The sequence below is a fragment of the Dromiciops gliroides genome, chromosome 4 (assembly GCF_019393635.1).
Source record: "Dromiciops gliroides isolate mDroGli1 chromosome 4, mDroGli1.pri, whole genome shotgun sequence".
Classification (NCBI taxonomy): domain Eukaryota; kingdom Metazoa; phylum Chordata; class Mammalia; order Microbiotheria; family Microbiotheriidae; genus Dromiciops; species Dromiciops gliroides.
Genome location: NC_057864.1, coordinates 124,913,568 through 125,045,996, shown reverse-complemented (window position 1 = coordinate 125,045,996; position 132,429 = coordinate 124,913,568). Strand labels below are relative to the sequence as shown.

The 132,429-nt window shown below is 40.3% G+C and overlaps 2 protein-coding genes, 1 non-coding gene and 1 pseudogene across 5 annotated transcripts; 2 read left to right on the top strand and 2 right to left on the bottom strand.

Moving 5' to 3' along the window:
- Nucleotides 1–15,250: 15,250 nt before the first annotated feature.
- TAF1A (TATA-box binding protein associated factor, RNA polymerase I subunit A) lies at nucleotides 15,251–52,045 on the top strand. Of its 2 annotated transcripts, none has more exons than XM_044004181.1 (11): nucleotides 15,251–15,384; nucleotides 18,830–18,952; nucleotides 26,610–26,779; nucleotides 28,993–29,106; nucleotides 31,013–31,211; nucleotides 35,300–35,430; nucleotides 37,804–37,962; nucleotides 42,015–42,081; nucleotides 42,861–42,984; nucleotides 45,039–45,193; nucleotides 51,583–52,045. In XM_044004181.1, exons 2-11 carry the CDS (start codon nucleotides 18,832–18,834, stop codon nucleotides 51,696–51,698), a joined length of 1,356 nt encoding a protein of 451 aa, XP_043860116.1. In that variant the 5' UTR covers nucleotides 15,251–15,384; nucleotides 18,830–18,831; the 3' UTR covers nucleotides 51,699–52,045. The 2 variants fall into 2 exon arrangements, with proteins under 2 accessions (XP_043860116.1, XP_043860115.1); XM_044004180.1 differs by having other exon boundaries at nucleotides 15,315–15,467.
- On the bottom strand, nucleotides 20,133–21,974 carry LOC122753402 (annotated as a pseudogene).
- Nucleotides 52,046–56,969: 4,924 nt separating the features above from the next.
- HHIPL2 (HHIP like 2) lies at nucleotides 56,970–93,688 on the top strand. Of its 2 annotated transcripts, XM_044005268.1 has the most exons (9): nucleotides 56,970–57,307; nucleotides 70,422–71,074; nucleotides 72,660–72,803; nucleotides 76,053–76,384; nucleotides 77,146–77,272; nucleotides 81,849–81,994; nucleotides 85,417–85,498; nucleotides 90,828–90,910; nucleotides 92,742–93,688. In XM_044005268.1, exons 1-9 carry the CDS (start codon nucleotides 56,975–56,977, stop codon nucleotides 93,053–93,055), a joined length of 2,214 nt encoding a protein of 737 aa, XP_043861203.1. In that variant the 5' UTR covers nucleotides 56,970–56,974; the 3' UTR covers nucleotides 93,056–93,688. The 2 variants fall into 2 exon arrangements, with proteins under 2 accessions (XP_043861203.1, XP_043861205.1); XM_044005270.1 differs by lacking the exon at nucleotides 90,828–90,910 and having other exon boundaries at nucleotides 92,742–92,934.
- Nucleotides 93,689–97,232: 3,544 nt separating this feature from the next.
- TRNAT-UGU lies at nucleotides 97,233–97,305 on the bottom strand. The gene has a single exon. It is a non-coding gene; the product is annotated as a tRNA-Thr (tRNA).
- Between the last annotated feature and the right edge of the window lie 35,124 nt (nucleotides 97,306–132,429).

Genomic DNA, 132,429 nt, shown 5'->3' with positions numbered 1-132,429 from the left:
CTGGGGGGTAGGGCACAAGGGAGTGCCCTGGTAGAGGGGGTGTTGTTCCATGGAGTTAAAAGTCAAGAAGCTTGCAGGGCAGCTAGGTGGCACAGTGGATAAAGCACCGGCCCTGGATTCAGGAGGACCGGAGTTCAAATCCACCCTCAGGCACTTGACACTTACTAGCTGTGTGACCCTGGGCAAGTTACTTAACCCCAATTGCCTCACCAAAAAAAAAAAAAAGGTCAAGCAGCCAATGGGAAAACATGGAGGTTGTGAGTCCTTTATAAAAGAACGTTTTGAGAGGAGGTTAATGCTCTGCCCTTTACCCTTCCAATCAGGAGGTAGAGACAACTAAGGGTAAGTTGAGAAAGTATAAAATATCAAAACCTGAGTCTTTCTTTGTGGTGGTGAGATTTCAGATGATCAGTTTATCCTGGGGTGGAGTAGGGGAGAGGGTATGGTATTCCTTGGAAGAAAGCCAAGCTGAGCAACAGATGGAAGATGGAGTTAGCCCTCTAAAAAACTCCTCCTACCCCTGGGGAGAAGTTTAATGCTCCATCATCCAGACCTTCAGTCTCTTATTTGCATCATCCATTTCTCTCAACCTTAGAAGTCTCTTCATAGTCTCAGTATCCTAGCCCAGAGCTCGGTCTGCCAGCTAGGAGTCATGCCTTCCTCTGTTCACAGGTTGTCCTTCAGGAAACTACCCCAGGCTTGGTATGATAGGATTACAAATCAAATGAAGAGAACAAAAAGGGGAGAGGGGTTTTTGTTTGTTTTTTGGAAGTAACTGGGCAATAATTAGAATTAAAGAGAGGAAGAAAGCAAGATGTTAAAAAAGGATGTATGTATATAGAAAAAAGAGGGAATAGTGGATTAAAAAATGCAGCATAAAAATGCACAATCCCCTCTAAGGAAAGATATTACATTAGATAGTTCTCTGCCCTAGTCACGAGAAGAAACTACTGGCCTTGACTAATTGAATGCTCTTCTTATTATCTCCAGTATAACGGGAAAAAGGAAGGTGGTGTGCAACCAGCTGTTAGTTCATATGGAATATATGCAAAATATAATTCCAAAGATTGTCATTTTTAAGGATCCTAAAGCAATTTCTTTTTCAGAGATGGAAATCTTTTATGTATTCCCTGGTGTCTGTCTGTGTTCCTTAGTGACTGCTAAAATTTAGAAGGATATCAACTATATAGCCTTGTTACATTTAGTATTACCTTTCTTCTTCTCAAATATGTTTAAGAATAGTAAACAGTTAAAGATGAATACTATTATTTTCCTGATTTTCATTTGAAGAAAGATTACAAGAATCATTTAGTCCATATGAGTGATATGCTCTGGCTCTCCTCCCACTTCATCCTTTTCTCTATGTTGCCTTCCTTCCTTCACCATTCTACCCACTATTCCCATGCCATCTGCCTCTGTATCCCTTTTGTCACTTTTCTCTGTACCCCTCTGCCTAATTAAAGTTGAATTACTGCCACCATTTCCTGCTGCCAGTCATAGTCTTTCCTAGTGACTATCCAAAGGACTGAGTGCCTGCCCCCATTTCATTAATTTCATAATTATCATTTCACAGGGCCAACCCCTCAACAGGTCTCCCCTCCATCTTTCAAACAAATTCCTTGAAAAAGCTGTCTAGACTCATTGTGTCCACTTCTCTTATTCTTTGATCCTTTGCAATCTGCTTCCAAACCTCATTATTCCAGAGGAAACTGCTCTCTTTGGAGTTATCAGTAACCTGACTGGTATCTTCATTGCCAAATCTCATGTTTTTTTTTTTTTTCAATCATAATCCTTAATTACCTCTCTACTGCACTTGACACTGTTGTCCCCTTTCTTCACTGGATTTTATGACCCTCTACCCTCTCTTAATTGTATTACCTCTCCTTTAGTCTTCTTTGTTGGCTTATCATTCATATCACATCTTCTACCTATGAGTATTTCTCAAGGTTCTGTCCAAGTACTTTTTTCTCTCTATAATTACCTGTTTTAGTGACTTCCTCAGCTCCCTTGGGCTTAATACTTTCTATGCAGATGACTCACAGATCTATATATCATCTCTAGTTTCTCCCCAGAGCTTCAGTTCTTTGCCTCACCAACTGCCTATTGGACCTTTCAACTGGAAGTCCTGGATATCCTTCAGACTGCCCAATTCCAAAACTGAACTCATTTCTGTCCTCTGAACTCCATACTTCCTAACTTCCCTTTTCCTATCAAAGACAACCCTATTATTTCACTCTCCCACATTCAAACTTAACTGCTAAAGATATTAGATATCTGGGAAGGAAAGGTATTTCCTAAAATGTAGAACTGCTAAGGTATATTTGCCACCTTTTCCCCCCTCACTTAGTTATGGGGTCATTTTAAATTAAAATTAGTAGCATGTATGTGTTTCAGTGGGAGCTTGACTCACAGAATCCAGCTCATTAAAAAAAATTTTAAACATTCATAAGTGGTTAGAAAGGACCTTGGAATACTATATGTTTTTTAAAAATCAAGTACCTGCCCCAGCCCTGTACTTACTAGACGTTCATTGGACTTTGCTTTCTTGCTTGGAAATGAAAATCAGACCCCACAAGGCTCCATTCAATGTTCTGCTTAATAGAGTTATTCAGAATATACGTGTTGGTCTTGGAGGCAAGAGACACCAGGCTTTAAATCCTATCTCTAACATTTACAACCTGTATAACTACAGGCGATCGAGTGATCAAAAATCAACAAATATTTATTTATTAAATACCTACAACATGCCAGTCACTGTGCTAGCCATTGGAGATACAAAGACAAAGACAAAACAGTCTCTGTTCTCAAGGAGCTAATATTGTTATTGAGGGAAATTAGATATTTCATACATGTACATATACAAGTATATGCAAGATAAATACAAAGTAGTTTAGGGAGCCCTTGTAATTGGGAGAAATTAGAAAAGGCTTCATGTGGAAGTGAGACAAGACAATTCTTTTTTTTTTTTTTTGAGGGGGTAAGGCAGTTGGGGTTACGTGACTTACCCCAGGTTACAAGCTAGTAAGTGTCAAGTGTCTGAGGCCGGATTTGAACTCAGGTACTGCCTGAATCCAGGGCTTGTGCTTATCCACTGCACCCCCACCTAGCTGCCCCTACAATGAGATGATTCTTTAAAGGAAAGTAAGGATTCTATGAGGCCAGAGTTATGGAGGAAGTACATGTCTAGAAGTAGAGATGGCCAAAGCAAAGGCAATGGAAATGGGAAATGGAGTGTCATGGTATGAAGAATAGCAGAAGGCCAGTTTGGTTAGATGAGCATAGAGTGAGGGAAGCTGGAGTAATGAGTCTGGAAAAGTAATTTGGGGCCAGGCTGTGAAGGGCTTTAAAAAGCCAAACAGAGGAATTTATATTTTATCCTAGAAATAGTAGGAAGACACTAGGGTTTATTGGCTACAGTAATTTGGTTAGACCTGCACTTAAAGAAATCACTTTGGTAGATGTGTGGTGGATGGACTGGAAAATGGAGAGATGAGTCAGGATGCCTTTTGCTATAATCAGTGTGAGAAAATAAATTATTAATGATTTCTTGGGGGGCCCCAGAGATTAGCTTCTTGGTCTTTTCTCCCCCCATTCCAGAAAGTTCCGATCTTGTCTGGGACAAACTCAAGGGAACAAAAGAAATGGACATTGATTCTTTTGTCAGCTCAGTGAAGAACTGATCAGACCACACCTAGATAATGGACTTTGCCTTGAGAACCTTCAGTGAGGGTCTTTTATATTTCTTCTCCGGATGTTATCTGTTTTTGTTTGTTTGTTTTGTTTTGGTGAGACAATTGGGGTTAAGTGACTTGCCCAGGGTCACACAGCTAGTAAGTGTTAAGTGTCTGAGGTCGGATTTGAACTCAGGTCCTCCTGATTCCAGGGCCAGTGCTCTATCCCACTGTGCCACCCTAGCTGCCCCAGATGTTGTCTGTAGAGTTCATTTTAATCTAGATCAAGTCATGTCAACCAATGGAATTGAATGATGCTAACCAATTAGCTTTGATCCTCTCTATCAAAAGAGGATAAAAACTCTTGGAAAAGGCCAGGAGCTCTCTCTTGGCTCCTGCTCTTGGCTCTGGACTCTCCCGCTTAGGACAGTGTAGATCTGACGGCTTGAGACCATGAGACATTAGGGAGACACTCAGTTAATCCTTTACTTATATATAATGTTAAATAAATTAATAATATACTCACCACCAAAACTGATATCTATAGTAATAGTAGCTTATTTTAGAAAAAAACATGAGCAAAAGGTGATGACAACTTGAACTAATGTGGTGGTTGTATGAATTGGGATTGGATACAACAGATATTATAGAGTAGAAATGGTAAGATTTGGCAATTTCATATGTAAGGTGAGGACAAGGGAGGAGTTTAGAATAACATTGGGGGGGGCAGCTAGGTGGCACAGTGGATAAAGTGCCGGCCCTGGATTCAGGAGGACCTGAGTTCAAATCCAGCCTCAGACACTTGACACTTACTAGCTGTGTGACCCTGGGCAAGTCACTTAACCCTCATTGCCCCGCCAAAAAAAAAGAATAACATTGGGTTTGTAAACTGGGATGACAAGAAGGGTGGTACTGCCCTTGACAGAAATAGGTAGTGCAGAAGTTAAGTATGAGGGAGCTTGGGGGAACTCAATTTCTAAATCTCATTGTCTTCATCTTCAAAATGATGGAGATGTGGGCCAGCTAGGTGGCGAAGTGGATAAAGCACCGACCCTGGATTCAGGAGGACCTGAGTTCAAAACTAGCCTCAGACACTTGACACTTGCTAGCTGTGTGACCCTGGGCAAGTCATTTAACCCTCATTGCCTTGCCCCCCCCCCCAAAATGATGGAGATACAAAATGGGGAAAATAATGCTTCTAATACCAATATCAGAAGTTTGTAAGTTTCTATAGACCGGAGTCCTTCTTAAACACTTGAGTTATTTATGTTGTATGTATGTGTATGTATTTTAAATTGAATCCCCTAGTATTCCTCTGCTAAAATGTTTCCTAATAATGATGTGGAGGTGATTCTGGATTATCAAAGACCATACCATGTAGTGAAAGCTCTGGTCTATCTCATTAGGTTGCCAAGGCTTCAAGTATGGTCTCACTGACAGATACAGTCTCCCATCCAAGACCCTATTTAGCTAAACTCAGGGAGACCCATAAATAGAAGCTTAGCCACCAAGTGATGATTTTGGTGTTTTGGACAAATCCTAAAAATGATATACTAATTTATAAAGGAGGTGTTATTCGTGTTGGTGTTAGAAGGGCTGGCATTGATTACATCACTCATCTTTTAAATCCTAATACCTGGCAGGAAGAAAGCCCTTCAAAAGATTGAAAGACAGCAAGTATTAAGTAATGGTACTTTTTCCCTACCAACTCCATGGTAAATAAAATAAAATCCTCCTTATCTAAGGGACCAGAAAGTATTTATGGAACATTAAATGCCTTTGTGAGTTAAGGAAGAGGTAAATATTTAGCACAGGCTTTCATGGGATCATAAAACAATAATTTAATGCTGTAAGGGACTTTAGAAGCCATCTAGTCCCACTCCTTCAGTTTATATCTGAGAAAACCAAGACCCAAAGAGGTGAAATAACTTAGCCAAGTTCATATAGCACATACTTAACAAATACTTGATTGAGTTATCGGACTGTACTATTGCCAGGATAGAGCAAAATGTTATTTATTATAGCCTATGGCTCAGAGCCTCAGCTCCAGGCTAGCGCAAGCCAAATTCCATCATGGGGGGCTCTGAAAACCTCTGGTCTTATGGCATTCCCTTGGGTAGGACTACCACAAGAAGAATGAACTCAGGGGACCTAAAGAATGAAGCATCCCGCCTCTATGGTAGATTTCACTTCCCTTGGGACGTACATTTTCAGTAAGTCTGCTGTTAAAAAGACTACAAGTACCAGCAAATGGATGAGTCTGGGTTGCTTTCCCACACTGTGACTTGCTACAGTGCTGATCTTTCTTTCCTTCTGCATCTCAGTCTGACAATGGCTCTTCTCCTTCAGTATTTTTCTCTAGAACTGGCCGCTTCCTTCTTCCCATGTTTCTAACAACAGTTTATGTCCCTAGAGGAACATATGATTTCCTACATAGGCTATGTGGATATGCACACCTTTACTGGTAATAATGTGGATCAAGGAACTGTCATCAGATGGGATTTGGAAGAGAAGTTATTGCCAAATAGAAATGTAAAGGGGAAGAAGTATCTGCATAACTGAAACTCCTACACAGAGGTAGCTAGGTGGCACAGTAGATAGAGTTCAAATCCAGCCTTGGCATGAACTGTGTGATCCTGGGCAAGTCACTCAGCATTTGTCAGCATCCATTTCCTCAACTGTAAATTAAGGAAAATAATAGCACCTGAAAAAAGAATGGCTGGCTCAGTCTCACCAGTTTTAAAGATGCAGGCAGCCAATTTAAAGAGGCTTCTCCACTTAACATTGTAGAAGATGCAGCCTGGTCAATACTATACAAATTGGGCCTGCCTAAACTAGTCCAGGGTTACACATTTATTTCCCAGGATTGTTGGGAGAATCAATTGATATAATATTTGACTTAGCACAGTGCCTGGCATGTAGTAATACATGCCTATTTCCTTCCTTCCACCACAACTGGTATTATAAGTCATATGGACTGTGACAATCATCAGAAGGGAAGCATTGCTTGACTCCTTAACAATTCTAAGTTCTTCTACTGTGGGGATGTAGGGAATTACCCAGAATAATGCTTTATAGGTCCTTGGAGAAGGTGGAGAGAAAAGAAGATGTTTTGACTATATATGGACTTCTGGTGCAAGTCCCTCGAATTAGATATTAGTGGTTTTTTTTTTTTTAAGTGAGGCAATTGGGCTTAAGTGACTTGCCCCAGGGTCACACAGCTAGTAAGTGTTAAGTGTCTGAGGCCGGATTTGAACTCAGGTACTCCTGACTCCAGGGCCAGTGCTCTATCCACTGCGACACCTAGCTGCCCCTAGATATTAGTTTAAATAAAACCTGTTCTATTGTTCTTATTTTATTAGCCTAAGTGTTCACAAGGAGTTGATGGACTTTTAGAAATGTGGCAAATCCTGATGCAAAAGGAATTTTCATATCAGCCATGTTCCCCAAAAAAGCAAAAGAAAGAGGGAAAAACATGCTTCACTCTGTATTCTGAATCTACCAGCTTGCCATCTGGAGGTGAATAATGTTTCCTCTCAAGTGGTGGGTCATTGTGTTGATCAGTTACTAATCTTTTACAGCATATTATCTTTACAATATTGTTTTAACCGTGTAATTGTTCTCCTGGTATGGGTGATCACTATAATATCATAGATCTTATAGCTTTCAAAGAGTATGCTTTTCAGTGTTACTGTTATTGTATAAATTGTTTTCTTGATTTTTGCTCAATTGATTCTTGATCAGTGTATATAGAAGTATTCAAAATTGGTCATTTAAATAGTTTTGATGTTATAGTATAAAATGTTCTGTATCTATTTGTTTCACTCTGTATCAGTTCATAGTTTTCCCATGTCTCTTTGAAATAATCTATTTCTTCATGTCTTACAACACAGTGGTATTTCATTATATTCATATGCAGCAATTTACTCAGCTATTCCCCAAATGATATGCATCTTCTTGATTTCCAGTTGATATATTTTTGTATGTATGGGTCCTTTTCCTCCTTTTAAAATCTCTTTTGGGTATAGGACTAGCAGTGTTATATCTGGGTCAAAGGGCATGTACTGCTTAATAACTTTTTGTAGATAATTCTAAATTGCTTCCAGAATGGTTGGTTGTATCCATCCACAGGTTTACCAACAATGTATCGATGTACCTGTTTTCACACAGCCCCTTCAACATTTATATTTATCATCTTTGCCAATCTGATGGGTGTGAGATCAAACCTGAATTATTTTTATTTGGATTCCTCAAGTGATTTGGATCATTTTTTTTCATATGGCTATAGATAGCTTGAAGTTTTTTTTTAATCTTGAGAATTTTCTGCTCCTATCATATTCCTCTTTTCCTCTTCTTGTTCTTATCTGCATTCCTGTTCAGCTGAATGCATTTACACACCATACTCTTTGTGTGTGTATTTGTATGTATTATACCCTATTTTGAACAATTTAGATGGAAATGAGTTCAAGTGATGCTCACTCTGTCAATTCTTTCCATGTTTATATAAACTTGTTTTTTTTTTTTTTTTAGTGAGGCAATTGGGGTTAAGTGACTTGCCCAGGGTCACACAGCTAGTATTTGTTAAGTGTCTGAGGCCGGATTTGAACTCAGGTACTTCTAACTCCAGGGCCAGTGCTCTATCCACTGTGCCACCTAGCTGTCCCTTACTCTGACACTTTGGAACAGCTAAACGCAGACCTTTTTGAATACTTCAAAGGCAATTAGAGTCTCCACTTAACCACATGGTTAGTTCACATTAACCTGCAACAGTGTCTGTGAATGTTTCCCAGTTCCTCCACACACTTCCCTTACACATCAATACCACTGTCCCAGGCCACGTCTTCAGGACCCTCCATGTGGAGAGACTTCATCCGAGCAAGTTGATGGGCATCTGCACATGGACCAGATCCCCATTGCAATGTAAACAAGGATAAACGCAAACAGAATGAAAAGGGCTGGATTGATTATATTAAGGGAGCAGCCACAGAGATCAAATCACAGAACCATCCTAGGATCAAAATGGAGGATGTTCCTCAAGACTGCATGTACAATGTCACCTTCAGTTTCGGACTAAAAAAGGTACTAGACTTCCCATCCCTCACTTTGGCTATATTCAGGTGCTGCGATACCAGAAAGGGAAGGGAAAAAAGCCAATTCTGGCTAACACGATTAACATGTCAAGAACAGGCTTATATCTTTGTGTGTCCTGTCATCAAGGAGTTTACATAACTAAGAGTTCCCCGTAGTAGAATAGAAATTCCTCGATATTAGGGAATGATTTTGTCTTTGTATCTCCCTCACCTTGCCCAGTACCTGGCAGGGAGTAGGCCCTTAAGAAATGCTCAACCAATGAATGAATAACATTGTATAAAACTTAGAATTCTAACAGTAACTGGAAACCAGAAATCTGAAGACTCGAGTTTAACTTCCATCTTTAACCTCTACTCATCTGTTGTTTCTCTTTGGGAGAATCATCTTTCTTTGTGTCTTTGATGTTATCCATCAACAAAATAGAAATAAATTCTATTTACTGCCTATTCAAAGGTGTAGTGATGCTCTATTAAAGCTTTTATTAAAATCTTTTGTTTTATTTTTTATTAAAGCCCAATTAAAGGATTGTAAGAGTAATGCAACAATGTTGGGGTTTTTTTGTTTGTTTGTTTTGTGGGGCAATGAAGGTTAAGTGACTTGGCCAGGGTCACATAGCCAGTAAGTGTCAAGTGTCTGAGGCTGGATTTGAACTCAGGTCCTCCTGAATTCAGGGTCGGTGCTTTATCCACTGTGCTACCTACCTGCCCTCACAACTCTGGGACATAGAAATCCGTTTCCTCATTTTTTTTTTTTTAATGTATGAGGTATTTTATTTTTTCCGTTACATGTAAAGATAGTTCTCAACTTTTGTTTATACATGCTTTGCAATTTCAGATTTTTCTCCCTCTCTCCCCTCCCTCCCCCCTCCCCTAGACAGCAGGTAATCTGATATAGGTTATATCTATATATCTCTATACATATACATATAGATATATATATATATATATACACACACATATATATATACACATAATAACATTAATCCTATTTCTGCATTAATCCTGTTACAAGAGAAAGAATCAGAGCAGTGATGCAAAACCTCAAAATAGAAAAAAACAACAACAGCACCCAAAACAAAAGAAATAATATGGTTCAATCAGCATCTATACTCCACAGTTCGTTCTTTCTTTTTTTTTTCTTGGATTTGGAGATCCTCTTCTATCATGAGTTCCCTGGAACTCTTCTGTACCATTGCATTGGTGAGAAGAATATAGTCCATCACAGTAGGTCAACACTCAATGTTGATGATACTGTGTACAATGTTCTTCTGGTTCTGCTCATCTCACTCATCATCAGCTCACGTAAGACCCTCCAGGTTTCTCTGAACTCTTCCTGCCCATCATTTCTTACAGCACAATAGTATTCCATTGTATTCATATACCACAACTTGTCCAGCCATTCCCCAATTGATGGGCACCCCCTCAACTTCCAATTCCTTGCTACCACGTAAAGAGCAGCTATAAATATTTTTGTACATGTGGGTCCCTTTCCCCCTTCCATGATTTCTTTGGGCAAAAGACCTAAAAGTGGGATTGCTGGGTCAAAGGGTATGCACAGCTTTATCGCCCTTTGGGCATAATTCCAAATTGCTCTCCAGAATGGTTGGATCAGCTCACAGCTCCACCAACAATGCATTAGTGTTCCAATTTTCCCACAGCCTCTCCAACATTTATTATCTTCCTTTTTTGTCATTTTAGCCAATCTGATAGGTGTCAGGTGGTACCTCAGAGTTGTTTTAATTTGCATCTCTCTAATCATTAGAGATTTAGAGCATTTTTTCATATGGGAATAGATAGTTTTGGTTTCTTCATCAGAAAACTGCCTGTTCATATCCTTTGACCATTTCTCAATTGGGGAATGACTTGGATTCTTATAAATTTGATTTAATTCCCTATATCCGTTTCCTCATTTGTAAAATGAAGGTACTGACCTAGAAAATTTTCTAAGGATCCTCCCAATGCTAAAATCCCATGTTCTTTGATCTCATGTCCTCTTCCTTGGAGGTAGCAGGGGCAATCGTTCATTGCTCCACCTCCAACCTGTTCTACAAGTCTCAACAAGCAATCATGTGCCTACTACATATAATACACTGAACTGAGTAGACACAGAATACAAATATGAAAAGCATCACAGGCCCAAGAAGTTTGCCATTCAATAAGGAGGATACCTCATGTAGGCAGATACAAGGTAGAATGTGAAAGGGGCAAAGGAAGAGATCAAGACAAATTCAGAAAATCTGTGGGGAGGGGAGTAATCTTATCACTAGGCAGCATAAGGGAAATTTTCATCATGAAGTAGGTAGTACCTAATCTTGGCCTTGAAGGAAAAGAAAAAGAAAATATGGTGACTCAATAGAAAAATTGCTGTATTTGAAGTCAGAAAAGACCTAGGAAGGGTGGATCTGATATTTATCAAATAATACTTATATAGCAACACATTATTACATTTGATACTCATAATGATGATCATTAAATCATTATGCAGATTATTATCTTCATTTTATGGATCTGGAAATTGAGATAAAGGTGAGTGAAATGTTTTTTTCTAAGATTACAAAGGTAGTTATGGCAAAGTTAGGATTTGAAGCTTTATTCTAACCAAAAATATGATGCTCTGTCTTGACTCAGTTGTATTTAAATCCAATTCTCTACTGATTTATCTAACTTACTCTTAGATAAAAAGAAAATATTTTAATTTTGAACTTAATAATCAAAACATTTTAATGTACCACAAGAATAAAAGTGATTGTATATGAAACAGTATTATATGATTGTATATGAAACTCTCTGGCCTGCTCCACTACCATATACATGTACACAACCTCCAAACTGGCTACCCCTCCCTAGGGACTGGAAGTCTAATACAAGGTGGATCATTGCACTTTGCCTGGAACTGTCATATGAGGGTCAGGCACATTGTTCACTCTACAGCTACTCGGTGAGGTGGATTAAGAGCTATCAATCAATCAATAAACATTTATTAAGTGCCTGCTAAGTACCAGGCATTGTGCTAAGTACTGAGGATACAAAAAGAGGCAAAGGACAGTCTTTGTCCTCAAGGGGCTCACAATCTCATGGGGAATAATCTGTTGGGTTTGGAATCTGGAAGACCAGAGTTCAAATCCAGTCTGACATTTATTTACTAGCTGTGTGACACTGGGGCAAGTTCCTTAACCTCTGGTAGGCTCTTTATAAATGCTTATTTCCTTCTTGCTCACTCTCTGGTCTGTTCCACTTCCATACTGGCTGCTTTATATTTTGTTTTCCCATAACAGAATATGAGTTCCTTGAGAGTAAGCACTGTCTTATTTTTGTGTTGAAAGCTTGACAAGTAGTAAGCATTTACTAAATGCTCTATCCATGTATGTAAATTTGATAAAGTTTTTTTAAAAATGCATATCAAATTTAACATGATAGTAACAAAATTGACATTTGTATTCTCTTCTGAACTGTTTTTGTGTATCTCTCTACCTGCTAGTACCTCCTCTGCTCCCAATATTACCTTGTATTTACTTTGTATATATTTCTATGTGTTTTCATATACCAGCACTTAACACAGTGCCTGACTCATAGTGGGTACTCAAATAGGTTTATTGATGAACTTTTCCCCATACTAATTCACAATAGTTTCTGTTGACCATTGTTGTGGCCAAAGGAGACCATTAAGAATTAGATAAGGGGGGGCAGCTAGGTGGTGAAGTGGATAGAGCACCCGACCTGGAGTCAGGAGGACCTGAGTTCAAATCCCACCTCAGACACTTAACACTTACTAGCTGTGTGACCCTGGGCAAGTCACTTAACCCCAATTGCCTCACTAAAAAAAAAATAGATAAGTAGGGAAACCAGGAGAGAGCTGTTACAGAGGTCAAGGGAGAAGGCAGGGGTTATCACTGATAGAGATGGAAACTTGACTGCAGGGGTCTGATGTGAATGATGATAAAACAGAAGCAGTAAGTTTAGGCTTTCTAGAAGTTGAATACTGAAGGGGGAGATATGAGATAATTTGAAGGGATAACAGAATCAATGACAAAAAATTTTTTTAGTAGAAGGGAGACTTAAGCATGTTTACAGATAGATTATAACTAAAGATGAGTGAATGATCCATAATGGATCAAATTCTCAGATATGGGAAAGATGGAATGAAAAACTTAAGTCTAGGGGTTATCCATAGTCTGGAGGTAGCTCACCTCATTTTCCAAGACTGGACTCTAAGTTGGAAGTTAAGGGTAGACTTTCCTACTTATTACCAATGTTGACTTTGGATAAATTATTCAACCTTTCTGGGCCCCTCCATAAAGTTATTTCAAAGATTCATTGTACCTCTAAATTACATAATAGTCACTTTAAGCGTCACTTTACACGTCACTTTACTTTTAAGCCCTCAGTTTCTTATGTGTAAAATTGTATGGTTAGACCAGATGAGTTCTAGAAGCCCTTTTCAGTCAAAATTCTATGATCATATGAATGTACTTTGTTTTTAGTGAAGCAATTGAGGTTAAATGACTTGCCCAGGGTCACACAGCTAGTAAGTGTTAAGTGTCTGAGGCTGGATTTGAACTCAGGTCCTCCTGGATCCAGGGCTGGTGTTCTATCCACTTCGCCACCTAGCTGCTCCATGTACTTTGTTTTTATATTTTTGTGGCTTAGAAAAGTACTTTGTACATAGCAGCCATCAATGTGTTGAATTAAATTCTTTTATAAACGAATTATTTCATCCCAAGGTTTTATCAGCCAAATCCTCAGGTGATGCCTGCAGCTTTAAAAAAATTTAGTATTTTCCCCCAATACATGTGTATGTATATACATATACTTGTGTGTATATGTATATGTGTATATATATATATATATATGTATTTAAACATTAAAATTTTTTTTGAGTTCCAGATTCTCTTTCTCCCTCTCCTCCCCTCCTCATGAGAAGGCAAGCAATTTGATGTTATACATGTGATGCCTGCAGTTCTGTAAAGTTTCCTTACCAAGCTCAGGCACTTTTCTACCTCTACTTTTTCCATACCCGCATTAATGTAATGGGGTGATGAATCCCTGGATCCATTCTCCCAGTATGGCCTGAAGGGGGTTGGTTTTCCCAAGTAGGTTGCCTTCAGAAACTCTCAAGTCAGCCTCAGAGTTGGAAGGGACCTCAGAGATCATATAGTCCAACCAACACATGAACAAGAGTCCCTTAGGATCTTACATTTAAAGCTGTTAAGAACTTGAGAGGTCATCTACACAAATTTCTACTTTAGAGATGAGGCCCTGAGATTAAAGGACCTGCTCCAGGTCACACAGGGAGTATGTAGCAGATCCAGGATTCAAACCCAGGTCCTAAGCTACCAAATTCAGGGCATTTTCCATACACTATACTTTCTAAAACATCCCTTATAAATAAGTGGCATCTTGTTGAAGACCTCCGATGAGGTACACTCTCTATCTTCTGAGATGTCTGTCTCATCTACTTCAAAAGCCCTCTAGATTCTGTTTTGGGGTTTTTTTTGTTTTTGTTTTTTTTTGCAGGGCAATGGCGGTTAAGTGACCTGCCCAGGGTCACACAGCTAGTAAGTGTCAAGTGTCTGAGGCCGGATTTGAACCCAGGTACGCCTGAATCCAAGGCCAGTGCTTTATCCACTGTGCCACCTAGCTGCCCCTTGCCCTCTAGATTCTGAATGTTTCCTCACATCGAAGTGGTCTGCCCTTCTCGGACAGCTGTTGAGCCTCATTCTGCTTCGTGAGTCGAAGCAGAATAGTCTTCATTTCTCCTCCATTTGAAAAACCACTAAATCTTCCTTGGGCTGTACCCTATTTCAGATCAGGCATGTCTCTGGACGCAGGAGGCTTGAAACCTAAGACAGGGGACAAGTGCTTTCCCTCTGCTTGGCTCCTTCCCAGGTGTGCTTGCTGCTCAAGGTCACGTCTTTGTAACCAGGGGACGGCCCGTTTCCAGCCAACACTCAAAGTGAGAATCCCCTTTTAAAGTTAAAGACAAAGGAGAAGCATGCATTACGAATAGATTTACACGGGCATGTTCGTAACTAGATACACTTAGACCCCTTAATAATGATTTTCGCCTCTCGGTTTATTCTTTTTCGGGCCAAAATAAGTGGGCCGTTTGGACCGACGTAGATTGGCGTGAGCTTTTCTGGCACCACTGCTCTTAACAGTTGGTCCTCATGCTTCTTCTTGGCATCAATAACGGCTGCGCGCAAAGCCGCAGCCAAGGGTTCCCCAAGAGCCAGAGGCCAGGGGTTATTCGGCTGCCAAGAACTCGTGTTTCACTCTCCTTGTTTGACGGAGAAAACCCCCTCATCCTCCGGATCCGAAAGCATGAGGAGGGGAAAGCCCGTTCCGGAATGCGGGATCCTAGTGTCAGCAGCACCGATAAAAGTAAACGGCCGTAACAGAATGCGAAGGCCCCAGAGACCGGAAGCAGGGTGGCCAGAAGCGACGAAAAGGCGGGGTCAAAGGAAGTGACGTAAGCTCTCTAAGGCGACACACGGGTAGTGCTCACGCGCTGTAGAATCGTGCGCCGCGTGGGTCTCACTCCTTGCTACCGGGCTGGTTGAACTTCCGCAGGGATTCCGCTGGGTCCTAAGAAGAGGTGGTGCTAACTCAGACCGGAGCGCCGGGTAAGTGTCGGGAGTGAGAATTCACAAATTCAAGAGGTGCAAACCGTCACTGAGCCTCATCTCGGATGACCTCTTCCGTCTGGGTGTGTTTATTTATTTATTTTTTGTTAATGGCTTGTCACTATGGCCCTCCTTCCTTTCTTCTTTTCTTCCCCTTCCTTACGTCCAGTGAGGCGAGGTTTAGTTGCCATGGCTACCGCGTAACTGGGAAGGGAAGGTAGGGAGGATAGAGAGGAAGGTGGTGACCTAGGACCCTCAGCCTCGTGAGTTTAAGCTGAGGAGGGGGCGGTGGTCGGTGGGTCGCTGCCCTCATCAATTACCGACTCATCCCAGTTAACAAAACCTTTCTGTAATTGTGGTTTTAAACTTTGTCAAGCTCGTTATGAAAACCGTGCCATACATTTATATAGCCCTGAAGTGATGATTGTTTGATTGATATCTACAGCAGGCTTATAAAATGCCTTCCCCATGACAACCCTTTGAGAGGTTGGTTGTACAACTATCATCATTCCCATTAAGTACTTACTACAGTATGTGCCAAGCATTGTACTAAGCGCTGGTCAAAAACAGGCAAAAAGCAGTTCCAGCCTTCAAGGAAGCCTGCAATCCAACGGAGGAGACAATATACAAACAGATATATACAAAGCAGACTATATACAGGGTAAATAGGAAATAACGAACCGAGGGAAAGCACCGGAATTAAGAGGGGTTGGGGAAGGCTTCTTGTAGAAGGCGGCATTTTAATTGGCTATTAAAGGAAGCCAGGGAAGTTAGTAGTGAGAAAGAGGAGGGATAGATTAGGCAGAGAAAATGCCAGAACCCGAGAGAAGTTGAGGCGCTGAGTGTTTTTAAGTGACTTGCTCTAAATGACACAGCTATCTGGGTAAGTTTTAAAGTAGGGATTTAAAAGCTAGTATATAAAGATCCATTTAGGGCTTTGCAAAAGGCTTTACATAGTCTATGTCATGAGATACTCCAATCAACCCTGGAAGTAGGTGCTGCATTAAGATTCTAACTCATGTTTACCTGACTTCCAAGTCCAGTACTCTAAGTATTGTATCTTTTAGCTTCACACAGATATCCAAGTCCAGCACTTGTTCTATGCTTTCTAAGGGTCAGTTGTGATGTAGTGAGAGCTATCCTTGGGCCAAGACCCGGTTCAAGTTTCTGATACTTACTGGCTATGTGACCCTGGTCAAGTCACTTAACCACTTGGTGCTTTAGAGTTACAGAAGATGTAACAACATTGGTAGGGGGAGTTTTCTCATTTAGGAGTTCCCATATCAGTGAAATGACAGATCCAGTCCCTGTTGCTCTTAGTGTATTATCTTATTTTGACAGAATATGACTTACCACTTTTTAATAAAGAAACTAAAGTGCCTAGAGATTAAGCCTTTGAAAATGAGGAAGTTGAATTGATTTTGAAAACCTCATCAAGCTCTAACATTCCATGAACCTATATTATGTCATATTATATAATATGAGGCACACAGGGTTGAGTGACTTGCCCAGGGTCACACAGCTAGCAAGTGTCTGAGGCCATATTTGAACTCAGGAAGATAGCCCAACACTTTATCTGTTGTACCACCTAGCTGCTTGCATAGTGTAGGTGCTTAATAAATGTTTTTTGAATTGATTTATATGGAAGTTACCTTCTGGTTCATTTCAACTACTGTTGACAACTCAATTTAGTTTTTTGGGGTTTTTTGGGAAGATTCTACAATCAAACTTTAATATTAAGAAACATTTCTATGACCTCTCATGACATGCACTTAGAATTAAAAAAAAATTCTCTTTTATAGACAACTTAGAAGACTGTTGAGAAGAGGCTATTAACAAATAGTCATTAAGCTGCTCATTTTATGAGAGAAAATCAGAATGAGACTGCATGCCAGAAAGTTTTATCAGGCATTTTTTTTTTTGGCTCTTGCTGAATTTGATATTTGATGTAAATGTTAAAGGCATATGCATTGCTTTCTAAGGCTCCCTAGGGAAAGTGGTTTCACTCTTAAAGTATAATGGTAGTGAGGTATGATCACAGTTTTCCTCTTTGCCCTTACCTCTGCCTTCATACTTATTTCATACTTGGAGATGTCAATATACATGTTAATACCCACTGATATATGCCCCCTGATATCTTGCTATCTTTTCAGTTTATCAATTTTTGCAATTTCCATGACATTCATCTTTACTTCATTTCAGTCATATATTGACTATCACCACCAATTGATATTCAAACAAAATTTGCCAAACATTTTACACACATTCATTATATCCTCACAACAACCCTATGAAATGCTAGTTATCCTTCTTTTGGGGATGAGTTTTTACAGATGTGACTTACCCCAACAATTTGGCTAGAAGATATAGGTGCTAATAGGGAGAGTATATGGGTCAAAGAATCAAGGGAACTTATTAACTATGGTGTAAAAAAAAAAAAGGCCTGTAGCAGTATTTTTGTGTGTGTGGTAGCAATGAACTGGAAGCAAAGCAACTGTCCATCATCAATTTTGTTTTAGCACACTTTTTTTTTTGTTTTTTTCAGGGCAGTGGGGGTTAAGTGACTTGCCCAGGGTCACACAGCTAGTAAATGTCAAGTGTCTGAGGCCAGATTTGAACTCAGGTACTCCTGAATCCAGGGCCAGTGCTCTATCCATTGCACCACCTAGCTGCCCCCCATCAATTTTGTTTTAAACTAAAGGATATTCCAGGCACATTGAAGTGTATGCTATGTTAATTTGGGGGGCGGGGTTGGTGAGGCAATTGGGGTTAAGTGACTTGCCCAAGGTCACACAGCTAGTAAATGTTAAATGTCTGGGGTCAAATTTGAACTCAGGTCCTCCTGACTCCAGTGCCTGTGCTTTATCCACTGTGCCACCTAGCTGCCCCATGTTATGCTAATTTTTTTTTTTCCCCAAACAAGAAAGTTGTGAGGATTTATTGTACAGGTGTGCTACACTAAGCCACAACGAACAATCAGTCCGGAATGATAAGAGTCCCATGGCATAAAATCAAGAAGTAGGTAGGTGGAATCTACATTAAGAGGTGGCATATTCTTTTGTCAGGGAAGTGTCAAATGGTGGTGAGAGTCCTTTGTCAGATGGTAGAGCTAGCAGCATAGTGCTTCATAGGGAGATGAAGTTTCCAGATGATTTCTGCCTTCCCGAGAATGTCACCAAGGGTCATTCCATTTCTGCTCCTGTGCTCTCAGTGTTCAGCATGGTCTGATTACTTGGACCTCTGCCTCATCTTTCTTCTTTTGTGTTTCAGCCTATGCATTTGCTTCTTCCTCCACTTGGCTCTTATGGAGCAGTGGAAATCAACAAGATGGTGCTAAGAAGAAGTGTGCTATGTTAATTTTTTAAAAATGCTTTTCTTAATTTGATATAGAAGAGCTATAAATTTATTTGCAGAGATTGTAAATATTCTTCTTCATTTGGAGTAGATATGGATTCTTTCAGTGAAGAATGGATGACATCTGTGGAAGAAGATGATAGAGTAGAAGCATCAATAGGCTCTGGTCCAGATATTCATTTACCTTGGCTCTCACAGCACATCCAGAGTACAGGTAAGTGGAGCTAACCTGTGGGTATAATATACAGAATGTAAAAAACAAATATAGTAATTTGAGCTTCTTGATTGTTTGGGGTTCTAGATAAATAAGAGTTTACCATATGACGATTTCCTTATAAATCTTGTTCTTTCACTTGAGGTGGGCCTAATGTCCTTTTAGGGCTCTAGGGAAGTATGCTTGCCTAGTGTAAGGGCCTAAAATTCTAGCTATGATGTCTAAAATCTAATGAGTGTTCGCCTTAAATTAGAAGCTTTAGCAAGAGTTTAGACTTTTAAGTATTTATTAAAGTGCATCAGAAGTTAGTTAATATATATAGAGAGAGGTCAAAATCAAACTTCATCTAGCCAGCTCTAAGAGAGCCCAGCATCAGACCCGCCAAGCCGAGGTCAGGAACCCAAAGACCTTGCTCCCTTCTCAGCTTCTCCCTGAAGCCTCCTGTCAAACTGGAAACAGGGCCATCCACACACACACACAGCTCCAAGCTAATTGGCTGGTAGCTCTGATTGACAAGATCCACGAGCAAACATCACTTCCTGATGCCGAACTGACCTTCAAAACCCCAGAAAAGGTCACTTCCGGATGCTAAAGTCACATGGTTTCTTTTCAGGCCAGAGCTCACTATATCCCTCCCAGCAGGGGAGTGTATATATATATATATATATATATATATATATATATATATATATATATATATATATATATATATACACACACACATATATATATATACATATATATACACATACATACACACACATATATGATATATATTATACATACATATATATACAAACACATATAAACATGACACACATATACACACATATATATTCTATATAGCATATATGCTTAACTCTGGCTTATATATTTTGGAATGGGAGTCAAGTAAAAGACTTAGACTCTAGACTTTACTCTGCCAAATACTGTCAGTGTGAACTTGGGTAGATACGTTTATCTCTTTGTTCCTTCATCTGTAAAATGAGGGGGGTTTGTAGTTGTTTTTATTTCATAATCATAAACTTAACTCTGTTGTCTAGCCAGACTTGTGGAAGGAGTCCAAAGACAACTGTAGCATGGTGAGAATGGTTAGGGTTTGAAGGTACTCTTCCCAGATACAGAGGAATGGTTTGGTGGTTAAGACAAAAGCAAAAAAAAAAATCCCAAACCTCATAACTTATGAGAGTTGTCCACAGTCAGCAACGGTGATCTTGCAGGTCTTGCCATCCTAGGAACTGATGCACTCCATGGCTTCCACAATGTTCATACATTCTTTCACTTAGCCACATGCTTCCCATCCAACCAATCAGTGTTTTCATCTGTACTGACCGATGAAAAACTGGGAGCCATTTGTGTTTGGGGTCATTTATATTGGGCCCACCATTTGTCATGGACAAGATGCCAGGACCAGTGTGTTTCAGGACGAAGTTCTTATAAAAGAGGGACTTGCCCCAAGCACCATTAGTGTGTGTGAAGTCACCAGCCTAGCACATGAACCTAGGAATAATTCTTTGAAAGCAAAATCTCTTATAACCAAATCCCTTCTTTCTGTGCCCAGAGCATAGAAATTTTCTGTTGCCTTTGGAATCTTGTCTGTCTAGTGTTCAAAAGTAACTTTGCCCAGGGGTTTGGTATCAGTGGTAATGCCAAAGAACACAATGAGATTGGCTGTGGCCCTAGATATCTGGGCTGGGGGTGACAGTGGAACAAAGGTGATGAGGTTTGGTGTCTGGTAGATGGAACAAAGCCAAGGACTCCTGATGTCAGCTTCTGCAGAGCAATCAACCAGATGACTTTTAAAGGTCTCTTCCCCATTAAGATCCAATGGTTCTTTGAGATCTTAAAAATCATGTCCACCTTTGCCACTAGATTTTAACTTATTTTGTTTATATAGCATACTAGATTTTAGTATATAACTTAGTGGTGTGTAATTTAAGATTCTAAATGTGGATTCTAATCTGTTCCCCCAGTTTTGCGGGAAACTGACTAAAATCATTGATAAAACGAGTTTAGGTTTTTAAGGGTTTATTGAAAAATAGAAAGAGAAAGATTGAGAACAGAATTCCAACAGCCTGGCATTCCTATCTTTCCTCAAATTTCTTGTGAAGTCCTCAGCCGCCACCACCACCATCAAGTCAGGAACCCAAAAGAGACAGAGCTCTCCGCGCAGGCCCTCTTTCCTCCTTCCTGTCTCCTCCCAGAAAATAGGAGGCTCCTCATGTTGATTGGCTGGTAGCCTTGATAGACAGCACCCATGAGCAAACGTCACTTCCTGATGCCAAGGAAAAGCCACATGGCCTTGCCCTCTGAGGCATTCTCCTCATGGTAGAGCTTTCCTATAGTAAGTCTCCAGTAGGTGGCATCATTCCAATCATTACAGTGGTATCCATTTAGAGATGATTTTTTTTTTTTGGGTGAGGCAGTTGGGGTTAAGTGACTTGCCCAGAGTCACACAGCTAGTAAGTGTTAAGTGTCTGAGGCCGGATTTGAACTCAGGTACTCCTGACTCCAGGGCCGGTGCTCTATCCACTGCGCCACCTAGCTGCCCCGAGATGATTTTTTAAAAAGGAAATGATGCCTATTAGGAACAAGGGATAAAAAAAAAATGTTATAGTATAAGCCATTCTGTCATTCTAGAGCAGGGCTTGCTTTTTTTTTTTTTTTTTTTGCAGGGCAGTGAGCATTAAGTGACTTGCCCGGGGTCACACAGCAATTAAGTAGAGCAGGGCTTCTTAAACTTTTTCTACTAGAGACCCGTTTTCACCCTAGAAATTTTTACATGACCCCAAGTATATAGGTATATAAAATAGGTATACATAACCCTTTGCTGTTGCCAAATTTTTTGTGACGCCCATATTCAGTTATTCAACCCACAGTTTAAGAAACTAAGTTCTAGAGCATGACTATGTGTGTTATGGCTTATTTACATGTAAGCTAGACAAACTGGAATTACTATTCTCAAGACAATTGAAATGGAATTGTTGTGTTATATGCTAAATATACCTGTTGAGTTATGCATACTCACAAAAATCCTAGGAAGATAAATTAAAAAAAAAATTTCATTCTTTGGTTTTGCATCCATAATTACAAATCGAAAATGCTCTTAACTCTGGCTTTTAGTTTATTAAAGTAATTGCATTTGTGCCTTTTCCACAAAGTAGAGTAGTAGTCCACAATAAAAGCTAAATTTGTCACGTTTTTCTATGTTAATTTCCAAAAGAATTAGTCTTGTGAATGGTATCCAAGTCAATCCACCCAATTATACACAGACTCACATGACTTCATTTTGTTTATAAATTCAAAGTTCTCTTGAGAAATATTGTCAGGACATCCATTTGGCCAACTCTGTTAAGAGTAGATAGCAAAGGATAAATTATTAAATGTCTGAAATGCCTATGGGTAACTACTCAAACTTGGAGTTATTCTTTATGTCCTACACAGTAGATTCTCAGCCTATTGGAAATAATAAGAGTGGAAAAAGTTGGCAACATTTCATGAGAGGCTTTAAAAACCAAACAAAGGATTTTACATTTTTTCCTAGAGCAAAAGTGCTTAATATGGGGTCTGTGAATTTGGTTTTTTATTTTTTAATATTTTGATAGCTGTATTTCAGCATAATTGGTTTCTTTTGTAAACCTATATATTTTATTTTATGCATTTAAAAACATTCTGAGAAGGAATTCTTAAATTTCACCAGGTTGCCAGAGGGTTCCAACACACAAAACAAAAAGCTTCTATACTAGAGGCAATAGGGAGCCATTGGCATTTAGGAGAGAGATCTGTGTTTAAGGACAAATCATTTAAGCTGCTGTGTGCAGGTGGGATTGACGAAGTAGAGACTTGATGTGGGAAACCAAGTATAAAGCTCTTATAGTGGTGCAGGAGGGAGGTGAAAAGTTCTTGAACCAAGGTCGGGGCTACTGAGAATGAGTCAGATATGATAGGTGTTATGGACATAGTCTGGCTACTGATTGACTATGTGAGGTGAGAGTGAGAACAAGAAATAACACTAAGGACACACTGTGAGAGGTATGATTTGTCCAAAGAACTGACTGGTAGGAGAAGCAGTAAAGTAGCACAGGTGATGTCATTATAGCCTTATACATCACCTGGCCAGGTGGAGACTATAGATGACACTTTCCTGATATAGATCATGAAAGCTACAAAGAATAAAAGTATAGCAGTGGTGGGAGACTTCACTTCTCTAGAAAAATCACTAAAAGCAATCTATTAAATTGCTCATTCTCTTACAAAAATAGGGGAAATAACAAAGGGAATAGATACTTTGGACCTAATTCTGACCAACTAGGAAGAATTGGTTGCAGATATGGAAGTGACATGGGAAGAAAGTGATGCATTTCAGGGTTCATGATAGATAAAGAAGGGAATGGTGGACCTCGTTAGAAATATGCTCTAAGCTTTAGGAAAGCAGATTTCAAAAATCTAGAGAATCATGATTCTAAAAATAAAAATGGCTTAAGGGAAGTGGGAAGCACTGAAAGATAGATGATGACTTTTCAGATAGGTCTTAGTAGTGTTTTTGGGATGGGAGGTTAGAATAGATGACTATGCAAGTCCCCTGTAGCTCTCAAGTTATGTGATATTATTACCTCAGCATTAAATTCTGACAATAAAACCTCCAGAATCTTCAGAAATTCTGATGTGGAAGAAAAGGAAGACACATCTAAAAAGATGTATTTAAATGTATAGTGCTCTGAACTCAGAATTTAAGAGGACATCTCTGAAAAATTCAAGGAAGGAGGTTGACATAGATTTCTAAAAGAATGATGTCAGAAATGCCAGAGTTCAGACAAAGCTGACGCTCCCAAAATGTATCAAGGGCAATAATGAAGACTTTTCAAGGTTATGTGTTGGGCAAGCTGAACAAGGCAGGTATATAGGCCTATTGCTTGGGACAGATGGTGTGAATATTAAAAAATGACAGACAGCAGAAGGACTCAACTATTTTGCTTCTATCTTTTCCTTCAAGGATAATGATCTTCAGACTGGAAGGGGAGGTAGGTTAATAGTTGAGATTGTAAGAGAATGCCTGGCTGCAGTAACTAAGCTTGTCACCTGTTCCAGGCAAATAACATTCTGTGTTACTGAAAGAAGATGCCAATGAGATTAACAACATTTTGTCAGTAATCTCTGTGGATTCATAGAGGATGAAAGAGTTGCTTGAAGACTGGAAATCTGCAAATGTCCCAGTTTTCAAAAAGGAGAAAAAGATGGCTTCTATGAACAGCAGGCTGATGGATATATTTGATATGCATCCACATTGACCTAGAGGCATTTTAGAGAGTTACCATAAATTTATGATTTGTGAATACTTAGAAAGGAAATAAGTGATCATTATTAGCATATAGTATGGGTTCACTTAGAACAGGTCATGCCAGTGTAATCTTATTTTCTTGATAGAATTGGTAGGTAATTCTGTAGGCACAGTATAGAGTCTCTCCTATAGAAATTCAGTCACTAAAGTAGTAAAACAGGGTGGTTACCCCAGTAGTCTTTGGTTTTTGTTGTTGTTGTTTTAACAGGGCAATGTGGGTTAAGTGACTTGCCCAGGGTCACACAGCTAGTAAGTGTCAAGTGTCTGAGGTCAGATTTGAACTCAGGTCCTCCTGAATCCAGGGGCGGTGCTCTATCCACTGCGCCACCTAGCTGCCCCTAGTAGTCTTTGTCTTTAACATTTTTCTGGATACTTCTTATTTTACATCCCAGTCATTTTCTGATATTCAGTCTTTTACTTTTGAACCCTCCCTTATAATGAAAAAAAACCAGGCAAGTAAAACAGAGCAGACAAACAGCAAATGCTCCTAAGAACAGGGAAATACGTTTCATTGTCTGTTCTCTATGGTCAAGATTAGTTATTACAAGTAATCGTAATTCAAATACTTTTTAGTGTTTTTATTTATGTTATTGTAGTCATTGTTTATATTGTTCTGCTAGTTCTAATTTTAAAAATCTGCATCAATTCATGTAAGTCTTTCTATGTTTCTCTGAATTCCTCACCTTTGTCATTTGTGGTATAGTGATAATCTTTCTATTACATTCATTTATCACAATTTGTTCAGTGATTTCCCCAGTTAGTAGGAACCTATTTTGTTTCTAGTTTTTTTCTCAACCATAAAAAGCACAATCTGTAATATGTTTGTAAAATATATTGATATATATGGGAACTTTGTTCATATCTCTGACTTCCTTGGGGCACATGTGCAGTAAAAGGATTGTAGGGTCAAAGGATATAAACAATTTAGTTTCAGAATCACAGAATTTTTGAATTGGAAGGGACTTCGGCATTCTCCTAGTTCAACTGGTACCTAAAAAAGAATCCCCAGAGTAGAACATCCTTTAGAAAGGGACTTCTAGCCTAACACATCTAAGGAGGTGAAAGCCCCTCCCTTCCAAAGCAGCACATTCCACAATTGGTAGGAGGCTTCTTTTGACCACAGCCCTAGATTAGGGACCTGTTCTCTGGTGACCAGCCGAACAAGCCGGACCCTTCTTCCACCTCAGAGTCCTTCAAATACTTGGAAACAGCCTGCCTGTTCCCCCAGGCTTCTCTTCTCCATTTTAAACACCTCCAGTATCAATAATTTTTTATAGGGTATGGATCTTGTTCATCCTCTTTTGGATTGCCCTCCAGCTTTCCAGTATCTTTTTTAGACCATGGTAACCAAAATTAAGCATAATATTCCTGATGTCATCTGGCCAGGGCGCAGTGCAGAAGAACGATTAATTTTTCCAATTAAAATTTCTAACTATTTTATTAATAGTTCTAAAAATTAAACTTCTGGCTGCCGTATCATACTGCTAATTCATTTCGAACTTAGAGTCCATTAAGATCCCCAGATGTTTTTAGGACAAATTGCTAACCAGTTCTGCCTTCCCATCCTGGACTTGTGAAACAGATTTTTTAAAATCCAGATGTAAGACTACATTTCTGCCTATTCGATTTCATACTTTTGGGTTCTGTCCAGCGTGCTGCAGTGCCTCAGGCTCAGTAGAGTGCTTCTCTCTGGAGGGTTTCAGGCAGAGAGCTGCGTAACCAGTTGTTGAGGATGTTTTTCAGGATTGGGTTGAACAATCCCTGAGGTTCCTTTCCATTCTGAGATTTTGTGACTGTAAAACGGCCTCAGTCTCCAACTTTGGCAAGAACTTGAGGTAACTGACATAGTGTGCAGGCACATAACCCTCCCTAGTGACATTAACTGAAGCATTTGAAGCAAGTAGATTATTGTCGGCCAAAGCACAGTGTAATGACCAGGCACTTACTGGAGGCCAGGATAGCCAGTTCTAGTCCTAGCCTTGGGAATTATCTATGTCATTTTTGTACAAGTCACTTCATTCCTGTGAAGCTCAATTTCCTCATCTGTACAATGGGATGGGAGATAGGACAAGATCATTCCAGGTCTAACTCTTTGATTCTCTGGTTGTGCCCCCAGACCACAATATTATAAATGGGTCACTAGCTGAATTATGTCACATCAGTGTTTCCAGACCTGAGAGGGGTGTTCTTAAAGTATTAATGATGTTATTATGACATAATCTTGGTTAAGGCAGTCGTAGGCAGGGAGTAGCTGTACTGACTAGCAAAATTACTTATTCCTTGTGCTCTGTGGTGACTGCTTAACTTTATTTTTTAAAGTGAACTGTGGCGATAAGGGGACAAATTTTGCTCAGACGACAAGTATTTGTTTCAATTTCATACAAGAAGCCCTGCTGAAGCACCAATGGCAGCGAGCCTCCGAGTTCCTGAAGTGTTATCTCCAGACCCTGGAGGACATCAACAGCCAGAGACGGCAGGTGGCCCTGGAGGCAAGTGAGCTAATGATGGGAATGAGAGGGATCCTGAGGAGTTCCTTCATCCTCACCTTCACTGAGGAGTAATTTTCTCAGGACTCAAGATTTTTAGTCAAGATGTCTTTGTTATATTTTAAAGAGTATTTTAAATAGAAGCAGCTTCAGTTGAAGGTTATGTGCATGAATGAGGGGAGGCTTCTTCTCTATAGTTTCTGTGTTTTTGATGAAGTGGAATTTAAAAAGTAAAAGGGTGGTTTGAATGTACGGTTTTACAATTTGTGATCATCACGATTACCCTTCATTTGACTTTTCATAGGTTTCTGTTTCCTTTGGCAATTGTTAATAAAATAGATAATCAGTTATTTGTTTATTTGCAAAACGAATCCGTGTCACTTTGAGCAAATTACCTCATTGGGTTGCCATTTCCCTATCTCTCCAAAAGAACATTTGGGCTGGGAAACCTCTAAGGCCTAGCTCTAAAATTCTTTGATTTTATGGTTCTGCCTTCTACAATTGAAGCAAACATTAGCTTCAGAATTATGAAAAATGAGCATTTAGGCTATGCCAAACAAAAGGACACATCTGGCAAATGTGGTGGGATCCTTCTTGACTCTTTCCTCTCCCCCACCTTCATCGAGTCAGTTGTCACATCTTAGCCATTTTACCTCCACAGCATCTCTCAAATCTTGTTCTCCACCCATGTAGCCCCCACCCTGGTTCAGCCCCTCAGACCTTCTTACTTGGCCCATTGCACCAGTCTCCTAATTGGCTTCCAGCCTCTTTTTTTTTTCTCCAGTCCATTCTCGACATAACTGCCAAAAATACAAATCTGGCTATGTCACTCCCCTTCTCTGGAAACTTAATTGACTCCCTATCTCATCTAGAACAAAGACCCCAAACTCTTAAGTATGGCAAAGAAAGCCCCTATATTTTGGCTGCAGCTTACCTTCCTAGGCTTATTATTGCATATCGTTCCCCTCATGCTCTCTCTGTTTCATCCAGAGAGGTGTCCCCTGGGTGAGACATTCCATTTCCTGTCTGTGTGCCAAGCTGTCATCTCTGGCTGGGAGGCTCTTCCTCCTCATGTCTGCCTCTACCCTCCTTTAAGGTTCAGCTAATGTGCCATCTCTGGGGAAGCCTTTCCGGATCCCAGTGATCACTCTTTCCTCATACTTCCTATCCCTAATGCATACTCTTATCTATTTACATCTTCTATTCCTGCACTAGAGTGTAAGCTCTTTGAGGAGAGGGACTGTTTTTGTCTTTGCATCCCCAGCACCAGGATAGTTCCTTGTAGACAGCAGGTGTTTATAAATGCTTTCGGATTCGATTGGATTTTTTTTTTTTTGAGAGAAAGAAAAGAAAAGAACATTGATTAAGCGCTTACTGTGATAAGTGCTGGGGATACAAATAGGAAATGAGGAGAGTCCTGGTCTTACAGAGCTAACATTCTAATGGGGAGAAAACAGCACATAAAGAAGGTTTCTCCTGTGAGTGGGAGGGAAAGGTCCATGATCCTTAGGGTGCAAAGGCAGGACAGAAGGTAATGAATTTAAATATACAAGATTTATTTAAATTTAAGCAAGTTTTAGCTTAATATAAGGGAAAAAAATCTTCCTAATTATAACTTTCAGAAAGTAAAATGGACTGCCATAATGCGCTGAGTTCCCAGTGAGCACAGAGGGGCTGGATGACCTTGTCACCAATGTTATAGGGAGGATTCATGCCCTGGGAAGGAGCTCAGAGTAGGTCAAGTCTATGTTTTTTCCTGATTAGTGATTTAAATCAAAATTTCAATTAAATCTTCCTTGAAGTGAACATTATGTAGTTAAATCAGAGAAGGAAAGTGTGTGTGGGAGGGGTGGGGGGGGCAAAAGAAGTAAGCCCAGCAGAAAGGAGAACTCTTAATCCCAGATATTAGTGGTGAGGGAATAATATAAAATTAAGCTTAATTAAGTGAAGAGATTTTTTCCATTAGTTTTATGATACCTTTTGCTGATAACCCCTCCCCCCCAATTTAAATATCGTTTATTTTTCATTTTCCACATGCTCCATCCACTTTAGAGGAGATTACTGGTCCTAGCTTTTTGGTAGTTTAATGTTTTATAAAGTTTTTATTAAGTAAATAGTGGGGTTTAATTTTTTTTTTCAGGTAGGAATCAAAACAGGAAGGAATTTAACATTTTGATTCTTATTCTTTTTCTCTTTACACTACATTAACATGACAGAACATTTGGAAACTGGGCAGTACAATTTTATATCATCATCCCAAGAGCAACATTGAAACCTTCAGTACCTTTGCTGACCGGATGAAAAATATCGGTGTCCAAAATTATTTAAAGGTAAGGAAGGACCTGCTTTGTAGAATCATAGATTTAGAGTTAGAAGGAAACTGAGAAGCCATTTAGTACTATGCTCTCATTTACAGATGAATAAACTGAGGCTCTCAGAGCAGAGGTTAAATGACTTGGCTAGGGTCACCCAACTAATAAATGTGATGAACAGAATTTGAACCCAGGTCTTTCTGACTTTCAAGTGTGGTACTCTAGCCCCTGCACCATGATGATAATTGGGCAGTGGGGAATTGATATCCCAGTGATGATGAAAAATTGATGGGAGGGGATAGGAAAGGACAATGATACCCCTAAATGAACAAGAGGGTGCTTCAAGAAGATTGGCTTTATAACATCTACCGGCCTCACTGTTTCTTTAGTTCTCTACACTATCCTTTCATGTTCTCTGACTTTTTCTGGCCCTTGAGTGTTTTCAGAAGGAAAATACTGAGACTCCTTTGTTTGAATTTTTCCCAGTTTTCCAGAGAAGGGTGTCAAAGAGAGTGTGTTCTATTGTTGCGGTTATGGGATAATGAACTAAATTCATTTGAGCCCTTTTGTAACAAGTAAGTGTAATCAAGCAAAACAAATGTACATGATGGCTATGTCATTCTGTACCTCTGGTCCATTACCTCTCCGTTCAGAGTGGGGAAGCACATCTTATCATCTTAGTTCTCTGGTTCTTGTGGTTCCCTGCATTTATCAGACTTCCTAAATTTTTCAAAGTTGGTTTTCTTTACCGGGTAGTTGTCGTTGTAATATTATATAAATTGTTTAACTGGTTCTATTCACTTCACTCAGTATCAGCTTATCTGTCTTCCCAAGTTTCTCTGAATCTGTTCCTTTTGTCGTTCTCAATAATATTAACAATATTCCATCCCATGCATATCCCATAATTTTTTGAGCTATTCTTTAACTGAAAGGCACTCCCTCCCTCATCTTCAGTTCTTTGCTACAGCAAAAAAAGCTGCTGTTAATTTTTTTTTTTTTACATATAAGTAATTTCCTGCTTCCTTTTATTTCTTTGGGATGTACTTCATTGCCCTTGCATTACATATGCTCTTCCCTCTTTCTGGGATGCCATCTCTTCCCCTCTCTATCTCCTCACACATCACAGGTTCTGGCTCTGTGGGGATTTCACCTTTGCACTGAGCTCACATAGTGACTCTTTCTTGTATTTCAGCACTTACTCTTAGTACCTTCCTTCAGTAAAGACTTCCTCTGGTCCCTCACTCCAGGGTGGAGATTTGTAAAGGCTATACCAGCAGAATGCAAACTCTGACAGGATCTGTCAGGCAAAAGCTTTAAGTATGGGCTCAGTAGTTGACTGATTGTGTGTTTGTCCTATGGAGAAGCCTGGCTATTTTTGGACAGGTTCATCACGAAGGTGGCTGCAGGGTGATTAATTTTTCTGCCCCAGAAGCACTAAAAGATCATCTACTAAGTTACAAATGGTTACAGTCTCTGTCAGTGAACAGTGAACTGAGTGCCTTTATCAAAAAGATTCTAGATCCTTGAGGTAGTGAATTTATATCTCATATTGTTCTTTCATTGTTTCATGAACATTAATCTTGTCTTCCAACTAGATTTAGGATTCTTGACATCAGGGACCCTGTCTCAACCTCTTTTTATATATTCCTATAGTTCCTGTGTCTCATTTTGGTCCAGTCTTATGATTTCCTTAATGTAGGGAATTCCCAGTAAAGAGATTCCTACTATTGAAGCAAAATTTGGAATTGAGTGTTGCCTTAGAAGCACCAAGAGATTATGTGACTTGATAGGGTCTTTCAGTCAGTATGTGTCAGAGGTAGTACTTGCATCCATGTTTGCCTGCTCTGAGGCCACTTTTCTATCTCCTAGTCTCTGAATCTTCTATTTGGAACCCGTGACCCAGGGTGTTTTTTATCTGTTGCAGATCTCCTTACAACATGCATTATACCTTCTGCACAAGGGAATGGTCGAAGATGCTTACAGGAACCTAAACCAGGCAGAGAGCTGGAGATACGGTGAAATGTCTACTTCCCAAGAAAAATTAATTAAGCTTATCCAGGCCTACAGAGGGCTTTTGGACTATTATACCTGGTCTAAAAAGAAGACTGAATCGTCCCAATCTGGTGAGTGAAATTCAGGCTTTACCTTATGATATCTAGGAATGGAAAGAACATCATGAGATTATTTTGTTCATCCCTAGACATTCTCTGTATATTGCAGAGAAGGAAAACCTCCAACAACGGAAATTACATAATTTCCTTTGGTACAGTTTCTAGTGTCTCAAAACCCTTCTAGATAGGAAGCTTCATTGGCATCCATAAAATGGTCAGTTATTTTATGGTCATTGCTTTTTTTTTTTGGCAGGGCAATTAGGGTCAAGTGACTTGCCCAGGGTCACACAGCTAGTGTCAAGTGTCTGAGGCTGGATTTGAACTCGGGTCCTCCTGAATCCAAGGCCAGTGCTTTATCCACTGCACCACCTAGCTGCCCCCATGGTCATTGGTTTTTTAAAAAATCCAACTGCTTTTAATAGTTGATTTGTCTTTTACTTAGTAGTGACTTGTAGATGTGGATTTTCCTTAGTGCATGTTTGTGATGAGTCCATTTTGCTCATTTTGTAAGACTAATACATGTAAATAACAGTACCAGATAAATTCTCTCAAACCCAAGTGATTCTCCTATGAATCAGTGTACCAACATTTATATTTTAATTTCAAGTGTGATTTCCCTATTTTCTACAACCTCTGGCATGTGAAACACATCTCAACTTTTCATTTTAAACTGGCACAACTTCCTAACTTCCCTGTTACTGACTGTCGCACCCTCAAGCTTCTAGGTTTATGTCCTTTGGAGTTATTTTGATTTTAGTTTTGAATCCACTGTTGCCTATCAGTCCTCATGACAGTCGTTTTCCTCAAATCTTTCTGCTCTTCTTGGTCTGCTAATCCTCAGCTCTTGGATAGCTCCCACCATTGGATGTATCTACTGTTTCTGGACTGCTAAGAGTCACTGGAGAAAGTCATGAAATCCAGCTGATTTCACCTACTGTAAATTTATGGTGCATGACCACAGCTGAGTCCTCATTGTTATTTGGAAGTCCTTCCACTATCTCTTTTTCCTTGAGTGACTTCTAAAATATTTCTTTTCTTCTCCAACTCCCAAGCATATCTCTCACAGAGCAAATGGCTTAACTTCCTCCTGGTCAGATCTCAGCCATCTGACAGGAGTTCCTTCTACTCCGGACTCAAAATCCCAGAATTTCAGAGTCTGAAGGCATCTCAGTGGCCATCTGACCCAACCCACGTCCGAAAAGAATCCCTGTACAATATATGTGATAGGTAGATGTCTAACCTTTGCTTGAAGACTCTCCCCCCACCAAGGACCTCGGATTTCTTGAGGTGTCCTGTTGCACTTTTGGATAGCTCTGCCTTTTAGGGAGTTTTTCCATATATCAAGCCCAAATTTGTCTCTTTGCTCTTCTCCCCAGTTTTCCTAGTTCTGTCCTCTGAGACCAAAGAGATAAATCTGACCTCTCTTCCATATGACAGACCTTCACCTACTTGGAAGAGAACATGCTCCCCCTGCCTCTAACCCTTCTAACTCTTCTTCAGGCTAAATACTCCCCATTTTTTCAAGTGATCTTCATTTTGTTTACCCTTGAGAGCTTTTACCATCCTAGTTTTCTACTAGATACATTCTAGCTTATTAATGTTTTTCCTAAATGATGGCACTGAAAAGTGAACACAACACTCCACATGTGGTGTGATGAAGGCAGAGTACCTCAGGACTGTCACCTTCCTATTTCTGGAGGCTATGTCACACTATTGAGTCATTGAGCTTGTGGTCTATTAAAACCTCCACATCTTTTAAAAGTTAATATTTTCCCCTTTTCACATCTCCCTCCTTCCTTTCTTAGAGCAGACACTGTTCCATTTTGTCTTTGTAACCCCAAGGTCTAACACAGGGCCTTGCACACAGTAGGTACTTAATAAATCTTTGTGGTTTGTTTCTTGACTCAGAAGAAAGTCTATCCCTGTTTCTCACCAGGCTATTGTTTCTAACTCTGATCCTTAGCTTTGGGTCCTGTCTCTCACTAATTTTATCCTCCCTCATGCACCTTCAATCTTACCATTGCTGTAAATGCCTTCCAAGTAAATGTTTTTTTTAAGTTCTATAAAAATGTTTTCCAACATATCCATCTATCATCCCATCTCCTTCCCACCCCTTCATGGCTAAACGTCTTGAGAAAAGTCGTTATTTTAAGACGCCTCTATTTCTTCACCACTAACTTTGTTCTTCGTGCCTTTTAATCTTCCTTCTGTCTCCACCATTCTATTGAAATTCTGGTTTCAAAGATCAACAAGGGTGATATATTCTAAATGGCCTTTAGAGTCCCCAAATCTGTTCTACTAGCCATGTGTTTTGGGGGTAATCCCTTTGCTAATTCTTAGTTAAATGATCCATAAAACAGAGATGATATTTTGCTTTATCTACTTCAAGGTTATTAGAAAAGCATTTTATAACTTTTAAAATACCATATAAATATGAACAATTACTTTTACTACTCTAATTATTTGTGTCTGTGTCACATCTCCCTAAAAGACTTAGCTTGATAAGGGTAGGGCTTATATCCTTTGTAAACTTTTGATCTCCCTCAGTACCTAGCACAGTAGTCCCTTAATACATGCTTGATTTTAGAGGTTTATGTTCAGGAAGCTTCCCTCATTAATTACATAACCCCCACAATGATTCCCTTGTTCCGTGTCCTCTACACATACAGCTAGTATTAAATGAATTAGATGTTGAGCTGTTGCCTTGTATTGTTACATTGTTTCATATATGTAAGTTCAGTTTTCCCAGTTAGTCTATACATTTTTCAAAAGACAGGGACTCTAGTAAAAAGCATTTCACAAAAGACATTTGATGCCTAGGAAACACTCAGTGACCTATAAATGATTACGGTCAGATTTTAAGTCAATATTTCCCTTTCTTCTTACCCTTTTCTGTATAAAAGATCAAGTAAATATTTGACAGCTGGAGAATTTGGTACTCAACACTAACCCCTTCACTACCGTGGATTCTTCTGGCCTTTCTCTGACAGCTGAATAGCTCTGTTCTTTAGCAAAGAGAAATGAAAAATTAGAAAAATGTATATATAGCTTTTCAGATTTTATTTAGCTTCAAATGACTGACTGCCTTGGAAAGGGTGGTCAGAAAGTTTTGTATAATTTGCAAAGAAATAAAATGCTTGGCCTTGCAAGTATTATCTGATCATTGTTCCTGGCTTCTTTGGCCTTTAAACTGCCGTGTTCTGGGGTATCTGGCAGCATGAAATCCCAGTTACTGCATCATACCACCCATCTTCATGTTGCTCACAGATTAGTCTTCTTTCTGCACATCTCTGGCCATGTCACTCCTTATAACCTTCCAATTATTCCCTATTGCCTAGTAAAGTCCAAATTCCTTAGTCTGGAAGCTAAGGCCCTGCAGTAGAGGATGCCAACTTATCTTTGTAGTCGTGGCTCATCATACTTTCTGTAGTACATTCTGTACTTCAGTGAAGCCTAGGCTACTCACTATGCATAGCTCCGGTATTTCTGCTCTCCTGCTTATTCACACTACCCCCCATGCCTGGAATTACCACCCTGTCTTCTTCTCCCACTTGCCCCTCCTTTCCATCTCTGCTGAAATCTTGTTTTTCAAGACCTAGTTCAAGCATCATTTCTTCTGAGCCTTTCTCTAGTCCTCTCTCTCCCCAACTGAAAAGAGCTTTTCCTTCCTCAAACTTACACTAGCCTTTTGGGCTTAATCCCTCTCTTAGGCGCTCACTGTGGTCTGTTCTATATTTTAATTGTATATATTCCATATCTCCCCTGCTGGATTGTAAACTCCCATCAGCTCAGGGACAATGTCTTACCTCTTTGCCATACTTTGCTGCTGGCATAGGGCTTCATAAATTTGTTATTCAGTTGTTGATTCTATCCTAGTCAAAGGACATGTAGATCATCTGTTTGCATTTTTCATGTTACTTCTTAGTCTGCTGGTTGGTTGTTTTTTTTTGTTGTTGCTAAGTCTACACTGTCACTGGCTAAATTGCTTTCTGGTACTGGGAGACCTTCGCTTCCCTTCTTTTTGGTTTATGGGATGGTAATGTCTCCCTGATTGCTCTTGCTTCTGGCTAACGAACTTTCTACATTCAATCTTTGGGCAGATATGGACAGTTATGCTATCAATGCAGCAACCCAGGATATGCACAGCTATTTCCGACAGGCATCAGTAAATCTTCATGAGATCATTAAAATCCCTGGAGTATGGGACCCTTTTGTAAAGAGTTATGTAGAGGTAAGCAGATTGCTCAAAATTTAACTGTTTCTTCCTTTTCTATTGTAAGTTTATTCAAAGACTTCCCTTTCCTTAGTCTTTAATAGTGTGGGGACCAATTTTTAATTGGGGAGTGTTAGCTAAGCGGCTTGCCACAATATTGGGGCAAGGAAAGAGACAGGCAGCCTCCCTCAAAACAGAACAGGATTTATTTTTGTTTTTTTTTTGTTTTTTTGTTTTTGTAGGGCAATGAAGGTTAAGTGACTTGCCCAGGGTTACACAGCTAGTCAAGTGTCAAGTGTCTGAGGCTGGATTTGAACTCAGGTCCTCCTGAATCCAAGGCCAGTGCTTTATCCACTGCGCCACCTAGCTGTGCCTAGAACAGGATTTATTTTAACAAGAACAAACTTAAAAAAAAAACACCACAAACAGGATCAGTAGGATCAAGGGAAAGGAAATAAAATGGGGAAAGGGAAATTATAAAACCTGAAAAAATACTACCACCCAGGAATCAGCTGAGAATACATAGCCCTGCTCCTGTCACCTTCCAGCTTCCAGCTAGAATGGCGAATTCTCCTCCCCCAATCCCAGAAACCCCCCCAGGCCCCAGCCCATTGGATGGCTGCTCTTACAGTCACATGACTGCCCTCACTAGGCTTCCAATCATAATTTTGCCAGGCCCATGTAGGCGTCGAGTGTTGATGATGTGAGGTGCCAGCACCATGGCAACAACTACAACCAGTGGGTGGAGCACTGTGTGGTTTGCGGAGCCCCAGGACAGTGCGCAACAAGGCATAAAACCTTCAAATAACAATTAATTCTTTATAATAGCCCAGAAGGAAGATTATACAAAAAAATAAATATTATAGCATTGAGTTCTTGAATCTGTATAATTTATTTCACTAATTATTATTTTACTAATATGCTATCATCTACTTTCACTGTTTGATAACTTATTTATAACCAGATATTTAAAATGGAGGATTCTTTTTTTTCTTGGTTATCAAGACTCAAATAGTGGTTAAATTGTAGATGCCGATTCATAGGAGCTTAGGCTTAGAGCTACAATGAAACCTAGAAGTAATAATAGACTGAATTCCTCATTTTGCAGATGAGAAAACTGAAGCTCAGTGAAATAACTTGCCCACAGTTACATAGATACTAAGTAGCTGAGCTAGGATTTAAAACCCAGATCCTTTCACTCCAAATCCAACCTGCTTTCCACTTCTCCAGGACACATCCCACTTCTTTGTTACTGTTAGAGAGTGTGAGAAAAAGCAGATTTTTAATACCTTGGAAACTGTAGCATCAGTAAAAAAGCACCTGACAACAGGATCACAGTAGAATGATGAATTACAGCATGGAAGGGAGTTATTTTGTCAATACCATGAGAAGGTTGTGGTTAATTTTCAACAGACTGATGCTGACTTTTCACCACTTAATTGTTGATGAAGGGCTGTGGCACCATGGAGTCTTTCAAGTGCTTGAGGTACTTGGCAGTGAGGCCAAGTGGATGGTGATGAACTGGGAAAGTTACTATTGAGTTCCAGACTCACAAATGTCACTGATTCTTGGTGATAATAATGGCATTTATGAAGCAGTTGGGCAGTCACCCACACCAAACATGGTGGACAATGAGCCTGGGTGGAAGGCTGGGCCCCTGAAAAAGAATGAGGATTCCTGAGGTTCTCTTTTTAGTTTGAGAATGTGAAATTTTAAACATGGACATATTACTTTGAATCTCTCTGCTCCTTAAGGAAGCTTCTGGAGATGCAGGTTGGGGCTTGGAATCAGTTCACATACAGCCTCAGATGCTTACTAGCTCTGTGACCCTGGGCAAGTCACTTAACCTCTTTTTGCCTCAGTTTCCTTGACTGTCAAGTAGGGATGATAATAATAGCTCCTAACCCCCACGGGTGTTGTGAGGATAAAATGAGGCAATATTTGTTAAAAAGTGCCTAGCATGTACTAGGCGCTATATAAATCCTTATTCACTTCCCTTCCCCCATTTTAAAGATTCCCACTGAAATTTTTGGGACCTTTAGGAGCGAGTGACCTTATGATCCAGCCTATTGTTGGCAGTCTTTCCTACCATAGTGCTTGGAATGAATGAAAATTGTGTGGGTGGTTAAGGCTTTAGTATAGCATTTCTTCTACCACAAAGGGAACTTTTGCAGAGTAAAAGTCCATTGAAAGCAAAACTTGCAACATTTCTTGCAATCTGTACTGTATTCTTTTTCTGGGGGTAATGTGCCCAAATGAAACAAATAGTATGTTATGGTCTTTTACTGAGTCAATAATAAGGTCTTTAGAAATCTAGTTAACTTTACTGTTATAGATATGCCCTTAATGTTTCTGACTTAGTGTCTTGGTATGACTTCCATTTCCTTATAGATGCTAGAATTCTATGGAGATCAAGATGGAGCCCTGCAGGTGCTCACTGACTATGCCTATGATAACAACTTTCCATCTAATCCAAATGCTCACATCTACTTATACAAATTTCTGAAGAAAGAAAAGGCACCAGAAGATAAATTGATTAGTGTACTTAAGGTATAACATTTTAAAATTTCAACTAGATCTTGAACATTGATAAAAATTCTTAAGTAGTTTTCTTTTGCTTTTGCCAAAAGATATTAGCAAAAACTTGTATTCACATTTGACTCAAAATATGATATTCTTAGAGACTTAAAATACAAATGCAAGATAAATATTTTTTCTTCCATACCTCCCTCAAAGTAAGCACCTATAATTCTAATTTTTCTGATTGAGAGTAGGAGCCTGAGTATGGGGAGAGAAATCTCTAATGATAGCTGATAGAGTAGTCATTGCAAGAGGTCCCTCACTTACGTAGGCTCAACCTATATGTGAATGACAACCAAAGAAATTTATCCTAGACAGTGGCTACTTATATTTTCCTTTCCTTCAAGTTTTTGCTGCTTAAAATTTCCCTTTTAATTTCTTCTTGCCTGTGCCTGGACCGGCCTCCACACTAACCATCGCCTCCATTTCTCTCCTTTCCCATTCTAGTCCAAGGAACATGTATAGCTGCCTAAACTAGTGACTGCAAAGAGAAGGATTGAGTAAAACACTGGGGCTTTTACTTATTGTTTTCTCCCCCTATCAGAGTGTTAGCAGTAGTCTGTAGATAGAAGTCTTAGTCCTCTCTCATCTCCTCTGTTACATTTCTAAGACCTTCCCCAAAGGTCCTATGCTTATTGGTTTTCTTTTCTTTCTTTTTTTTCTTTTTTGGTGAGGCAATTGGGGTTAAGTGACTTGCCCAGGGTCACACAGCTAGTAAGTGTCAAGTGTCTGAGGCCAGATTTGAACTCAGGTCCTCCTGAATCCAGGGCAGGTGCTCTATCCACTGCGCCACCTAGCTGCTCCATTATGCTTGTTCTTAATGACAAAATATTTAGGGAACTTATTGAGGCTGTGTATATATATCCAAGGACCCACGATTACATGGCTTTCTCCTACAGAGCTGGATTTAATGCCCCGAGTCCAATAACTTTTTTTTTTTTAAGATTTTGATAACTCAATTTCAGTATAATTGATTTCGTTTGTAATTTTCATTTGTAATGCTATATATTTTATACATTTAAAAGCATTATTCTGAGATGGGGTCCCAAAGGCTTCATCAGACTTCCAAAGTTCATGGTGCAGAAAAAGTTAACCAGTGTTATAGGATCAGATAAAAATAAAAACAGACAATCGTAGGGACAACATGATATTGAACCATTTTGTCCTTTGTTGTCTTTCAAAGACCTCCAGAGGAATAGGGACTTTGTTTTGGAGACAGGAGGTTAGAGAAAAACTTAGACTATATTCTGTTCTGACATTGGCCAGGGGAGGAGAGAAATCCTATTTGAAACCAACAGATGATGGCTGTGGAAAGCCTAATCTCTGGTGGTCTCAAAAGATAAGAAATAATGTTGTCGAGTCTGGATTGAGTAGGGGTCCCAGGGATTTCTGCTAACAGAAAGACCTGGTACTTTTAAAATCAGTATTTTAGTTCAGTTTTAGTTAATTGATTTCTTCATATTAATTTCCCTTTTTAATCTTCCTTTTCTTTTTTTTTAGTGAGGCAATTGGGGTTAAGTGACTTGCCCAGGGTCACACAGCTAGTTAAGTGTCTGAGGCCGGATTTGAACTCAGGTACTCCTGACTCCAGGGCCGGTGCTCTATCCACTGCGCCACCTAGCTGCCCCCTTAATCTTCCTTTATTGCCATGTCTAGTAGTTAGTTACTTTCTGTATCCTGAGTATTGGTCATTAAAGCCACCTGGTGGCACCAAAAATCAATTTTTTATAGGGTACAAATTATCTCTTAGCAGACTATTTTTTTTAAGAATTAGAATCTCAGTTTATTTTTTTGTTATTCCAAATTCACAAGACTAATAAGACTGACTTCCTTAGCAACTGCTCAAATTGTGATATGGTTTAAAAAAATACCCTTAATGATATTTGGTATGCTTTTTAAAAATACAGATTTTTAAAAAAAGACAAACACAAAATTGACTGCTTTGTGATCTGAAAATTTCCTTGAAAATGTAGGACTTTGGGGCAGCTAGGTGGCACAGTGGTTAAAGCACCGGCCCTAGATTCAGGAGGACCTGAGTTCAAATCTGGCCTCAGACACTTGACACTTACTAGCTGTGTGACCCTGGGCAAGTAACTTAACCCTCATTGCCCTGCAAAAAAAAAAAAAGTGGGACTTACTGCCTACTGTGTAAAAACCAAAACCAAAACTTCAATTATCATTCTATTGAGACTTGAAATTGAGTTGGGAATTATTTTTTGTTCCAAAACTATTCATTAATGTTCTTTTCTAGTATCTTCTTACCTCAGATGGAGAGACATTCATTAAACTTGTTTAGTGATAACATATGTTTTTCTTTTAGGTCATCTGTAGGATAATCTTGGAAAGTAATATGTTTTCATAGTTTGGAATTTTAAACAAGCTTGTAAGCATCTTTTCAATGTAATTAAATTGGCTGGATATGTTTAATAAATATTTTGTTATTAAGAAAATGTAGGACCAAGAGAACTTGGAAAAAAACCTGAAATAAGAATTTCTTGTATTAAGTATATTGAAATGAGAAAAATGTTATTTTCTCCATATTTCTTTATTTTGAATTTTCCCAAGTTACATGTAAAAACAAATTTTCACATCAATTATTAAAACTTTGTGCTCCAAATTCTCTTCCTCCCTCCCTCCCCACCCCTACCCCTTAAGAACGCAAGCAATTCAATATGTTATTCATGTGTAGTTATGCAAAGTATTTCCACATTAGTCAGGTTGTGAAAGAAAACCGACAACAAACTTTAGAAAGAAGAACAAAAGAAATTGCACTTCAATCTGTATTCAGATACCATTAGTTCTTTCTCTGTAGATGGATTGCAAAAATGTTATTTTCTCTTGAAATTCTAGTTTTTTCATATGCAATGTATAATACTACTATGTAGTTTTATTCATATATTTTTACATATACATTCAAATATGTACCTATAATGTCATGGTGCTTTACAGTTTCCAAATTACTTTTATGTACATTATTTAATTCTCAGCAATCCCATGAAGTCAATAGAGCAGAAATTTTTATCTTCATTTAAAAAATTACCTTTCTGAGCTTCAATTTCTCTAAGTGATTTGCAAAGGACTGATAAAGATGTGACCCTATGTCACAATGAATGAATGAATGAATGAGCATTTATTAATAATATAATAATAGCATTTATATAGTGCTTTTAGGTTTCCAAAGTACTTTCTAGATATATATATACAAATCTGTTCATTCTATCCTCACCCAAACCCTGGAAAGTAAGTGCTAGCATTATCCCTGTTTTACAGATGATAAAATTGAGCCCCACAGAATTCAGGCCTTTCTGACTCCTGGTCCAGCCTCCACGTGCGGCACCACCCACTGCTTTTTATTGAACCCTTAATATGTGCTAGGCACTGTGCCCTTAACCTCATATTTGTGTTTGGGGTTTACCCTCTACCAAACCAGGCTGCTTATGTTAAAGGCTATTCTAATTTTTTTGTAACACCTTGTATTTCTCAGCAAATTGGATATTAAATGCTTAAGGCATCGAACAACCTGGCAAGACCCTATGTGCCTATGCAAAAACCTCCCCCCCCAAAGCCCTTACCTTCTCTCTTCTGGGAACTCTCATTCCAAGTGAACATTACATAACTTCCTATAATCAATAACTGTTAGAAATTAACCTAAGTTAGTTTTTGTGCCTTGAAAAATTCTGCCAATTGTTTTCATCAGTATTGATTTTAAAAAAAGAAGAGAGAAAATATCAGTGTAATTTGTGATGCCATCTGGGTGATTTTGTTGGTAGAAAAGTCAAGCTGATTTATTATCTGTAGGAAAGATTTTTGCAATATCATAAAGGACACATGTTGGGGCAGCCAAAATAGGCTGGAAGCAAAACATCTTCGAAGTGTTTCTTTTTTAGAGAAAAAGTTTTTTGTTTTTTTTTGTTTTTGTTTTTTTTTGAAGAAGAGGGGGAAAAATTTCTTTGAAATGAGATAAAATCTTACAAATAACCCGCTAATATGGTAATAACAATAAGCCCCATTCTGTTTTTCAGATTTTGCACCAGATTGTGCCTTCTCATACGATTATGCTAGAATTTCACACATTACTTAGAAAGTCAAGTAAGTCAAAATTTCAGTGAACAACTTCTTCCCTTTGTGTAAACAAACTGCAGGCTAGCCAGATTTTTGCCATGGTCAGGAAAAGCTAGTGAAGGAAATGGCTGCATGGTTATTTTTCACTTTATATAACCTATCCATTATAATCACTGCTAGGCTCCATTTCAGTAATTAAAAAGATACACTTCTTAATGAAAGGAAATAAATTAGTTGCCATTTCCAAGCACAGCTGTCCCAAGACCCTCTACAAAACTGAAGACCTTCATTGAGTAGGAAACTGGTTATAGTATTGAGGAACTTTGTCCTCTCTCCAATTCTACTCACCTTTTGACCATTTCACTATTCGTTATTTATTCTATCAGAATGGGTAGAGAAAGGAAAGGAAATGAAATTCTGGGAAACTCAGGAAAAAGATTTAAAGAGAAGGAGATTGGAACAGTTGACTTCTGCTAAGACATCAGAACTACCCATGTGTGATTATCCATATTTTTCTATCACCCTGACAATATTTTGCTCTCCTTTCAGTATTATCATTACTGGAAATTTTGCTCTGAGTTGTTTTTCAGTAATGAGAATTTACAGGTATCAAACCCACAGCCTTGTCTTTATTAGAAGTAAACTAACCAGTTCAATTAACCATGCACATCACAAGCTGTGCTTAGTACAATGTATTATTCAAACTTGTGAACCAGATCAGAATATTTAGTAGCCAGCACCTATAATTTTTGTGCCTCTCTCAGTTCAATGCTGTACATTAACTTGACCTGGTATGTCCATTGCAGAAAAAGAAGAACACCATAAGCTGGGGCTAGAAGTGATATTTGCAGTCTTGGATTTTTCTGGTTGCACTGAGAACATAACTGCTTGGGACTACTTGACAAAATACCTGAAACAAATAATTAAGGAGTAAGTATGAAGCATCTTACATAGCTGAGACAGTGGAAACAAAATGGCCCAGGATTCTGGGTAGTCCCAATGATGCTGAAAGGGTAAGAGATTCTGTGCCATGCCAATTTTAACAGATTCTCCTTTCTTATACTTTAGATTTCTCCACCAGTTCTTTAGCATCTCTTTGGGGCCTTTCAGCGTCATGAAGTACAAAGCCTAAGCTGAAAGGCCTTTTGTTTATTATTATGGGGTGGCTAGAGGTTGCCATGCTATCCAACTGAGTATGTTATCCTAGCAATATGGTGCGTTGGGCATTTCAGGCTTTAATTTGAGTTTAGTGAATAAGGACTGCTAAGTGAACATTCTAGTTTTATGTCAGCATACTGCAAGGAATTGACTTGTTATGTGAATGGTGACATCTTTCTATAACTTCAAAATCTGGCAGAATAATTCTTCCAAGGTCTAGGCTTGAAGGAGAGAAAAGTTCATGCTAATAGTATAATAATAGGATACTTTCCCCCCATCTTCCTTCATGACTCATCTCACTAGAGGGTGGCCCCAATCCCGATATCTTTGGCCATGTGCCATTGGTGGCATATTCAGAAAAATGGGTTTCCTCCTGTTTGCCTTTTTTTCTTTTTTTTTTTTTCCTTTTGTTACATGCCAGTATGTGAAGAGGAAGGAAAACATCTAGATATGTTTTTTCCTGTGTAGTTTTAAAAAACACATCTATTACATTTTTGTGAGAAGGTTAATTTTTTTTTCCTGGAATTGCTCTTCAGTGATCAGATAATTACCTGGTTTTGTACATTTAACCAAATGTCGAAATGTTGATTCTTTGAGGATTAGTAGCTAATCCTTTGCTAGCATGTGATGTGTTGAGGTACTATATAAAACTAAGCTATTATTAATATTATAGGGGGCCTCCTGCTGTATGAGCATGAGACCCCCCCCCTCAACCAATCAGCTTGAAGCAGTGTGTGAGGCAGTTGGTTTTGGGAGTTGGTGGTTGGAACCTCGTGGGGTTGGCAGCTGAACTAGGAGTGGTTGAGGTAGTTAGGGTTTGCTATTTTCTTATTCGTTCAGTGACTCTTGTTCTCTCTTTGTTAACCTCTAATATATTTTAATAAATGTTTAAATACCTAAACTGTTAAACTGTTGTCCTAGTTAGCTTTCCTAATGGGGAGTCCTGGGGTATGCTATTTCTAATCCTCTCCTTGGTATTCAAAACTTTCCTTACCACAAAACAAAAAAAGGTAAAAATAAAAATAGGAATAGAATATTCAAATTCAAACTGACCAAGTTTAAACATGATCTTAACCTCAGCTTGTCTGATTAACCAGACTAATGTACTTAGGAGGTTGAAGAGATCCATTTGAAAACTTAAAGGGACAGGTACATGGAAATAGGAGAAAATTTCTTACCCAACGTTAAGATCAGAAGATTGAGGGTGTTCAGCTCTCCTGGCTGGCTCGCCAAAACTGTGATGGGTAAAACTAAATGTGTGTGGTCACCCTACTTGTCCCCTTGTGGGGAAAGCTAATGAGGATAACAGTTTAACAGTTTAGGTATTAAACATTTATTAAAATATATTAGAGGTTAACAAAGAGAGAACAAGTGTTTCTGAAAGAACAGGAAAACCCTAACCACCTCAACCATTCCTGGTTCATCTGCCAACCCCATGACGTTCCAACCACCAGTTCCCCAAACCAACTGCCTTACACACTGCTTCAAGCTGATTGGTTGAGGGTGGTCACATGCTCATACAGCAGGGGGCCCCTGTAATAATAATAGTCTCACAAAACCTTAGGTATGTTAGATTGCTTACCTCAAAAGACAAATCAAACAATTGTACTGCTGGCACATATACTCATTAAGTGAGGTTCCAGAGTAAAATTTTTCCTGAGTAGATGATTGAAAAATGATGAAGTTAGGTAGACATTTAATAAAATGATTTATTTCCACAATGTTCTTCCTCATAAGTGGTGCTAATTTTAAAACATTTTCCTTTCAACTTTTCATATGCTTTACTAAAGTTAGTCTGTTTTCCCTCTCCCCATTTTCTCCTCTAGAAAGCACCTAGATTGGGTTAAGGAGGGGTGGAGTTCTAGAAAGGACTGGTGGCCAACATTTCACTTCAGCTACTATCTAGCAAAAAAGAATTGGAAGGAAAATAAGATCCTGGCACTGAAAAAAGCTTTCACATCTGGAATACTGTTAGGAAAAGGTACGTGCCTTTTATTCTTCTATGTCTTGTGTGTCACTGTGAGAGTGTGAGGGGTTACTGTTGATTTCAACTTCTAAGCAGCTATCTGGATAGCTGCTTTAATTGAAGTTATTCAGTGGCCAGAGACATACGGGTTTGAACCAAATAGTTACATAATGCTCTAGAGACTCTTAGACTTGGTTAATAAACAGGTGGTGTTGAGCACAGTATATTGCAAATAGATGGTCTTTTGCTCTCCACCAAGCAGGATGGGGAAGTGGTTAGAGATTCCGATAATCTACTTGGCAAGAATCACTGGGGAACAGGTCTTCCTGTTTAGGGAATGCCACATGTATTTTTACGTGGATGATCATGTGTGACATGAACTGTTGTCTGTTGGTTTAAAGTATTACTTCCACTACCATAATATGGGACTCTGAGGTGTAGGATGAAGTTGGAAACAGTCCACTGTCTTGAATGATCTGTCGCTAGCTTGAAACTTTTTTTTGGGTTCTCCACTTTTTCCAGTCAGGGGATCAAAAATATAATTTTATTAGCCATGTTGTAATAATAGCAGCAGAGATTTGGGTTTTTTCCAGCCTAGAAAAGACAGCATCTCTTCCGTAAAGAAAAAAATAAACCATGTCTATTAGCTCAGCAAACAGACTCGCCTAAGAGAAAAGAGGAAACAGCCTTTACTTTGTGAATTGTGTTGGCTGCTTGACAAAACTCTCATTCTCTTGATACCACTTCAGTGTGGAGAGTTAGATAGCACTGGAATAAGTGCTGGGCAGTGATTGTTAATGGTGACCTCTAGCAAAACACGTAGTGAGGCTGGTCAAAGAGGCAACATGAGAGTCTCACAGTGATGTTTGCTAAATTATCTGTCTTCTGGAGTGTAAAAGTATCCTGAAGAGGTCCTGCCCCTGCTTGGATTCCATAATTCAGTTTATGAGAGATTTATTTTGATTAATTATAATAACTACCATTTCTATGGCCCTTTAAGGCTTATAAAACATTTCTCATTTTATCCATACAACAGACTTGAGGGATAAATAATACAAGTTCTACCTGTTGATATTATAGGTATTAACGTTCCAGGGCGGCTAGGTGACACAGTGCATAGAACACTGGGTCTGGAGTCAGGTCTTCCAAAGTTCAAATCTGATGTCAGACACTTACTAGCTTTGTGACCCTGGGCAAGTCACTTAACCCTGTTTGCCTCAGTTTCCTCATCTGTAAAATGAGCTGGAGAAGGAAATGGCAAACCACTCCAGGATCTTTGACAAGAGAACCCCAAATGGGGTCATGCAGAGTTAGATAGGACTGAAATAACTGAACACCAATTTTAACACTACAAGGCTATTCATACCACAGATATTAATATCATTAATTTTTATAGATGAGGAAACTGAGAGGTTAAGCAACGTGTCTGTTGTCATATAGTTAGTAAGTATCAGAGAGAGGGTCCAAGTTCAGGTCTCCCTGATTCCAGTTCTACTCTGCTTTATAATCCAACATCCCCCACCCTTCCTCCACCCATCCCTATGATGTCCTCTTACTTTTCATATAGTTAGACATCAAGAAAGAACTGTAAATTCTAGAGTTAGAAGACCTACATTTGAGTCCTAGCTCTGCCCCTCCCTATTAGATGAATGACCTTGGGCAAATTATTTAACCTCTCTGGGTCTCAGTTTTCTCACGGACTTATGAGGAAAGTGCTTTTTAAAACAGTAAATTATTACTACAAATGGTCATATAGCTTAATAAATGATTATTGAATAAATAGCTTAATTTTATGAACTAATTTTTATATTTAATATAGCTCATATGTTTACATGTTTTTATATTTATTATAGCTTACTTAATATGATCTATGAAATATAAGCTTCAACAAATATGAAATATAGTCAAACTTAATAAAAGCATATATAAGAGTTCACAAAACCATGTTATTTATCTTTGTAGACATATGCAACTTTGGAGAAATAATTATAATTATAGCTGATATAATTTCAAAGTTGATGAATAAGATTCCCTGTCAAGGAGAAAACAAATACATATAAGTATATGTATATTATACATACATACACATGTGGATGTATATGTATATCGATATATATAAAGTCTTAATGAAAAGGAACAGATATTGGCACGATAACCAAGTCATTTAAAGAAATGTGGTTCCAAATATGCAATTTGTTACTCAAATCTTACTTTGCTAAACTAGTATTTAAATCTCAATGTGGATATTTCTGAAGCTATAGGAATTTAATTCACACCAGTCTTTGATTAATTCTTATGAATGGAAGGCAACAACCAAGGCAGAGCTGGCCTTATTCATATCTTAGAGCAAGGGTTCTTCACTTGGGCTCTGGGAACTTGTTCTTAAAAATAGTTTGACAACTGGATTCCAACATAATTGGTTTCCTACACAATCCCGTGTATTTTATTTTCTGCACTTAAGAACATTTTTTCTGAGGAGGGGTTTATAGGCTTCCACCACAGGGAGTCTACTCAAAAGCTCTAGGAGTTAACATTTCTGTCTCCTGACACTGCAAGGATATCAGGGGTACATGAGTGATATGCATTGTTAAAGGCTAAAATTCTAGCTAAACTGTCTAAAATATTTAATGAGTGGTCGCCAATAACTTACAAGCTTTAGCAAAAGTTAGACTTTTAAGCATTTATTAAGGAGAATAAGAATTTGGTAAAGAGAGAAGGAAAGACCTACATTCATCTGTCTATTAAAGGGAGAGCACATTTCTAGCTCCCTTCTCTGCCGGAGTCCTCAGGAAAGAGCCCCAGTCAGAGCGCCAGGCTCTTCCTTCTTCCTCCCACTAGCAAACGTCACTTCCTGACGCCAAAGAAAAGACACATATTCTTGCCCTCAAAGACCTTCATCTCATGGGCGGAGCTCTTCTACAGTAAGTCTCCAGCAGATGGCGTCATTCCAATCGTTACAGCATCTCTCACCTTGATCATACCATCAGCATATCATCTCCTCCTAACATTTCCCTGAACACTTCTTTATTCCCATTATTCTTCAAAGTTCTTTTTTGGTTTTGCAATGCTCATAGCTACCATGTACCTTTCCATTGCTCTCTGTAATATTCAGTTTTCAGGATTTTGGAGACTGTTGTGTTTCATATTTCATAGCCATATAATAGTACCAGTGGAATTTGATGTTAAAAATATGGGCCTTTGTTTTTGGGAGAATCCTGGAGTCATAAAAGGAATTTTATGATTTCCTAAAGGCAAGCTATCCCACTCTCAGTCTTTTGTTTAATTCTAGGCCTAAATCATTGTCCATTTTTTTTTTTTCCATTTTTCCATCTCACATATACATACTGATAGACAATCTGTTGGTATCCTTTTCTTCTCCTCTCCCTGTCCCCACCCCCCCACCCCAGGTTCTTAATCCTTGCTCCATGAAACCATTAAGACCTTTAGTGCAAAAGATACAGAGGAGAGTCAGCTAGGTGGTTCAGTGGATAAAGTGCTGGCCTTGGATTCAGGAGTACCTGAGTTCAAATCCAGCTTCAGACACTTGACACTTAATTAGCTGTGTGACCCTGGGCAAGTCACTTAACCCTCATTGCCCTGCAAAAACAAAAACAAAAAAAAGCAAAAACAAACCAAAAAAAGAAGATACAGAGGAAGGTGTGGGTCACAGAAAATTTAGATATTTTACTGGTGCTTGGTATAGTTTTGATTGGGTAACACAGATCAAATGCCATATATATATATACATATATAACATGTATAACATATATATTATATATATGCAAAGACATATTCATCATCACTGAAACAGTTTAATAAATGTATTGAATTTTTTAAAATAAAAAAGGATACACCTTAGTGATGCTGGGTTAGAAGCATGACCATAGCATATGAATTTTAGCACATTATATCAGTTACTAATCTTGGAAAGCAGTTTAATTCAATAGTATAGTCACTGCTCTTGGACTCAAATTGCAGATTTTTTTTTACATTTATATCTCTAGTATATTCACAGTATTTCTATCTAAATCTTATTTCTCTTCAGAAAGACTTAGCTGAGACCATTTATCAAGATCTCCCTCTTCTGATACCTACATCTCACATCTCCTCACAATCATTGTCCATTCTCTCATACCTCAGAGGAGGAGGTAGTCTATCTCCATGCCAAAGCTAAACACCTTTACCTATGTCCTTGTTACCAACCCCCCCCATATTCTCTGAGACTATACCCCACTGAACATCAGTTCTCTTGTTATAATTTTTCATTTCTCTTTATTAACTTGCTCCCTCTCTATTGCCTACAAACATGTCAAGATAATCCTTATCTATAAAAGCTTTCACTTAACCCTGCTATGCTATCAAGCTCCCTCCTATATCTCCCCTCCCTGTCATCGCCAAACCCATAGAATAATCTAAACACTTTTGCTCCCTTTTCTTCTTTTCCTTCCATTCACTAGTTACTCTCTTGTAATATATATAACTTTGAAATTTACCACTCAACTGAAACTGCTCTCTTGATATCCTAACTGCTAAATCGAGTGGACTTTCTCAGTTCTTGAGATCTTAGATCTAAAGCAAAAAAGTGTCCCAAGTTGTCTAATCCAATGCCTCATTCTATCATGAGAAAACCAAGGCACAGGAAGGAAGGTTAAATGATTTGCCCAAGGTTGTACATTTGAACCCAAGTCCTCTCACTCCAGAGGCAGTGTGCTTATCCTTTTTTTTTTTTTTTGGTGAGACAATTGGGGTTAAGTGACTTGACCAGGGTCACACAGCTAGTAAGTGTTAAATGTCTGAGGCCGGATTTGAACTCAGGTCCTCCTGACTCCAGGGCCAGTGCTCTATCCACTGCGCCACCTGGTCGCCCCAGTGCTTATCCTTTCTACTCTGTTTTCTGCACTAATGACCATTCCCTCCTACCTGGGTTTTTGTGACACTGAATTTTCCTTTTCTTCCTCCCACCTTTCTATTTACTTCTTATTCTCCTTTGCTAGATCATCATCCATCTCTGCACAAAGAAGTGAAATCCTGGGCCCTCATTTCTTTTTTTTTGTGAGGCAATTGGAGTTAAGTGACTTGCCCAGGGTCACACAGCTAGTAAGTGTGTCTGAGGCCGGATTTGAACTCAGGTACTCCTGACTCCAGGGCCAGTGCTCTATCCACTGCACCACCTAGCTGCCCCGACCTGATCTCTTTTGTGTCTACTGCACTTTCTCTCTGCTTGATTTCATTCCCTCCCATATGTTCACTCATCTTCACCAAGATGAGATATCCAGTCCTCATCTCATTCCTGAGCACTAATTCTGCATCACCAGCTGCCTGCTGAACTTCTCCTCATTGTGTTCCATAAGCCTATCAAAATCAGTATTTTTAAACAGAATTTATTATCCCTGCCCCCCCCTCCAGCCCTGAATCTTGACTCCTCTTACTTCTGATGTTACATTTTTGTTGAGGGTTCCATCCTCCTCGTCACCAAGGTTCATTACCACAGTGTCCTTGACTCTTCACTCTCTCACCTTTCCCCCTCCCCATAACCAACCAGTGGCCAAGTCCTATCAGTTTCCTCAGTGTCTCGTGTCTGCTTCTTTCTCACCACACAAATTGATGGCCCTAGTGATCGCCCCTTCCTTGGACTCTTGGAGTCATCTCCTAATTGGTCTTCATGCCTCTGGTCTCCCCCCCCCCCCACTTCCAAACATCCTCCACATAGCTACCAAGTGACCATCTTAAAGTTCACTTCAGATCATGTTGTTCTGTTGCTCAAGAAGCCTCAGTTCCTCATCTGGCACAAAACACAAACTATTCAGTTTGGCTTTTAAAGTCATTGACTCTCTAGTTCCAGTTTATCTTTCCCGACTGATGGCAGATTACTTCCCTGCCCACAAGCTCTCCTTTCCAGCCAAACTGTCTTACTTGTCTGTATGTGTGTCTGTCTCCCAGCTCCATGGCTTTGCATAGACTGTCTCCCCAGCCTGGAGTACTCTCCTTCCTAAATCCCTAGCCTCCTTCAAGCACAGCTCATGTGCTGCCTTCTGTAGGAGGCCTTTAGTGGTCCTCCCACTTGGTATCCCTCCCCTTTCCTGGAAAGCACTCTGTATTTATTCTGACATATTTTGCATATGCTCATCTGTGTATACATTGTTTACCTCCGGGAGAATATGATCTTCTGTTTCATTTTTGTTTTCCTATTCACATAGTAGGCACTTAGTAAATCCTAGTCAAATTGAATTGGGTCATTTATATCTCTGGATAAAGAAGGTCAATGTAATATGAGTTGGGTGGTCTGTGGTATTGAGATTCTTGGCATAGATAATAAAACTAGGTTACAATAAAATAACAAATTAGAAATACTGGCTAAGAGTCTTGTATCACATTATAAAAATTCTCTACTTTTTGTCTTTTAGGTTGCAGATATTTTATGTATGTTTCTAAACAAGGTCATAAAGTGCAAGAGAAAAGTATTAAAACAATGAAGAAATTTGTGATGAAGCACAACATCTTAGATTCAGAAGAATGTTAGTGTTATAGAATTGTGGTGTAACAAAGAGATCACTGGAATTAGAGTCAAAAGACCTGGATTTGTGTCCCAGTTTTGACATCTGTGTAATCTTCAGAAACTTTCAACCGCTTTGAGACTCAGTTCCATCATCTATAAAATGGGGGAAATAACACCTCTGCCTGCCTTGCAAAATGATTGTGAAGAAAGCACTTTATGAATGTAAAGCATGATAAAAATGTGTATACAAAGTACTTCTGTTAAAAAGAAGTCAGTCCAGATTTTCAGGAAAAAATATTTTTCTGTGTTAAAATTCTTATAAACAGTTTTGCAAAAAACCCTTTTTTCAGCATAACTGTATTCACTGTAACTATAATGTTTGTTATATGTTTCTAACTTTTTTTATGGAATAATAAAATAATTCACTCATGAAGGAATGATCTCTCTGTGAAGTGAGCCCATGCTTTGTATCTGGTGGTAAGATGCAGTGTGGGTCATTGGAGTCTCTCATAGACTGAGTGGAGGTGCATTCCTAAGAATGAAGCTGAGAGAAGGACCCAAGAGGCACTATCAGTGCTGTCTGTGTGGGGTAAAATGAACTTTGGATGCCATTTTGGTTCATCTGGGTTATTCTTCAAAATAACTGAACCATCAATGAGGTGGTTTTTCCAGTGTGAAGGAGTGCAAGCATCTGGGGTCATTTGCATGTGTTTTGAGTAAGCAAATATTCTAGGTATTATAAATTTTATCAGTTTGCTAATTGAAATAACATTACAGGGGGTGGTCAGTGAAAATGTTATAAATGAAAGACCTGTCCCTGGACAGCTCCAGTTTGGGCTATAAGAGATTCAAACAGGAGGGGGAAGGGACAGATGAAATTCTCCTGGGCTGAAAACTCTCCCGTATGGTAATGGTTAAGAACCTTCCAGGGCCACTCTGAGCACTTGTATTCTGAGGGTGGAGGGCTTCTCTAAATAGACAGCGAAGAAGACCACTTTCCAGAATGACTAAAGAATAGGGTTTGGTCACAATTATATGTATTAACAGTGATATTACAGAATTATACCATATGGGACAATACTACATGGAAAATTACAATGCTCCCTTGGCTCTGTTATCAATTGGGATTATCTCTTCAATGGTACAAATTGAAATCCACTGACGTTTTCTTTTTCTGTGCAGTGAATTTCTGTCTTTCCATCAATCTTCCATAGCATATTATCCTATTATGATGATACCCATCCTTTATTCCTGGATGGTGATGGAGAGTCCTTAGCCTTGGAGGAAGATTCTTAGCAGAGACATCTAAAATGGTAGAGATTTGCTATTATTATCCTGATGAAGGTACCAGAGAGAAGGCTATCCTGGCTGGTGCCATCAAGTCAACTAGGGGATCCCTTTTCTAAGTAAATACACATTTACTATAGTGATGCACACTTACCTCCCCTGTGTCACTAGTAAGCAAGTCACTTCCCAACCATTTCTGAGGAATTTCCCAGGGGAAGGCGGAACCTGAGATACATCCCTTAGATACGTGGAGTCTTTCGAGGGGTCAGAGATTGCAAGACTTCAGTGACTCTGTTCTAGAGAGAGAATAAGAAAATCCTGGAGAGGGTCAACCAGAGCTATGGCCACAATCAGTGTCTTGTCAGATAAATCCTTCTGGAGGCTGAATCCAAGCCACGAATGGAACAGATTTTCCTCAACCCCCCCCAAATTATGGTGGCATTGATTCATCTTGGACATAGCAGCTGGGAGGTGAAACACACCTGACTGGGATAAGGTCATCAAAATCACACTGCTGTTTAGCAGAGAAAAACCTCTGTCCTGAGAAAGGGGAAGAGGGCCCATTTACTATGGGCGGGGGTCCAAGACCACCCAGGATAAATGGGCTCTTCAATAAGCATAGGGAACCCTGCTGGGCAGAAGCAGCTGCTTCAGCCTTAATTAGGGGGATCATATATTCCGAGACCCAGCATGTGCATTATAACTTCACAGCTCCCACATCCAGATTGGCAATTGATCTGTTTCTGAACTTTGATCATTTTTGTGCCATTTTTACTTTAGCAGAGTGGTGACACACTCTACAAACAACATTCAGCAGGAGGCATCCAAAAAAATCCCTTCACTGGTCCGGATTTGAAGGAGATAGCCTTTGTTTCTCCCAAACTGTTATCTCCAGTCCTCTGACCCATGACCACCACTGGGATAGGTGAAGATCTCATCTGATTTGTAATTCAAAGCTCTCTCAAGGCCAGTCAGAGAGGACCAGTGGACTCTCCCATCCCTCGGGGTGTCCTCCATTATTGGGTCAATGGTTTCTGAGATCCATTTTGTCAATCATAGCAGTCAGAGCTGCTGGTGAACCAGGCAAAACAGTGTTCCTCAGAAGCTAGGTCCTTGTAGGCGAGGGTCTGCTGGACCAGTAGAGGAGGCAAGACAGGGCAGGGACTAGAAGCCTCAGCCTTAGGCAGAGTTAAAACCTGTTCCTGAAAGATGTCATCACTGGAGAGACAGGGGACAAGTATCTTGAATGGACCATTTCTATTTAGACCGTGGGGATGTGAATGTAGCTTATTTTGCATTGTGTCCAGAGTTATCTGGGCTCATTCCTTCCACTACATTCCCTCTAACCTTAACGTAGTTGGTTAGATTTTCTTCTGATTAATCTCCATCCATCTCCTTATCCCTCAGATGGGCAGCTGTCCAACGCAAGGCCTCTGCCATCATGATGGCCTCATTATGTCATCAAGGTAGGGCTGTATAGCAATACCCTCAGGAAATGGGGTCAGCTTAATACTGGCCCACTGTGGTAGTAGAAGGGAGAGTTATGGTAATCCTGGGGAAGCTGTAGTGGACTCCTTTCCCAGGTGAAAGGGAATTGCTAATCTCAACTACAGCAATGAAGAATGTGTTTATTAGCAAGGTTAACAAAACCCCATGCCACTTAGCAGGGGCCTAAGCTAACTGGTCTGTCACAATCATGACAATTGTCTCAGTCTCAATAATTGGAACGACAGCTTTGTTCAACATTCTATAGTCCACTAATAGCTTCCAGGTGTCATCTGACTTCCCCACTGGCCTCATGCAGTTACTCTAATGGGAACCGGTGTAGCAAAATACTTTGGCCTCATTTCCATTACTAGGAAGGAAGTCGTTTACATTCATCTTAGAACCCTGTACTTCTCGGTGTTAACTGCACTGGCCAGCTCTAGTATCTCCAAAGATTTCCATTTACCCTACATAGAATTACTGGCACTCCTCAAGAGAAATTCCCCATACCAATGAAACTATAGGTGTAGTCCAAATCAAATCAAATAAGCTGATTAAAAATGACCAACAAGTATCACTTGACCTAGTCAATCTTACCTTTCCCAAGTTCAGATGAGCCTTTGTGGCAATAGCATTTCAGTGATGGAGGTCAGAGAGAATCAGCAGAGCTGAGACGAGAGGTAAGACCTACCCTGCAGAGTGCTAGGACTTTTCTAAAACCCAGCATTTTAATGCCAGAAGATTCCACACTGTATCACAAAGGCAATTCATGTTACCCACATTACAGCGAAGGCTCAAAACCTCTAGCAGTGGTATAGGGGGCACATCAAACCCTGACTTAGAAGCCCAGTTGCCTTGTCCTGGCCCTGCAGACTTTTTCTAGCCCAAGAAGCATGAGGTAAACCTTATCTTTTAGTGGTTAGAGGCCCATATGTGCAGTCAGGAAGACCCGAGTTCAAATATTGCCTCAGTAACTTAATTAGCTTTGGAAAAGTCCCTGAACCTTTCTAGGCCTGTTTACTCACCTGTGAAATGGGGATAATAATAGTTCCTACCTGACATCATTGTGAGGATTGGATGAGGTATCAGTAAAGCACTTTGTCAACCTTAAAGTACTAATATATTTAAATGCAAATCAGGTGGAGTAGTTGTTAGAGTACCCAACTTGGTGTCGGAAAGACCCAAGTCTGATTACTAGCTGTGTGATTCTGGGTAAGTCACTTAACCGGTCTGCCTCAGTTTCCTCATCTGTAAAATGAGTTAGAGAAGGAAATGACAAACTACTCCAGTATCTTTGCCAAGAAGAAAACCCCAAATGGGCTCACAAAGAGTCAGACATGACTGAATAATGTAACTTTTCTTTCAGTTGGGTAATATTTGTAAAAAACAAAAAAACCCTGCCTACTAAAAAAAAAACCAAAAACAAACGCCCCCAAAAAACCCCACCTGCCTAAATCCAGCCAATGAAAACAGTTGCCATTGGCTTCTCAAGAAAAAAAAAAAGGAGGATGATCCTTACCCCAAATTGTGCTGGAGTGAACACTCTCCTATTTTATGGATTGCTCACCAATATTTTGGGGTTATTTAATGCCTATGGATTTGTATCCTTTGAGAATAAAGGACAAACAACCACAGTAACCACCACCTCCCCAAACATTTCTCACAGGTATTTCATGGAGCTCACCAGGCCTCTCTCTTCACTTTGCCTTACCTTTGGTCCTGTGTACAAGATTCCCTACATTCACTTCCTACCACTTCCTATGCTTTGGTGTCTCCCAAATTCAGCTATTTGAGGCCTAATTTACCAACTCCCAAGTTCTGTGTGATGCCTGAAATAACACTAAAATAGTGTTTTTACGATCCTCCCCACTGAATTGGGTTTCCATGTGCAGTGTTAGGATCATGCTGCTTCCTTATCCTGTAAAGTGGGTGTCCTAACTGCAGGGTATTATGACTTCCCGCTTATTCTTGCTCCAGGCATTGATGAGAGTCTTGTGCATTTGACATGAACATAATAACTCCCAGTCCTAAAGTCCAAGGTGTGTCAGTAAGGAGAGAGTCCCCTACCAATGAACTTTGGAACTAGGGTTACAGATTCTTTGAACTTAAAGCCAGAATGAACCTTAGAAATCACTACTATGACTACAATTTTACTCTTCTAATTGATCAATCATAATCATTTCAGCACTGGTGTGTGTGTGAGTGTGTGTGTGTGTGTGTGTGTGTGTGTGTGTGTGTGTGTAAATAGAGATAAAGGAATTGTACTTTAACAGTTTCATGTCTAGTTGTGGTTAGGTTGCTCCCTGTTCCCTCCTTCAAATGAAGATGGGGAGAACTCACAGGGAGAATGATTTCTCCACCCTTTAGGAAAAGTTCTGTCCAGCAGATTGCTATTAAACTTCATGGAGAAAGAGGAGGGAGGGGGGAAAAGGAGGAGGGAGAGGAGGAGGAAAAGAGAGGGAGGGATTAAGTAGAAAGCAGGGAAGCCAACCTGGGTAAACAGCAGTTTGAGTGTTCCCCAGGCCAAGATGCTGAGAGGGATTGTCCCTAGGAGTGGTCCAAGGAACTCGGCATCTAGAATTGGCTCCCAGCTCCCCAAATCTCACTATATTTCCTGCTTTTGCCTCTTGCTCTTCCTAAACCAGGCTGCTTTTCTTCAGGGACATCCGCAATGCCTGGATTATGGGCCCCCCTTCAAGCCCCCTGTGCACCTGGAGTTCTGCTCTGAGTATGAAACCTTTGGCTGCTGTGATCAGAGCAAGGACCGCCGTATTGCTGCCCGCTATTGGGATATCGTGGAGTACTTAGACCTGAAAGGCCATGAGCTGTGTGGTGGTTATATCAAGGACATCCTGTGCCAGGTAGGGATGAACATGACGGCTATGAGGCAGTAAAGGGATGGAGACTTTAGAAACAGGTATGTCCGTGATCTTAGCTGCTAGGGGTGGGTGCCAGGATGGATGGCAGTAGTGAAGGGAAAGCCATTCCTCTCCCCTCAATCACTGAATCTCAGAATTGGAAGGGTCTCTCCACTCCAACCTGCTCCTAATTCTGAATTTCCAGCCACGGGTCACCCCAGTTTCCACTTACAGACTGTCAGTGATGAGGAACTCACTATCTACGAGGGCTGCCCCTAATCCTGTGCTCCCCAGCTGGTTAGGAGCTTACATTTATCTCGGCAGCCAAACCTCCCTGGTTCTGATTGTAACAGCATCTCTTTCCTCTGTACTGCCTATATCAGACAGGGATACCCACGGAGAACAGAGGTGTATAGGATTAGGCTACAAGGACTTTGACAGGAGCTGCCCTCCTTGGAGTTTTCTCAGTCTTCTGGAAGATTAAAAAATGGCTGTATTTTGGGGGATTCTTTCTTGAATCTGTATCCTCTCTCTAGAGTCCAGAGGAACTTGAAGTAATTTCCTGATGGGATTTTTTTTTTTTTTTGGCAAGAGGGTAAAAGGTGGGTGGGGATGGACCTCTTGGGACTTGTAGGCACTCCTGTATCCTCTCTACAGTCTTAGAGGGGGAAGGCATGGGCCAATCTTTGCTGGGTCCCCTGGGGGATCCAGGGATTCAGTCTCTCCTGGGTGTTCTCTTCAGTGCCAGGGTAGAGATGGGGAGGTGTGTGTGTGTGGGGGGGGGGAAGGGACAGGAGGGAGAGTGGGAGAGAGAGCATTTCTGTCCCTAGAGACCCGGCTCCACAGGATTCCAGGAGTTGATTCAGTAAATGCCATGCTGCTGACTGTGTGAGTCATGGAGGCTTTGCTTTTAGTTGCTGTCCTGGATTTAGCCAAAATCCACATTCTAGAGAGGCACCAACTGTGAAAACGCATGTTGACTTTGAGAGTGCTAGGATGTGGTGGGATGGAAATTTAGGCAGGAAGATGGAGTAGCATCAGGAAACCGATGAGATTGCTGATTTCACTGGGAAAAATGATTGGTCATTGACTATTAAGAGAGGCATTGTGGGTAGGGAGCTGGACTCGAAGTCAGCAAGATCTGGATCCACTTCTCACCTTTGTCACATACTGACTATGTATCCCTGAAAAAGTCACTTAATATCTTGGCACCCCAAACAACTCTAAGGGAAACAGAAGGTACATTCTATCTCCAGAGACAAAACAACACTCATCTACTTCTGACCATACGAGGTTAATGTTACCAGAATTCTTGGAGAGAGTCATGACGTGAGAGACTCAGAAGCCAGGAGGAAGGATATCTATGGCCCAAGGCTGTATTGTCAATTCCTGGCTAAAAGAACCCTACCCCTTTCTATTTAGTTGGGAAGACGTCAAGTGTGTGTCAGCTGACACAGCTTTCTTTTCTTTTTCCTTTTTTTTTTCTTTTTCCTTTTAACATTAATTTAACATTTAAAAAAAATTCCAAATTCTCTTCCTCCCTCCTGTGATATCAATTATACATGTGAAGTCATACAAAACTTATTTCCATATTAGCTGCGTTGGGGAAAAAAGCAAAAAACACACACACAAGAAATATAAAGAAAAATGTAAAAGTATGGTTCAGTCTGCTCTCAGAGTTCATCAGTCCTCTTTCTGGAGGAGGAGAGCATTTTTCATCATGGGTACTTTGGAATTGTCTTGGATCATTGTCTTTTTTTTTTTTGGTGAGTTGCCCACAGTCACACAGCTAGTGAGTGTTAAGTGTCTGAGGCTGGATCTGAACTCAGGTCCTCCTGACTCCAGGGCCGGTGCTCTATCCACTGTGCCACCTACTGCCCCCCTGCTCATTTTTTAAAATAGCACAATAGTATTCCATTGCAATCATATATAACACAAATTATTCAGCCATTCCCCAACTGATGGGCATTCCCTCAGTTTCTAATTGTTTGTCACCACAAAAAGAGCTGTTATAAATATTTTTGTACAAATTTTTCCTTTTCTCTGATCCCATTGGGGTACAGACATGGTAGTGATATTGCTGGGTCAAAGGGTATGCAGAGTTTTATAGTCCTTATAGTTATACCTTCCACATCTTGAGGGTTAGGGGTGGGACACCCCTGAGATCTGGAAAATTCAAGTAAAATTTTTTTGCCTTCTCTTTGTACCAGAGAAGAAGTCTGAATTATTATGGTATTAAAAGATAAAATATATTGATATTATACAATACATATTATAGTATTGTATATATTATACATGCACATAATACATATTATAGTACATATACTATGTATATACAACATATAGTATTGTATATGCTATGCATGTATATTATAGTATTATTTAATATCAATATATTTTATCTTTTCATATCATAATAATTCAGACTTCTTCTCTGGTACTTAGGGAGGGCCAAATAATTTTTGCAGATTTTCCAGATTGTGGGGGCCCCGTGCCCCTAATCTTTAAGATGTAGAAGGGACAACTATATTTTATGCTTTTCAGAGTTTCTAAACTTTTTCTGTGTCATCTGCTGGCCTTTGCATGTTGTTTGCAGTTCCTGCAAAACTCTCAGAAAATTCTCATTTAATTTTTTATGCTGACCCATGATATAGAAAACCCCAATGGGAAAAGTCACAATATGGAAAGTATAACTGTAATTCCATATTGTTCTCCAGAATGGTTGGATTGGTTCACAAGTCCACCAACAGTGCATTAGTATCCCTATTTTTATAATCCCCTAGACACTGAGTCTTGACTCTGCCTATTACCGTGTAACCTCAAGCAAGTAATTTTATTTCTCTGGGCAGTTTCCTCATCTGTAAATAACAAGGCTAACTAAGGCTGGTCCCTTCTAGCTCTAACTTCCTGTGATTCTTTTTTTTCTTCTCTCCTATAGGGGACAGTTTGTATCTAGCATTAATAGACTGTTATGACTGGAAAGGATGGGAACTTCATTCCATCCTTAATTGTTACCACCCAAAGATACAGTAAGTGGGTGTAAGTAGGACAGAAAACTTTAGCAGAGATATATTTTTCTTCAGATAATGCTACTAACCTATCCCCATCCCACCCTCAAATATATAAAGATGTTATTCCACAGCCAGTGAACTGAGCTGGTGGGCCAATTCAGTTTCACCTAAGTGTATTGGTAGCCATTATTTATGGAGGGTTTTATAAGGCAAATATGAAAAAATAATTAACTAGTATATTTTGCAAAGTTGATGATCAATTCAACTCAACAATCATTTACTAAGCATGTCCTATGTACAAGGAACAGTGCTAGAAAACAGTTCTTGTCCTCAAGGATCTTACATTCCATAGGGTGACATAACATGGAGTCAAATATTTCAATAGAACTTTGATCTCATCAATGTGGGCATTCTTTTTTTTTTTTTTTTTTTTTTTTGCGGGGCAATGGGGGTTAAGTGACTTGCCCAGGGTCACACAGCTAGTAAGTGTCAAGTGTCTGAGGCTGGATTTGAACTCAGGTCCTCCTGAATCCAGGGCTGGTGCTCTATCCACTGTGCCACTGAGCTGCCCCAGGGCATTCTTTCAATGATGGAGATTGTAACTCATCTATGACTGCCCAACAACTGATGAAACAACATATATACAGGTTCACAAATACATTTCATGAGGGAGTGTTAATACCTGGGAAATGAGGAAAGGCAGGTGTATCACTCTGCCATCTTGTTTCTCCTATCATTTCCTTCTTTTCCTTGCCATTCTTAGTAGGCAGCAAACTGTGATGGCAAGAGCAATAGATAGCAAGCCACATGACCTGAGTTTGAGTTCTACATCTTCTACTTATTGGCTGTGTTACCATGTGTGAGATGTTAACCACTCTGAGTCTATTTATCTGTAAAATAGGAATAGTAAGAATTATGGTACCTATCTGACAGGACTGTTGAGAAGAAAGTTCTTTGTAAACTTGAAAACCTCTTTGTAATTACAAACGATTAATATTCTTTAACAGCCATCCTTTTCCTCTTGACCCTAATCTCTAACAGACTGGACAGTTGAGGAGAAGAGACTTCAGTTTGTTCTATTCAACAGTTAAGAAAAAATGTATAGGAGGAGTATGTTTATATGTGGGGTTCAAAGCATGAGATATCTATCACCAGGGGGTGAGTGATGAGCAATCCCACAGCCAGAAGAGAAGGAAGAAACTTGAAAGCTAGGGTCATAAGATAAGCACTGAATATGGTACCTGACACATAGTAGATGCTTAGTATATGTTGATTGATTGACCATGCAGAGCAGTGCAGACTTCAAGTTGAGCTGACTTCCTGTGTCCTTCTCCTACTGTATGGTCAGCAGGAAAAGACTGTGACCAGAGACTCAGTACATCCACTGCCATTGCTTGGGCCATTTATCTACCATCTTGCTTTGGGTGATTTGGGGGGAGGGGGCATGTTTTTCAGTTGTATACAACTCTTTGTGGCCCAATTTTAGGTTTTTCTTGGCCAAAGATGCTAGAGTGCCATTTCCTTTTCTAGTGGATTAAAGCAAACAGAGGTTAAGTGACTTGTCCAGGGCCATACAACTAGTAAGTGTCTAAGGTCAGACCCCAGCCCTAGTGCTCTATCCTCTGAGCCACCTAGCTGCCTCTGATTTGTAGGGGTAGCAGCTAGTTAAGATATGTGCCTCCTATGATCGCTCCAAAAATCATCCAAATAAGGTCATAGGAAAATGCCCAGAGCAGCAAAACTAACAGAAGAATGTGCTGAAATCATCTTCTAACCAAGAACGGCTTGGAAGGTCAGAAGGAGGGAGCTGCTGTGCTGATACAGGAGTCGGGTCCAACCCCACAGTCACCCTGACACAGATCCAGTCTCAGGAAGTCCTCACCAGAGAAGGAGACCCCCAAAGCCTCTGAATCAGCTGAAGCACCAGTGTTGTCTGGAGCTAAGCTCACAGTCTGGAGAGTGGGCTGAGCCCTGGGCAGGGGAGAGACTACAGGGGTCTATGCTGGTGCTAAGGCAGAACTTGGATTTTACACCCCTACTGAGAACCAGGTGGTAGGCTCGAGTAGAAGTGGCCCAGGTTGGGAAGGGGCACAGGCTCATCAGAGCTAACAACCACAACACACAAAGCTGGTTGATTGGCAAGTTGGTCTGTGGTCATCTAGGACCAGGAAACAGGCCGGGCAAGGGAAGAACCTGATTCTCCTTAAATCATACCACCTGGGACTTCTTAAGCTTGGGATACTGCAGCCTGGAAAATGCCCCACTTTAAGGAGCTAAAAGTCTAGTAAAAGAAAGGCAAGAAGAGCAAACAGAGAAAGGTGAGGACCATAGAAAGTTTCTTCAGTAACAAGGAAGACCAAGGGGCATCCTCAGAGGAAGATGTCAACATCAGGGCCTCTATATCTAAAGCTTCCAAGAAAAATATGAATTGGTCTCAGGCCATAGAGGTGCTCAAAAAGGACTGTGAAGATAAAATTAGAGAGGTAGAGGAAAAAATGGAAAGAGAAATGAAGGTGATGCAGGAAAGACATGAGAAAAAAATCAACAGCTTGAAAAGTCCAATTGGCCAAATGGAAAAGGAGGTACAAAAGCTCTCTGATGAAAATAATTGCCTAAGAATTAGGATTGAATAAATGGAATAAATGGAAGCCAGTGACATGATAAACCAAGACACAATAAAGCAAATCCAAATGAATAAAAAAAAAAAATAGAGGTCAATGTGAAATATCTTCTGGGAAAAACTGCTGACCTGGAAAATAGGTCCAGAAGAGATAATTTGAAAATTATTGGTCTACCTGAAAACCATGATCAAGGAAAGAGCTTAGACACCATCTTCCAAGATATTCTCAGGAAAAATTGCCCTGAAATTCTAGAAGAAGAAGCTAAAATAGAAATTGAAAGAATCCACCGATCACTTCCAGAAAGAGATCCCAAAAAGAAAACTCCTAGGAATATTATAGCCAAATTCCAGAGCTCTCAGGTCAAGGAGAAAATATTGCAAGCTGCCAAAAAGAAAGAATTCAAGTACTGTGGAGCCCCAGTCAGGATAGCACAAGATCAAGCAGCTTCTACATTAAAGGACTGGAGGGCATGGAATATGATATTCCAGAGGGCAAAGGAATTAGGATTACAACTAAGAATCACCTACCCAGCAAAACTCAGCATTATCTTTCAGCAGAAAAAAACAGGACTTTAATGAAAAAGAAGACTTTCAGATATTTGTGATGAAAAGACCTGAACTGAATGGCAAATTTGACTTTCAAATACAAGACCCTAGAGAACCATAAAAAAAAAATTGGAGCTGGGGGCCATACCTGGGGTCGTACAGTGGGTGACTGTCTTGTGTCTGAGGCCAGGTTTTAGCTGGGATCCCCCTGGGTCCAGGGGTGATTATTTGTCCACTGTGTCACTTAGTTAGGTGATGACATCTTTAGGGTTAAATTGAGGGGTGAAGGGAATTCATTGGGGGAGGGGTAAGGGCAGAAGTGAAATCCTACATGAAAGTAACAGGAAAAGGCTTGTGGAGTAGGGGAAGAGATGGGAGAAGATCAGGGCAGTAAATTAATTTTATACTCATCAGAAAAGGCTCAAAGATCTTAAACTCATCAGAGCTGCCTCAAGGAAGGACTAACAGACACACCCACCTGGGTGGAGTAATCTATTTAATCTGGGCAGTAAATGAGCCTAACACTCATCAAAATTGGCTCAAAGACCTCAATCTCATTAGAATTGGCTCAAGGGGGCAGCTAGTGGCGCAGTGGATAGAGCACCGGCCCTGGAGTCAGGAGTACCTAAGTTCAAATCTGGCCTCAGACACTTAACACTTACTAGCTGTGTGACCCTGGGCAAGTCACTTAACCCCAATTGCCTCACTAAAAAAAAAAAAAAAGAATTGACTCAAGGACAGAATAATGTACACACCCAATTGGGTGGAGTAATCTCTGTAACCCTACAGGAAAATAGGAGGGGAAAGGGATAAAGAGAGAGGGACAAAAGAAGGAAGGGCAGAGTGGGGGAGGGGACAGACAGAAGCAAATCCCTTTTGAAGAGTGATAGGATGAAAGAAGATGGGTAATAGAATAAATATCATGGGGAAGGGAATAGTATGTAAGGGAAACAGTTAATGATAGTAATCATGAAAAAGACAAAAGGGGGGAAAATTGTACAAAAATATTTCTAGCAACTCTTGGTGGAGGCTAAGAATTGAGAATCAAGGGAATGTCCATCAGTTGAGGAATGATGGAAAAAGCTGTGTTATATGATTGTAGTGGAATGGACTTGTGCTACAGGAAATGACAAACAGGATGATCCCCGAAAAACCTTGAAAGACTAATGAACATCGATGTATAGTGAAGTGAGCAGAGCTGAGAGGACATTGTGCATAGTGACAGCAGTATTGTTCAGTGAGTAATTGTGAATGACTTAACTACTCTCAGCAGTGCAATGATCCAAGACAATCCCAAGGAACTAATGAGGAAGCTTACTATGCACCCCCATAGAAAGAACTGATAAAAAGAACACTTGTGGATTGTACATATATAACCTGATTGCGATCTTGTGGAGGGGGGAGGAAAGGGAGGGAGAAAAATTTAGAACTCTAAATCTTGTGAAAATGAATGTTGAAAACTACCCTTACATGTAAATGGAAAATAAAATAAATGTTTGTTGAAAGAGAAAGATATGTGCCTCCTAAAAGTCACATATGGGGAGGATGCAGCCAACTGGTACACAGATGCTAGGAAACCCCCTTTTCATTTAGTCCTTTCCCCCCTCTCCCACATCCATGATTATATCCGTGTAATGAGAACCTGTTAAGGAACTTCTAATGCAATTCTCCAATTTATAGGCTTAGCTCCTTTGAATTGGGAAGACCTAATCTCAAGATCTTCTCCTAGTACCTACTGGCTGTGTCAAGTCAATTAGGGGACAAGTCATTAGATAAATATCAGTTATTGTTATTGTTAATATTGTCATGGGGAGGAAAACCAGCTTCTTTAAAATTAGAGCTTCCAAAAGCGAGGGGAATCAGAAAAGGCTTCTTGTTAGTTAAGACCTGAAGGAAATCAGGAAAGGGTGGAAGTGAGGAAGGTGAGCACTGAGAGTCTATGTTCAGGGGCAGCTAGGTGGCACAGTCAATAAAGCACCGACCCTGGATTCAGGAGGACCTGAGTTCAAATCTGACCTCAGACACTTGACATTTACTAGCTGTGTGACCCTGGGCAAGTCACTTAACCTCTGTTTGCTTCAGTTTCCTCAACTGTAAAATGGGGATAGTTAATAGTACCTACCTTGCAGAATTGTTGTGAGGATCAAATTAAGTAATATTTTTTTAAATGCTCAGCATATTGCCTGGCACATAACAGTGTAGGTGATATATAAATGTTTATTCCTTCTCCCTGTATTCCCTCTCCCCAATTAGAAGATGCCAGGGAAGAGCAAGAAACCCAAAGGTAGGCAGATGGTGGTTCTTGCATATAAGAATAGCTTACAGAGAATCAAATTCTGGGCATGCATACAGGCCATTGGCACAATAAGAGCCCCTTGTTCTGAGCTCTGTTTTGAATGACTTCTCTGTGTTTGTTTTCTTGGTTTTAGCTCCTGGTTTCTTTATGTCTGTATGTTCTTGATTTGGGCAACCTGTTGCAACTCTCTGATTTTTGCCTTGGCTCCTTTCTTGGTGTCCAAGTTTCCTTGATACTTCTTATTCCTTTAATTTAACCAAGTTTTATTTTTTATGTATCAGTCATCTCTAGATATGCTTTTCAATTCCCATTGCCTCCATCACATCAAACTTTCCTTTGTTCAATTATGTTGGCTTCACTGAATAATAACCAAGTGGAAAGTGCTTCCAATTCAACAAAAAACAATCAGTTATGATCTGGATAGACACTGTGCTAGGGACTATGGAATAAGAATATTAAGTTGATAATATGTTCTAGGCCATTCCTTCCCCCTTAGGGCAAGTTGATGTCATAGGTGTGGGGACCATCAGGTTAGTCATAACTTTGAGTTAACTAAGGTATCATTCAGTTTCTGGATTAACCAATGTTTGTGTTATTTTTTGAGCCTACTACACATTGTTTCTTTGGATCATCTCATTGCTCTTTGGAACTTCCATTGGAAGGTGGCCTATGAAATGCAAAGATGGGGAACACTTTGAGCAGTCTTACTCAACTGAGAAAAGTTAGCTTAGTTGGTTAGAGTATAATGCTAATGAATCAGAAGTCAGGAATTTAATGCTGATATTCTGGGTATTAACCATATCCTTTATGGATCTTTGGACAGTTGGCTGAGAGTGGATGAATTGGTGAAAATCTCTCATCCCAACAAGAAAAGCATATAGTCTGGACAGAGGGTCAGTGGCATTGTCTTCACAGGTAAAGGAAAGAACACCTCTAAGGCCACTTTGTTGCTTGTCAGGGACTCCAGTACCCCTTCCCAAAGTAATTCTTGGGGAGTTCAAATGGCAGTCCTAGAGGAAGAATTGGCTTCAAATTTTGGACAGAAGATTTGAAAATAAAACTCACCAACTCCATAGCTGAAGGAGTGGCAGTATGTTTACTAGATTTTGTTTGTACTGGGATGGGTTTAAAGGCTGTGATTTTTGCTTTCAAGAAATCTAGGAATGAGTCCTCATTTCCAAGAGGCTATTAAAAGGGAATATGTGTTTCAGCTCACAAAGGTCACCAGGCCCTAGGCCTATATAGCTGGAAGGAACTGGCAAGATATAATTTTAAAATACTAACATTTGGGCTTTTCATGTTCCTTGTTTTACTGCTCGTTAGCCTGACACTAACCTGGTTAACGAATACTGATGACTGAAAAATCAAGCAATAAGCATATGCCCACTCACCACAGAATTTCATTTTCAATATTAGTTTCTAAAGACCTTATGTTAATGAAATCTTCAGACCTTATATTAATGAAATCTGTGCTTCATTTCAACAGAAGGCTCTCTGAGGCCCAGCATCATTTCTTAATTAGTAACTAATAATCATGCATTTGTTGAATATATTTTCATGTAGCAGGAGAGAGACCTATTAAAGAAAGGGACAGGATCCAAGTCAGGCCTCTGCCTCTGACACATACTGGCTGTATGATCATGGGCAAATGACTTAAATGCTCAGTACCCCAACCAACTCTCCAAAGCTTTAAGTTGCAGAACAGTCATTGATCTGCATTGATAAAGAGGGTTTCCTCAAACTACACTTTATAATAGTGAAATCATAGGTCTGGACCAAAGATTAAATGAATGTAAGGAATGCACTAGATGAGATTTATCTACTCAGACCCTTGTATCCTGAGCCTAAAACAATCAACAACCATTTATTGAGGGCCTACTGTGAGCCAGGCACTGTGATAGGTACAGGGAACGCAAAGATATAAGTAAAACGATAAGCTTTACTGAGCTTATTGAGCTTACATTCTATTGGAAACATGTACATATATCAATCAATCAACAAAAATTTATCTATTTGTCCACTTATCCAATTACTCATCTATTTCTTTAGCTATTCATTCATTCATTTATCTGTTTATTTATTTATTCATCATCTATCCATCCATTCATCCATCTATTCATTCATTCATTCATTCATTCATTTATTATTTGAGGGGCAATGGGGGTTAAGTGACTTGCCCAGGGTCATAGAACTAGTAAGTGTCAAGTGTCTGAGGCAGAATTTGAACTCAGGTCCTCCTGAATCCAGGGCCTCTAATCCCTGGGGAAAGTAAGCTCAGACTTAAACACATTTTCTGTATAGCATTAAGTCCCACTAAATTCACACTGTTGCTATATGAGCCCTTCTCTTGCTATTGCTGCTCTAGGTCCCAAAGATTTCTCTTCAGTCTCCTGAGCCTCAAAGCTAGACATGGTGGCTACCAAACTGAGCATGGACTTGACTTCTGGCCCTTTTTGAAACTCACAGCATCTTAGCTTTCAGTCTCCTTCATTTTAAATAAATACCAAGGGAAATAATTAAGGACAATATTCACAGACAATGCTTGGCCAGATGGGGAGGAACCAAAGTTTCCCTGTTTATAATATTAGCTCTCACTGGAATGCCACCAGGCTAGATGAAGGTCCTTAGAAAGAGAAGGATCAGACTCAGGACAAGTAATTTTTTTTTGGTAGGGCAATGGGCATTAAGTGACTTGCCGAGGGTCACACAGCTAGTAAGTGTCAAATGTCTGAGGCTGGATTTGAACTCAGATCCTTCTGAATCCAGGGCCAGTGCTCTATCCATTGTGCCACCTAGCTGCTCCCCAAGTAACTTATTTTGAATGAGGATCTTTACCACAGTTAGCAGACCAGTGCTAGGGACAGAAGGTCTATGCATGCTGCAGAGGCCATCTGGGGAATTATATCAACTAAACTATCCATATATATTTATAAGGACTGGACTCATTGGCCAGTCCCTCATCATGCTTATAATGGCTCAGGATGAGAATGGGTCAGTCTTCCATATAGATAGATATGAATTTATATAGGCAGATATACAGTTATCTCTTCAACATCATGGGGGTTAGGGGTACAATGCCCCTGTGATCTAGAAAACATGTGTATATTTTTTGACCCTCCCTTTGTATCAGAGAGGAAGTCCGAATTATTATGGTATTAAAAGATAAAACATGTTGATATTATACAATACTATACATATGTTTTATGCATGTCTGTGTTTCTAAACTTTTTTCTGTTGTTTTTTTTTGGTCTGTTGGCCTTCGCATGTTTTTTTGTTTTTCACAAAACTGCCTAAAAATTCTCATTTAATTTCTTATGTTGATCCCTGACATATTGAAACTGTGATGAGGAAAGTTGCGATGTGGAAGGGATAACTATTTTTCCTACCTCATGTCTATTATTAGTACCTCTAGAACTACATTACACAATTGCAGGGGAAGGGGCATCCTTGCTCTACTCCTATTTCTATTGAGAAAACCTCTAGTGCCTTCCCATATGCAAAATTAATACAATGAAATTACAGGAAGCTTGGCAGTAGCAGCTATGGAAATGGTTTCATGTAGAAACTGCTATTTGAATTGAGGTATTCTAAAAGGTAAATATGAAGAGAAAGTACATGGTGGGGGGGGGGGCGGGGGGCGGGCAGCCAGTGAAAAGACATGGAGTATCTAGCATCCCTTTGATAGGATCACATTTCTCCAATTGCTTCAAATACATAGGGTCACAGGTGTTAGGGACTGCTTCCTTTATTGTTATCTTCTCATTTTAATCCCAGCCCCCTGCTTCCATATTCTCTCTCTCTCTCTCTCTCTCTCTCTCTCTGCCTCCCTCCCTTCCCTTCCCTTCCCTTCCCTCTCTCTCTCCCTCTGTGTGTGTGTGTACATCAACCTAAGGACTCTGGTGGAAGTTTGGGCCTTTTCCTAAACGTTCACTTTGCCTTGCTAAGCCTTTAAAATGTGATAAACCATTGACCAAGAAAATATTTTATTGATGTACAGTTATTGAAGGTGATATCCTCCTTTTAGAGATGAAAGATCTATTTGTTCAGCTAAGCCGGAGGCTGAGCTGAGCAAAGCCCATGTGTTTCATATTAATAAACATTGTAAAAGAACAGACCAATTATGCCCCCGGGTTCATTTCCTTTATGTATGTGAGTCAAACAGCACTGTGAGAAAAGCCATAGCTGCTAAGGTAGTTTTGGTAGCCAACTCCCTGGGAGCATTTCCAGAACAGCCTAAGCTCAGAGAGGGCATATAATAATAGCCCAGCAGGATTAGCCTTCAACTGAGCATGTGTGGTTGGTAAGGTGAGGTATCACAGGATACTGGAGCCCAACCTCACACATGACCTTCCTAAGTGGTTAGATAGATCGAACACCGAAAGCAGGGTTATTAACTTTTTTTTTTTCCATCATGAACCACTTTGGCATTCTAGAGAAGTTTATGAACCTCTTCTCAGAATAATGATGTAAAATGCATTAAATAAAACAGGATTACAAAGGAAACCAATTATATTGAAATATGCTTATCAAATACACACATAGACACACATATTTAATGTTCATAGATGCCAGGTTAAGAAACCCTGACTTAAAGGATCTTTGCCAAACTCCAGTCATCTGACCAGTCTCCCTACCTTTTTCTAGGAGTGTTCACCCTATGCAGCTCACCTCTATGATGCCGAAAACCCTCAGACACCCCTCCGGAATCTCCCAGGCCTTTGCTCTGACTACTGCTCGGCATTCCACTCCAATTGTCACTCTGCAATCTCTCTGCTCACTAATGACCACCGTGTGCGGGAGTCCCAGGAGAATAATGGAGCCCACTTTTGCCACCTCCTAAATCTTCCAGACCAGGACTACTGTTTCCCCAATGTGCTAAGGAATGACAACCTCAATCGCAATCTTGGAGCTGTGGTGGAGGACCGTAAGGGATGTTTGCAACTCTGTCTGACTGAGGTGGCCAATGGGCTGAGGAACCCAGTGTCCATGGTCCATGCCGGGGATGGCACTCATCGCCTCTTTGTTGCTGAGCAGATTGGAGTGGTGTGGGTCTATTTGCCAGATGGGAGCCGACTGGAGGAGCCTTTTCTGGACCTCAAGAGCTTGGTGTTGACAACCCCGTGGATAGGTGATGAGAGAGGCTTCTTGGGCTTGGCTTTCCACCCTAAATTCCGACGCAATCGCAAGTTCTATATTTACTACTCGTGCCTGGGCAAAAAGAAGGCAGAGAAAATTCGTATCAGTGAGATGAAGGTTTCTCAGGCTGATATCAATAAGGCTGATATAAACTCCGAAAGGTAAGGAGTTCTACGAGTGGCAGAGACTGTCCTTTTTGATGACCAATGAGAACACCTTTGGTTGACTGTGTTCTGTGCTTCATCCTATTTCCAAAGAGGCATTGCCAAATAATGTGGATGTTCAGAGTAGACCCTTATAATGTGTCCCCTTTACTTGAGGACTCTTATGGGGACTCACTTATTGAGTGGAACACCTACTAGATTTACAAAAGATGTAGGCAGTGTTGTGCCTATGCTTATGCTGAAACTTTAACGTTCACGTTCTTAGGAGCCAATAAGTGCTAGCTCCAACCGAATACTGGCTATAGGGAAAAGTTTCAATGATTGAACTCCCCAATTATTGCCAGAGAAAGATTTGCCATTTTAAGATCATAGATTTAGAGCTTAGAAAGGACCTTAGACTCTCTCATTTTATAGCTAAGGAAGCTGAGGACCAGAGAGCTAAAAGATGAGTTGCCCAAGACCTCACAGGCAGTAAGTGGTAGCTGAGCTATTTTTTTGTGTGTGTGTGAGGCAATGGGGGTTAAGTGACTTGTCCAGGGTCACACAGCTAGTAAGTGTCAAGTGTCTGAGGCCAGATTTGAACTCAGGTACTCCTGAATCCAAGGCTGGTGCTTTATCCATTGTGCCATCTAGCCACCCCCTGAGCTGGTTTTCAAAGACAAGTCCTCTGATTCTGAATCCAGCCTCTTTCTGAGGCACCACATGTTTCCTATGGACCATAGTTATCCATCTATTTTTCTCATTGCCACTAGACTAATTCTGAACCTTAAAGTCCTTCTTCTAATTCAACTGAGGCAAGGTAAAGGTTAAAATTATTTATCAGAGAATTAACAGGGGTGTGCTGGAGCTGGTGAGTACCAGATGGAGAAACATTTGTTAAATTTTTAGGGTGAGCATTTATACCTCGGAAATTTGCTGCAGATCAAGGCTTGATTTACTGTTTTTGTTTGTTTGTTTGTTTGTTTTTTAGTGAGGCAATTAGGGTTAAGTGACTTGCCCAGGGTCACACAGCTAGTAAGTGTTGAGTATCTGAGGTCGGATTTGAACTCAGGTACTCCTGACTCCAGGGCCAGTGCTCTATCCACTGCGCCACCTAGGTGCCCGATTTACTGTTTTGTTGATTGTTTAGACTTAAGAAGATGAAGAAAATGTTAATAATGTGGATGAAACCTAAAAGTATTTATTGCATGTGTTTTTCTTTTTTTGAGTTGAGCCGGTTGTTAAACATTTCCCAACACAGCCCTGCAAATAACCAGACAAAATGTGGTTCAGAATCCCAGGCGGAGGTCACGTTCACAGAGGTATTCCTCCTGGAGGCCTTACCAAACTCAGCAAAGTCCCAAACCCAACTTAGCACCCAGGCCATCAGACCAGCACACTCCCTAGGTGAATTCCTAGCTAATCAGGGAAAGAATTTGATTAAGAACACGTACTTGCACTGATTGTTAGCTGAAAATATTAAGCTGCTTGGACCTGGGAAACATAGGGTATTTTGGCTGCCTTAAAGGACTAATTATTTCTGTGTATCTGAGATTTTCAGTTAGAGTCAAGGCTATCTGCATAGCTTATCCTTCTCTTCTAGGGTCATCCTGGAGTTAGAAGAGCCAGCTTCCAATCATAATGGGGGCCAACTCCTCTTTGGCCTTGACGGCTACCTGTATATATTCACTGGGGATGGCGGACAAGCCGGAGATCCCTTTGGCAAGTTTGGAAATGCCCAGAACAAGTAAGTTGGGGGTGGGGTGGGGCTGGGCTTCAATTTGTTCATGCCTAGTACTTATTGGGTAGGGACAGCAGCCAAGATAAGGCATATTCTCCGGAGGTAGAGACCAAAAGCTCTTTCACTTTGCTGTAGCTATGAAATGAATGCCTGCTGCTTAGCCACCCCTCACTGCATGAGGTGATCCTGTGGAGAAGCCCCATTGAGCTTCTTTTCAGTGTTCAAATTCCAGATTTCAACAGGGTGCCTTGTTTGGTTAATTAAGCTTTTGGATTCCCATTGCACCTTTGATTGTTTTACTTTACATGCCTATAAACCAGTCAGTTTCCTCAGTGCCAAGACTCATCATTTCCCTGGCTTCTTTCTTCAAAACTCAGCTCAGATTCCACCTTCTGCAGGAAGCCTTTCTCATCTTTCACTTGAGGCCCCATGTTGTTAGTGCCTTCTCCTCTAAGGTTACCTGCCATTGAAAATGTTCTATCTTGCATGTATCTAATTATTTACAAGTTGTCTTCTCAGTGAGACCGTCAGCTCTTTGAGAGCAGGGACTGTGTTTTTGTCTTTCTTTGTACTCCCAGTACGTAAGCACAGTGTTTGGCATAAATAAATCCTTAATAAATTTTTGTTGTCGGACTTGAGAAGGTGGGTAAAAGTCAACTTTCATCTTGAATTCATTTGGAAGAATGGGACCCATGTCCTTTTTTATATTCCTAATACCTCACTGAGATTGAGAAGTGGCATTATTATTTCTTAGATAGAAAAACTAAAGTGCTGAGAAAGGAGGAACACTGCCCAGGGTTACACAGTGAAATCAGGGGCAAATGTGTCACGAGTGAAATTCAACAAAGGTAGACTGAGGCACATATTCTCCGAGCAAGGTAACAGTTATTAAAAGGATGTGAACCTTTTCATGAAGGGATCAATGACTTGCCTTAGTTTAAGCCAAAGACCCCACGCAGAAGAAAAGCTTCCCTTTTATGGTTTTTGGGGAGTACAGAACAAAGAACAGGATTTTGTAGGTGGAAAACAAGTTATTATTGGTTACAGGGTTGTCAGCATCATGGGGTTGAGGACAACATGATTGGTTACAGAGTTGAGGTGGTGGGGGACCAACATGACTGGTTGGAAACTGTAATTGAGGGACTAGCAACAATCCCCTCCTTCCCTCCTGTGATTAAGAAAAGTTCGTTGTTTAAGTCTATCTACCAGGTTAGAGATAGGGGGCCATATTTCTTTGGATAGCAAACAGACATCCTTGAATGATAGCTAGGCAGTATAAAGATACTAGACCAGACTCCTTGGTACCCACCCACATTCCCCCAAGGATAGCAGATTTCCTTGAGGCAAGAATAGGACAGTGATTAAGGAGAACTGGATCTCTAAACTTAACTCATTACAGGCCAGCTGAATTTTCACTAAATCCAGGGACAAAAAACCGTGATTTAGGCAGTTACAAGACAAAATAAACTGTAAATAGGATCAATAAAAATGATACAGAATCATCTTCTCACAATGATAACAGAGGGAATAGTTTCATTTTTGTCTTTGCATCTTTATCACAGTATCTTAGTACCTTACACATAGTAGGTACTTAATAAATACTTAAGAAAGGATTCCTTGAACTTCAGCATGTACAATCATAACACCTTGGATGGATTGAAATGTAATAGAAAACAGAATGTATGCCCCTAGCAAGCCATTTTAAACAATCCTATTGCACCATATAATAACCTACAACAAAATGTATCTTATTTAGGCAGGCAAAGCAAAAACTGTAACTAGGATAAGGGAACTGGTGCTTTTCTCTGAGTGCCAAAATGTATAAGGTTCTGGCAGCATTTTAAAAAATAATAAACATTTTTATTTATAGTTTTGAGTTCCAAATTTTATCCCTCCTTCCCTCCCTCCCCTACCCCTTCCCTGAGGTGGTAAGCAATCAGATATAGGTTATACACACGCAATTATGTAAAACATTATCATATTAGTAATTTTGTACAAGAAAATTTGAATAAAAGAAAAAAATGAAAGAAAGTGAAAAATAGCATGCTTTAGTCTGTTCAATCAATATCAGTTCTTTCTTTGGAAGTGTATAGTAGTACATTTCATTGATAGTTCTTGGGGATTGTCTTGGATCATTGTATTGCTGGGAATAGTTAAGCCATTCACAGTTCTTCATCAAACAATATTGCTGTCTCTGTGTACAATGTTCCCTTGGTTCTGCTCACTTCACTGTACATCAATTCATACAAGTCTTTCCAGGCCTTTCTGAAATCATCCTGCTTGCCATTTCTTATAGAACATTAATATTCCATCACCATAGGGGGCAGCTAGGTGGCGCAGTGGATAGAGCACCGGCCCTGGAGTTCAAATCCGGCCTCAGACACTTAACACTTACTAGCTGTGTGACCCTGGGCAAGTCACTTAACCCCAATTGCCTCACTAATATATATATATATATTCCATCACCATCATACAGCACAGCTTGTTTAGCCATTCCCCAATTGATGGGCATTCCTTTGATGTCCAATTCTTAGTCACTACAAAAAGAGCTGCTATAAATATTTTTGTACAAATAGGTCTTTTTCTCTTTTTGTGATATAAACCTAGCAGTGGTATCGCTGGATCAAAAGGTATGCACAGTTTTATCGCCCTTTGGGCATAGTTTGAAATTGCTCTCCAGAATGGTTGGATCTTTTCACATCTCTACCAACAGTGGATTAGCGTCCCAGTTTTCCCACATCCCCTCCAACATCCAATATTTTCCATTTTTGTTATATTTTCTGGTAGCATTTGTACTCCTTAAGTAGGCACAAACAATAAGCTAAGCACTTAGAAAGAATTAAAGTGAGAAGTTAACAGATGACATGCTTCTTTTTCCCTCTCCCTCCCCAACCTTCCAGAACTCCTTCCTAGTGCTGTCTTGCCCTGTTACTTCCCTGAATAACTGCTTCCCCAGCAAAGCCTCTTGATAAACCAGGGCATCTAATGTTCCACCTCCCACCCAACCCTTCCCAGTTCTGAGTCTTCTCTTTCCTTCTCCCCTTAACAGGGCTTTATGCTCTAGAGTCTGAAGTCTCTCCCTACTCCTCCCAACTGTGCTGCTTGTCCCAGGCTTGTTCTGTGGCATTTGCCCCATCCCAGAATTTGTAGTCACCTGTGTTATTTTACTTTCTTATGCATTGCTAACTCTCCTTCCTCTTCTGCCTTCTTCCTTGCTGTTATTATTATTATTATTATTTCTTTTTCTTTTTCCAGGAGTTCACTGCTGGGAAAAGTGTTGAGGATAGATGTAAACCGGACAGGCTCAGATAACAAGCGTTATCGGATCCCACCAGATAACCCCTTTGTCTCTGAGCCTGGGGCTCACCCCGCTATCTACGCCTATGGGGTCAGGAACATGTGGCGCTGTGCAGTTGATCGAGGTGACCCCACAACCCAGAAGGGCCGAGGCCGGATATTTTGTGGTGACGTTGGTCAGAACAGGTTTGAAGAGGTGGACCTCATTGTTAAAGGAGGGAACTATGGCTGGAGAGCTAAGGAAGGCTTTGAATGTTATGACATTAAACTCTGTCATAATGCCTCTTTAGGTAAGCAAGAAAACCTGAAATTTGGGGGCAAATGGGTGGGGAGTGAGAGATAGTATGGCATCAGAGAGTCAGAGAGAACCTTGGAGTTGGGAAAACCTGGATTCAGGTTCTATCACTAACACACATAACATACTGCTTGTGTGTCCTTACATCATGTTGGGGTTTGTGTGTATGCGCGCATGAGAGTGAGCAAGAGGGGAGGGCCAGGGGATATTGCTTAAAACAGAAGCATGTCTGAATTCAACATTCTCTGGACTGCTGAATGTTATTCATTTATCCCTCTACTTACCTTATGGGTGCTAGAAATGGAGAAGGCCATAAAAATGCTCTCTTGATCTGACCAGAAAAACCAGCCTCTTGCCTGCATCACCAAGCACCCAGAAGTAAATCACATTTCACCAAATCTGTCTCATCTGGTGGTTAATAGGCTCTTTTTCCTTTCTTGGGTGCTCTTGACACAGATTGAGACAATCCCTTGCTAAAAATGTGCATTTCTAATTCCTTTGATATGTTAGGTACTGTACCTTTCTGTATTTTGAGGTTTTTCCAGGGTCACTGTTGTAACTCTGCATGCCTATCATTAGAAGGATTTGCTAATCTTTCTAACACTACCATGCCTGCTTCCTGTATTGCAATAGTTTAAAAAAACACTTTCAAAGCGGCTTGCCTCTTCCCTGCTATCATATGTCAATTTCTTCTACATCACCTGGCAATTCTTGTAGTTTATAAACCTAGCTGTTTCTCCTTTTGTTTCTTCACAGATGACATCCTGCCGATCTATGCTTACAGCCATTTGGTGGGAAAGTCAGTTACTGGAGGATATGTCTACAGGGGCTGTGAATCCCCAAACCTAAATGGCCTCTACATTTTTGGGGATTTTATGAGTGGGTAAGGATGCTTATTTCCTGTGTCATCTTGGGCAAATCTCTTACCTCTCTGGCTCCCAGTTTCTTTATCTATAAAATGAAGGAGTTGGAGCAAATGACCTATGAGGTCCCATCTAGCTCTCAGTTTCTGATCATATGATTCTTCATGTTTCCTTTTCTAATTCCAAGAAACATTCTTTAGGCAGGCAGTTTTATTTTACCTCTTCCACACACTTTCCCTTTCTACAGATACCTTCCTTCTTTTCTCTTTTTTTCTTTTCTTTATGGGGCAATGAGGGTTAAGTGACTTGCCCAGGGTCACACAGCTAGTAAGTGTCAAGTGTCTGAGGCCGCATTTGAACTCAGGTCCTCCTGAATCCAAGGCCAGTGCTCTATCCACTGCGCCACCTAGCTGCCCCCTATTTTGTATTTTTTTAATGTACATGTTCTATTCCTACAACACCCTCCTTCCCCTTTCCAAGTGAAATGTAAGCTGCTTGAGGGCAGAAACGAATTTTTTTTTTGTTTTTGTCTTAATACCTACAATGCCTAGCATAGTGCCATACACAGTCAGTGCTTGATAAATTATTTGTTGAGAAGGAGGTATATAGGGAAAGAGGAGGAGTGTTAGAATTCAAAAAGATCTTAACAGGCTAGAATATTGAGCTGAATTAGATAGCTAGATGAACGTTGATGAAGCACTTACTATGGGCCAGATACTGTGCTAAGCCCTGGGGCTACATATATTAAAAAGCAAGTAAAATGGTCCCTCCCCTCAAGGAGCTTACATGTTAAAGGGAGTAGACAACACATAAAGGGGAGCTGGTGGTGAGAACTTGCAACAGTATGATGTGGAGATGGATGGCAGGGAGATGGTGGGGTGGCCTGGATCTGGGCAAAATAAGGTGACAGCTAACAAATCAGAACCAGGGAACCCAGAGGCAGAGTCCAAGGTTTTGGTTGGCAGAAGAAAGGGTCTAGGGGAAATAAGGATGATGGTCAGATTTCTCACCTATTCAGCAGTGTGAGTGGCTCTCAAGTCTGTTTTTCACTTTCATCCCCCTCAGGCTTAACTCCCATTCTTTTGGTAGCCTGTGCCCAGAAGTAGATCATTAAAAAAGATCGAAGTCCCTGGTGTGGGTAGACTGCTTTCTTGACTCCTTGCTTTGAAGGTAGCTCACTAGGAGAGGCAGCTCTAATTTCCATTAGGAAGCTGCCTAGCTCCCAGCTATTGAGGAGTTCCAATAAAAATAGTTTTATAAATAATTTATTATTTTTCTATTTGTTTTTATAGCTCCTTTGCATTTGCTCTCACTCAGTTCTTTTTGTGTTAAATTGTAATCTGAATCTAAAACTTTAAAGTTTAAATTAAAAAAAGTTTAAATTTAGTAAAACTGGAATTATGAATAGAGTCTAAAAGAGAAGAGGTACTATATAATCACACATTTTAGAACTGGAAGTTGGCACCGGGCACTATCTAGTCCAACTGGTACTTGAACAAGAATCCTCTCTATGACACCCCCAGTTTGTGGTTATCCAACCTCTCTGCTTAAAGGAAGGGTCCCAGTACCTCCTCCAGAAGCAACCCTTCCATATTGGAACAACTATAAATGTTAACTTTTTACTTACATGGAAGCTAAGTAGACTTCTCGTTAACTTCCACCTACTGCTCCTACTTCTACCCTTTGGTCAAACTGAGTAACTAAACCCTTTTCCAAAGAGTGACAGTCCTTAAAATACTTGGAAATACCTATGATAGATAGGTGAAATATAGATAGACAGACAGATCAACAGATAGAAAGAAGAGAAGGAAAGAAGGAAGAAAAAAAAGAAAAAACATCTGTGAAGTGCTTACTATGTACTATATATTCTGCTAAGCCCTGGGGATACAGGGTGTGTGTGTGTGTGTGTGTATTATATACACATGTGTGTAATATATCATGTTATGTTATGTTTGTTATGTTGTTATACTTGTTATGGTATGTTATACTATACTATATTACATTATATTATAATGTACATGTATATGTACAAGTCTCTCTCTCTCTCATCTTTGCCCTTAAGAAATTGACATTCTAATGGGAAGAGACACTTTATAAAGGGGAGCTGGAAAGTGTGTGTGAGAGAACATGTAGTAGGCTGGTGCAGTGAGGACTAGGAAGTGTTGAGAGATGCTGATTCCAGACAAGATAGGTGAAAGCTCCTTTAGTAGAGCTTAAGGACCCAGACATAGAGTCCAGGGTTGAGGCAGTGCGGGGAAGAGATGAGGATGATGGCGGGAGTACAGGCAGCATAATGAGGAGATGACCAGGAAGTGATAATAAAATGAAGTTTAAAAAGTATAAAAAACAGGCAGCTAAGTGGCACAGTGGATTAAACTCCTGCCCTGGATTTAGGAGTTCAAATCTGGCCTCAGACACTTGACACTTAACTAGCTGTGTGAGCCTGGGCAAGTCACTTAACCCTCATTGCCCTGAAAAAAAAAAGAAAGAAAAAAAGGGATAAGTGTAAAATTTGACAAATGAGCACAAAAGTCAGTTATAGAAGTACAACATAAAGGAGGTGTAACTAGATAGTTGTTCATCTGAAAAAGTTTAGGGGGTATTAGTGGACTACCTGCTCAGTATGTATGAGGCAATAGTAATATGATATCTCAGCCCAAAAAGCTACCAAGATCTTAAGCTTCGTTAGGAGAGGACTCAGAACTAAGGAGGTAACATTCTGCTGTACTATGCCTTTATCAGACCACATCTTTATTTATTGTGTTGAATTCTGGGTACCACAGTTCAGAAAGGACATTTATAAGGCATACAAAAATGAAGGGTCTCAATGTTATTACATATGAAGATCAGAAGAAGGAACTGGGGGTGTTCTGCCTGGAAAAAAGAAGGCTGAAGGAGGACATGATAGTTGTCTTCAAGTGCTTGAAAAAGTTGCACATAGAGAAGTAATTATATTTGTTCCCCAAAGGACAAAATAAGGGGTAGTAGTGGACATAGACACTTAACTGTGAGTGTACCCAAGGCTTTATTCTGGGTCCCCTTCCCACCTCTCACTGTACACTCAGTGACCCCATCAGCTGTGATGGATACAACAATCATTTCTACACAGGTGACTCCCATATCTATCTATCCAGCTTTTCTCTATCCCCCTAGCTCTAGGCCTGTATCACTCACTACCTTTTTTTTTGTTTTTGTTTTTTGCAGGGCAATGGGGGTTAAGTGACTTGCCCAGGGTCACACAGCTAGTAAGTGTCAAGTGTCTGAGGCTGGATTTGAACTCAGGTACTCCTGAATCCAGGGCCAGTGCTTTATCCACTGTGCCACTTAACTGCCCTTGCACTTTCTATTTTTGTTGAGGGAATCGTTGTCCTTCCAGTCCATCCTCCATTCCTTGTCTTTCTTCATCCTACATATCCAATAGTTGATAATTCTTCTGTATTCTCTCTCCACATTTCTTGCCTCTATTTCCTTTTCCAGTCACTACCCTAGCCCAGACTTTTACCACCTCTCTCCTCCACTATTGAAGTAGTCTTCTAATTGGTCTCCCTGCCTTGTTTCCACTCCTCCTCATAGCTGCCAACGTTTTATTCCTTAAACACAGATTTGCCAAATCACTCTCTTGCTCAATAATATACTATGGCTCCTTTATTGACTCTATTGACTCTTTATTGACTCTATTAAGTATTTAAAACCTTTCCTGGGGCAGCTAGGTGGCACAGTGGCTAAAGCACTGCACCTGGATTCAGGAGGACCTGAGTTCAAATCTGGCCTCAGACACTTGACAGATACTAGCTGTGTGACCCTGGGCAAGTCACTTAATCCCAATTGCCTCACCAAAAAGAAAAAAAGGTATATAAACCTTTCCCAATCTGCTTCCAACCCGCCTTTCCTGACCTATTTTATGTTATTATCCTTTGTGCACTGTTTGTTCCTACCAAACTGAACTTCTTGACGTTCTTTACATATGATATCCTATTTCCTGTCTGTGTTTTCACACTGGCTGTCCCTCATCCCACCATGCACTCCCTCCTCATCTCCATTTCTTCAAATCCCTAGTTTCCTGATGGCTCGGCTCAAATATCCTTTCCTGCGTGAGGTCTTTCCTGATCCTTCCAGCTGCTAGTTATTCCACAAAATTAATTTGTATGTGTTTTGGACATATGTATGTATTTACATGTTGTCTCCCTCTTTAGAATGTAAACTCTTTGAGTTCAAGGCCAGTTTTATTTATGCATTCATTTATTTATTTGTATTCCTAATGTTTAGTATGGCATCTGCCACATAGTAGATTAATAATAAGTGTCTGTTGATTGGTTGAAGTTGTAAAAAGGCAGATCTTTACTTGATAGAAGAGAAGACTTCCTGAGAAGTATTGCTGTCCAAAAAATAAGCATGGCTTCTTCAGAAGATGGGTTGCTCTTCCTTGGATATTTAAAAGTAGAGGCAGAATGACCACTTTGGGGAATACTGTAGAAGAGATTCTCGTTCATTAGAAGGGGCCTCTCTAGTCCTAAGATTCTGTACTTTTCATACAAAAAGAATCCTGCACAGTGGACATATGGATCCCTAAAATATAAGGTTTTGCTTTTCATCTAGTCGACTTATGGCTTTGCAGGAAGATGAGAGGACAAATACATGGAAAAAGCAAGACATCTGCATTGGAAACACCAAGGCCTGTGCCTTTCCAGGATTGATCAGCACCTACAACAAGTTCATTATTTCCTTTGCTGAAGATGAAGCAGGTAACCTCTGCTTATCAGAGCTCTCTGGTTGCTGCAGCACCAGAAACTCTGCAAACTAGATGATGCCTACACATTCATTTACTCAATGAACCCCCACATCAGATTATGTCCTTCCCCAAGCCCTAAATCCCTCTGATGCTCAGTTAACATTTGCTCTCCCCTCTCTCTGCTTCTCCTCTTCTCCAATGAAGTTTGCTTTAAGCCCTCCAATCTGGTGACATGGTAGGGACTTCCTAAATGCTTCAATTGCCTTACATTTTGGAGTAATAAGGTAGATGGTTCAATTTTGTCTTTTTAATCCCAGAATCTAGTACATGGCAGACTCTTGAAAAGGCTTGTTGATTGATTGACGCAACAAAAATGTCAGCACTCTTTGAAGTGCCCCAGCAAACTACCCAGCCACTTTGCAAAGCTAAAAGTTTCAGATGAACATTTTGTAGCATTAGGTTGTTTTGGAAAACTAAACATTTTGAAGGGAAAAAAGCCACTGAGTTCCAAACAGAAAACCCAAACACATGAAAAAATAAGAGGGACCACAGGATGATCAATCAGTGCAGGGCAGATGATGTAAAATGCCACAGACTGTGGTGGTAAATCTGCCCCTGAATACCCTGGAGACAAGGATAGCCTGTCTGCCTGGGGCATCTGTGGGCTGCTGACTGTTCCCTGACTCAATTGCTTAAGCCAATACTCTGGCTTTGGTTGTGCCTGCAGATGAGTCTTATAGGAAAAACAAGCTATCTTTCCAGACAGAACTTAGGCAAAGAAAAACATCTTTGGCTGGGGTTTGGTGGAGAGGACTCCCCAGGCTTGTTTACCAAGTTAGGGTGGACCTAGGGTATTTCTGACGAAAACTTGTTCTCAGTGGAGAATTGCTTAAATTTTGAACTATATACAAAGAGGAGAGATAATAAACCAGCCCATCACATGAAGTAAGCACTGTCTCTTACCTCCCTGGGATAACTCTGCTAGCACCATGGTCCATGTTCCAGACAAGACTGACAAGGTCAGGTTTAACTCAGGATATATATGTTTGGGAGTTCGGGGTGGTGGTGAAACTCAGGAAGTGCACTTGTTACATACATCCACATCATCACAGTTATTTAAAACATAACATTTCCTAAGTTTTACTATTATTAGATATATTCATTTATATTTATAAATATATTATACTATAGAAATATGTACAATATAAAATTTTATATAAATATGCATCTTACCAATATTATATTTATAAAATATATGTATCAGCATGCTTATATTTGCAATATATTTATTTAATAGAGTTGTATTTGATATATTAATATAGTTAATGAATAGATTTATATAATGCAATATATATAACATATATAATAAAGAAATATTTATTATGTTACTACAATATGATATAATATAAATAAATATATTATTGTAAGAGAGGCAGCTTGGAGTAGTAGATAGAGAGATAGTCTTAACATTGGGAAAGACTTCCATCTAATTTGAGCTTTTCTTTCTTTTTTTTTTTTTTTTTTTTTTTGGTGAGGCAATTGGGGTTAAGTGACTTGCCCAGGGTCACACAGCTAGTAAGTACCAAGGGTCTGAGGCCAGATTTGAACTCAGGTCCTCTTGAATCCAGGGCTAGTGCCCTATCCACTGCGCCACCTAGCTGCCCCTCTAATTTGAGCTTTTCAAAAGTGGAATGGGTTCCCTGGGGAGGTCATGTGGCTTTTTCCTTACTGGAGGGCTTGAGGCAGAGGCCAGATGATTACTTTTTATGGATATAAAAGGGATTATTGATTCAGAAACAGGTTGGCCTAGATAGCCTTTAAAGTTCCTTCCAACTTTTAAAGTATTATATTCTGTATGTATTGAATGCATGCACACACACACACACACACACACACACACACACACAGACACCCAGCCTTACTGGGGTAAACTAGGCAGCCCATGTGTTAAACTTTGTAGTGTGGTACCTCGAGTCTTAAACTGTGGGTAATTGAATGTGGGTGTTGGGGAAAATTTGGCAACAGTAAAATGTTATGTATACCTATTTTATATACCTCTATACCTAGGGTCAAGTAAAAATTACTTGGGCCAGAAGGGGTTGAAAGTGGAAAAAATTTAAGAAGCCCTGGTGTAGCCTGTAGAGCAAAGGGGATTTAGAGTCAGGGACACTTGGGCTCAAATACCTCCTTCAGATACTTACTAGCTGTGTGACCCAGAGCAAGTCCCTTAACTTCCATATGCCTCACTTTTTTTCATCTGCAAAATGATGATAATAAGAACAGCCATCTCCTAGGGTTGTTGTGAGGATCAAATGAGTGAGAATATGGAAAGTGCTACGCAAACCTAAACATGCTATATAAATGCTAGCCATTATTATTATTTTTTTTGGTGAGGCAATTGGAGTTAAGTGACTTGCCCAGGGTCACACAGCTAGTAAGTGTTAAGTGACTGAGGTTGGATTTGAACTCAGGTCCTCCTAAATCCAAGGCCAGTGCTCTATCCACTGTGTCACCTAGCTGCCCCTAGCCATTATTACTATGATTTCATATCACATACCTTCAAGATCTCTATGTTCTAGACAAACTGGGTCATTAGCTTTTCCCTGGACTTGATCCGCCTTCGTTGTAAAAACCAGTTGTCCAAAGCACTCTCAGCATCCCCACCTCTCAGAATCCTTATCTTCTGTCTAGGCTCAGCTCAGAAAGCCAATCCTCCAGGAAGCTTTCTGTGATTGTCTCCTTGCCATCATTCCCAGCTGCTAATGTGGATTCTCATTCTCCTCAGTTTTCCTTGTACTTATTTATATACATTTTGAGTCTTTTCATATCCCAGTGGAAGGCAAGCTTCTTGAAGGCAGCTAGGAGTTACAGTAAACAGAATGCTGGGCCTAGATTCAGGAAGACCTGAGTTCAAATTCAGCCTCAGACACTAGCTGAGTAATATCGGGCAAGTCGATTAACCTCTTTTTGCCTCAGTTTCCTCAACTGTAAAATGGATAATAATAACACCTACCTCCCAGGGTTGTTGTGAGGATCAAACGATATAATATTGGCAAAAGCTAGTGTTTGGCACATAGTAGGTGTTATATGAATGTTAGCTACTGAGGGCAGGAGCTGTTTTGTTTTTATCTTTGTGTAGGTAGTCCCTAAAGGTTTGTTGAATTGAACTGTGTGAAGTCCAGTACACCATTTCTGAGAGTAGTAAAGCCTTTGGGAAGGACTAAAAGCCCTTATTTGGTTTTTGTTCTTGCAACTAATGATAGTGATTGTGCTTCAGTCTTGAAACTTGTGATAAGTGAAAGGCTTAGTCTTAGTTTCTTTGTTTGCAGACTGGACCTCTTACAGGTGATCTGCAATCTCTGGGAAATGTTTTTGGGTGATTTTGTTTTGACAAAACTAAAATCCTGCTGTCTTGCCTATTTTTTGGTTGTTTAGGAGAGCTGTATTTTCTGGCCACCTCTTATCCAAGTGCCTATGCACCACATGGATCCATCTACAAATTTGTTGATCCATCAAGGTAAGAACTCTTCTTATTTTTCTTGGGGAATTCCTCCCAAGATGTTCCCAGAGAGTAATTCCTCCCACCTGTAGGGCCTTTGGATCTAGAGACTAGGCCAGAAGATTAAAAGGTGAAAGGTGAATTAGCATGATGGGTTTGAAACTCCAAAGAACCCAGGGAGATACATACACACACACACACACACACACACACACACACACACACACACACACACACACACACACACACACACACACACACGGTTTTTATAGCCTTAGGGCAGCCAGCAAAAGAAGCCTATTTGCTGAGGCTACTCAGCCACTTTCTTTTTTTTTAATTATAAAAGTATTTTATTATTTTCCAGTTACATGTAGAGATAGTTTTCAACATTTGTTTTTATAAGATTTCTAGTTTCAAATTTGTCTCTCTCCCTCCCCTCTCCCCAAGACAGCAAGTAATATGATATAGGTTATATATGTACAATCACATTAAACATATTTCTGCATTAGTCTTGCTGTGAAAGAACAATCAGAGCAAAAAGGAAAAACGTCAGAAAAGAAAAACAACAGCACCAAAACCAAAAGAAATAGTATGGTTCAATCTGTATCTATATTCCACAGTTCTTTTTTTTTTTTCTGGATTTGGAGACCATTTTCCATCATGAGTCCTTTGGAACTATCTTGTACTGTTGTATTGCTGAGAAGAATCAAGTCTATCACAGTTGATCAACAATGTTCATGATACTGTGTACAATGTTCTCTGCTCATCTCACTCATCATTAGTTCATGCAAGTCCTTCCAGGTTTCTCTAAAATCTGCCTGCTCATCGTTTCTTACAGCACAATAGTATTCCATTACATTCATATACCACAACTTGTTCAGCCATTCCCCAATTGATGGACAACCCCTCAATGTCCAATTTCTTGCCACCACAAAAAGAGTAGCTATAAATATTTTTGTACATGTGGGTCCTTTTCCCTTTTTTATGATCACTTTGGGAAAAAGACCTAATAGTACTCAGATACTTTCTTTATTTGGGAGGCTGAGTAAAAGGGACAGGATGTTGGGCGATTTGGAAAAGTGGGGGAGGACATCTTGATTTTGAAGTAACTTCGGCATTATCCAAGATCAGGTCTGTAGGGGTGTTCCCTGTAGTTAATTTCATCAGAACATCTTGATGGGGCTGGAGGCCTCCAGTTAATTTCATCCTAATATATAGGTCTGGGGCAGCTAGGTGGCGCAGTGGATAGAGCACTGGCCCTGGAGTCAGGGGTACCTGAGTTCAAATTCGGCCTCAGACACTTAACACTTATTAGCTGTGTGACCCTGGGCAAGTCACTTAACCCCAATTGCCTCACTAAAAAAAAACCAAAAACAAAAACAAGCCCCTAATATATAGGACTAAGATCATGGAAGTCTACCTTTGAGATACAATCAAACAGAGTCTGTTTTTATTTATACAAACCTGAAGGCTATATTTCTTTAGCCTCTAAGGCTACTGTTACTGGGGAGATGTTTTCAAAATCACAGCACACAGGTTTTGTACATTTACTACTGGTGCACTCCATTGGCAAGAGACAAAAAGCAATAGTTTTGGAGTCAGAGGGTCTGAGTTAAAATCTGGTCTATTTGTGTGATTTTGGGCAAGTCACATAACCTTTCTTGGCTTCAATTTCCTCATCTGTAAAAAGAGGAATTGCACCAGATGGTCTCTGAAGTCCCTTTCAAACTTAAAATCTATGATGCCAAAATCTGTCCAGATTCATATCAGAATATCTACCCTAAACTGAACTGAGGGCTGAGCAAATTCAAATCTAGAGCAATGCTTCTCTGGAAACTTTGGAAACTGGAGAATATGGCAGTCCTAGAGATGGGACTGCCTGTTTTGGACTGGGCTAGAATTGACTGGTTTAGGTTCTGGAACCCCTACCCTTTGACAAACTTCTAGGATTCTCCCTATCAAAGCTTATCCTTCCATTCCCCACCCCACCCAAAGTGGAAAAACAAAAACACTTGGTAGTTTTCTCTTGGCTATACCAGCATTCCCCCTAGTTCCATACAGAATGATAGAGAAATGCTTAGTTTTTCACTTGGGAAGTAAGGAGGGCTGGTACCAAATGTGGCAGATGGACCAGTACTACTCAAGCTTCACTTACCTTTCCAGTTGTGGAAAACTGGAGGAGGGAGAGGTGGCAGTCCTCATCTAACCTTCCTTTTGGCAAGTTGGGGTTCTTGGTTTATTTTTCTATTAAATTTTTATTATTATTATTATAAACTTTACACTCTCAACAAATAAGCAGCTTGGTTCATTTTTTTGACAAAAAGTTCTTGGAAGAGATTCACAGGGCTTAGTATCCACAGCTAGGTAGTGTAGAAGGCAGCATCTTGAAGTTTATATTTGGGGAAGTCTTGTGGGTCCTCTGGGATTACAGGGTATCCAACCCATTTGCTTTGCTTTTTTTTTTTTTTTTTTGGTGAGGCAATTGGGGTTAAGCGACTTAACTAGGGTCACACAGCTAGTAAGTGTTAAGTGTCTGAGGCTGTATTTGAACTCAGGTCCTCCTGAATCCAGGGCCGGTGCTCTATCCATTGCACCACCTAGCTGCCCCAATTTGCTTTGCTTTAAAAAAAAAAATTCCTGGACTTCTTCTATCTCATCCCTTATCCCCACATCTTCACACTCACTCTGGGGGACTGCAAAGAAGTATGAAAAGGATTCTTCTACCTATTGGTCAGATCTATGAATGATTTAAAGATCAGGAAATTCAGGGGCAGCTAGGTGGCACAGTGGATAGAGTGTTGGCCCTGGAGTCAGCAGCACCTGTGTTCAAATCTGGCCTCAGACACATGACACTAGCTGTGTGACCCTGGGCAAGTCACTTAACCCCAGTTGCCTCACCAAAAAAAAAAAAAAAAATTAAGAAAAATAGGAAATTGGACTGCCTTGGACTGGGAGCCCTAATCCTGTCTCACCAACTGGGTGGTGTTGATAAATACTTTTATTCTCTATGATGATTAACCTCTATGATCTATAAACATTCATTGAGATTAATTTACAAAACTATTCTAAGAGTTACCACAAGATATGACTCAAAAAAACAGATGTAAGGCTCTTTGCCAAGTGTTAGAGAGATTCTTATTCTTTTGAGGATTATCTATGTAGACTATTTGCCTATTCTTCCTGATTCATTAACAAAGGCTCGAAGTCCAGCCCTGGTCACTAAGGATTGAATGATCCTTTCCTACATCCAGATTGCTGTCTTACCCCATTAGAAGGTAAATCAATCAATCAATCAATCAATCAATCAGTCATCAATAAACACTTCTTAAATTCCTTTTATGTGCCAGTCACAGTACTAAATTCTGGGAATACACAATAGGAAGAATGAAACAATCTCTCATCACAAGGCTTACCTTCAAATAGTAAGCCACTTTTGTTTGTTTGTTTGTTTTTTGGCTGGAGAGCTAATTTGAAGGCAGAATCTGACAATTTTAGCCTGGGGTTGGGCAGGGAGGAGTTGAAATTTTTTGAATTGGGGTTGGGCTGATATTAAGGGATGAAGCAGGAAGCAGTAGTGACTAGTTGGCAAGCTCCAGCCCTTCCCTCTTCCCTTTCCCAAGTGACATCCCATGAGAGGAACCCCAACCTTTCAAACTCCTTTTCTGAGTTCTATCCAGTGGCTTGGAAGTAGTTGTAACATGAATAATGCACATTTAAATAGTACTTTAAGGTCAGCAGAGTATTTTACATACATTTTCTCATTTGAATCTCACAAAAATCTGTGAGATAGGTAGGAGAAGTCTTATTCTAATTTTTAGATAACAAACCTAAGGCTCAAAGAGATTAAATGACTTGTTCATGATCACTCAGCTAGTAAGTATCAAAGGTGAGATTTGAACCCAGGGCTTAGCATGGCTTATTAGGCAGAAATGTTTAAAACCTATTCAAGAGGTTGTCCAGAGAGGCAGCAGGGTATAGTCAGTAAAATGCTGGACTTGGAGTGAGTGAAGCCTGGATCCATATCCTGTCTCTGATACTAGTTGTGTGACATTGGGCAAATCACTTAACCACTCTCAGACTCAATTTCCCCATCCGTAAAGTGAGGGGTTTGGACTAGATGGCCTTTAAAGTCAGTTCCAGCTCTAAATCTATGATTTATGGACTTTGGTCTCCACAGCATTGGTTTCAAGGCTATATATGAACACCAACTAGAACCTAGGAATATTTTAGATTTTCAGTAATTATACAGTCTTCTTCATGGTTGACTTAGTCAACAAACATTTATTAAGATTCTCCTTATGAACCAGGAACTGTTCTGGGAGCTCAGGATACAAGTTCAAAGAATGAAAGTATTTTTTCCCTTTTTTTTTCTTGGGCAGTGAGGGTTAAGTGACTTGCCCAGGGTCACACAGCAAGTGTCAAGTGTCAAGTGTCTGAGGCTGGATTTGAACTAAGGTCTTCCTGAATCCAGGCCTGGTGCTTTATCCACTGAGCCACCCAGCTGCTCCCAGAATGAAACTTTCTACAATGAGCTCACATTCTAATGGGAGAGACGAGTACATATATAAATACACATAGTATACATATAAAGTGAATAAATACATGCAAAGTAAAGTCAAGGTAGTTTGGGAGGGAAGACACTAGGAGGGAATCTGGAAAGACTTCTTACATAAGATACTGCTTGAGTTGCATCTTTTTTGTTGTTGTTTTTTTTTAATTTTGTGGGGCAATGGGGGTTAAGTGACTTGCCCAAGGTCACACAGCTAGTAAGTGTCAAGTGTCTGAGGCCGGATTTGAACTCAGATACTCCTGAATCCAGGGCCGGTGCTTTATCCACTACGCCATCTAGCTGCCCCTTGAGTTGCATCTTAAAGAGAGGAACTTGATGGGTAGGAGGTAAGAAGGAAGTGCATTCCAGGCATGGGGGCAGGGTGGTGGCCAGTGCATTGGTACAGACATGGGTATTGTGGTGTCATGGATGAAGAACAGAGATAAGGTCAGTCTGGCTGCATCAGAGGGGTAGTAATGTTCATTGAGGCTGGAAATAGAGATTATGACCAGGTGGTGAAGGGCTTTAAAAGCTCAGCAGAGGGCTTTCTATTTTATCCTACACCTAGAAGCAATAGGAAACTGCTGGGGTTCCTCTGTGACTACTGATAGCCAAGCTCTCTAATTTCCGTTTCCCGGTTATATGTACTCTCTCTCTCTCTCTCTCTCTCTCTCTCTCTCTCTCTCTCTCTCTCTCTCTCTCTCTCTCTCTCTCTCTCTCTCTCTCTCTCTCTCCCTCTCCCTCCCTCTCCCTCCTTCTCTCTCTCTCTCTCTCTCTCTCTCTCTCTCTGTTTTACAGGCGAGCACCCCCAGGCAAGTGCAAATACAATCCAGCACCCGTCAAAACCAAGAGCAAGATGATCCCCTTCAGGCCTCTTGCCAGTGAGTTTGTCTTTGAGTTTCATAGTCTGGGCACCTGTGGGATCAGAACTACCCTCTGCTGTTGTTCTCCATAGGGCTCTGCTGGCTTCTATTTCAGGGGTTTTGTTTTCCCTGCGGAATCATAAATTCGTTGACCATGAATCCAAAGCACTAATCCATTCTACAACATCTTCGACAAGTGGGCATTTTGGCTTCCCTGGATGGTTTTTCTGCCCCCATGCCCACAGAAACTCAGTGTGGTATAGTATACAGGCCATTGGATTTGGAATTAGGAAGATATAGGTACAATCCTGCCTCAGACATTTACTAGTTGTGCAACCCTGTACAAGTCACTAGACCTCTCTGTCCCTTAGTCTTCTTATCTGTAAAATGAGGGGATGGGACTTGATTGCCTTATAAGTTTCCTTCTAGCTCTATATTGATGAGTATGTGGTTCTTTGAACTCACGTATACAAGTCAAGACAAGGCTGCCCATCACTTTTTTTTTTTTTTGCAGGCAAAGGGGGTTAAGTGACTTGCCCAGGGTCACACAGCTAGTATGTGTCAAGTGTCTGAGGCCGGATTAGAACTCAGGTACTCCTGAATCCAGGGCCAGTGCTTTAACCACTGTGCCACCTAGCTGCCCCTGCCCATCACTTTTGGGAGGCTCTAAACATTAGGAAGCTGTTTTTCCTTAGGATGAGACAAAATTTACCTCCTGGTACCTTTCATCCCTCAAGGTCAAGCAAAGCAATCAAGTCTTTCTTCCACGTAACAGCCCTTCATATAATGAAGTCAGCTTCCCTAAGTCTAAGTCCCCTATAAGGTTAAACATCCCCATTTTCTTTAAGTGATCCTACTGGGGTTTAATCTCCATTTTGGTCCCCATTTAGGTGCCCTCTTTTAAATAATAACTAAACTATGTAGCCCTTAAAATTTGCAAAACACTACTTGTATTATCTCATTTGAGCCTCATGACGTCTCTAGTAATTTCTATATCATTTACCCCATTTTACAGATGAGAAAATTGGGGATTAGAGAATTGCAGTGATTTGCCCATGGTCATAGGTCTACTTCTTCTCAGTGGTAGAATTTGAACCCAACTCCAAACCCAGCACTCTATTATTCTTCCATGCTACTTGTTTGTCAATGTTCTTTCAGAAAGGACATCGATGATTTTTTGTTTAGAATTTGATATTCTTAATCTTGTAATTTGTCATTAAAAGTTAACTTGTCCCCTCTCTCTAACATCTAGAAGTGACTGTATATTTTTGTTTTTAACCTTTTCTGCTCTAGATTTCATCTAGTAGACTATAAGCTCCTTGAAGGCAGGGACTGTTTCATTTTTGGTTTTGTATCCCCAGTGCCTGGCAGGGTGCCTGGCATATAATGGCACTTAATGAATGCCTTTTGGGTGAATGAGTAGGAATCCTACATTCATTACTGCAGTCATTCATTCATTGAATAGGGATTTATTAAGTATCTACAATAATTAAAATATGTTCATCTTTTGTCTTTTTTTGTATTATTGGTTATGTTACTTTTTTACAATAATAAAATATTTTAAAATTATTTACAACAATAAAAAATAATATTTTTGGTATTGAGAGAAATAAGAGAAACTTCCCAGGGACACCTCTCCCTGTGAGCATCCCAATAGTAAGGATGCTCTCTGTTCAAGGATTTGGGATAACTGACTCAGAGGCTTGATATGAAGAGAATGGAAAACCTTCGTGACTTTCATAGGTGGTGGGGCTTTAATGGAAGTAGTAAATTACTAGTAGTAGTAATTTTGAGTATTTTCAGTTTTCTATTACTTACACACCTTATTATACAAATGATGTTTTTTCAGAGACTGTCCTGGAGCTGCTAAAAGAATGGTCAGAGAAAGCTGCTAGAAAATTGTCCAAAGAAACATCAGCTTCCAATACTCGAAGCAGGGGATCTTCTCAGAAAGCCTCCTCTAAGAAGCCAGCTTCCCCTAAAGGCACCCAGAAATATCCTGCCAAATCCAGGCTCGGGCCTGGGCCCAGGTCAAGGAAGAAGACTCCTGGAATATCTGGCAAACACCAGACAAGCACCAGAAGACTGTCCATTAGACCTCAGGAGGAGAGAATAAGGACCTTAAGAACCAGCACAACAAGAATCAAAGGCAGCCAACAGTGAGGCACAGTTGGTAGGAGACTTCCCTCTATCTTTTTTGTCCTGATGGCCAGCAGAGGAGAATGACTGAAGGGGAAGGGCACCCATCTCAGAAACTCAGCCCCAGCCCCAGCCCCAGATTAAGAAGTCATGGTATAGGCGCAGTGGTTAAAGCACCGGCCCTGGATTCAGGAGTACCTGAGTTCAAATCGGCCTCAGACACTTGACACTTACTAGCTGTGTGACCCTGGGCAAGTCACTTAACCCCAATTGCCTCACCAAAAAAAAAAAAAAGAAGTCATGGTATGAATGATTATTGGAGAGCTGGGGCTGACATTGGTTTTCCTCTTCATCTGAGTGTCCTTATCCATCCATGACTCAGTCCACTGGTGGTGATTTTGCTACTAGCACACAAGCATGCTAATGCATGTTACTGCTTTTCTGGAACCCCAGTTGGCATTGCTGGCTTTGTTTCAAAACTCCCATGATATCCTCAAACTGATATAAGCCCCTTGAGGGTAGGGGCTGTTTCCTTTTTGTTTTTATATATTTAGCACATACATGACATGCAAGAAAAGCTTTTTGAATTAATTGAGTCAAAACATCCAGGCAAATATCAATGTAATGTAAGTTCCTTGAGGATCGGATTTATTTAATTTTTGCTTCTATATCTCTAGTACCTATAATTAGGTGCTTAATAAACGCTTGTTGAATTGATGAATAAAACAGCATTTCCTCAAACTGACAGATCTTCTGGCCTTTTCTCTTCAATGATTAGCCAACATCTACAATTTCCTTGCCCAAGTCCCCCTATTTATTCCTTAGGGTTCTTATTTTAGATTTAGTTGTAGGAATTTGGATTCTGTCAGGAGGCTAGGAATCCTGTGCCTGACTATGATAGAATGAAAAATCCCTGGATTAGAAGAATGATGACCCTGACTTTGTTTCCCCATATTTTCACTCTTCATATCTTGTGTTCTGAATCCCATGGGGAAGAGGGACTTCATAAATGTATAGTGTAAGACAATCTAGTCAAGATTACTCTGGATATAGGTACGTAAACTGGGAATGAACTTTAATTTCTCAAAAATGTAGGAATGGACTCGATACAAAGTAGGGCATCGTGAACATCATGCTTTAGTCTCTTCATAAGCTAAGTGATGTATCTAGAGAAAGGAACTGAAAGATTGGCCTTAAACTGTTAGATTGGAAGCTGGCTGGATAGAGGTGGAATGTTGCTTTCTGGGTAGAGTATCTTTTTTTTTTTTCTGGACGATGAGAGCAAAGCCTGCTGGTGCCAGCTATTCATGGAGGATGTCAGTTCTATTTGAAAGAAATCCTTGGGCTGTTGGGGAGCCAAAACAAATGCAGCTATTTTTTATAGCCCCAAGGTTTGAAAAAATACATTATATTAAAAAAAAACACCACACTTAGATACCAGTGCCTTCTCTTTCTAAACAGAAGGCTTTTGGGGGAGAAAGGACTTGATGGCAAATGATATGGTTAAGGTGTCAACAATTTGACAACACACTATTAAGCATCTCTTGTGGGTGCAGAAAAGTCAACCCCCTTATTAGTTCTGCCAGTTGAAGAAAACATAACCAGGATACTTATTCTTATGTTTTGGCACCTGAAGATCTGAAAGTGTTTTGGACTGATTTATTTCCTTCCCTTGCAGGATACCATTCCTAGTTTTCCTAATGCATGGATGCCAAGTGGTAGATATATATTAATAGGTCCATATGAGGATGGCTCCTGAGAGCATGCTTTCCCAAACTATGGTGCATGGAACCGTAGTTTTCTATGTGATATGAATAGGGGTTACATGAAAAAATTACTTGCTAGCGATGGCCTCCCCCCCCCACATTCCATTAAATCATGCATAAATCACATTTGGGAGGGTGAAAATGCCTTATTTTCCCCTATTTTGGGGGGAGGGTTGCAGGGTAATGAAGGATAAGTGACTTGCCCAGGGTCACACAACTAGTGTCAAGTGTCTGAGGTCAGATTTGAACTCAGGTACTCCTGAATCCAAGGCAAGTGCTTTATCTACTGCACCACCTAGCTGCCTCCTCCCCTATTTTTTAGAGACATTTCTCAGAACCTGCTTTTTCATTTAAAAAATTAGACCAGCATTTATAGTTCTCTCAGTTTATTTCAGGCCCAGAATTAATTTCATGGCCAGATTAGTTTATGGAACACTACTTTAGAGCTTATTTCACATTTACAACAATTCTAGCAGGTAAGCAATGGATAGATAATAGGTAAGCAAATAGATATGACTTAGCTTGAAGGTCATTTAAAGGGTCAGAGGTTCTTGGCTTTCAGATTTAGTTCCCAATTCTGCAGACTGTTTTTTAAAATTAATTTTTCATTAAGAAATGAACAAACACCAAATAAGATGAGCATTTCCATATACAAAGCAGAAAAGAGGCTTACACATACAGCAGGGAATCTTCATGTTACAGAACTTGTTTCTCCAAATAGACAACAAATCCAACATGGCTTAAAAGCTACCCTGTTTCTCTGTTTCCTATCGACTTTCCTCCTGTTGTCTTTTATGCATTTAAAAATATTTCAGTAACCATTTCTTATTTGTTTTTTTCTGTTTTGGTTATCTTGTTGCTACACTCCTCCATCTCAAATTGAAAAAAAAAAAAAGCACAAAATCCTTGCAGGTATAGTCTTCCAAAACAAATCCCTACATTGGCCAAGTCTGCAAAATGTCTCATTCTGCACTTTAAGTTTATTATTTCACTGCCAGTAGGTGAGTGCGTGTGTGTGTGTTTACACTTATTATTACACATCCTTGGAAACATAGTTGGTCATTTCATTGTTCTCATATATTTCTTAGTTTTTCTTTACATTTTCCCTCTTTAGTTTTCTTTCTTTCTTTTTTTTTTTGTTATTTTATAAGTTGCTTTCTGGGTTCTGCTCTCTTCACTCTGCATTAAGGTCCCCTACGTCTTCCTGGTTTTGTCTAAAAGGCCCCTGTCCTAGTCCTGTAAACTTATTGACCAGCAAGGGCAGAGGTACAAAAGTCGGATGACTATTTGTTATCAAGGGGATTCTTGTTCATGTATGGGGTGGACTGGATGGCTTCTGAAGTTCCTTCCAACTTTAAGACTCTGACTTGGCATTCAAGGAATGAAATAGAAGCCAGCTTAAAGCAATGCTGGATAGAAAGACTTGGGGCTGCCCCACTGCTGATGTTCATTCAATTAAATAGGGATTTACGGAGTTCCTCACCTAGCTTATTAAGTCTAAATAAAAAGAATTAAAAGAAATAAGAAAAGAGTTGCATAGGTATGCACGCGAGGGAGCTACATTTGGAACGAGAGAACCTGAGCTTGAATTCTAGACCCGCTACTGTGTTCTCCAGGACAATCAATCAACTAAAACCCATCTATTTAGTCCCTACTATGTGCAGCGAGGTTCGCACCTTGGAACCATAGCTGGGGGACAGGAGGGGAAGGGGGAGGGCCCGGGCCAAGCGGAGGCTGCGCGGAGGCCACACCTCCCAGCATGTCTTTGTACGTTCGCAGAGGCAGGACCTGATACCTGATCCCCGCCCCTCCCCTTCTGCAGCCCTGGTCCGGCTCCCAGGTGCCACGTGTCATTGTTTTTGCAGGCAGAGCGGAGGCCAAGCCCCCACGCCTCTGGCGCCCCCTGCCGGCTGCACGGAGGAGCGGCAGGCGGCCTTGGCTCCGCCCGAACCTACCGGGCCCCACCCTCCCTGCTCCCTGCTCCCTGCTCCCTGCTCCCTGCTCCCTGCTCCCTGCTCCCTGCTCCCTGCCACTCTCAGGCGCGCGGAGTTATTCCGTCGGTTTCCGCAGCGCCGTCTCTCAGTGCAGCCTGGGGAGCTGGTGTCTCGCGCAGGGCCGCCTCCACTGCCTTTCGCTTAATGCAGTGCGCTCAATGAGGACTCGGGGGCCCCCCGCCGCCCCCCGCCCGCGTCCCCGCAGGTGCCCGTGGTCCGGCAGTCCAGAGCCCGAGCGCTTCGCCTCCTCCCGAGCAGCTGCTGCTTCGCTTCCGGGCCCCGCCTAAGGTGCCCTAAGCATCGCGGCGCTTTTGTCTCCTTGTAAAGAGAAGGGTTTCTTCGAGCTGCTGCAAGTGACGCTTTCGGAAACCGCGCCTCCGTTTCTTGGAACCTGTAAAATATATTTTGAGAGGGAAGAAAAAAAAAATGCAACTAAAAGAGAGGCCCCAGCGAGGATCGAACTCGCGACCCCTGGTTTACAAGACCAGTGCTCTAACCACTGAGCTATGGAGCCACCTATCATCCCTTCTAATATAATTGAATGATAGCGAGCTTTAAGCCGCTTCCGTTTTCTATTAACTTCGTTTTGATGAGCATCGTTTCCCCCAGGAGTGACCCTTCTCTTTCGCGCCAAGTAGAATTTACAGATGTTTCGCTGCCTTTTGCAACTTAAAAGAACGAATTAGGAAAACAAAATATCACCTAGGGGCGGGGCTCCATCGAATTCCCTGCCAATTTACATAGTTAATTAAACAAGTTAATTACCGCAACGGGGTGTTACAGTTGGTTGCCTGTAGTTTACGTTGGGTTGGAATGATTCCACACCCTGAAACAAGGCACCCTCTTGTTGCCGTGGCTTACAGACTCTCCAGAGTTCACATCCTGAAACCATTAAGCACTTTGGGGAAAATGCTGCACTACTGGAATCCTCAATCAATTAATAAGCATTTATTAAGTGCTTACTAGGGGTCTAGCGCTGGGCCAGGCCTGGGGATACATACATACATACATATATATACACACACACATATATATATATACATACACACACATATATACACACACATATATACATACATACACACACATATACATACATATATATACATATACACACACACACACACACACACATATATAAATGAGACAGCCTTTGCCCTCAAGGAGATTACATTTTAATGGGAGACATAACTGACGTGGAAGGGTGGATCGAAGAAGAGCGTTTTGATCTGGGAAGTCCCACCGACGGTTAGGGGACAGGAAGGGCAGTCCATTGACGCGCCCTTTCCAGAGACAAAATTAGCGTTGGCTGGATTACAATTCTCTGAGCAAGAGGTGAACAACAGGGCCTGGGGCCAGGTGAGATGCCGTGGCAGGGAATAAATTGACTAGAGTGAAAGTGAAGATGTTTGGTGTTTGGTTGCTGCCAGTGCAGCGCTAAGGGACTCAGTTCCTAGTAGACAGGTTCTCTGGGGGCTGGAGCAGGAGCAACCGTGGAGGCGATGAGGAAAATGGCCAGGGTGAAAAATGGCCACGTGGCCCGTGGTCCTACGTGTTGCTTAGTTATGAAGAGAACCTTGTGACCATGTAGTGAGGATTTCTCAGGTTTCTAGCTAGAGAAAAGGGATTTCCTTGGCAAAAGGATGCCAGAATCCATTCTTCTAGCTTGGGAAGAGGGAAATTTTTCGGCAGCTCCAGCCAAATCCCAAGTTTCAGAGTTCAGGAATCTGGCCTTCTATTGAGAGAAAGAGTTTTCTAAGCTGCGTGTTTGGCTGGAGAAAAGGACCTTGCACGTGGCCCTGGGGGTTAGATGAAGAGCAGCTAGATAACTGAAGCCACGGTATGTAGGAGCAAAGGACTGGACTTTATAGTTCACTATTGCAGCCGGGTATTCCATGGTTTGGGTCGAATGGGAAAGGGGGAGGGGAGGAGGTTGAATGTCTAGTAGCTACAGATGTGTTATCCTTCTGGGGGAGTTAAAATCTTCAGAAGGTCTCTCTGATTTCACTAGAATTTCAGAGATTGACAGACTACCAATTGTAATTTCATTTCCCTTCTGAGGACTCCAAGACCATAAAGCAAGTCCAAAGCCATAAAGCAAAATATTTGTATGAATAACTAGAGGGGATAATGTTGAGGCGTTGTCTGTTTAGCAGCCCCGAGGCAATTTCCTTTCCAGGGAGCAAATCACAGGGTGGCCCTATGATTCTGGGGACTGAATGTGAACCCATGGAAAGAAGCAATCACCAGAGGGATTGTTCATGGGCTATTAGAAATCTAATCTGTGTTCACTGTTACGTTGAGTACTTGTATGGTATCTATGAATACATTTTGGAGACCTACCCACAACGTTTATTCGGAGTTTAACAAGCGCAGATTTTGGGGTAGGGACATCATAAGCCAGAGTTGTTAATTTTGGGGGAAGTACCCAAGACTGAGCCAGGTCTGTGTAAACTTAGAGCTTGGGGACCCCCCACCATAGATTACATTTACATACGTTTATTTCAGTTGGCCCTCACAACAGCAAGTGAAGTAGGTTTTATTCCTATTTTGCACTTTAGGAAATGGAAACAGAGATGAAGTTATTTATTCATGTTAACACACCTAGTAAAAAGTCAGAAGCAGGATTTGAACTCTGGCTGTGCTTTCTTGAAGTGTACTAATTTAGTGACCTCCTTCCACTCTTTCAGTTCCAAGGATTTGGCTAGGATGATATTAGGGCTTGAGGTGGAGGGAAAAAAAAAAGAAACTGGTTCTTTCCTACTCTTTCCCACTAACTCTGGTAACCCATCTTCCTAAAACCTTTTCTTGGAGGAGAGGACAAGAGGTAGAAAGAGGAGAGAAAGGTTAGGAATGTTGTTGAGGCTTTCCAGAATGGTTTTTCTCCTGCACCTAAATGGAATTAAATTCAGGCCTCAAAAAAATTCCAGAATACTTTATGTCTTCTATTATGGAATTATCATCCTTTCTTTCTTAAGTCCTCTCAATAAACATAGGTTCTCACTCAGCTTCACCTCATGCTTTCCCTGTGACTTTTTCCAGTTCCTACTTCCATTTCAAGAGAAAATCCCAGAACAGATTTTGGAAATGCAAGTCAATTGCCCTGAGAAAAGCAGCAACTTGGGAAGAAGAGGAAGAAAACCCAGGTAGCAGAACCACTGGCGATCCATTGGCAGTTTTTGAAAATTGTGCCCCTTGTATATTCCTGTGCCTTGGAAACTTTGAGTTTTCACTGTCCCAGGAGACTTGACTTTCCACCAAAGGAATGCCTAGCTGCCACACAGAGTGGATTTTATATGTATTTTTTTTTAAAGCATCCTTGCTCCAGCTCCGTTATTTTTGCTATGACTATGGATGGTGGGGTTGAGGAGGGGCTGGCTAAGTTCCATGTCTTGGGTTGAACTCCAATGGAGCCTCTGAGAATGGGTGCTGCAGGAAGATCTAAGAAGGGGGTAGGTAGGGGAATGAAGCAGTCATGGTAGGGACTGGGGAGTTAGTGACTGGGCTTTTCAAGGACAGAGAAGGAAAGAGGTGAGAGCCATTGGTTTTCTTTTATAAGCCTATGGAAGTCTCTGAGCAGGAACTAGTTCATGAGAACATCAGCAAGACAAGAGAGGCTGGAGGCACAGCTGAAGATAAGTGATAGGCCAGAAGAATAATGGCTAGAAGAGAGGGGAGATTTCCCAGTGGACTTCAAACTTGAGAGCTATTTTAATTGGATAAATCTGCAGTAATAACATCATTTTGAGTGATACTAGTGTTGCTTTCCACAGGAAGGCAGTAATGCTGTTTGGATAGCCAGTGTTCTGAGAATCATGGAAACTCGACACTTCCCTGGAGCTCCCTCTGGTGTTGGGTCTGGTATAGGACAATGGAAGCTTGGTTTTCACTGTGAATAGGATCAGGATAATAGTTAGCAGTGCCTCCTAGTGGTTAAACATTTATAAAAAGTAATATGAAAACACTACAATCCTTTTCTTTTTTTTTTTTTTTGCAAGGCAGTGGGGGTTAAGTGACTTGCCCAGGGTCACACAGCTAGTAAGTGTCAAGTGTCTGAGGCTGGATTTGAACTCAGGTACTCCTGAATCCAGGGCTGGTGCTTTATCCACTGCACCACCTAGCTGCCCCCTACAATCCTTTTCATAGGTGTACATTGAGTGTTCCCCAGTATTCCAGCACACCCTGGAGCCAGCATTACCATTAGCCCTTCTCCTCAAAGGAATGGGCAATGGTAATTCTTGGTCCAGGGTGTTTCAACCCAGTTGCATATATGCCTACGGCCATACTCTGTTGTATCATTATGGTGTAGAGGTGACCATTATTTCTCCATTGCTATGTGGGCAGTGGTGGTAGGTACCACCAAGCTAGAAAGTCTTTGAGTAAGGGCCTCAAAATACACTGGTTTTTGAGGAATAGCTTACATCCTTATTTAGAGGCTACATTGAGAAAGGTTAATTATACCTAAAGGCTAGTTACTAGGTTTTTCTTTCTCCCCCCCCCCCCCCAACCCTCCCTTGCTGTAGCAACTCATGAAACCAATGTTCAGGGTACTCATATCTTTTGAAGTTGACAATAAAATGATAATAAAAAATGCCCTTCATTGGGATTTCCTGTGTATTGGGCCGTTAGCAGCTGCCTATGTCTATCTCACAGTCCATGAAAAAAATGAGACAATTACTAGAGTTCAAATTACACTATCTAGGAATTTAAATTCTTTTTTTTTTTTTAAGTGAGGCAATTGGGGTTAAGTGACTTGCCCAGGGTCACATAGCTAGTAAGTGTTAAATGTCTGAGTCCGAATTTGAACTCAGGTACTCCTGACTCCAGGGCCGGTGCTCTATCCACTACGCCACCTAACTGCCCCCGGAATTTAAATTCTAATAAAATACCTTTGCCATTTTAAATAGTTGCTGTAAGAAGGATCTACATAAGATCCTTATTTACACAGAAAAAAAGAGCTTGCCTATTCAAAAGAAAGTAGATGAAGAATGTTAATAGTAAAAAACAAAGAATGCTTATTGTCTAGAGTAGGGGTCTCAAAGTATGGTCCTTATACCCCTGGGGGATTCCTTTGACCATTTTGGGGTTCTGTAAAATCAAACCTAGTTTCATAGTGATACTAAGATGTCATTTGCCTATTAAAATACTCCTCCCCTTTCCAACCACATGTCTGTGTGAGGCCAGATTTCTTCATATACTTCATACAAAATATCATATGACAGCAAATTGAATGCATAAGTAGATATAAAGATCCAGCTGTCTTCTATTAAGCCAAACATCAAAGAGATTTGCAAAAAAATATGTAAGATAATGCCACTATTTTCACTAAATTTTTTTCTTGTTTTGGAAACTATAATTTTTTTTCATAAAAAAATGTCATGTATATCAACATGTAATGGGTTCATTATTGTCATTTAAAATGTATTAATAAATACATATTTAAAACTTTGTGAGATTTTATTTTGAATATAGTAAATATCAATAGATATAATCCACATAAACAAAAACTATTTGGGATCTTCAATAATTTTTTAGGGTAATAAAGGGAAGGGGGGCAGCTTGGTGGTACAGTGGATAAAGCTCTGTCCCTGGATTCAGGAGGACCTGAGTTCAAATACGGCCTCACACTTACTAGCTGTGTGACCCTGGGCAAGTCACTTAACCCTTATTGCCCCACAAGGGAAAAATAAAAAGAGTAATAAAGAGCCCTGAGATCAAAAAGTTCTGGTCACATATTGACTTAGAATATCACAAATTAACCATTCTATTGTATTTTTTATTTATTTTGTTAAACACTTGCCAATTACTTTTTTTTTTTTTTTGAGCAATGAGGGTTAAGTGATTTGCCCAGGTGTCACACAGCTAGTTAAGTATCAAGTGTCTGAGGCCGGATTTGAACTCAGGTATTCCTGACTCCAGGGCTGGTGCTCTATCCACTGCGCCACCTAGCTGCTCCTCCCCAATTACATTTTAATTTGCTTTAGGCTCCACTTGGAAGTTTTGTGGGCTGCCTGTGACCCACAATGCTTGAGACCTCTGGTCTATACTTGTGATGCCCGGTTGGGCATCCTAAGCTTGTTCATTGATACACATATCATTTCATCTATCTGTACATGTACTGGTTCAGGACGTAAATCTGAGACGAACATCAAATAGGCAATGAAGCAGGCTCAGAACTGAATGGGCTGGGGAGGAGGGGAACACTGGCTAGATTACTTCTGGGAAACCTTACAGTTATTTAAACCCCAGGCTTCTCTCTGAAATAAAGGCATATATATATATATATATATATATATATATATATATATATATAAACATGAAATATCCTTTTCCTGATACTATTTGTCTATATATCATGGTATATACCACAGACTCTGATTAATTGAATCCTATGCTCACTTTTGGGGCAGCTTAAGTGATCCAGTGGGTAGAGCTTACTAGCTGTGTGACCCTGGGCAAGTCACTTAACCCTGTTTGCCTTAGTTTCCTCATCTGTAAAATGAGCTGGAGAAAGAAATGGCAAATCACTCCAGTATCTTTGTCAAGAAAACCCCAGGGGCAGCTAGGTGGCACAGTGGATGGAGCACTGGCCCTGGAGTCAGGAGGACCTGAGTTCAAATCTGATCTCAGACACTTGACACTTACTAGCTGTGTGACCCTGGGCAAGTCACTTAACCCCAATTGCCTCACTAAAAAAAAAAAACGAAAAACCAACCCCAAATGGTATCACAAAGAGTTGGATATGACTAAAAACTACTGAATAACAACAATAGGCTCATTTTAAGGACTATAATGGATATGAAGACGCTGAAGTGATGATATCATCAGAGAAATGTAGGACTGGAAACAAAAGGATGGGTTGGTCCTTTAGAGAGAATGAGGAAGGATAACCAAGCAGTGGACAACCCATGTGTGCAGCTGGTTGATCACCTCAACTAATAGTGCCCTCTCTTCCTCCCAAACTACTATTTGCTTTATACTGAATATATTTTGATAACTTATTTTAGAATGTAAGCTTATTGTGAATTGGGATTGTTTTATTCTTCGTACTTGTGAACCTGTTTCCCAGAGCAGTGCCTCACACATTGTTGATAGGATTTGTTCTGATCCACACAATATCAAAAGAATGACAAAAAGGTCCATATGGATATTTAGGTGGAAACCCCTTTTGGCGATTGATGAGAGAACATGGATAAGAATCACACAGGATGGGTAGGCATTGAAGGGCTGTGATTTGCTTTGCATCTGCATCAATGAGATCTTGGCACCACAGGGGCATCTGAGGTTTGGTAGAAAGGGGAGAAGTTTTGGGATGTTTTCATCAGCATTTTTCCTCCTTGCTTTCATCCTGAGCCTTTGCTGAGATAGTTTTCCCATGTCAATACAACTATTGCTGTTCTCAGAATTGGTCACCAGAGGGAGGTGTGGGAGCATGATCAACCCTTGGGTAATACTTAAGTCTTGAGTTTCAAGTCTATTCAAACTTTCCATTAGCTTGAAACTTCTAACACTCTGGTGAGGAGTGTCTCCTAGCAGGTGTGCTTCTTACTGAATTAAACACCATCATCTCTTCCCTCCCCATATCCCTCCCTCTCCTGACACTGTCATCTGGCACCCATATTCCCCTGTTCCCCAGTTACCATCATATGATATCCTTCATTCTGCCATCTTCCTTCTTTCCACCCCTCTCCCATCCCCCCAATTTAATTTAAATTACAACCCAAGACCTTTTCTTCTTTAAGCCTTTGTTTTATAAAGTTATATTCATGGTTAATTTGTTAGTTACAAGATCAGGGAATGAAAGCATACAGAAATAATAGAGAAAGCTATCTGTTGTTCCCAAAGAGCCAGATTCACTTGAAAAGAAAATGGGGTAGGGATTGGAGGCAGGAGTTTGTCTTGGAAACATGAAGGAACATAGTTATAAGGTGGATTTGAGAAAGCTAGATGGAGGTTCCTAAGCATCATTTTCCAGGAGTGCTAGATTTGAGACCAGTGATATAACATTAAGGTAAAACACAACCAATGGATTCCCTGACCTGTTGATCTGGTGGGGTTCCCTACTTGTTCAGTGGTTCAGTTGTGGGCGTTTCTTGGTAAAGATACTGGAGTGGTTTGCCATTTCTTTTTCCAGTTCATTTTAAAGATGAGAAAACTGAGGCAAAAGGGTTAAATCACTTGCCTAGGGTCACTCAGTAAATGTCTGAGGGAGGTTTCATATTATGACATACCAAATATGTGGTATCTAGTCTATGCTTGAAAACTTCTAAGTAGAGGAAAATCCACTATGTCTTGAGATGGCACAGTACCTGGAACATGCATAGTAGGCACTATATAGTTGATCCTCCCCTCCCCTCCCCTCCCCTCCCCTCCCCTCCCCTCCCCTCCCCTCCCCTCCCCTCCCCTCCCCTCCCCTCCCCTCCCCTCCCCTCCCCTCCCCTCCCCTCCCCTTCCCTTCCCTTCCCTCCCCTCCCCTCCCCTTCCCTCCCCTCCCCTCCCCTCCCCTCCCTTCCCCTTCCCTTCCCTTCCCTTCCCTTCCCTTCCCTTCCCTTCCCTTCCCTTCCCTTCCCTTCCCTTCCCTTCCCTTCCCTTCCCTTCCCTTCCCTTCCCTTCCCTTCCCTTCCCTTCCCTTCCCTTCCCTTCCCTTCCCTTCCCTTCCCTTCCCTTCCCTTCCCTTCCCTTCCCTTCCCTTCCCTTCCCTTCCCTTCCCTTCCCTTCCCTTCCCTTCCCTTCCCTTCCCTTCCCTTCCCTTCCCTTCCCTTCCCTTCCTTCCCTTCCCTTCCCTTCCCTTCCCTTCCCTTCCCTTCCCTTCCCTTCCCTTCCCTTCCCTTCCCTTCCCTTCCCTTCCCTTCCCTTCCCTTCCCTTCCCTTCCCTTCCCTTCCCTTCCCTTCCCTTCCCTTCCCTTCCCTTCCCTTCCCTTCCCTTCCCTTCCCTTCCCTTCCCTTCCCTTCCCTTCCCTTCCCTTCCCTTCCCTTCCCTTCCCTTCCCTTCCCTTCCCTTCCCTTCCCTTCCCTTCCCTTCCCTTCCCTTCCCTTCCCTTCCCTTCCCTTCCCTTCCCTTCCCTTCCCTTCCCTTCCCTTCCCTTCCCTTCCCTTCCCTTCCCTTCCCTTCCCTTCCCTTCCCTTCCCTTCCCTTCCCTTCCCTTCCCTTCCCTTCCCTTCCCTTCCCTTCCCTTCCCTTCCCTTCCCTTCCCTTCCCTTCCCTTCCCTTCCCTTCCCTTCCCTTCCCTTCCCTTCCCTTCCCTTCCCTTCCCTTCCCTTCCCTTCCCTTCCCTTCCCTTCCCTTCCCTTCCCTTCCCTTCCCTTCCCTTCCCTTCCCTTCCCTTCCCTTCCCTTCCCTTCCCTTCCCTTCCCTTCCCTTCCCTTCCCTTCCCTTCCCTTCCCTTCCCTTCCCTTCCCTTCCCTTCCCTTCCCTTCCCTTCCCTTCCCTTCCCTTCCCTTCCCTTCCCTTCCCTTCCCTTCCCTTCCCTTCCCTTCCCTTCCCTTCCCTTCCCTTCCCTTCCCTTCCCTTCCCTTCCCTTCCCTTCCCTTCCCTTCCCTTCCCTTCCCTTCCCTTCCCTTCCCTTCCCTTCCCTTCCCTTCCCTTCCCTTCCCTTCCCTTCCCTTCCCTTCCCTTCCCTTCCCTTCCCTTCCCTTCCCTTCCTCTGCTTCCTCAGAGATAGCAGAGGCTGAGGCAACTTGGAAAGGAGTAGGAGCTAATGAAACAAATGAAAAGTCCAAGAGACAGAGTTTCTGCATTATTAATAATCAATTTATTAATTTGACTAGCTGATAATCAATAAATTGATGATCAGTGGGCTCTCTTGGTAACCAAAAACAAAACCATGGAAATCCCTGAATGCTTGAATGCCTTTGGAAAAGAAGGTGCCCTGACAGGTGAAAATCAACACTGATTGGTGAACAATTAATGAGGGGGTGGACATATTAATGAGGAGGTAGGCTAAAAGTCTTCAGCTCCTCCTGCTGAGAACATGACTTAATCATGAGACTCAGCCACCTCCAGCAATCTAGACAAAGGAATCCATCTCTACTCCAACTACTCTGGTTATTTTGCTCCTTCATAAGATGGGTTCCCCTACTCTCTAATGGAGGGGTACAATGACATGGGCTTATTTCCCAAGGGCAAGAATTCACCTACATTAGATTCTGTTTGTAAGGTATCTAGTTGGGTGGGGTTCCACCCAAGATTACAGAGCATGTACTTGGAGGATTTGGGCAATCTCATCTATCAGCCTTGTTTTTCAGAGACTGATCTATAGGGGCTGGTTTCTGAATGTGGAAACAAAGGGGGAAAACCCCTCAATCCTAACTTAATAATTGGCTATTAATAGAATAGAAAAAACAATCACTTTTCTCCCCAGGAAAAGAAGAAGTTACTTTGTAACACCAAATAAATAGATCCCTAATTCTAGCAAAATATATACAAATAGGCATGGGGAGGGGAAAGAGTCAACAGGTGGTGGCAATTTGACTTATTTTCTCCCCAAGACTGGTCAAAAATCATTTTGGCTTACCTGCCAACCTAGAATTTTCCTGAGTGAGGGAGGGCAAGGTAAAAGTGCTCTTATCAGCAGGATTTGGGGAGCATGGTGATCTTGAGAACTTGAAGATTCAGGGATACATTGGAGAGGCACAGGGTGACCCAGGGTTGTACTCTACCAAGCTGGGCCTCTTTTCCTTATGGCCTGAACCCTTGGGTGGGAGTAGGGGAGATGGGATGTATAGTAGAGTAGAACAAAATGAGGCTCCACTGGGGATGATCCAGGGCAAACCTGGCTTTCCTGTCTTCTCGTTGTTCTTGTTGTTCTTGTTCTTGTTCATCTCTTCCTCCCCCTCCTCTTCCTTTTTCCCTCTTCCTCCTTTTTCTCAAATAATATTTTATTTTTTCCAATTCCATTTTAAAACAATTTTTAACATTCATTAAAAAATTCTCTCCTTTCTTTTCTCCCCTTTTTTCTCCCTGAGATGGCAAGCAATTTGATGTAGGTTATATATGTGCAGTTATGCAAAACATATTTCCATATTAGTCATTTTGCAGAAGAAAAGTCAAACTAAAAAACGAAAGAAAGAAAAATAGTATGCTTCAGTCTGTATTCAGATTCTATCAGTTCTTTCTCTGGAGGTGGATAGCATTTTTTCATCATGAGTCCTTTGGCATTGTCTTAGATGTTTGTATTGCTGAGAATAGATAAGTCATTCACAGTTGTTCATTGTAGAATATTGTTGTTATTATGTACCATGTTCTGCTTCTTCTCACTTCACTCTGAATCAATTCATATAAGCCTTTTTAGGTTTTCCTGTTCATCATTTCTTATACATTCATATACTACAACTTGTTCAGCCATTCCCCAATTGATGGGCATTCCATCAATTTTCAATTCTTTGCCACCACAAAAAGAGCAACTATAAACGTTTTTGTACAAATAAGTCCTTTTCCTTTTCTTTTAAAAATATCTTTGGGATACAGACCTAGGAGTGGTATTTCTGGGTCAAAGGGTATGCACAGATTTATATTGACTTTCCTTTTTACTTAGGCCAATGTTTGACTCTGTGGTTAAGTTATACTTATAGTGTAGAGATAGGTAGTGTAATATAGCAGGGGGTTGGATATGGCCTTAGAGGTCTTGGGTTCAAGTCCTGCCATTTCCACTTACTACCTGTGGCCTTTGATAAGTTATGTAACCTTATAAGACTTCAATTTCCTCCTCTATATTATATTGCCTCTGTAATTCTTTCCAGCTCTAAATCTGTGATCCTAAAACATCTAAACAGCCAATCAATTCACAATACACATACACACATGCACAATACATGCATGCACACACATGTGTGTATATATGTACATAGACACAGATACATACAACACACATGCACAATACATGTATGCACACACGTGTGTACATAGACACAGCTACATACAACACATGCACAATACATGTATGCACACATATGTGTATATAGGGGTGTACATAGACATAGACACAGATACATACAACACACAATACATGTATGCACACACATGTGTGTATATATGTGTGTACATAGACATAGACACAGATACATACAATACGCACGCACATACATATACACACATATATAAATAAACAAGCCAGAGGCATTGTGGCAGAGGATAGAGATAACCTTGGAGTGAGGTAGACTTGGATTCAAGCTCTGCTTTTTACATGTATTGGCCATCTGACCATGGGCTGGTTACTTAGATTTCTCAGTGATCCATGACTCTCTAAGACTCCAAATCACAGAACAGTTGCTGATTTGCTTTGGTAGAGAGAGTTGCCTCATGTGCTGTTCCCTATACCAATTTTAGGTCTAGAACAATGAAAAAAGTCAATAATTTGGGTTTTTAGTTTTCTTCTATGAAATAATTTTTTAAAAAGCAAACAGACTGAACTTTGGACACATTGGATGAATGAGCCAGATATTTGAGGGACCAGTTCATAACCAACAGACAGTCTGTGTGTGCCACTGGTATTCACACAGTGTCAAGGGAATGAAAGAAAGGTTCTCAGCATATTGGTTTGACCCCTTCAGCAGACTTAAGGAAGAACACAAATGGAAGTCCCTCCTGCAGGGACCTGTGTCATCATACTGAGGAGGACGATGGCACTTGGAGTTGATAACTTTTCATGTTCCTTTTAGCTCTATGAATCTAAGTAGCAGGTTAGGAAAAGAGTCTTTGATTTAACAGCTTTGACACTTGGCTGGCTTGATTTTCACTATCTCCTTCCTCAGTGGATCCATCTGAATTCTCTTTTTACTCAGCTGTCAGGCTGCTCAAGTCAATGAGAAGGAAGATTGGAGCATAGAGATAGATATCTCTAGCTTGAGGCCTTGTGGGTCTCAGGCCAAAACAACACTTGAAGATAAGTTTAATTGTTCCCATTGTGCTCAGAATTTCACCCATATGAACACCTGAAAGGCTGATACACTAGTGTTGTAAAGGTTTCTAAGTCACAGTGTTAGATGAAGAAAAAAACCAGTTTCCCAAGCCAAAGAAAATGGGTTTATTGAGAGAGGGATCCTTTCTCACAATAAAGCCAGTCTCAGGTCTAGGACCCAAAGACCCTGAGCCTCAGGATCCATGGATATTTATACATGATGACTCCTTCCATAATTTAACATAATTCAAGAGGTACAAATATAATAAGTATGGAACAGGAAGAAAGAAACCACCAGTCGGATACCAGCATAGTAGCCTACCATTCTATATATACTACTTAAAATAACCCTGTTACTAAGTAACAGGCTCATAACATAAGAAGCCATGTACTAGATTGAACCTTTGCCATAAATGATGCAGCCTCTCTTATCTCTATTCCTCTGAGTTGTTTCCTAATATCAAGAATTTCCACCATATTGGCTGTTTGGCTTTCCAACTCCTCACCAGTTCCGATTGGTCCCTTTTATCTGAGAAGTAGCTATTTTAAAGTATCTGACCTTTAAGCTGATTGGTAGCTATACCTAACCACAATTGGAAGTCAGATAGTTGAATCTTTGGTTAGGCTTATAGAATAGACAAGTTAGCATTTTCCATAGTTCCTTTCAATTTCTATCTTCATTATTATTTTCTTAAGCTACTAAAGAATATCACAGTTTGTAGTCTATAAACTGCTTAGTACTACTGTTAAATCACTTGTATCTAAGGGATAGGGAAAATCTCACTCACATTAGGAAAGCTCACTCAAGCCCTGAGAGAGGTGTCTGGCTTGCAGATCTGGCTAGGTCCCTAAGGAGAATAAGGGCATGGCATAGGGGACAGTTTGAGATGATAGAAGGAGTGATGTCTGTGAGGAGACTGTGGAGGGAGGAAAGTGGGAGTTCTCTCCCTTTTGGTTTGGAGTTGGGGTGTTCTTTCTACTATCTCCTTAAATTTTCAGGAGATCATCATAGATGGAGAACAGACCTTGATGTCTGGATGGCTGACCTCTAGGCTGTTTCCTTCCTTCCTTCCTTCCTTCCTTCCTTCCTTCCTTCCTTCCTTCCTTCCTTCCTTCCTTCCTTCCTTCCTTCCTTCCTTCCTTCCTTCCTTCCTTCCTTCCTTCCTTCCTTCCTTCCTTCCTTCCTTCCTTCCTTCCTTCCTTCCTTTCCTTTCACCTATTTAGCTATCTAGCTAGCTAGTGAGGTAATGGGGGTTAAGTGACTTGCCCAATGTCACACAGCTAGTAAGTGTCAAGTGTGAGATTTAAAATTGGATATTAGATCATAAATCTCCCCTACTTAACCTTTCCCTTAATTTATCTCCCAAACTAGTAAATGGAAGCAGCTTTTGGTTTTCTAGATAGACCTTTTTATTTATAGTTATGATAGTCACAAGGTGATGTTGATTAGAAGGATAGGAAAGTAGAAACACAATACAAATCGTCTTAAGTCTAAGCTTAGTCTATATTCCTTATAACAACTCACCAAACCGACAAGGCCACCTTTGGAGAGAGAGTCTGTGCCGCGCCGTCAGGAGTCCCGCCAAACAGGCAAAAGGGCTCCTCCCCTTCTCTCCACCCCGGAAGTCCAAAAAACCCCCGCAGGCAGTCTGGCATGCGCAGCAGGCGCACTGTACCTGGCAGGCAGTCTGACATGCGCAGCAGGCGGACTGTACCCGGCAGGCAGTCTGACATGCGCAGCAGGCAGACTGTTCATCTCCTCCCCAAAAGGGTGGTCCTTGAAAAACTGGCGTCTTTCAGTTATCCTAACCGACTGTTAAAAACTTTCATATTTTACCACACAAGTGTATGAGGTAGGATTTGAACTCTGGTCCTCCTGAATCCAGGGCCAGTGCTTTATCCACTGTGCCACCTAGCTGCCCCTAGGCTGTTTCTTAAAGTATGCTATAATTGCTCTTGCTATGGACTTGTGATAGACTTTCAAGGGAAAGTTTGGGTCCTGTTATAGAAGAAAGAAACTCAGAATCAGAATCACATCATAGAATTTGAGAAATGCTGGGTGGGGGGACTTTAGCATCCATCAAGTCCAATCCACAAAAAGAGTCTTCACTCTAACATACCCAATGAATGATCAGTGGGTCTCTGCTTGAAGACCTCTAAGGAGAAAGAAGCCATTACCTCTCGTTATGGGAGAAATGTCTCCTCTTTGAGTTCATGAGGAAGATTATTGCTGCTGAATAAATCCACCACAACACAGAAATTATAGTGGGTTATATTATACTTAGGCTATAGGTTATATTATATAGGTTATATTATACTTAGTTCAGGAGGTAGAAAAACAAATGTAAGCTAAGATTAGGATTCTAATGAGGCTTTTATAGACAAAATTATGTCAGAGACAGAGAAAAAATTTTTTTTTACATACAGCAATCTAGTATATCCTTTTAGGCCATAAAAATTGAACAAAATTGGTTAAGCAGAATCATAATCTCATACATCTTCTAAAAAAACAAACCTAATTAAACAGACTCTAAAGGTAAACTGTCAGATTACAGATTTACTACATTTAGAAGGTTCACAATGGGCTGATTGAGGGAAGATTTACAGGTCACAGATATAACAAAAACTTAGAGTCAGGGAAATCCTTATAAATAATTAGCTGGGGGAATTCTTCCACAAATAGCTAAATCACTTTGGGAAGTTCAAGCTCCCCTTTGACTTCTTGTGTGAGGAATGTCAAAAAGTCTTCCCTTAAGTCTATAATTCCACAAATAAGGTTTTAGCCAAGTGAGGTTAATATTAACAGGAAATGGCATGATAAAATATAATAAAAGGAAAAATGAAAGATTACCATCACAATCTGAAGGCACACTATTTCCACTTTCAGACAGCTCTAATTGAGAGGAATTTTTTGCTATATTAAGCCTAAATTTGCCTCTTTGCAACTTTGACCCATTGCTCTGAATTCTTCCCTTTAGGTCTTGAGAGAGAAAATTTAATTTCTCTTCCATATTAAAAATTCTAGCATCATAGAGTGTCAGAGCTGGAAGTGACCTTAGAATCATCTCTAGTCTAAATTCCTCATTTTATGATGAGGAAATTGAGGTCCAGGTAGATAAAGCAACTTATTCTAGTTCACACAGATATTAAATAGCAGAGCTGAGATTCAAACTCTAGTCTTTTAAAACTTTAAAATTTTAAAACTTCAGTTTTTTTAAACTTTAGTCCTTTTAAAAATGATAGTAGTTGGCATTTGGGTAGCAGTTTAAGGGAAACAAAGCACTTGACATAGAACATCTTATTTGATTCTTAAAACAATTCTGCAAGGTAAATACTATAGATAATATTATTTCCATTTTAGAAACAAGAAAGGTTAAGTGTTTTGCCCATGGTCAGAAAACTAGGGTCAGAAGTGGGATTCAAACCCAAGTCTCTATTCTAAATCTAGTGTTCTTTCCATTATACTATATGGCTATCACAATGATAGAAGCAAATTTCTTTTTTTGGGGGGGACTGGATCTCCCTATCTCACCTAGGCTAGAAGTATGGTGGCCATCCATGGGCTCTATCCCATGGCTGATCAGCACAAGATCTATGATCTGCTCTGTTTTTGACCTATGCTGGTCTACCCAACACTAGGCAAGGCTCCTCAGTGGCATTCTAGTGGTATTGCTGGAATTACAGTGGTTGGTGGCAGTGTCTTCATTGGGAGCTGATGACAAATTAGACACACTGAAAAAAAGGCAGCTTCGGAGCTCTATAAGGAGCCCAGCAGATAGCTCTGCCATGCTTATGTATTTGAGATGTCATGAAGGGGAGAAAAGGAATTTCAGCAAAAGACTTCAAGGAACTGTGAGTTACCCCCCTTTCCCCCTTTTCTCTAAGCTTGAACCTGCTTTCTACTTGACTGGTAAAAAGTGTGTGTCACAGACTTTTGGAAGGATATTTTGTATCAACCATTGCTATTATACCAACATAGTATAATACTTCACCTTTTCTAAAATTAAGCCTGGGTGACTAAGTTCCATCAATTGAAAAACACTGGGGGAAGTACACCAATGGGGACACATGAGATAACCCTTGGGCCCTGCAATTGGAAAATGGTTAAAGAAATTGTAGCATATTGGGGCAGCTAGGTGGTGCAGTGGATAAAGCGCTGGCCTTGGATTCAGGAGGACATGAGTTCAAATCCAGCTTCAGACACTTGACACTTACTAGCTGTGTGACCCTGGGCAAGTCACTTAACCCTCATTGCCTCGCCAAAAACCAAAAACCAAAAACAAAATTGTAGCATATTAATTTAATGGACTATTATTGTACTATAAAAATAATAAAATGTACACTTTCAAAGGAAACAGGGAAGATCTTTATGAACTGATATAGGGTAAAGTGAGCAGAATTAGGAAAACAATTTGCATAATGACGTTATATATAAAAAACTTTAGAAGATTTTAGAACTCTGATAAATTCTTTTTTTTTTTTTGCAGGCAATGGGGGTTAAGTAGTCACACAGCTAGTGTCAAGTGTCTGAGGCCAGATTTGAACTCAGGTACTCCTGAGTCCAGGGCCGGTGCTTTAACCACCGCGCCATCTAGCTGTCCCCAGAACTCTGATAAATTAAATGATAAAACCTTAAGTCCAGAGGACTTAAGATGAATCATAACACTCACTTTCTGATAGAGGGGTGATGTATTTAAAATCCTGAATCAGACATGCATTTTTGGATATGGCCAATTTGCTTTGTTATAGTATATAACAGAATTGTAAGGTTTTTAAAAATGAAATTTGATTAGGGGTGGGGCAATGGGAGGAGGAGATAATAATTGCTTGTAAAAATAAATAAATTATACACACATATCAAAGAAAGACACCTCCAACCCTGTAGGGCCACCCTTACCTAGAACCCTGAGACATAGTAGCTTCCCTCTGGGGACCTGTGGGAGTGGGGGTTGGGAAAGTAGCTCCAGAGTCTGTGATACATCAGTATAGTGATAGAAACCCTAGAGTTGGAAGGGGCCTAGCCAGTCTTTGTTTGGCACCTGCTGGGCTTGCTGTTTGAGACATGATCACTTTTCTCTTGGGATCTGAAACATGAGTCAGTCAGTGAGTCATATTCAGAAAGGAGAGCCTTTCTCACCTCCTGAAAGACAACGGATTAGAATTAACCTTATTAAACTCAGACAGGGCAAGCTTTCAACACACCCAAGAAGAGTGTTTCCTTTCTGTTTAGGCAGCTGTCTCCTGTCATCTCCCTCTCCTTTCTCAAAGGGGAGCCCTAGCTTGGAGTGACTGGGGGGAAGTTTAAGGCTTTTTGATGGTGGAAGAGATGCCAAGAATTTACCCAATGAGTCCAATATAGGCTTGGAAGGAATATTGGGATTTGGGGATGGTCTAGTAATGGAGAGGATAAGAAATCCAGGCTTCATTAATGATTTAATCATTCATGATTGTCACCTCCCCACCCCCATGCTAACATAAGGGTCCCAAAAGGCCTCCCATTAAAGTCTTATTGGCTTATAGGAATGAGGGCCATCACTCAGATTGGTAGGGATACTGTGAAAAAAGCTTTGTCCATTCCTACAAGACCAATGTTTCCTTTGGAAATCAAATTAGAATCTGAGTTAGAAGCAACTTTGGAGGGCTTTTAAGTTCAATCTATATTTGAAGAATGAATCTCTTCCTAAAATAGTCTTTTCAAATGGTCATCCTGACTCTACCTGGACCTTTCATGTGACTAGACTACCTCATAAGTAAGTTGCTTCCAGTTTTGGACCCTTCTAATTCTTTTTTTTTTTTTTTTTTTTTTTTTTTTTGTAGAGCAATGGGGAGTTAAGTGCTTGCCCAGGGTCACACAGCTAGTAAGTGTCAAGTGTCTGAGGTTGGATTTGAACTCAGGTACTCCTGAATACAAAACCAGTGCTTTATCCACTATGCCACCTAGCTGCCCCCGCCCTCTAATTCTTTAAGGAGTTTCTACTTTTATTGGAACAAAATCTACCTCTCTGTACTTTTTAGTTATTGATTCTGTTTTCAAGGGCAATGTTAAATGAATCTAATCTTATTTCCACATGAAAAATCTTCAGATATTTGAAGATATAGACGATATCTTGTTTTTACTGAAGAAATATCTCTATTTCATTTAACCAAATCTTATATGAACTGATTTTGAATTCTCTTGTCCTCCTCCTCTGAAAGCTCTCAGCTTGTTCATGTCTTCCTAAAATTTTATCCTCAGATCTGAGCAGTGTTCCTGGTGTGGTCCAACTAGAAAAGAGTATAATGGTACTAAGACCCCCTTGTTCTGTGTTTTGGGGTATTACATTACACTCTTGACTCATATTGTGGTTTTAGTTCAACAAAAAATGCCCAGGCATTTTATATATGTGTGCATGTGTGTATGTGTGTATGTGTGTGTGTGTATGTGTGTATGTGTATGTGTATGTATGTATGTATGTATGTATGTATGTATGTATGTAGGGGTGTGCTGGTAAATGTTAAACAACCAGCTCTCCAAAAAAAATGTACAGGAGACATTTTAAAATTTAATCTGCATTATTAAATTTTTTCCATCAGTTTCTTAAGCCTAAATAGTCAGCAGAACAATAAGTTAAACTCTGATTTGTAGTATTTGGTGATTTCTGAGGTGTAGATGCTCACATTGAAATAATAATAATAACAATAATAATAATCAATAATAATAAAAAATAATTGGCTATCCTGAGCTGTTCAAGCTGGCTGCAACACATCCCTGCACATACTGTTATCTAGCCATGTCTTACCCATCCTATATTTGTGGAGCTGATTTTCTTGAACCTGTAGTGCAAGACTTTATATTTATCTCTATTAAATTTAATCTTATTAAATACAGGCTGATGTTAAATTTAAGGTTAGCATTGATTTTCTTATAGAAAATAAGCATTATGGGGACATGCAATTTGTTAGAGTGGAGAGAGTGCTGGTCAAGAGGCCTGGTTTTTAATCATCTCTAATATTTAGGAGTTGTGTGACTGTGGCAATTCATTTAACTTTTCAAAGACTCAGTTTCTTCATCTGCAGAGTGAATATGATAATATTTCCCAGAATTGGTTTGGTCAGATGAGAAAATCTGTGTAAAGGGCATTGCATCTGTTAAAGCATTCTATAAATGCCAGATCTTGCAAATGAGAGGTATCAGCTGAGATTGAATCATAGAAACGCTGGATTTTGGAGCTGGACTTTAGAGGTTATCTAAATCAGTCCCTGTTACAGTAGCGCTAACTGCCTCCTCCTTACTAGGGAAGGAAATAAACCTAACTGTCTCCACTGTTATTCTCTCCTTGGAAACACTTTTCACCATTTTCCCACCAAAGTCAATGTTTCTACTATGGTGGATAATTGTTATCTTTCAGATTTATATCTGTCAAAGAGGTTGTGAGGTTACTCTCTGTATATCAAGTACTTAGAGATCTTTGGATGAATGTTTTCCCATAAAATATAGGATTATTGGATCATTGTCCTCCAGGTGACTGACAAACTCCTTGGGTATATTATGGGTAAGCTGTAAGGTGGTTTAATTCTTTTGAATGCTGAGCTCATATTTTATAAATGGTTAACCCTGTGGTAGGAAAGAATGAAACAGAGGGAGCCAAGGAACACTTACTCAGCTTCCTTCTGTAGGTCATTGGATCTTCACTCATTTATCTTTGATATAGATATGCTTGCCATCTATATCATCTATATCATTCAGTGAGTGGGGGAAGGGACAAGACAGAGAGAGAAAATTTGAAAATCAAAATGAAACAATAATTAATAAACAATAAAATAAACAAACAAACAAAGAGAAAGAAATGGATGAACTGTTGTTTCTCAGGATCACAGAGCTATTTTGTGAGAACTCAATTATATCTTCCAGGTCCTCTTTGGAAGGAATGGAATGTTTTTAGTACTGTTTGTGTACTGGAAATATCTTTTGGACTGTCCAAGTGTAGTAGAGACCATAATCCCTAGCCAGAGTGTTAACACTTTATGAAAAACAAAGAGAGGGAAGCAACCCCACCCCAACACACACACACACACACACACACACACACACACATACACACACACACACAGATGGAAAGGAGAGACAGAGACAGAGAGACAAAGAAAGGCATGGAGGTAGAGAAAGACAGAGAAAGAGAGAAAGACAATAATGGAGAGAGACACACAGAGATAGATAGATAGACAGATAGATATAGATAGATAGATAGATAGATAGATAGAGAAAGACAGACAGAGACAGACAGAGACAAAGACAGAGAGAGAGACTTGCTCAGGGTCATATAACTAATAAGTGTTTGAGGATGGATTTGAACTCAGGTTTTACTATACAGTACCAACTGCTCCCTATAGCTCCATGGCTTTCTAACTCAGTAATCCTTTCATACTTAAATCTTGATTCCAATGTATATTTTTCCTCAGCTCCAGTTTATATTGAGTATGGTAGGAATTGATGACCTATGATATCACTGCTTTTTAGCTCACAACTTTCTTTTAGGAAGGCAGTTTGGTATACTATAAAGAGCAGTGGTTCTGGAGTCAGTAAGACCGAAGGTGAGGTCTTGCCTCTGATGCTCATTGCTTGAGTCTTCTTGGGCAAGTGACTCAATTGCTTCTCCCCTCAGGTTCTTTATCTGTTAAATGAGACCAGGAAAGTGTGCTGGACTAGCAAGTTACAGTTACAAATACTGTAATTTGTTGAGGAGGTTGTTGACTGAGTGGTCACTAGGTGGCGGTATCATATAATATTAAAGGGGTCCTCTGACTATAGGAGAACTAAGTGCCTAAGGACAACACCCCAAGACTAAAAAATATGTAAAAAAAAAAAAGAATTGGGGGAGGGAGAGGTTGTTGAAGAAGATTTTGTTCTTAAAATAATACGGCTGTCCAGTGAAGCAAGTATCATCATGGCAAGTACATCACATTGCTGGAAAAGGACATTCACTGCCCACAGGCCTCTGGCCACCACAGATCCAATGATAAAAATACACAATTAAATGAAACCACACAGCAGGAAGCACTTCACTAGAGAATGAAAGCCATCTGAGCCCAGCCTTTCTGGGAGGGATCTGGCACTGCTGTTTTTCTGTAATGACATAGGAGGAGAGAGCCAGGGACAAGTGTCACCCAGACACAGTCTCCTCTTGCTTCAAGCCCCTCTCTGGACCCTTATGCCAGGGTGATGAGGTGGTGGGTTAATTTGCCATATGCTTAGTCTGAACTGCCCTCTCCCCTTTGAATAGGCCTGGGTGCTTAGCACACCAGTGGATGAATGAATGAAAAAGCAATCGTGCTTACTATGGGGCTAGGTGAAACAATCCCCACCCTCCAAGAACATATATTCATTCTCACAGCAGAAGGTGACATAACAGTGGAGAATGGTCTCTAGTGAGGGGAGTTTTAGTCTGTTGAGTCACAGGGATGGTGAATTGATTCATATGGCAGTCTCTTCATATGCCCTTTTGTGAAACAGTCACATACTGATTTAATTAATTGATCCAAAGCAAGTGGTAGATGGCCAGGGTGGGTGGTTAGATGGGAAAGGATACATGGTCTAGTCTGGGCCTGACTAGACATGGTGGGCTAGGTAAGTTAGGGCAGGAGTTTCAGAACTAAGTAGATTGAGGGAATTGTGGAAAGATTGTTGAATAAGGCAGGAAACTACCTGGCTCTCTCAAAATCCTCCACAAATAACTTAAAATAATGCCTCAAAGTAAATTTTAGAACAGCAGAAATAATTAAAAGCTAGGGTAAAGCAGTTGTTAAGTCCAAGACAACTTGGAAAGAGTAAGAACAGGGGACAGCTATGTTGGTTGTAGCCTTAACTTCAGGAACTTTTGTCCCATGGAAATAGTGAGGGTTAGGTAGCTAATCAGGGAAGATTGCCGGGGCCCTCTGCTAGTGCTGGACTCAAAACCCAGGTATACTGACCAGACAGGGTTCCAGGTAGTGGCTGTGGATGAATGTGGTAGCCAAAGGGTTGGGCTCTGCTGGTTGTGGTCACTTGTGGTGTCCCTGGTTTCAGTTCCAGGGTAGAGGGGTGAGCTGATGCTTGTAGCCACCTGAGGAACAATAGAGAACAAGAACATTTATGGTGGCAGCTGTGCTGGGGGCCCTGGTTGGGGTTCAGAGGTGGAGAGGCATGAGCTATAGGAGCAGTGATCACACCTAGCCCTGGACAATAGAATACTGTGAGTAGCAAGAAGTCAAAGCCCCACCCCCCCTCCAAAAAGAGCTCAGAAAATAATACTACAAAAAACCTGAAACCTGAGACATTATCCCCCATACCCTGGGAGCAGAGCCCCATTCTAACATAAAGCTACCAGCCAAGAAATAGTCCATTAAAATTAATGTAAAACAAAAAGAACTCAATAATATATTGCTATTATGGTAATAGAGAAGATCAAAGTTCAAACTCAGAATAAGACAAAACAGCTTCCTGTAAAGCTTCAAAGAAAAATGTAAAATAGTCAGAAGCTCCAAAAAACTTTAAAAGTCAAATAAGAGAGGATGGGAAAAGAAATGAACAATGCAAAAAAAGAAAGAAAATTACAAAAAGAAAGTCAACCAGTTGCAAAAAGAGACCCTAAAACTTACCAAAGAAAATTACTCCTTAAACATCAGAATTGGGCAAGCAAAAGCTAATGACTTCTTTTTTTCTTTTTTCTTTCTTTTTCTTTTTTTTTAAGCTAATGACTTCTTAAAACATCAAGCAAAAGAATGAAAAAATAGAAGAGAATGTCAAACATCTCATTAGCAAAACAACTGATATGGAAAACAGATTGAGTAGAGGTAATATAAGAATTATCAGACTGCCAGAAAATTATCATTAAAAAAAGAGTCTACACACTAGACTCAAGAAATTATAATTCATTTATTTATTTATTTTTTGGGCGAGGCAATTGGGGTTAAGTGACTTGCCCAGGGTCACACAGCTAGTAAATGTCAAGTGTCTGAGGTCAGATTGGAACTCAGGTCCTCCTGACTCCAGGGCCAGTGCTCTATCCACTATGCCACCTAGCTGCTCCTAGACTCAAGAAATTATTAAGGAAAATTGCCCTGAAGTTCTAGAATTAGAGGGTAAAATAGAAATGCTATTCTCTGACCCAGTGAAATTCTACTCACAGGTTTCACTGTTTGGTTTATCTTACTAACTTGCTAACTAAGCAAAGACTCCCAAAGAAGGGGTTCCCTTATGAGCAGCAAGAAGCCCTTTCCTCCACTAGTTGGAATGTGACCCTGGTACTTAGACCCTGTTGATGAGATAGACTTTTTTTCCACATAGGGCTCCCAGAGGAAGATTGGTTCTCTAAGGTACCCTTGAAACAAGAGAATGAGAAGGTTTCAACAAAAACCTTAAAGATGCTCCTCTCTTTCTAGAGTTGAGACCTGCTGGGATACTTGTTGCTGACCATTTGGCCAGCAGGGCTCTGACTGGCAGTGTGGTCTCAGGGCATTTATCTTTTTTCTCTCTAGTAATCTGACTCACACTTAGAATTTAGGATTCTCAAGCAGGTCAGCAATTAGTCAGTCCCCTCATCTGTGAAGCAGAGGGGAGAGTTTTTTTTTCTTTTGGCTAGAGAGAATAAGTACTTACAGATTGCTTTGGATAATTTGCTATAAATTCATAGATTGACACTGTGTCATTCTCCCCTCTCTTTCCTTCATGCTACTTCTGTACATGCATATCTACATGCAGAGAAAATTAGTCTGTATTATGCAAGTTACATAAATTTATCATTATAAATAACCCAGGGTCCTGGCTGGGTGTTCTGCAGAGCAAATTTTCTAATGACCAGAAATGAATTCATGAAACAACCTCTGTCTGCTGGGAAACTTGCCAATACATCTGGAGGATTCAGGATTGCTGGAACTATGCCTTGTTTAACCTGCATTTGCCCTCTCCAAATCCCCTTATCCCCCCATTTTTGTATAATAGCCCAGATCTCTAACCACAGTGCTACTGAACTAGGCCTCTTAGGTTGATTCTTAGGACTTGAATACTCATCTTCTGGGAGGTAGGGGAAAAATGAACAGTCTCCCAACATCTTTCTGAGTCCAGATCTTCAGTCTCTTCCATTGTCTCTTTCAAAGGCTGGGGTCTGGCATGATTCTCCAAGATAAATGTCTTCTTCTGAAAACTCTCTGATTTCCAAACTCCTTAGCCACACTACCCATCACTAACCATGGCCAAACCACATTTAGCTCTCTTTTATTAGGTATTTCAAAGAAAGGAAGTTGTCAATGTTGGTAGAAGTGGCTCTTCTTAGCAGTGCAACGATTCAAAACAGTTTCAAAGAACTCATGATAGAAAATGTTCTCAACAACCAGACAAAAGAACCATGAATTATGAATACAGATTGAACCATACTGTTTCTACTTTTGGACTGGTTTTTTCCCCTTCTTTTTTGAGGTTTTCCCCTTGTGCTCTGATTCTTCTTTTACAAGATGATTAATATAGAAATATGTTTAATGTGATTGTACATACACAACCTATATCAGACTGCTTTCTGTCTTGGGGAGGGGGGAGGGAAGGGAGGGTGGGAGAAAAATTTGGAACTAAAAATCCTGTGAAAACAAATGTTGAAAACTATCCTTGTGTATAACTTGAAAATAATAAAATACTTTAAAACAAAACAACAACAACAACAAAAAGAAAGGAAGTTGTCTGGGTTGCAGGCTGCAACTGTAGGATGAACACTGGAACATTTTCCTTTGTGAACTTTGTTTGCCCAATAGGCCATTGACTCTTTCCTTCTTGGATTCCTTTCATGTGACCATGTCAGTACTACTAAAGAAATTTTAAAGCATTCATTCATTCTATAAGCATTTAATAAGCCCCTACTATGTGCTCCTATTAGGTGCTTAATACACAACAACCAAAATAGAATAGTCCCTGCCCTCTGGGAGCTCACATTCTATAGGATCAATCAATCAATAAGTTAATCAATATCTTTTTCCCTCAGTGCCTATCATATATGGGAAATAGCATGGTGGAGTATCTAAATAAGATATTCTGACATTTGCAAACTCTTGACTGTGAGTAAATCACCCTACCTCTCAGAGTGCAATATATTCTTTTATAGACAAATTTAATGTTGATGGAGGCAATCTCTGATGGTGAGTTCATCACGTCAATAAAATCATACAAGTCCAGAGTTTCCTAAAGTGTATGTCTGACCATGCCAATTCTTCTACCCCTCGATATAATCCAATAGCTTCCTAACCCCTTCATGATCAAATATAGAATGCCTCTGTTTGGCCTTCAAAGCCTTTCATGATCTATTCCTGCTCCCCATCTTTATAGTTTTCTTACACTTTACTCCCCTCTTAAAAATAGTTATACTGGCCTTCCTGCTGTTCCACGAACAAGTCATTTCATGGCTTGGCTCTGGGCACTTTCTCTGGCTGTCCTCCATGATTGGAATGCTCTTCCTCCTCATTTTTATCTTCTGGTTCCCCTGGCTTCTATCAAGTACTGATTAAAACCCCATCATCTACAAGAAGTCTTTCCCAACCTCTCATAAATCTACTGTCTTTCCTCTGTTGGTTACTTCTTATTTATCCTATATATAATTTGTTTGTACATTTGTTTTGGCTTCTCTCCCATTATACATGAGCTCCTTGATGGTGAGAGGAGGCAGGGAGACAAAATAGCTTAAAATGTAGTGCTTGTTATGAAGAAAGTTACGGGTGGATTGAGGAGAAGACATATAACATGAGAAATGCCAGACCAATAAAAGGCAGGATCTGATTAGAGTCAAGGGAGTGGCACAATAGGTACCCTAGGAGTTCAGGAGAGATCACTGTGCTATGGACCAGTCAGCAAATGCTTTGTAGAAAAGGTAACATTCAAGCTGGGTCCTAAATACACTCTAGGATCACTGATATGTGTAAAAGGTACTTGATCTATGGGAAATTACTTGGACAAAGATATACTAGCAAGAATTTGAATGACATGGGAATGGTGAGTAGACCAATTGATTAGAGAAGAGGTGTAATGAAAATAAGGCTGTAAAAATAGTTTGGTAGTTTTGAATACTGAGTTAAAGGTTTTGGATTTTCTCCTGTGCATGATAGGGAGCAGATGAAAGTTTTTTGGGGAAAATAGTGTTTTATTTCTTAAATTTTTTTTCAATTTTTCAATTTTATTTTTCCCAATTATATATAAAAACAATTTTTCACATTTTTTTTTTTTAATTGACTTCCAAATTCTCTCCTTCCCTCCTGCCTCTTTGAGAATGCATGCAATTTGACATGGATTATACATGTTTAGTTATATAAAACATATTTCATATTAGCCATGTTGTGAAAGAAAACATGGACCAAAAAAAACCTAAAAGAAAAATAAAGTAAAAATAAAGTATGCTTCAGTCTGCATTCAGACTTTATCAGTTTTTTCTCTGAAGGTGGATAGCATTTTTCATAATAAGTCTTTCAGAACTCTCTTGGATTCTTGTATTGCTGAGAATAGCTAAGTCATTCACAGTTGATCATTAAACAATATTGCTGTTACTGTGTACAATGTTCTTCTAGGTCTGCTTACTTCAATTTACATTGATTCATATAAGTCTTTTGAAGTTTTTCAGAGAGCATCCTGCTTGTCATTTCTTGTATCACAATAGTATCTCACCACAATCATATATCACAACTTGTTCACCCATTCTCCAATTCATGGACATCCCTTCAATTTCCAATTCTTTGCTGCCAGAGCTGGAAAAGCAATGTTTTATGAAGGTAATTCAGGAAAGGCTAGAGGTACCAACAGGTAATCACAATGCCATGATACTTTTGTGAAAACCAGGTTTATTATAAGAGAAATGAACATGCATGTGGAACCCAAAGGGTTCCCCGTTTTTACAGAAGTTTACAATTTGTATAATACAAAGTGTTTTTTTTTTTCAAATCAGCCAACAACATTTTTGGATCATGGTATCATGATCCAAAGCTAGATCTTAGAGCTAGAAGGAAATCAGTCCACTCATTTCACAGATGACACTGAGGGAGACAGGTGAAGTAACTTGCTTAAGGTCAGAAGCAAGTAGAATAGGTGGAATTTGATTCTAGGACCCATACCACAATGATTTCTTAAAAATGATCTTACAGTGGTTTATACTTTAAAATTGTAGCTTAGGTCTTTAACAAAGTAATAAAGTCCATCGATAGCCCTTCAGCAGCAGTTCAACAGTAACTCAAAGGCTGAAAGTTAAATGTAGAAGATATGTTAGGAAAGATTGAGTTGATATGTTAGAAAGAGTCTAAAAGAGAACAATTAGGATGATGAGAGACTGAAAAACATGCCATATGAGGATGGACTGAAGAAAGTGGTGGTGATGGTGGTTAGCCTGAAGAAGAGAATGAATGAAAAAACATTTATTAAGTGCTTCCTTAATATAATACAAAGCATTGTGCTAAGGGTGGAGGATATAAATAGAAAATCAAGACAGCCCCTGCTCTCAAGGAACTCATTTTAATGGGGAGAGAAAATACATAGAGAAAATTTAGCTACAAGTCAGTTGGAAAGGCCCAGTGATCCTAAGAGTATGTTGTCAAAGTAGATGGTAATGTATCTTCTTTTTTTTTTTTTAATTTTGTTGATTCGACTTGCCCTTATGTTACCTAAATGCCGCCCCCCCAACCATATAGGAACCATACCTTATAACACAGAATTAGGATTTTTTTGGGGGGGGCAGGGTAGGGAGGGTCAAGTGACTTGCCCAGGGTCACACAGCTAGTAAGTGTTAAGTGTCTGAGGGGGGATTTTGAACTCAGATCCTCCTGAATCCAGGGCCATTGCTTTATCCACTGCACTAGCTAGCTGTCCTGCAGAATTAGTTTTAAGAGAAAAAAAGAAAAAAGAAAAAAAGTCAGTAAAACCATAAAATGTGTAAAAAAATTCATTAAAAAACCCAACCAATCAGTAAATGTGACAATTTATACAATGTTCTATACCCATGGAACACACCCCAGCTCTGCAACAGAATTGGGGAAGTGTTTTCTTATATCTCTTCCTTGGGGCCTGGCTTGTTCTTTGTAACTTTTCAACATTTATTTTTTATTGTTTTGTGGTTGTTCAATCCATTTATATTGAGTTAGTTATTTTAGTATACTGTTTATCTTTGCTCTATTTATTTCACTTTGTATTAGTTCATGGAAATTTTACTTTGTATTAGTTCAAAGAAGTCTTTCCATGCTTCTCTGCTTTCAAAATATTGTGTATTTTTTCAGAACAGTAATTTTCCATTGCATATATGTATCATTATTTGTTTAGGCATTCCCCAATCAATGGGTATCTACTTTGTTTCTAGTTCTTTGCTACCACAAAACGAAACACATCTTCTTGATGTTATCTCCACTAATAAAACCTTACTGGTTTCTGATATTGAACTATTGGACAGTGCCAAGGATTTTTTTTTTCTTTCAACAAACATTTATTTTATTTTCCATTTACATGTAAGGGTAGTTTTCAACATTCATTTTCATAAGATTTAGAGTTCTAAATTTTTCTCCCTCCCTCCCTTTCCTCCCCCCTCCACAAGATTGCAACCAGGTTATACATGTACAATCCACAAGTGTTCTTTTTATAAGTTCTTTCTATAGGGGTGCATAGTAAGCTTCCTCATTAATTCCTTGGGATTGTCTTGGATCATTGCACTGCTGAGAGTAGTTAAGTCATTCACAATTACTCACTGAACAATACTGCTGTCACTATGCACAATGTCCTCTCAGCTCTGCTCACTTCACTATACATCGATGTTCATTAGTCTTTCAAGGTTTTTCGGGGATCATCCTGTTTGTCATTTCCTGTAGCACAAGTCCATTCCACTACAATCATATAACACAGCTTTTTCCATCATTCCTCAATTGATGGACATTCCCTTGATTCTCAATTCTTAGCCTCCACCAAGAGTTGCTATAAATATTTTTGTACAATTTTCCCCCTTTTCTCTTTTTCATGATTACTATTGTTAACTGTTACCCTTCCATCCTATTCCCTTCCCCATGATATTTATTCTATTATCCATCTTCTTTCATCCTATCACTCTTCAAAAGGGATTTGCTTCTGTCTGTCCCCTCCCCCACTCTGCCCTTCCTTCTTTTGCCCCTCTCTCTTTATCCCTTTCCCCTCCTGTTTTCCTGCAGGGTTATAGAGATTACTCCACCCAATTGAGTGTGTACATTATTCTGTCCTTGAGCCAATTCTAATGAGATTAAGGTCTTTGAGCCATTTACTGCCCAGATTAAATAGATTACTCCACCCAGGTGGGTGTGTCTGTTAGTCCCTCCTTGAGGTAGCTCTGATGAGTTTAAGATCTTTGAGCCTTTTCTGATGAGTATAAAATTAATTTACTGCCCTGATCCTCTCCCATCTCTTCCCCTACTCCACAAGCCTTTTCCTGTTACTTTCCTGTAGGATTTCACTTCTGCCCTTCCCCCTCCCCCAGTGAATTCCCTTTACCCCTCAATTTAACCCTAAAGATGTTATCATCTAGCTAAGTGACATAGTGGACAAATCATCACCCCTGGACCCAGGGGGATCCCAGCCAAAACCTGGCCTCAGACACAAGACAGTCACCCACTGTACGACCCCAGGTATGGCCCCCAGCTCCAATTTTTTTTTTATGGTTCTCTAGGGTCTTGTATTTGAAAGTCAAATTTGCCATTCAGTTCAGGTCTTTTCATCACAAATATCTGAAAGTCTTCTTTTTCATTAAAGTCCCGTTTTTTCCACTGAAAGATAATGCTGAGTTTTGCTGGGTAGGTGATTCTTGGTTGTAATCCCATTTCCTTTGCCCTTTGGAATATCATATTCCATGCCCTCCAGTCCTTTAATGTAGAAGCTGCTAGATCTTGTGCTATCCTGACTGGGGCTCCACAGTACTTGAATTCTTTCTTTTTGGCCGCTTGCAATATTTTCTCCTTGACCTGAGAGCTCTGGAATTTGGCTATAATATTCCTAGGAGTTTTCTTTTTGGGATCTCTTTCTGGAGGTGATCAGTGGATTCTTTCAATTTCTATTTTAGCTTCTTCTTCTAGAATTTCAGGGCAATTTTCCCTGAGAATATCTTGGAAGATGGTGTCTAAGCTCTTTCCTTGATCATGGTTTTCAGGTAGACCAATAATTTTCAAATGATCTCTCCTGGACCTATTTTCCAGGTCAGCAATTTTTCCCAGAAGATATTTCATATTGCCCTCTATTTTTTTTTCCATTCATTTGGATTTGCTTTATTGTGTCTTGGTTTCTCATAAAGTCACTGGCTTCCCTTTGTTCAATCCTAATTCTTAGGCAATTATTTTCATCAGAGAGCTTTTGTACCTCCTTTTCCATTTGACTTTTCAAGCTGTTGATTTTTTTCTCATGTCTTTCCTGCATCACCCTCATTTCTCTTTCCATTTTTTCCTTTACCTCTTTAATTTTATCTTCAAAGTCCTTTTTGAGCACTTCTATGGCCTGAGACCAATTTGTATTTTTCTTGGAAGCTTTAGATATAGGGGCCCTGATGTTGACATCTTCCCCTGAGGGTGCCCCTTGGTCTTCCTTGTTACTGAAGAAACTTTCTATGGTCCTCACCTTTCTCTGTTTGCTCTTCTTGCCTTTCTTTTAGTAGGCTTTTAAAGTGGGGGCATTTTCCAGGCTGCAGTATCCCAAGCTTAAGAAGTCCCAGGTGGTATGATTTAAGGAGAATCAGGTTCTTCCCTTGCCCGGCCTGTTTCCTGGTCCTAGATGACCGCAGACCAACTTGCCAATCAACCAGCTTTGTGTGTTGTGGTTGTTAGCTCTGATGAGCCTGTGCCCCTTCCCAACCTGGGCCACTTCTACTCGAGCCTACCACCTGGTTCTCAGTAGGGGTGTAAAATCCAAGTTCTGCCTTAGCACCAGCATAGACCCCTGTAGTCTCTCCCCTGCCCAGGGCTCAGCCCACTCTCCAGACTGTGAGCTTAGCTCCAGACAACACTGTTGCTTCAGCTGATTCAGAGGCTTTGGGGATCTCCTTCTCTGGTGAGGACTTCCTGAAACTGGATCTGTGTCAGGGTGACTGTGGGGTTGGGTCCAACTCCTGTATCAGCGCAGCAGCTCCCTCCTTCTGATCTTCCAAGCCGTTCTTGATTAGAATATGATTTCAGCACATTCTTCTGTTAGTTTTGCTGCTCTGGGCATTTTCCTATGACCTTATTTGGATGTTTTTTGGAGCGATTGTGTCATGAGTTCGGGAGCTCACTGCCTTTCCTCCACCATCTTGGCTCCACCAGTGCCAAGGATTTTGATAGCAAGAAGCCATGCCTTACCCCTGGTCTTTAGTAGATGTGGCTGTGGTGGAGGCAAGGCTTAGTGCTTGCAGTGAATGTTAGATTGCATCTCCATCAGGACTACTTTCCTGGTCTATGGTCGCCAGGGTCAGGTTGGAAGAAAGAATTATTGTCTGAGCATTGCTGGTGTTCCCAGGGCTCTTGGGCTTACCTGCCTATCTTAGATTGGGAATGTGATAGGTGTCTATGACCATAATCCTGCACCCTAAAGGTCTCTTCTCCCCTGTGGCCCCTTCCTTGGACTGGTCAGTTTCTCCTGGTAGCTCCAGTTGTTCAGAGGCCAGCCATGTTCACTGCTTCATTCCTTTTTGGGCTCTGGTCTTGATTCAGGGGAGTTGCCCTACCTTTTTAGCTTCTTTTTAGATAGGAATGTCCACATTAGAGAATAAACTCTTTTAGGGCAGGGATAATCTTTCATTTTGCTTCTCTTTGTATTCTTAATGCTTACTATAGTGCCTTGGACACAGTAAGTATTTAATAAATGCTTGTTGAAGATTCAAATTATCTTCAGTCATTGGAATGTCTGCCAAGTGGAAGATGGATTAGATTTATTCTATTTGGCCTCAGAGGGCATCTTGGAGCACTTTTTTTTCCCCTGTGGGGCAATGAGGGTTAAGTGACTTGCCCAGGGTCACACAGCTCCTAAGTGTCAAGTGTCTGAGGCCAGATTTGAACTCAGGTCCTCCTGAATGCAGGACCGGTGCTTTATCCACTGTTCCACCTAGCTGCCCCAAGTGGCACATTTTAGTTTTGATTTCAGAAAAAAAAATTCTCCCACTAGAGTTATCTGAAATGGAAGTGGGCCCTCTTCAGATAAGGTAGATCATCCCTTGATGGTAGCCTTACGGTAAAAACCAGATGACCACTTGTCCGCAAAGTGGTAGAGGGGACTGTCAGATCTCTGAGATTCCTTCCAATTAAAAAAATTCTTTGATTCTGTGTCTCTCTTTCTCAAAGGACCAGAGTCACTGTAAGTTATAATGCTGGACTTTGTTAAGATCAGATCAGAGAAGACCTTGATCCAAATACCAGTTCTGATACTTTATTGTTGAATGCCCCCTGGGAAAATCTTTTAAGAATTTGAGTCTTGGTTTTCCCATCTGGAAAATGGGTGTAATATTATTGTACTACTCAGCTCACAGAGTTGCCACAAAGGAAGCAATTTGTCACCTTAAAGTGATGTATAAATTAATTATTATAGTTACAGATACAAGTTGTTGCATGCCATCTTCAGTGACAGAAAACAGCAAGGATCGTTTTCTCTCTTGAATGGAAAAGGGAATAAATTTGCTCAGTCATCTTGGGGAAACATTATCCGACCATTAGATGGAAAAATCACTCATGTTTAAAGATAGAGGGGGAGAAGGCTTCAGAGAGAGGGTGAGAGATTGATGATGTTGGGAAGATGGAATCACTGAGGGAGCAAGGCCCTGGGAGAAGCAAGAGGGGATAAAGCTTAGTTAGATTTTGAAAACAGGAGAGAAATTCTTCAAGTGAATGGATGAGGGAAGAGAGTGTGGAGAGAAGTACACTTAGGGTATTTAGGTCAGATAGCCTTTATCTTCACAGTTAAATAGAAGGGAAGATTCTATATTAAGAATGAGAGTGGTGGGGGAGTGATGGAGTCTAGAGGCCCGAGGATAGCATAAGAAGTTTGCATAGCATAAGAAGTATTGTAAAGAGTGCTTCTGGGAATTAACAGTAGAGAAATAAAAGGTTTACCAAGAAACAATGAAGGCCTACTTGGAGCTGGATAGCATGACTTTGTTGTGGGCATGGTCTGTAACTTTGGTGACTAACTGGGGACATGAAGGAAGGTTTCATGGAAGATACGGTATTTGAATAGGCTCTTAAAGGATGAATAAACTTTCAACAGGTGGAGATGGCATGGGGTTGGGGGTAGGGAGAGGAATTCTAGGGATGGGGGCAAGAAGAGCAAAGATAAGGCGGTGGGAGTAGGAGCAAAGATGTGACAATTCACTGTGGGATTGATTTGGTATAATTATGATTACTGATCACCATATGAAGACTTAGAGGAACTGTGGCTTAGCGTCTAGCTTCTTAAAATGTGACTCATGACCCCATATGGGGTAATGTAACTGAATGTGGGGTCATGAAAAATTTGACAACAGGAAAAGGTTATGTATACCTATTTTATAATACCTATATACTCGGGGTCGTGTAAAAATTTCTCAGAAAAGGGGTCATGAGTAGAAAAAGTTTAAGAAGCCCTGGTATAGTGGATAGAGATTTGGCCTGGAAGCCTCTATCATATATAAGGTGTGACCCTGGGCACAGTAACTCTTGAGTAACTCTGTAAGACAGCAATTTGCAGACTAAGTGCTGATCTGCATTGGTAGAGGGATCTTGCTTACCTGGAAGCTCTCTAATGAATTTACATGTCTGGTCCATAATAATATATCTCTGCAAAATCTCTTTCATTTGCAGAGTACCTTATTTTGTCTCTATAGCTGTGCTTCTGGATATTAAAGCCAAAATAGCAGTTGCTTCCTGGTCTGTCAACATTTTTTTTTTAACTTTTCTAGAACTATTTGTTCACTTTTAATTTAGTAATGGCTCTAATCTGAATGTCTGTATGAATAAGAAAGACAGAACTGAAGCCATGTCCGTCTAGAGAGGGGACCATGGAGATTGTCTAATCCAACTTTTTCATTTAACAGTAGAGGACACTGAGTGTCTAACATGCTTAGGGACTTTCCCCAAGGTCATATAAGTAGCCAGTAGCAGAGGCAAGTGTTGAACTCAAGTCCTTTGAATGACAGTCCAAGACTCCTTCAACTACCTTTTCGCTTTTTTACTACGATGCATGGGAGGAGGTTGGCAATTTTATCCTCTCTCTTTGAAGAAGGAGTCTCAGCATATCTGGCTGCATTGGGCCCCTTTAACAAGCTGTGCTAAGCAAGTTTTCTGATGTTGCAGACCAGGGAGATGAATGTAGATTTGCCCTGTCTGTCTTCACTACTGTTCTCTAGCTGTGCTCAGACTTTTAGTTGTCTTCATTCTTCGTTTGTTGAATCTCATTGTTATCACAGCTATGTTCTAAGGCTGAAAGTATAGTTACTGATGGAAAAGGATATGTAAAGGCATACTGCTAGTGGGATTTTTTTTTTTTTGTCTAGTCTCCTATGATGTAACTTTCTCTACCAATGGTCATCAGCAACTTTTCTGATGCTTATAGCTCTATATTTTCCTGGAAAACCAAGAGTTGGTCCAAGTTCAAGACTTGTTCCTGGCTGCATAGCTGGTACGTATCAGAGTGAGGACCTGAATGAGCTTTTCTTGACTCCAAGGCTGGCTCTTTATACATTATACCCAGCTCCCTCAGTTACTGTTAATAATCACAATTAACACCTGGTCCTATGGGTAGTTACCACAACTCTCTCCAGTTTACTTTT

Excerpts from the sequence above, each read along its gene's own strand:
- TAF1A (XM_044004181.1), top strand. The coding sequence starts at position 18,832 with ATGGATTCTTTCAGTGAAGAATGGATGACATCTGTGGAAGAAGATGAT. Across the intron at positions 31,212-35,299 it reads GACTGAATCGTCCCAATCTG|ATATGGACAGTTATGCTATC; the intron begins GTGAGTGAAATT and ends ATCTTTGGGCAG. Across the intron at positions 42,082-42,860 it reads CACATTACTTAGAAAGTCAA|AAAAAGAAGAACACCATAAG; the intron begins GTAAGTCAAAAT and ends TGTCCATTGCAG.
- HHIPL2 (XM_044005268.1), top strand. The coding sequence starts at position 56,975 with ATGCTGAGAGGGATTGTCCCTAGGAGTGGTCCAAGGAACTCGGCATCT. Across the intron at positions 57,308-70,421 it reads TCAAGGACATCCTGTGCCAG|GAGTGTTCACCCTATGCAGC; the intron begins GTAGGGATGAAC and ends ACCTTTTTCTAG. Across the intron at positions 76,385-77,145 it reads CTGTCATAATGCCTCTTTAG|ATGACATCCTGCCGATCTAT; the intron begins GTAAGCAAGAAA and ends GTTTCTTCACAG.